Source organism: Parambassis ranga, chromosome 15 (assembly GCF_900634625.1).
Source record: "Parambassis ranga chromosome 15, fParRan2.1, whole genome shotgun sequence".
Classification (NCBI taxonomy): Eukaryota; Metazoa; Chordata; class Actinopteri; family Ambassidae; genus Parambassis; species Parambassis ranga.
The window spans coordinates 7,098,209-7,240,784 of NC_041035.1; the positions used below are offsets into that span (position 1 = coordinate 7,098,209).

Sequence of the window (142,576 nt, forward strand, 5' to 3'; positions counted from 1 at the left end):
TCTATCTGTGCCTGCGGCTATGCTAGCTAACTGCTATCAGACAGGCTTATTCACAGACATTCTCCACAGCTCCAGTACGTTTTAGAGCAAAATTCAATCTTTGGTAATAAGTGAATTCAAGATAGAGCATAAGCACAAACTAAAAAGCAAATCCAAATCCATGTTGGTTTTATCTAACACTGTATTTCATGGCCACATTCCAAACTTTTATGAGAATAGGTTATGAATGATTACCAGAAAAATGATTATATGCTTTGCATGATGTTTCAATAACATATCCATCACATATGGCCATGGATGATGACAGTGGGGATGGAATGGGACAGAGTGATGGCTTGAAAGAATGAGAGGGAATGATTTATTGACTTACAATAAAGAAGAAAAAAAAAGCTTCAGTTAAGTCATCTATCCACCCAGTATGCACTCTTTCCTTCTATCTTTTTTCTCTCCCACACATACTCACACACACGCGCATGAGGGCCAGACAAACGATGGTACTGCCCCCAAAGAAAATAGAGTTGTGTGTACCATCCAATTATCTGTCAGGGGTGAATAATGGCCCCAATAATATATTCACATTGCCGTTGCCGATCAATTTTTAATCAAGCTGAGAAATATGGAGGAAGTGAAGCTAAAATGACCCACCAGGAACTCTCCCATAATGCCTGAGCTGAGGAGCCCCTAATTTTGCACCAATCAAATTACCTATTCCCTAGGAATAGCCGCACTTCGCCGGCCCCCCACCGACCCATCGTCATCCCAATGAGCAATAATGGAACCTCCCAGTGTGGGGTAGACAAGTGTGTTCATTTATAAGGGTGGAGGTCAGGGGTGTAGTGACCTTATTAAAGAATGTTTACTCATAAGAAAGTGATTAGCTATTACTAGCACAACAACATGTGAATATGACACAGCTTGAGTAAATAGAACAACATACTTTTGGCTGCCATTGACACATTGTAATGTCCTTTATGATTCCCATTTTACCTGCACTTAAATCTTGGGCAGTGCAACAGGCCATAAATATAGCTGTATAATCACCTTCACTAAATTAGCACTGCATACCAAAAGGAAAGACAGTTTTCAGATGCCTACTGCTGCTAAAGATAAATAATCATGTCTAAATTATTTTACAGACCTCACTGAGAACTGTAATTATGTAATGATTCCTATCACTGGTTTCAGGTAATGCTAATACTGCAATGTTTTATTTCTAAATAAGTCCTTAAATGCTTTCAATGATGCAGATACTACATTTGATACAATTTATAATTCTGTTTCTAATAATGAATGTCAAAAACAGCCTATGGTGAATATCATAATAAACTATGTTTTATAATGACGTCAGGTATCATATATGGTTATACATTTTTTTTTTCAATCAGTTCTCCTGATACATTTTGTACTAACATGTAGCATGTGTCATTGATGAGTAATGTAAATATCTTGGCTAAAATGAAAACTCCTTATTTACATCAAATGGAACATGAAGCATGCTTAATGTAAACCAGCCCACCGAACACAATAGTCCACTGTTACATCATATGCATGCATAAATCAAGACATGCATTTCATGTGTTTCTGTACAAACAGTCTCTTTTTAAATTAATTACATGGAAACTAACCCGCATTTGCTCCTGCACATAATTCATCTGTGTGCGTCAACAAACATACAAAAACCCATATACACACAAACAACTTTTTGTCTGTACACTGTGTGAGTAATCTCGGCCCTATAAAGCTGACCCCAGTGCACCTGAGACAGGTCACGTACCTCTAAGCAGCGATGGGGCAATCTGCAATGAAAGCTTTCCCATTTGTAATAAACTGCAGCCTCTCAGAAGAGCAATCCTTGGGAGAATCCAGCAAACTCTCTCCTTGCTATAACAACAGCGTCTGTAAAACAAATGAGCAGGGAGGTAATTGGAGACAAACAAAAATTACATTTCCAATAAAGGTTTTTGTCTCTTTGGTCTCCCAGAAGCCCCTAGCTCTCCTCAACTGTTTAACAGCCTTAATATACCCTCTCATCAGCCTTCCTGTTGAGAAGCCACCTGAGAGGGGTTATCTGAGCACAAACAGAGCTCATCTAATGTGAGCAGGTTGAGGGTTTAGGGGCTGAAGTGTTTTAGGCAATTAAATGGGGAAAAGTAATGGTGGCATAGATAAAATAGAGCAATTACAGAAATGATTAACAGCCTACGTGACCCATACTTGAAGGCTGTCATGTAGCAAAAGCACTAGAGGCACACATGAGAGGATGTCTAAAGCAAAAAAAAACACACTTGCATGCACTGAATTATCTGACTTGACACAGCATTCATGTATGTAATTGTTTTAATATTGCAAATTGAAACATACAGCTAGTGTAATCATCACCCAACAGTCCCCACCATTTTGTAGCAACAATAATAGAGAATAATGTAGACCTGTAAAAAGGGTATTGAACTGTCAAGATCTAATTTGGCAAGCGGAATGTGTTTCAAGTTAACAACAAATATAAGACTACATGAAGTGTATTTAAAACTTGTCATAAGTACAGAGGAGGAGATCACTAGGAGTTTCTGGCAACAACAGATGGTGGATGGAATAAAAGTCTGCTGGGAAAAAATGAAATATACAAAGCTTAGAAACACATAGAAAGACAAAAGTAGTCATTAAATCAGCATAAGTGAGGGCCATAAAGGTTTTGCAATGCCAGTTAGCAGTATTAGTAAAATCTGAAAGTGTGTATGGTGCTCATATTGCTGCCAGATTGTTTACAGACATTGTTTTTCCTACCTGTTAATTACATGTAGATGAATGGTTTGCATGATTTCTCAGACCTTCTCTTGATGTGGTAAAATAACAAGGGCACTTGGATCTTCTTTTGTAGGTCCAAAGTGCCAATTCAGTATGGTATTGTTATTTTATGTCCAACCTGCTTGACTCAAATCTATTTCCAAAACCGAGAATAGCACCAAATTCTGACATTCTTGTAGTTACAAGCTGTTGTTTTTTGCATTTGTAATTGATAAATGATTATTATCAAGACAGGGTAATTATGTTTATATTGATTGACTAAATGTTTATACTGATTGACTTATCAGTGAATAACAATATCCCAGCACATTTGAGGGGAAGTTGCCAAACAATGACAAATTATTATATATATATATATATATATATATATATATATTGTATATTTTCTGGCAACAACTCTATGTGTTCATAGGGGTGGGGATTCATCACGATGGTAGCTCTTGTGTGTGTTTTTAAATGTGAATTTCTGCCAAAACGCCATTGTAAACCAAACGGCCATTGAAAACAGCTTGCAGTGTCAGGGGGACTCCTGGGGGAAAGTCCATTACATTACAGGTAACACCCACTATCCCTAACCTTCTTTCTTGGCCTATTATATCTGTATCGATCCCATGGTTGCATGGCGTTGGGTAATACGATCACGTTCTATTAAAGGTACACATAACATATTGTTGTATGTCCGGCAATATGTCCATATGTTTACATAACCATAATCATGTGTTGTCAACCCCATCGAACAGGCAAGAAGCTAGGTAGCAGAGCAGCAGACCGAATCCAGTCAAAATATAACAATCGCATTTTTAATAGCGACTTGCTCCTATGTCCGACAACAGAGCGATAAATAAATGAGAAAATCTTCATTGAGGATTAGGCTACATTTTACAGTATATGTGTGCAGTTTAGTGGATGGAGACGAGCAAATACACTGTCATAGAATTTATTTTTACATGAAGTCTGTGGTCCAGACAGGCAGCACTTGGGAGCCATGCCTAGCAGTGGGCAATGGGATCCCAGCCTGAGATTTTTTCCAATGAAATGTAGCTAAGGATGAAGCTTGGGACCACAACAACCAAAGATGACATAAATGCCCAAACACTGGAAACAACAAGTCAAAAGAAAAAAAGAAAAATCAGGAAAGAGGGTCTCCTCTGTTGTCCTGGGAAAGGATCACACTATTACAGGGGCCAACTACACTGATCTCTGAGATCTGAGCTACCATAGAAACTTTGGGGAGTCTGCACATTCTCCCTTTGCCTGCATGGGTTTTCTCTGGGTACTCCGGCTTCCTTCCACATTTCTAAGATGAACATGTTAGGTAATTGGTGACTCTATCCAGAGTGTACCTTGCCTCTCACAAGGACAGGCTCCAGTCCCACCCCCCTGACCCTGTGTAGTTTGCACGTTGAGACAATATATGGATGGATGGATGGCACTGTCACACACACAAACACATTTGCGAACTCTCACATACAATCACACTGAGAAACTGTTAGCTCATGGCACACATACACACATACACAAGAATTCCACTGAGTGCAGGAGCAGTCTTCGCCTCCCTGCACCACCAAGATCAAATCAGTCTGTTTATCTGATGGTGAACCTGACATTAGGCCAAACTAAAGGTCTCTGCTCAGCTTCCTCTTATCTAACCCTGCAAACAGTGAACTCCATGGCCCGGCCCCCTCACAAGGGGAGAAAATTGATTACAGCCTTGGGCCAAAAAGGCAGCTAGTCCACAGCTCTGTTTATTCCATCTTGAGTCTCTGAGTCGAGCGGGCCAAGGTGGCTATTAGCTACAGGTTGTGGATCAGATCCTCAGATTGGTCTGGTGTCGGCAATGGGCTGATTGCGATGAGGTTTAATGTGAGCTAAGATGCAATGTTAAGGGTTCATATGACCTCAGTGGTGAGCACACAGCTGTGGTCAAAGCTTTTAACAAGAGGTCAAAAGAGTTCATATTGGTTTGACATATTTTACTTAAATGATGTATTGACAGTGGTGAATGTGGAGCAGCCCACTATTTACTCTTAGGAGACCACAGCTTGTTTTAGATTAATGTATGCCCACTATACAGTATTATGCTGTTTAAATTTATATGAGTGAAAACAACCAGTGGGAAAGTGTTTGTGCGTGAGAGTGAGAGACAAGCTAATACTTTTAGGGCATTCCTGTCAGGGTTATTGTGGGTCTTTTGTGGCTTCCTGCACTCTTTAATGCTTAGCTGGTTTGATGTAAACACTCTAAGGAAACAATGATGGAAAAGTCCCTAAGATATTTAACTAACTAATGCCTCCACCATTTCATGCTCTCCTCTTTCTTTACTTTGCCTTACCGATTCCACTGTGGCAGAAGAAGACACATCTCACACACAAACACATCTTTATATTAAAACTTTGCCTAAGGCATTTGATTTTTCCAATTAGACATGTTGACGGCCTGACAAGTCTCAACTTTGTTCCCTCCAGCAGACAGGAAATTTAAAATTGTATCTGAAACTGTTTTCCAACTATAGCAAACAGGGGAAAACATCAGCGCCAGTGCTGTTTGGCACAGATACAAACAAATGTCAAAGTTGCAGTTTAGTAGTTAAAATGATATTTAGGTTTGTATATTTACAAAGATTAGGTGGACAAAACAGTGCAGAGTTTCATTTAAAGATGTTGATAACATGACCAATTGCAGCCCCAGTTTTACACGTTTATTTTTCAAACCCTGCACTTTCCAATCTTTAACACACACCCTATATCTGACCGACTACACAAACATGTACAGTAGATTCAAATTTGATTCCAATTATGATTTGTTACCAGATGTGTAATTTCCTCCCTGAACTGATTTTACTCCACTTTGAGAACAAATCACCATACCTTAAACGCAACACTGTGACCCACATCATTCAAACATGCACCGATATCAGGCACACTAATTGTAGAGTGGGCCATATCGGCCACATGTCTGCATTTCCATGTTTGCACGCCCCCACAAGCCACGCACCACCCCACCACACCCCTCTCTCTGATGTGTTTTTCATGTTAACACTTTGCAGTGCCTTAGGTACATTGTGTGGTTTCCCGCCATACACAGCCCTGCAAAGCCCATTTGGAATGTTTTTATGCGATAACATCGTTTTTATTTTTCAATTAAATTTTTATACCTTTGTGTTTCTCCCCCATTTCTCCCTTTATGGGTTGCTATTTTTCCTCATTTAGTTTCCTTATGTGCCGTTTCCATCTAGATGTTCTCTTTGTGTTTAAGAAAGCTCTGTTTGTTGTCTCAAACTCCAGTTTTGGTTAAAACACTGACACCAGAGTATTCATTGTATCAATCACAAGGTAATCACAGGTATAAAGTAACTACTTGTAGCTCTACTTATTCAATGCACTTCTGTGATTATATCCAATATAATACATAATTTCACATCATTAGGACAGCACACAATGCCACCTCCAGACCCCCAAAAATAGCTCATGTAGTTGAATTTTAAACAGCTTTAAACAAAACTGAGGTCAAATATTATAAACAATTAAACACATGTTAAGTGTAACATATTGTCCAAACTTCATTCTTTTTTTCCTTCCTATTAGGGATGGGTGAAACATCCCCTTATTCACGCAAGAACTACATTTCACATTTTCTATGGTTCTACTAAAAATGCTGTATTTCAATGGCAAACCAGACCATTTGCACCAGTTATTACAAATACTGTTGGATAAATATACAAAATATCTACCCAAACTAAACAGAGAATACAGAAGAGAGATCAGACAAATGACCATTTTTAGAAGGTAGCAAGGATAAAGAAATAAAAGACACATAATTCACAGACAAAAGCAGCATCGATCAGAAATCAATGATAACTAAACCAATCAAACACACTTCTGAAAACAGCAGGGGGTAGGCAGGTGCACCAAACCTCACACACTCAATCTCAAACCTGATCTGAATGATTTGGCTGATGACAACAAGCAAAATCTTTGAAGTACCAGTTGGGCTGAGCTCCTTCACACCACGCAGCTAAGGAGATGCCATATTGTGTTTGACACCCCAAAGCCTGAGACATTGATCCCTCAGTATAGCCATTGATCCGGTTGTTGGTTTGAAAATGTGATCAGGCATAGCACAGAAGGAAGGGTCAGTAGCGAAATGTGCACCTGGCTCAGTTCTTTTGTTACAGGAATCGATGGTCTCCCACCTTTGGGGAGATTAGACTGGTCAGGTCATGTAAGGAGCACAGCACAAGCTTATCATATGTGTTATGTGTTCTTATGTGTGGCTCAGATATTTCATTTCACAAAACTTTGTGTTTGTGTAGAGCCTCTCTTTGAAAAGCTTGCATCCCTGAGACAGCTGCTGATTGGCTTTGCTGGGAATTAGACAGCCGCTACTAATTTTCCCTGAGACAAAATAAAACCGACAATTATCCATTTATCAAGCTAATACACAAATACTTAACATTACTTACTCATCATAATATTATTTTCACGTGAAAATTCTTACCAAAAAAATGAGAGAAAGAACAACTGATAGAACAGCTAAGCCTAAGGAATCCACAACAAAAAGAATAAAATCACAGGGAATAAAGGTGAACAGAAAGCAGAGAAGGTGAGAGCTGAAGGCTTTGGCAGGGCCAAAGCGGGCCACAAACAGACCAGTGCTAAAGGGCCCAGGACAAGTGTTGCCATGTCCCCCTGAAACCACCAAGGCCGCCGGGTAATGAATAAATAAACACCCCCTCCAACCATCAAGCCTCTTCCTCTTCCTGCTTCCCTTGTTTGGCAGCCAACGCACACACATGCATATGCATACTCACACAGAAGCTGGCACACGCATGTAAACAAGACACAAGATGCATGTATGCATGACTGCCATCGGCCTGACAGCCCAAATACAGACTCACAAAAATGCAGCAGTCTTTGTGATTGTGTGAGTGCTTGCAGATGTGTGTGTGCACGTGGCAGGTTGTTCTATACATCCAACTGTCTGAGTGCCAGAATGTATCCCCTGCTTTCTCCACTTTATGCTCTTCATTGGCATGCATTTAATTTGCCCAACCATATTTATCCAAGTGGAGATATTTGGCCAGCTAAGCCAAAGCCAATGAGTCTCAGTGCATTCCCACACATGCCAGTATAACCCATCTGAGAAATCACCCACACCCCAGTGCAGAGGCACACAGCAATGCTGTGTCAGAGCTTAAGAAAACAAGAGACAAGATGCTATGAGACTGGCAGTCCTGGTGCCTCGGCTCTGCATCTCCTGGTCTGACAGTTAGAGAAAATATTTTCAATTATTCAACTTGGTGGATTGAGAAGCCAAAGACAGAGCAAAGGCCTTTTAACACATAACTCGTTGTGACAACACTAAACGATTCCCACCACCGCCTGATAAAATATAGATATTTTGTTTTGTTTTCAATAGGATTAATTTGACATTGCTAAGTTGCTACTTTTGCAAAGGACAGAGAACTAGAAGCCCTGGGAAAGCTGGTGAGGGATATACTGAAGCAGCAAACCTCTGGATATGATCTGATGAACCAGGAAACAAGGAAGAAAGGCCGAGTATTTCTGCAGAGGTCTTGCATTGATCTTTCACTTTTATCATGCCAAATTTTCCATGCTATGTAAAAAATATGGGAACAAGGATTTATTGGATTTCTGTGGAAGTCCAAAATGCCTTTTATAGCATTAGGGGGCACGAAAGTTTCCTGGTTAGTTTATACTAATTAAATACTTAATGGGCAGTGGGTGGCTCTTTAAGACAGATGAGACTTCTGAGCAAAATCACATATTCTCCTTTTATAACAACAATACTTCTGCACTCAAAATCATCAACCAGGATAATCCTACAAGACCTTGAAGAGGTGTCTATATGATTTAATGATATAGCATCTTATGAAGACATAATTAAACAATGCACATTTGAGTAACACTTATATAATTAAAGTGTGCTACAAAAAAACACCTATAAGAAAAATGCAACAATTCAAGTCCTAAATTCCAATTTAAAGAATTATTTTACTGAGGGCATAACAATCTGAATGACAGTGAGCTATTAAAATGCTACAGGTGTGCAAAGAATTGTGACTTTTTTAGTTATTTGCTTTACACAATGGCTCTATTACACAGAAAACATGTACCATAGACCATTCTTATAAAATAAAAAACATGATAATTTTGTGCCTGCTTGTTTAGATAAAGCAATGTATCCTACTTTTGGATTTCGATCAGCTGACTCAAGTATCAATACCTTCCTTTAGACCACATATGCTCAATTCAGATTGCCCAAGGACATTAAAAACTGTCTCTGCCACTTGGGACAGTTCTTTAGAGGGTGGTCCACCTCCATTAGGCTTCAAGGGAAAATGCTGTTATGCTTCAAATAAACTTTGTTCAAAATATGTGCAATTAGCCATTACCTGTACGAGCAGATTCCAGTTTATATGCAGCAGTCTCCAACCTTATCTTAGATTGCAGATATACCACCATTTGTGTTTATGATCACATCATGAGTTGAGACTACAAGTCCCCATAGCAACGGGGTTAACCAGGCCTGCTCACTAAGATCAAACTTTCAGTCTGCCCCTTGCTCAGACTCACTCCAAGAATGTTCTTAAATCTTAAATCACTTTTAAGCTAGGAGTCCTTACTAAGATATTTTAGGCTAAGATGGGAGCTCTCCAAGAGGATTCTTAGAATCTTTGTGAATACAGCCCTGGATCTTTATTTGATTACCGGTACTTGCAATTGGTCATCGATCAATAATCTGTATTGTCGTAGGTTGGCAAGTAGATTTTGAATCAAAACTTTCATTGAAAATACAAATAAATAATCAGAGATTATACCTAAGCATAACCCCAGTTGAGCCTTTATGTTCGCATTTGACTGCCTTTATTCATCTCCCCAACTCCCCATCTAAATTGAACCGCAATGGACAATGACTCACACACATGATTTATGAATGTTGAAGCATAGGTACTCTGTTTTGAACATTTTGTTAAACAGAAACCAGGTGATTACACAGCCTAAAGCAACAAGAGAATAAGCAGCAAACAATAGAATGCCCAAGACAACAACAAATAGCTTATATATATATTTTTTACAATCTGAAGATAAAACAAATGTTACTAATAATAGCATCGGTCCCACCAAAGGTTATTTATTTCTCAAGTTTATACACACACACGTATGCTATCAATCTTCTCTCTTATCACACATATACACAGAAAGAGCTCCATCAGAAAGACGATCACATTGCAACCTTGACCTGTCTGCCAGTTATAAATTTTCACACAGCCTCCACTGACACTGTCGTCCACTTTTGCCCACACCCGTCACGATATTGCGTCGGTGCGTTGGTCTATTACAACAAAATACAGATTTGTCTTGTACGTACAAGACAATTTCTTTTCATCCAAGTGAGCTTTGACCCCAGCTGGAGAAGAACACCAACATCAGCACCTTCCGGGTTAAAAAGAAAAGAAGATCATAATGAGAAGACAAGTGTTGTTGAGTGTCATGGGCGCACCAATTTAAAGTTTGGTCTAATAAGACAGGTGCTTCTTAACAGCAATAAACTGTAAGCCTAAGCAGCTTAAATTGAATTCGACAATTAGAAAGATTCAGTTGCTGATCATTACAGCAGTGTATCAGCTACATTCATTCCCCGAAATATTAAGAAGCTGCCATTACAACTGAAATGCTGAACTTCATGCAAAACACAGAACAATCACTGTGTAAAATACATCTGCACACTACAGCACATCAAAGCTGTTTGAGGTGTCATTTAAAAAGTAGAGGATCAAATCTCCAAAAAGAAGATATATAAGTCTTGAATTAAACCTTAAATACACTTTAACCTTGAATGAGTGTGTGTCTGTCTGTATTCAGTACATGCATGTGTCCTACACTTTATATTGATGCAAATGAGTATCTGGCTCTTTATATGGATGAATACAGACATAGATAAGTGTGTGTATGTGAGTGTGTGTGATTGTGTGTGTACATGTATGATATGAACGTGTGCTCTCTCATTCCTCCATGCTGCTCTGCTTGCACAGTGCCCCTGGGACCCATCTGCCTCCCTGTTATTAATTCATCAGGCTTAACCATGCAGCACTTTATGACTCTGTTTGGACTGACGAACTATCACACACCCCTATCTCTGTCTCTCTCTCACACACAAACACAAGAACATGATATTGAAAAACAATATCTGTCACTGAATGCTGAGCCTTCACTTGCAGTATGATATGTCTATTGTATTGTCTTGGACTCTATGTGCAGTCCAGAATCATTAATATGGTATGTATGAGAGTACTCTACACTACTGCTCCTAGGGTATATGCCTGAACCATTACTGTTGTTGGTCACAAAAATCACTGGAAGATAATGAAGTTGAAAAAAAAAAACATCTCATGACAATTTAAAAGCCCCTCAAAGGCCAAAAATACTTTTACAAAAGCCCATAAACCTTCTTCTTGTGAACTCTTCTTGAGATTTAAGATTTCACTTTCTTCCATCTCTGCAGCTAATTCGCATCACAGAAAACTATTACGGCTGAAAAAAAAACAGCTGATTGCATGTTCAAAACAAACCCTTTTAAAGAAAGAAAACTAAACTTTGCATTGAAAGATAATCTACGAATCAATCAATGCCCTTCACGTGAATACGTCCTGATTGCCATGTCTAAACCTATTCCCCATCAAAGAGAGAGGAGATCTGAGATTGCAGCACATCAAAAGAGTTTATCCAGCTAGTATTATGTGACTGTAAATAGCTGCAGCAAAGATATGAGACATACTCAGCAAGAATGGAGAAAGCAGAAGTGGAAAGAGAGAGAAAATAAAGTACAAGTTTTAAAAAACAGTAAAAAAACTGTAAAAATACAGTTTTAAAAAAATGCTGCGAATGCACTCTTAGCATTTCTTGCTGGGAATGGAAAAAGAAAATGGCTTCTGGCTTGATCTGAAGCCAATCAAATATGTGGATGAAGACATGTGAATGTGTGACAGGAAACATCTTTTAAATATGACTTTTAGGTTTGTCCAAACCTAACCCCTTAATTTATAAAGATTGAGGACAAATACTGTGCAGAGGACGATCCCTTCATTAGTGGTCACTGTGAAGGAGAACTAGTTAAGAAATAAAGTACAAGTGCCATTCCTCAAAGGATGCAGTAATCAACAAGGGGAAATGTAGAGTTTTTTTTTATTTTTTATCTTTTTTTAACAGCTTTGCATCTTATGACAGTTTCTTTAAATTAGATATAAGTTGGCATCAATATCTGTCATATTTCTTGTCTGCATCACTTGCAGACTAAAAGCCATGAGAGCCATGAAAAAATATGTATATATATAGATATTAAGTGTGGAAAGTTTTAATTGCAGAAAATCATTGTAACAGATCTTACACAATGCTTATTTTCTGAAAATAATATTTATTTTAGAAACTCAGACCGTTGTTTGACATTGGATATAAGTGACTTCCCCTCTTACTTCATCCCTTAGAGGGCAGCATTAAACTTAAGGACATCCAGGGGGAGTTCTTGTTAGCTTAGTGGCGGCTTACTGCTAGGGTTATACTGCCCCCCGATGGACACAGCTTAAATTCAACTTTCAGCAGTGTAGAGCGGACGTCCATCAATGGTACAGGTATACTGTAAAAGTGTAGAACCTGTTTAGTCTATCCACAGTGTAGCACACCATGGAGAAGAGTATTGTTATAGTGTAAATTTCACAATCATTTTGCACCTGACTTATTTTATTTTGTGCCGGAGAGACTGTAGTAACTTCTTTGAATAGTTAATGATTAAAATATGGTTATAAAAACAGGAAATGTGTGTATTTGTACATCAGCATATGCAAACACATCTCAAGGTTGTCTAAAAACACAGACTTGATATCAATAGATGAAGGAATCAAACTCAATTATAACAGCAAATAAGGAACACATTAAATAAACACACAGTATTTCTGCAGCCCACTGGCAGACGGGAAATAGACAGCTCAGATACAAATGCCCATGATACTTTACATATGTGTTGACAATACCCGTGTTTGACTCTTGGAGCTTTAACATATTTCCCACCTTAGAGGCCTCTTTGGAACAAAACGATTGACAATGTTTGAAAATGGGCTGACAGCGTGCTTACATATATGACAGTATGGCAGCTGTCACTTCAAGGAAAAGAATGGGATGGCGATCCAGAGAGAGAGGGACAGAAAGTCAGAACATGTTGAGAATGATGATCTCTGTGGAGCCAAGGAGTGAGAATCGTTGACAAGAGATAGAGAACAATGATGTGATGTGCTTTACACAAAAAAGCAGAGTGGATAGTCAGATTTAAATGGCATTGCTTTGCTTAAAAACAAGCAGAAGACAAGAGGCAGGGAAGAAAATTTTAAGTTGCATATGTTTTAAATCTACCTGAATAAAAGAAGAGAAAGTCTCTGAAGTTAAATGTCTGATCACGCCAAGTGTTACTTGCCTGTGCTCCCTCTGCACCGAGTAAAAATAACATGAGGCGTGATTCAGGAGAGGAAAGACTTGATGAAAAAGCAGATTTCAAGACAGGAAATGTAACCTGACTACGCACATGACTCCTGGAGGAGAGCAATCAGGGTTTTTTCATTATATCAACTTGAGCTGTAACAGCAAAGCAAGTGAATCAGTCTTAAAATATTTAGCAACTTTTTCCAATGAGATGGCTTACATAACAATAACATATTTACAATCTGTTAGGTAGAGGTGGTGACAGGCAAGGGCGGGCTACAATATCTTAGTCAAAACAAGAACTATTGTGTGACCGAATGTGCGTAAGATTACATGTGTTGGTACTTTCTCAAGTAAAAGCAAAAAAGCAATTGTTTTTAAAGATACCCTCTTTAATTACATCAAGTCCAAAGACTGAAAGCCTGTAGCTTTTATCCAGACATGGCAGTGCCCACACAACCTCAGACTGTGCGGTAGGGGCAAAATACAGTTTTTTACAAAAATGCTGCGAATGCAATCTTAGCATTTCTTGCTGGGAATGGAAAAAGAAAATGGCTTCTGGCTTGATCTGAGGCCAATCGAATATGTGGATGAAGACATATTTGTGTGAATGTGTGACAGGAAACATCTTTTAAATATGACTTTTAGGTTTGTCCAAACCTAACCCCTTAATTTATAAAGATTGAGGACAAATACTGTACAGAGGACCATCCCTTCATTAGTGGTCACTGTGAAGGAGAACTAGTTAAGAAACTATATTATATTCTACTGAGACCCGACAATGACTGTTCACCCCTTTGAAAAAACCTAAATAAAAGAATCTAATTATATTTAAATAACAGCAGAAATACAGATTTGTGTATATAAATTACAATCAGCTGGTGATACAGACACAAACACGGAGTATCATTATTAAGGAGGATAAGAAGAACATGTGCTTACAAACTACAGTGTTCAAATATTTTGTGTCTTTCAAAGAAACAATCTTTTAAATTACTAGGGTATGGTGCTGCTATCGCTCCATTTCCTGCCCCAAGCAACCTCACTTAGCCTTTTCCCTCCAGGGAGCTTTTTCTCGGCAAACAGGGCTGTTTATTTTACTAAAACAGGCCCTCACTTCAGCTGGTTTCTCTAATTAAAATGCTGCAAAAGCATCTAGGAGAAGGCATTTTATTTAACAGCTAATTGTGCTGACACCAGGGACTGGAATATTTTATGCATACACTTTCCAACATCTTAGGGAAATAACACATGACTGTGTATATACACACACACACACAGGCGATCAGTTTCTTGTTCACTGGTGGGATGAATTTTAAACAGTCAGGAGTATCAAGTTAATCAGTGAGAATTCTGTGGGGGAATATCAGGTTGCCTTTTAACACGGGAGGATGCATGTATGATTAACGTGCTACTCCCCGTTGGACAGAAGAGAATAATGATCTTGTTTACCAACAGGTGTTTTTAATCTAGACACAGGAATTAACAATCCTTGTTTGGAAAGGCGCTTAGGGGGTGCCATGTTTAAGACGTAATGGCTTGTGCCGTTTTTTCAACAGCAGCACATGTTATCCTATTTCACAAAGGACCTGACATAGTTCACGATTTGTGTCAATGAATTTCATAAAAACCTTTTTTTTTTAACTGTACTATTACACACCATTTGCTGGAGCAATAAAGTTAGAAACACCACATCTGTCAACATCTGGAAGCACAACCAGACAATTTGATTTGACTGAGTTCATCTGGTCAGTGTGGGAATTAAAGAAGCAGGAGGTCACTGCCTTCTAACCTCCTTAAACAGTATGCAAAGTCATTTTTTATGAAACATAGCAGGAGAGATGGAAGCTAAACATCGTCACATGAAGTTAAACTGTTCAAAGATTATGTAGAAACGTAGAAGTCATTAACCTTTGTGCAATCTCTAGTATTATACACATCGTCAGCCACTGTGGTGATTGCTGCTATCCAGGAATAAGGATTTAAACCGATGCGAAAGGAGCTCAGTGGTCACCCTTTTGACTGTGGTGATGTCATTACAGCTGTGGAACACATTGTAGGGGCCTAAGTTGCTGACTTCATGGCTTCTAGACTAACAGGGGTGATGGAGCAGCATCCCTGCTAAAAACAAATACAGATTTTCTACAACTGACCCTAAACTTCTGAATTACGCCTCATGTCCAGTTACTTGCTTTAACCATGGACTGACAGCATCATAAAAATCACACAGGCATCTGCAACTACAGTACTGATTATCTTAATATCAATAAACCTAGTTTCACTAATTTGTAAAGTCAGTAAAGAAACATTATAACATACAATACACAAGCTAAAACTAAGTTTTAAAAAGATTTTCAGCATTAAAAAGGAATCCATCATCAAACTAATTGCCAATTAACAATTTTGCCACCAACAGAAAATTTATCAGCAGTTTTTCAGTGTTTAAAAGATTTTAACAAAATGTATTCATAAAAAAATACTAAAGGTGTTATTTCGTTCAATCCCCAGCAGATTGCTATCAGCACATGTGATGCTAGTGGGAAATAAATTTATCACATTTAATATTTTTTACTCCCCGTTCAGTGGATGTTCTGTCATTCTGGGAGCCAGACAAATAAGGCAAGTCACCTTACATGAGTGTTATCCATGACAACTACTGGCAGTTTTTCTGCATTAATGAGGTGTTAAAACACTTGGGTTGGGGTCTTGCTTGGTTTAGGATGATTCGGAGAAGGATAGTGTGAATTTGGTGGAGTTATTGTAGCAATGAAGAAGAAGAGGGGTGTGTGTGTGTGTGTGAGGAGGGGTTGGGGGTTCCTCAGTGAGAGTAAAAGCCTAGCTTGTATTACCTTTTCACACGTCAGCCAGAAGCTGACAGGTTGCTAAAGCAAAGGTATTTTAACATCCAATTTCAACAGTTTGTGGCACAATTGTGTGAAACTACGGGTGAAAATGAAAATGGAGAGAGAGACAAAGAGGGATCTTAACTTGAGAATGGACAGAGGATTTCTTTTTTGTGTGAATTCTTTTTTGTCAGAACACCACACCAATAACTGCCTCTAGTCAGTGTGCCTAACCTCACTGTCAATTCTGACATATATTAAAAAGAAAAAAATGTATGCTGCACATACATGAAGCAACAATTATCTAAATTGTCTTCATGTAGCCCATAGTTCCTCCCTTTGTTTTAAGGGACAACAGACTCATTATCATTGCTGTTCCTTTAAGTTGTCAAAACAGCATATGACCAAACATTTAGCCAAAGTCATGTCAGGTTGAAGTGACATTTTGGCTGGTGAATTCCAGTCGTTTCTACGAATTGCAGCAATCCATTTAGCTTCTTCTCTCTTTAGATTTCAGCAGTCTGTAAATGATATATCTCAGGTGTCTTGCAGAATCTATTTGTACAACTCAATTGCTAAACAACTCCTTCCCTTTTTAGATGTGTGTTGGATTTTTCATGGGCCACAGTTTAAGTACAACGCTGCCACTCAACAAGGCTTTTGGCACCCAATGGCTGCAACCGAAATAACTTCCACATCTCATGACATCACATGCATACCCTCTATTCCTGGCAGACACCTATAACACCTGTCATGACCAAATACTTATTTTTACTGGCATTGTAATTACAAAATTATAAAAGCATTTGTGCGAGTATTACAAATCATTTTCGATGAACAGTTAGTGAATCGTCTGTAATAACCAATAATCAGTCTTAGCCGTTCAAATATGCAAATATCAATATTTCCTCTTTTTAAAACTGTTCCTATACTTTTTATATCTAACACTCGATAAGGAAAATGCGATTCATTTGTGTACACAAGATTCTTTCTGCCATTCAGAATAAATCATAGTGTCCGTACCAAAGATTGAAGATAAACTTTGAGCTGCTCTTTAAGGTCCCCTCCAGTGAGCATGGTAAGATTCTATCCTATTTAGAAAAGGGTTAGCCAGGATTAAAGGGTGTTTCTGACACTCTTATCTAGTGTTTGAGCACTTGATCACGGAGGCGTGCCCTAATCCGAACATCGATGCAGTTCCATCAACACGCTCTCCTGGAGCAACTCGCCAACAAAGGGGCTGTTGGGCTTGTTTAGACGGGGCCACGCACACATACAAACATATACTCACACACGACATACACGCATGCACAGAAAACACACAGAGACCCTTTTGAAGGAACGCCGTTTCTGCTGTTGCTCGCTTTGATAGTTGATGCCAAATGTCTAATCTCATAAACTTCTGCTTGTCTTCTGGTGACGGAGTCAGATCTGTGAAGCGTTTGCGCGTGTATGTCTTCGTCTGTACAGGTCTGTGTGCTGCACATGGATTGTTTGGAAATCTGAGAGGGAGATTATGTCAGGTTGGTTGATCACCAGTGGATTTGTTTACAGTTAGCTTTAGACAGAGATGATAAGCTGTTTATGTCAAATCTGTCATGAATATTTGCAAATGTTTGGGCCTTTTGAAGTGTCATAATAAATGAGAGTGTGAGTAAGCAACTGTATCATATTTAAAGTTCTATTTTCCTATGCATTAATTAAGCCATTAGACACATTTTTATCAATGCAATTCTAAAATATGGCTATGGCTTTGAATGCGTTAAAAAAAATAATAACGTTGGTCTATTTTCTGCCTGTCTCAGACTACTACGTATTCCCACAATAGACAGAGATACACAGACTGAGCTTGGTCTAACAAAATAAATGACCCTCTGCTTCCCCTGTGGGCCTGCTGGCTACTTGACAGGACTGTATATCATACTATTGGATGAGTTGTAATTGCAACTGACTGCTCTGTGTTTCACAGAGGGAGCTGTGTGTGCGTGCGTGCTGAGGGTTCTCTGGTGTTTTTGTACAAATAGAAAAGGCGAAGTGTTACGTTTGCTGTGGATTCTTTAGGAAATTACCATCACACACGCAGCGGCTGGAGCCATGGCCTGGCGACAGAGACAGAGTCTGGCTCCCAGAACTATTACTATGCCTGCTGGAGCCATGGAGGCCAAGCTGCGTGTGACAATGAGTATATTTTGACAGGGGTGCAAGCTTTAGGGCAATTTGGATCAAAGTGGGAATATAGGTACCAGTGTAGTTTTTCTAATTTAGTCCCATCCAAGTTGTTGATATTAAAGCAGCTGTTGCATGATACTGCAGTTACAAGCCTTTAAAAAATTGTTTTTTATAGCCTCTATGTACGTTTGTTCTTTGTCTTTTTGGTCTGATCTCAATTTCAAGTTCATATATTTATTTCCATGCAGTATTTTACATCATATACATATTTTCTTATGCTGGTAATAATAGCACTAAACATGAGGCTGTATACAGGTGGTGGTGTGTAAATTCAGACATCACAAAATTCCAAATTTGCAAAGTTATAGCTATAAATTGGCAATGCAAACAAAAAGCTGGAGTCACCCACCAATCTGGAGAAACCTTCAGACTAAACACTGATGACCCCAAAGCTGACCCTACACCCACCCAAAAACACTCACACACTCCACAAAAACACACAAGAATTTTCTGACCTTCTGTTCCAGCAGGGTTACCAGCACACAGTTCAACATCAATTTCATGATCAATGGCACCTTTTGAGCAACAACTAACTGAATTATTAATAACTCTGCCAACTGTTAACATTACTTAATAATCACACAATTCAATTGTTTAAAAATAATTGTACTGTCCGAAAGTCATGCAAGATGCAAAGATGTATTTATTATACTACTTCTACAGTCCTGTACATTATCTGATGACAAAACGGAAGCCACACTAACCATAACAGCCCCTTGCATTCTTATGAATGTTTAAATAGGATAAGACCCCTCTTACCTGGCATAAGGTGAGAGGCAGGGCACCCTGTGGCCAGTCAACAACATTCAAACACAACTGAGTTTAAGTCAAAGTGTGACATTAAATGTTATATTTATCTTTTCTATGCCCACCATTACAGGAAGAATGTGAATCTCTGTCTCCCTCTGCTGGAGCAGAGATGTAGAGTTACAGGGCAGCAAGAAACAAGCCTAACAGACTGGTAACCCATGTCCCTGTGCCTCTCATTTGCCCCCAAAACCCCCAGAAAAACTGTTGGGTCGACCTTTGACCTGATACTACACACAGGCGCAACCTCATTTATCACCTGGATATGGACTGTTGTGATAAAGGGGTTGAGGGAGGGAGAGGGCTGTATGTGTGTTTGGGGGGTCATTAGTGTGTAGGGCAGTGCCTACATTGGTTTTCTTAAGGGGGGTATGGCACTGGGGGTGTAAGCACTCCTGAAGGGAAAGGACCCTTTTATGTACGAGTGCTAAAGTTACAGACAGAGAGACGCTGTCTGGTTTGATCCTGATTGGCTGAGGGTGGGCTGGGGATGCAGCTATAGGTTGTATTATTTGTATTAAAGCAACCAACAATTGCAGTTATTCCTGTTTAATCTTTATTCTATTTAGAATAGATTAAGAGGACAGATATATGAAACACAGTCATACTCAATTGCAAACCTTCAGTCCAAAGCGCAACAAGCTGTAATATTTCACATAGCAGAAGTCAATATAATAGTTTTTAACCAAGTTAAATCTAAAGATGAAATTTGCCGCTTTTGATGTCTGACTGCATCACAACAACCGGCTCTCCCATTTCAAATGATTCCTTCATGAGGTCCATATTAAATATAGAGAGAGACTGAAAGAAAGGTATCCCATCCCACTTTCAAATCTGGAATCAAGATCTGGTTTTGACTATTCACTGTCAAGCTGACTGACACTTTCTTTTCTTGCCTTCTCTCCTTGCATCTTAGCCCCTCACACCAAGCAGAGGAGTCAAGAAGAGGCACCAGGAGACACGAATAGCAGTAAGACCTGTTGAACTGCTTGCACTGAATTGTCACCTTAAGGCAACATAAATTTGACCATCTTAAATAACTTGTACAAAAAAAAATACTTACATATGCCATGTGTCACGCTTCGTTCATTCATCATAGTTGCTAAAAAGATGTCTGTGCATCATCCACATTCATAGCTCCACCTGACAGCCTCCAAGATGCAATGAAGAGATCCATTCCTGCTTCAGAGGCAGAAGGACAGAACAAACATTACAGGAGACTAACTTAAAATAACTAGTAAAAGAATGCAGCTCTGATGTCTTTCTCCCTAAATTAAAATCTTCATACCCTTGTTTTTGACACACTGTAACAGTAAGCTCTGGGATGCATGACAATATTGGACTGGGAGACACCTTGTGATTTAGGGCTTTAACCATGTTTATTTTTTTTGTTCCAATAACCTAATTGTCAATAGGCTTAATTAACCACGATAAAGCTATAACCACTTAACAAAACACAAACAAAGCGCATTCAAATTTGACAATTCCGTAGAAAATGACCAAAATATTCAGTTTGGCTTTTTCTATTATCGTTTATCAATATTTCGTAGAATTTCTCTTTATGATGAATTGTCTTTTAGATGTTAGGTTGTTTACCTTACACGAAGTGTCACTTATGACAAACAAACACAAAGACGTTACTTGAGATTTACAGCTAGCTAGCTCAATTAGCTTTCTAGCCCTACTTAGCTAGCATAAAACCGAGTTTAATGCTAGCTACGTTTAAACTTAGTAAAGTAAATTAAACTCGGTTTTCAGTGCGGGAAACCAGCAATTCAATACACTGGTACTACTACAGCAAACATTTACTCACCAATACTTCTCCCTTGGACACATGTTTACAAGTCTCTGACTCACTTTTAGTTAGAAGTTTGGCACATTTCCGACGTGTGTTGATATGACGGACAGACCACACACCTGCCAACACAAGTACCTTTGCGCGTGCACGCGAAAAGCGAGGTCACATGACTCTATCCGATCAGTTTGCTGATAGTTGACCTCCACAAAATGGTCCAATAGGCACCTGATAGGCATTTCTTTTAAAGTTCTCTGCTAGATTTATGACATGAGCTAATATGTACATATGAGAGGGAATTTTAAATGTTAAAATACCTGGGCTATATCTGTTCTGAAAGACTAAAATAAATTTAACTCTGGGACCTGTACAAAAGTAACAAATGTTACGTGATATTATTGTGAAATTAGAATTCCCAGAGCTGGGAAATTACACTATTATTCTGTGTGTTTACTGCACTGATGATGAATGGTCGGCTGCCTCTGTGTGTGGACTCATTAAGTGTTTATATACACAAGGGAGCTGTGGATGAATGACCCTTCAATACCCTGAGGGGAAATTTCTGTTGCGTGAAGTACGTACAGAATATAAAGCAAATATTAGGACAACATAAGGATGCAAAAACAACACGCAGACTCTGACAGAAACCAGACGTAGCAAAGAAAAACACCTAAGCTGTTTTTTATGAGGTAACAAAACAGCTTTCTGTAACACAAAACTCAACTTAATGTGCTTCAAATGCTTTTTGGTCATTTATAACTTTTTGCATGTTGTTTATTAGTAAACTAAATGTACTGCTCTGAACAACACTTATGATAACATCCAGTGTGATAGGCTGAAAGTTCAAATGATGACGTTTTGTTGCAGATAAAGTCTTGTTAAGCATTGAAAAATATATATAATCACATCATATGTGCATATTAATCTGTTTGAATGAAGAAAAACAGAAGTGACTGCAAGTAAAAGCATTTTTTTCTGTCATGATCATGGTGTAGTTTCATATTTTAACCACCTGGTGGCAGCATTAAGTCCAAGTATCTGGAATACATATATTATTTTGCATCTCATTCTGTATATTGTATTTTGTGTATTGATCATTATTATTGTGTGAGTCTAATTACAGTAAAATATGAAAAAATTGCAGTTTTAATAAAAGGTTTGAAAATGTGCTCAGTGAAACTCCATAATGTGATGTATGCAGAACACACAATGTTTACCAATAGCTTAAACAAGGATGCACACATTTTTGTGCTCTGCAAAAAATCAATGCATTTATTAAAATTATACAATTGCTAATATTTCAAAGGACAAAAACATCAAATCATATAAACCAATTGTAAAGTAAGAATGCATGGACGTTGTTTTCAGGGAACTGATTATCCATATTCAGCTTTTTTTAAATAAAAAAAATACCCCCCAAATTCCCATAAATGTAATAGTTTTTTTATCTTTAATAACCAAACAGATTTTCACTGTATTTAATAAATGAATCTACGTCCACTGCATGATATCGCCTTCCTGAAATCTAAATGTGACTGAGCATTTGAGGTCACAGCAAAACTAATGTAATCACGATGCGATGTTGAATACAATGTTAATGTAACAACATAAAAACATTCCATAACCCATTCCATCCAAACCTGTAGGATGTGTTGATCACCAGCTGGGGGCGCTACGTCACTACACTTCCACACTTGTCGACTTTCTATCTGTTTTTTTCTGTCTTTTTTTCTAAACATGAACCTGAAAAACAATGCTGGCAACTGTTTAGAGCAGGAACACAAATCTGGCAGCACTTAGCGCAAACAAAAGGGACTAATCATCCCCCCCCACTCACACACACACACACACACACACACACTAGCAGATCAATAGGTGTTAAAGGGCTCAATCCGCAGAATAGTTCATTTCATACAAACACAGTAAGGGAGCACACAGAGCTGTGATGGATTACCTGATTGCGTCTGTGCTGGTAGAAAGAAAAGAAAAGTTAACAGGATTAAACTGCAAACAACTTTAATCATTGCTTTTAATCAGACATGCCGCTATTTTCTGTCATTTAAATGCAAATTGTTTTTCAGATTATGCCGATTTTAGCAGCTAGTGGACGTCATTTCTGTAATATAGCTTATAGTGTATCTATGGCTCTATGCCGATCCTCTGAGTGGCGAGATAACATAAGCATTCCCTGTTCAGAAACCTGTGGGATTCTTCAAACGAGAACAAAGGTGACATGTCCGGATTTAAAGTAAAGGATCCGGGGAAAGGTGTGTGAGCGGAGAGGGGGAGGGGGTGTATTTATCAAGGGCCCCTCCGGCTTGCAGCCATCGTGGGCCCTCCACCAAAATGTAGACCGACGTCACCGCTTCCGCCCTGCAACCCCCCCTCGCCCTCTCCTCCCCTCCCTCCCTCTCTCTCTCCCCCTCCCTCCCCCGGCGTCGTTGGAGCTTCTCGGCCGCCTGCAATCCAACATGGAGTAGAGAGAGATGGGGCTCTAGCGGGGCCACCCCTCGGTAACAACAGCGACGACGCGCTTTTTTACGCAAAACTGGAACCGGAGTCGTCGGTGAAAACATGCGCCTTAGGACTTAAAAACGGAGCGTGTGCCTTGTGTGTGTGTGTGAGTGTGTTTGGGGAGCGGGGAGGGGGGGAAGAGAGAAGAGAAGACAAGAGCTGGAGATTCGGCCACTAAATTGTCCGTGTGTGTGCTACGCTATCTGCTGAAGGTGATGGGGTGGTGAAGTTGTAGAAAAAAGGGGGACCTTTAGCGATCCGGAATAAGCAGCGTGGCTCCGTGCGGGGGGAAAAAGAAGAGGGGGAAAGAAGACGGAGGCGCAGCCAGTCGAAGGCAAGCCAAGAGCCGACACTCGCACAAAGGCGCAAGGGGGGATTTATGCGGAATTGGAGACGGAATCGGAGGAGCCGCGGTGAAAGAATGACGAGCGAAAAGTATGCAACCACCGTGGTACATTACCTGAGGTGAAACGAGAAAATGATAGAAGAAACACACCCAAACGAGTAAGTACCGTGCCTGAAAAGATTCCCCTGTGTGTTTCGCTGCTCCTGGTGCCTACAAGTTGGAGTTGATTGGGGGGCAACTTGGTGGAATGTGCAGCCTTAAAACAAAAAGAAAAAGTCCGCAGCTCTTTTTATGTGCGCTTTGTCATTTATTTTTTTATTTGTATGTCTTGCTTTGGTGTTTGATGCTGCTGTGTAGCAATGCAATGACAGTGCTGCTGAAGAAGAGGGTTTTAGGGCCCCCACCTCGGTGTAGACTACAGTCTTGAGAAGGCAAGAGAGAAAGAAGAGGGGTGGGAGGAAGAGGAGGAGGGGAATAAGCGTGGGTGGATCGGAAACATTTTCTGAAAGGATCTGAAGCGAGAGAGCAGGCCCTGTTGCAGTGTAACTTAGAAACTCAAACACGCCCAGAAGTTCCACCTTTTATAAACACACACACACGCACACAGCAGCCGGCTCACGCACCTTTTGTTTGTGCGTTGTCCAGTTTAAGAGAGAAAGGGAAAGAAAAAGCGGAGGGCGAACGCGCACACAGGCGTTTTTTTTCTCGCCTCATTATTCGCTCACATCTGTGTGTTTGCTTCCAACCGAAGGGGGAAGTCTCACAGGATATGAGATATCCGATATGCCTCATCCGCCATCTCTTTCTCAATCGCCCTCATTTGCATAGCCTACCGCGCTCCATTCATAAAAATACCGATTGTAAACGACGACTTGCCCCGAAAAAAACACGCGCCTGTGTGTCTTTGACTCGAGCTACCAGCGCTCGTGTGTGTGTGTGTGTGTGTGCACGGTTTCTGCCTGACGCACAGATCCGTGGATCCGGCGCTTTAGCGTCTGCGAAATGTAGCTTATAAATATATATATATAAATATAGGCTGTTCCACCGTGTAGGCCCACGGAGCTGTTTATATGGCACCCGTGGGCCTATATGGAAGCGCTGCACGCGTGTAATCTGCCGATGATCGTGTCAAAACAAACACTAAATCTTTCAAAACGGGTTGATTGTTGTCCTGTTTTTTAACGCTGGTGAACATAATACGTGCGCACAGGCACGTCAGAAACGTCTGAGTTATTGACAGCTTGTGTCAGCCTGCACGGGGCCGCGCTGGGTGGAAATGCCTGCCTTGCACATTTGTCGGTTGGGGTGGAAGGGCGAAGGGCACCGGAGGGGATGTTTGCGCTGCGGTGGCGTGACGCCGGCTCATTCATAAAAGCCCTCTAACCTTCTGCGCGTCCCCATTCATGCCTGCTGGCCGTACTCCGTTCCACGAAGCCAAGTCTCTCTGTGTATGTGTGTGTTTGTGTTTGTCCTCCCCACGATATAGAGACAGGACACACACACACACACCGTGGGCTAACCATGAAGCCACTCTTCTTTCTGCACCTAAGACTGCATTTCCTGTGGGCTGTGCTCACCTCTGCTACTAGCTGTATCTTTATTGTCTGGTTCTGACTCATGTTTCTGATAAACAGTTTCTTCTCTAATGGCGTGATGTGCAAACTACCACACAGAGGACCACTTAAAATGGGTGTAGATTAAAGATTAATTGTGCCTTGTGAAACTGTATTTTCCCCTGAGCTAGGCCTATACAAAGTCTCAGTCATATCAGCTCATTTTACACATTTTCATTTGAGCTGAATATATGTACTGTACAAAAATAATGGCTTGCAACAGAACGCATGTAAAGGAGTTAGTATAAGGCTGCATAGATTAAACAGGTGGTCGTCAGTATAGTGTGACATTTGTAAAAACACATATGGAGATATCTTTTTTTAGATCTGCATTCTCACTCTGGAACATAGTTTGTAGTCTGTTTAAAGCAAGTCTAGCTTACAATCAAACCACCAGCTCACTTACAACATGCATCATGTGCAGTCCTATAGTTTTATTTCAGGTTTATTGATTATTGATTTCTGTTTCAGTTTTCAGTTCAAGATGATTAAGAGAAACAAAACTATGACTGCATGGAACCATTTTTTACACTTTCATTGTTAGCTTTATTCTTTTTGCAAGACAATCGTCTGAGTCACTCATGGGTTACTACTTTTTTGTTGGAGTAACTCAGGCACAAAGGATATTTTCTGCATATGTGAAGCTGTTAGGTGGTGTTTCGTGATGCTTTATACAAAAGTACGCACTGTCTTATGAAATCTTATGAAATACAAATGCTTTTTACTTTTTGTGTCAAATTAAAACATCCATTACTTCCTTATTGGAACCGCCAGATTTGACAATCCACATCGGTTGTCCAACACTGTATCCTCAGTTTGGAGGAAGTGTCGCTGTGTCCTGTCCTTCTGAGGACCTTTTGTAAAAGAGCATAAGATCTCCCCCTGCACACACACAGCCACAACATGAGCAGGGCATGTATTGATCCAGTGTGAGCTGCTGCTGCAGGGTCAGCATGTGAACATTCAGTATTAGACAGGAGATGCCCAGTGACATTCAACTAAGGTCAACGTAGCATCGAAATATAATCCATCCCCGAATAAAAGAGGCGCTCATCAGCTGGCACTCACAGCAGTGAGGCGTTAGCAGGCCTGCATGTTCCCTCAGCAGGACTGTTCTGTTCCCCCCCCCACCCACACACACACACACACATTTTCCATGTTAGCAACATTTGATATTGACACTATAATAAAGCTGATAGGTGTGAAATTTCAGTGCAGTGGCAAAACAATAGGAGAAGTATAGATGAGGTTTCTCTGCTTACAACTGTCAGGAGTGTAAATGCAGCAGCCAGCTTGATGCTGGCAGAAAAGTTGGTATATGTTAACGATAGTTTAGTTTTTACATCCATCAACCTTGACATATATACTACATTTCCCACAATACTGTGCTCCTGGATGCCTCAAATACTGTCAGCTGTCCACATAAGTGGTAAGATTGCTGAATCTGTATGGTCAGTGCAGGCCTGTAGTCAAATGAGTGTCAAAGTATAGCTATCATACCTGAAATCAAGCCTGGGTGAGTTGGCCTTACTTTTACAATATTAGAGTGGCTATATCCAGATACATATGTATAGTTCATGTGAGGATACAGAAATAATTGGCATAAAGTGATTTTAGCTGCATGTCACATTCATATAATCCACTAACACATGCAACTTGTGTTCACAGATGAACTTCCTTTGCAGACCCTTGGCATTTTCTCTCTCTTTCTCTGTACTCCCCCTCACACACACACACACACACACACACACACGCACATCATGTGGAACAGATCCTTTTTCACAGTGTTTCCTGTGTTTTACAGAGAAGCTCATCACTGGTTGCTATCCGGAGCCTTTATATAATGGCCTGAGCTGTTTATATCGAGACACCAAACAATGGACCCGTATTGTTAGCCTGTTTTTTTACTAATCTCTGCTCATCAGCTGACTGGATGACCAAGATTATAATAGCTGGAGTTTTCATTTACTTGACTGTGTGTTTTCGCCTTGTCACACCATGTATACAACAATCTGCCGGGCCGCTTACTGAAAACTCACATTCTTCTCAGCTTCTTCAGTCAATGAACTCCGTGAACTTTGATGTCTTCACACAACAGTTCACATTTTTTTACTTGAATGAACACACAGAGTATATTATGTGATCTACAGTGTGTTTATGTAGATTAATACGGCTGCACTGCACATTATGTTCACTGCTGCTTCAGCTCATTATACTTTCTTCTTACTTTCTTTTTCTCAGGTTAAGATAATTTTATATACCATATATATATATATATATGAAGCTTTATCTAGGTTGTGATAGTTTTTGCAGCATTTGTTGTTCAGGGGTATTTTTGCTATGTTTTTTGCTTCAATGGGTCCTTCTAGGAAACTATTACTATTTGAATTTAAGTATTTTTCATGTAAAAAATGTTTTAACTATTCCCGCAAAGGTTTAACAGAGACAAAGAATATTTCAGATAAACCGAAAGTAGAACTATGAAACATTGCGGCCTGTCATGTGTAGCAGTAAACATATCGGCATATTTAGAGTAAGGAAACCCTCTAAGAGAACAGACTTCCCAGTGTTCCTATGCAAATTATTTTCAGTTGGTGTGGAGCTGTAGGAGCACTATTGGTGACCGAATTATAAGATAAAGCATTAACATCTGACAGTTTATGTAAATGACAACAACTTGTTTAAACTGCAGTGGACATCGATTCGTAGATTCAGAGAGAGAGGAATAGGAAGTGATCGCTTACAGTTGGCCTCCTAGTCTCACTAAAGCCTAAGAGGATATGAGGCATTATTGAGGGTCTTGGTTGGTTTTTCAGTTGCCTGTAAGAGGTTTAGAAGTAATCAGCTTTAACTAAAGTTTTAGATGAAGGAGCCGTGTTAGAGTCAAAAGCTTCTGAGTATTAAGGTTAGAATTGGGTTCTGGAATGTTAGTAATGTGTTGCACATGTAAACATTGCACAGTTTTGGAACCTTCTCCTATAGAGAATCTCTAACCAAGTCAAACAGTGTATCGCTTTACTCCCATTTTTATTTTCTTTTTTGTTTGAATGCAACATGTTTTTCATGCACCAAAGTCAATAATCACACATAGGTCTGGACTCGCGTTGTGATTGGACGGTTGCATATAGGGTGTTAACAGCCCTCTGCATGCCAGTGACCTCTCTCACATCAGCTCACTCACCCGCCCTCATTCACACCAGCAACCAGAGTCTTGTGCTGCTCAAACATGTGAGTGTTCCATATAAGTGCATCTGATTGACAGAAAGCCGATCAAACTTCCCCTCAGGAGCCTCCAGTGTCAATAGTTGTGAATGAACTCTCTTCCCCCTCCCTCTCTCCCTCCCTCTTCCTCCCTCTCTCACAGTCTCTGTCCCTCCCTCCTCTCTTTGTCTGAATGAAAGCCAAAAAGAACAACATTTTTAGTTCAGGCTGCAAAAACATTCATTCATGCACGTACTGACACATGTGGCAGGAAGCTAGCATGCACAGACACCAGGAGCAGCTCGGAGTTTCGGTGTCTTGCCCAACGTTTGATACATCACACATTTTTACCCACAGATTTGATCAGTTCCTCCTCATTGTTCCTCCTTTGCACCCGATACACACCGGAAATGGACACAACTTTACAACAGATGATGATAAAATATGGATGCATTTAAGAAACATAGCAACAAAACAAGTCAGACATATGAAGTCATGTTTTATTATTTATGGCAAGAAATGATCATGACTGTGTGCTGCTTCTCTGTCACTTCCTGATTGCTGCTGACGGACTGTGCCCTGTGTGTGTGGACATACAGTGGGGTGTGTGTGGTTCTGTTGATCAGTCAGGCGCGGCCAGTCATTCCTTATCAGAGGAAGTATGGCCACCCTTATCACACATGGTTGGGCTGCCCTCACTGGCCCTTTTATCTGTCACACATGAGCTGGATTCCAGACCTGATAATCGGCCTGCTTTCTAGCCCCCCTTTACTGTTTTATTGCAATATTGTTACACACAGATCACATCAGGTATTTTCAGGATCTGATGTCTGAGGTGTGCCTCTTTTATGGTATACGCTGAATAATTATGTTGCAACAGTTTTGTGGACAAGGTGTAGAAATCAAAGGACAAAGCAGTGAATATATTCACTCTGGTTTCACATCTGGCTTTTGTCTTCTGTGGAAACAGAGGCAATCAGCGTTTGTCACAGATTTTAGGTTTTATCACCCCCAGCTTTAATTGACTCTAATAGAAACATAACACCCGGTAGTTTTAGTACATCTCTGTCAGAAGCTCTATTAAAAATAGAGAAAATACAAGTTTCTGTTGTAACATAGACCCACTGTCCCCCTTTTTTTGTGACGTGACAATTCACAGTTCTGCTGTGAACATGGAAGCGTAGCACCTTTGCTTGTGCGCCATTTTATATCTGTGAGTGAATGACTCCAGTAGGCCTAATGAAACTGTTGGTATGTTTACATACCAGGCTGTTGAATTTGGCGCTGTGAGTAATTGTCGTGATAAACCGCTGTACTGCAAGTCAAACAAAAAAAAAACACTGACTGGGATACGGCCTCTCAAAAGAAGTAGAAGCTGACACTCCCTGCACCTTTGACCCGATGGCTCGTATTAAACCAGAAAAGTACGTGATCCATGCTTATCAAGGAGGCATTCAGCTCTCACATATCTTCTGAGTCATCGCTCGACTTTACATCCCTATTCCACCTCAAAGAGAGAGCGTGCTAATGCAGTCTGAGCACATGATGATTATAAATCACCTGGAGCACACTTTTCTTGGTCAAATATTGGGCAAGCATGTTTGAAAACAGTGTGTCAGGTTAGATGTGTTAATGTTGCATAGATTGGTGATTATAAATAAAGTTTTCTCACACTAGGTGTCACAGTCCTTTTTTCAGCATCAGTACCTCATTGCAGCACAGACAGAATTAGATTCACAGTTCCCAAATGTGTGTGTGTGTGTGTGTATTTGTGCCAGAATGTGTGGTCACTCCCAAGTGTATTAAAGTAGAGCGTTGCTGCTGGTTGTGGCTGTCTGTGTGTTCTGGCCACAGATTATGGGACCTGTCGGCAGACGGGGCTCTAAACATGGGGTCACAAGACAGCCCAAAATGTGACAAGTTCATCTCAGAGAGCTGATAGCTGGTATCGTGTATCTTAAAGCACATGTGCTTATATAGCACAGAATTTGCAGTTATTTCTGTATGTGGGTGGCCTGTATGTGGGGTTCTGTATGTGTCATGTGTGTCTTTGACTCATATTGTGGCAGCAGTATGGATTTTGAGAACAGAACATTTTCCAGTTTCAGAACTGCTGTGAAAGTGGAAATATTTTTACTGAAAATTATGACGACGGCTGAATTATTACAAAATGAGCAATGTTTGCTTTCTATCCCTGCCCTGTAGTTCAAGCTAAATTCAGAGATAGATTACTAACATAATCCAAGGACGTGGCTACTCACATGACCACTGATGGCAAAAAAAGCAAATATTTCACTGATTATCTAACATTGATCCGTTCAAATAGAGGATATACTTTGAAACTTGTTGATGTGTTGATATCCCTGCATATAATCTGGTCTAATCTAGCAGTATGTGGCAACAGTTTAGAGTTAATAATTCATTAATTATTATAGAAAATCCATTAGTCACCTGTCCACCCCTTTAATGATTGTTAGCATTTTGAGCTGCAGCGTTCTAGTCTGCTTGCAGATGGTAAATAAAAACACGTCAGTGCCATTTCTATTTTGAATTTGTATTATTCCTTATGTTGCTTTTCAAGTTTCCCATGTGTCAAAGTACAGCCTGAATGACTTATTGCCCACACCCTTTGTGGTTTGACACGACAAATGAAAAGCCCACAAACTGCACAGCTAAAGCTCTAAGTGTATCTTCAGCATAACAAACCTTTAATTTCTGAATGGAGGGGGAAAAAGTCTCATTTGAGAGAGTGTGTTTTACACAAAAGCACAAACCTTGTGGGTGAATCTGTGGTTACTTTTCTGTACGTGTTGTTTGTCTGCTGTCAGTCAGTCTGTCATTCAGTCAGTTTTATGAATGTGTGTGGGTGGGAGCTGGGAAACCAGTTTTGCCACCTGTGTGTGTGTGTGTCTGTGTGTGTGTTCATTTGTACATCAAATCCTTGGGACTGTCTGTAAGCTAATTATATAACAACACCTCTCTCATTCACTCCCACTCAGCCTGTCTCCCTCCCTGTATCTATCGCTTTCTTCTCATCCCATCCCTTCATCCCTCTCCCACACACACACACACACACAGAGTATAGCACCAATGGAATATACAGAGGTACATCCTGTTATTGTCAGATCATTCGTGAGGGTTGCGACTGTGTTCATTGTGTCCCTGTGAGGGTGGTGGCTGTCATGCTAATGCTTGAGAATGTCATGTATTTTACTATTCAACCTCCAGTGTATTGTTGTATGCCTCAGTTTTTTGCCATGTATTGTTGTGAGCTGCCATCTAGACTAAACTGCAGCTGTCTTATCTGTCGGTTTGTACGGTGTGTGTCTGATCAAGGCTCCACCGTTGTCTCAGCGAATGTGAATCTATCGCTGATATATTGTGTAAGAGGTCTTCCAATAGGTCTTCTCAGATTCATCTGTTAATGGATTTTTGTTGTCCAGGGAATTACCAGGAATCATTAACACAGGGTTATTAAGGTTGATATTGACATATGGGAATTGATGTATTGTTATTGATTGCCCAGGCACCTGTATATGTTTTAAAAAAAAATAGAAAAAATGCCCAATATTATGTAAATAAATTGATTATTTTAAGTGGACAGAAGACAAATGGTGGTTTGGCTTGATAAGGGACCTCTTTAGTTATCTGACCATTTTGTCGTTTTATCATGGTGACAGTAGACAGGAAATGTAGAGAGAGGAAAATATAAAGTGATACGACTGAAAGCGGTTAGATTATTGGCACAGGCCACTAGATAAACATTTTTCTAATTGCAGTAGGGCCTTTCAGGAACGTATCTAGCAGAGGTGCTAAGCCAGGTTGTCTTGTCTCACAGTCAGTTTAGTTAATAGATGATGGTTTACGCCTCTAGCAGTTATGTAATCGAGTATCTTGAGGAAGTTTTGAACGCCACCAAAAAGATAACCTACGTTTACATTGAAGTTTGAGGTTGTGTGTTTCCATGCTGACTTGTCCTGATACAACACCTCCCACTTCGACGCAGCAAGGACCAGGCAAAGTCGTGACTTGCGACGCCCTCAAACAGTCTGCCAGAGTGTGAATCCAGCTCTATAATAAACTGCTGTGGCATTAACACACACTGAGTTTACTTTTCACAAGCAGAAACTGGGCAGAAATGTTAGAAGAATTTTAGTAGCCCAAATTCTTTGTGTTAATCATAAAAGTTTACAGACAAGATAGTAATGCGATCTTGTCTCTTTTGGTTTTACAGTGGAAGGAAGTGGTTTCTTTCTCTGCATTTGACATCTCACCACATGCAAGCAAACCGGCCTGTACAGCAGCAAACAGGAAGCTGATAATGACTTATACAGTTTTTTTTAATTTAAATTTAGCTGCCTAATTTATTTAAATAATGTAGTGTAAGCAGTCGGAAGGTTTTCATTGGGTTTTGTGTCTTGTACATAAGAGGAAGTATCAGGAAGGTGTGTTACATGGATGCGAGGTACAGCCTCTCCAAAAACACCTTTATGGATTTTAGCATGCAAAAACCTAAATTGCAGTTATAATAATAGTAATTGTTCTCTTTTCCTCTCTGTCCAGTGACAGCTACATCGTGCGTGTGAAAGCGGTGGTGATGACGCGGGACGACTCGAGCGGCGGCTGGCTGGCTCAGGACGGGGGCGCTCTGAGCAGAGTGGGTGTGTGCCGCCTCCTGCCGACAGAGTTAGCACCCACGTTGGGCTCCAGCAGCTCCCAGTTCCTCATCCGTGGTGAGCGGGACAAACAGGTAACAACAGAAACACACACGCTCACACATATTCGTACACACATCAATAAACACAAATAACCATTGGCTTGTGTGCTGGATACACAGGTCATCCTGGACTGTCCTCTAAGGAAGGATGTGGTGTACACCATAGCAACGCCCACGTTTCACCATTGGAAGGTGGAGGACAGGAGGTGCGGCCTGTCCTTTCAGAGCCCAGCTGATGCCAGAGCTTTTGACAGGGGGGTACGGAAAGCAATAGAGGATCTGGCTGAAGGTACGGGGTGCCAACTGTCCGAACACCTTTTACTGAGAGAGGGAGAGGGAGGCAGCTGGTACACACAGAGGCTAAATAAGTCTAGATTCACATTAGACTCATGACTGTCTGTCCTGCCAAACTTCAAACTCATATCAAAACAATTATGGTTCAGTGTGCATGTCGTGAGGAACTGCTGGCAGTTATGGGCATATGATGTAACACTCTCTGATTGGTTGAAGTTATGCCATGATAAGTCATCAAAACAACTGGCATGTTTGCAATTTGTATGTTTTCCTAAGTGTAGGTAGGCTGTACATAAAGATAAGAACACCCATAATAAAGTTGTTGTTGTTTAAATCACAACACAATCCACAGGTATAACCAGTTCGTCCTGGTGAGGAAATGAATGAAGGTGGAGCATGTATCTTAAAATAGATGGAAAAAAATGTCTGATAAGGACAGCACAAGGAAGAAGAGCTGAAAGCAGACTGACTTATCATATCAAGAAATACATTAAATTGATGGATTCAGTGACACTGAAGGCGGAAGACATGACAATGAGGTTTGGTTGTGGATTACAGATGTTTTTGCAGATCGAATATAATTCTTGTTTTTCTTTCTGCAGGCTCCACAACCTCCTCCACAGCACTCCAGAATGAGGGCGAGCTGGGCGACGATGACGTCTTCACTGTAAGCATGTTACTTCTTTCATCAACAGTGACTTCCTCTTTATTTACTGCAACTGCAAGAAACCTCCCTACAAAGCAAGGTGTTGATAATAAATAAAGAAAATGGACGCAGTGGTTCATTTGTCACCTCTGTTAAATGGAGTTATCACAGAGTAGGAGGGAGCTGTTGATGATGACTTTCACATGGCTGCATTGATACTTGAAAATCAGCTGTTCGGGTTTTCATCTCCTGTGCATCAGTACAAGTTACAACGTACTTCCACTTCAAAAAGTCCCAATTCACTTATGATGTCATAGGGGGACGAGTTCTGCCAGAAAATGCAAAGAAAGGGGCGGGGCCAATAGCCATTTGTTAGGATTTAAAGCTACAGACACCAAAATTGTTTGGAAAAGGGTTAAAAGCAGGGGTATTTAAACTGAAACTTGGCAGATTCCTGAGACATGTAAGACATACATTAATTTAAAGAGTGTTTTATAACCAAATGGTCTGCTCTAGAAATGTATCTCTGCCTCAAATGAGGATAAATTAACTCTTTTTGGCAAAAACTAAATCTAGGCGTTTTACAAAAGATCAAAAAAATTGCTGCTGTGTTGTGAAATGCTGCCTGTGGCCTGCAAACAAACTTTAACCTGGACTTCCTGGATCGGTTTTATTGCCATCCAATGCAGTCCACAGCATTGTTTAAACACAGGTCTGCTCTTGGGCATGTTTTGACTGCTGCAGTCACCCTGTCCTGGTAATCAAACTACACATAAGCACCCTCAATATTCATCACTGAAAGCACTCTGAGGTCTTTCAGTGATGCCCTTCAGGACTTCTCCCTCCCCGTCATGTAAACCTGCCATAAAGTGTGTGTTTGTCTCTACCTTAAGTTAGACACACATATACGCTCTTACTGTAATCTGACACCAGCACCAGCAGGCAGGGTCAGAAGGTCACTTCCTGTATCCCACCCGCTCCCTCTCTCCTGGTGACACTCCCCTCCCTTCACTCTCTCCACCCTCTTGGTCAAATAAGAAGAACAGCCACCAAACTAGCAGCTAGCAGCTGTTTCCCAGCTTAGTGCAGGGCCGGTGATTTACGAGAGGAAGTGCCTCGTGGTTCATCTTTGACTTGAGCTGTCTGTAAGGGCCAAGACTAATAGGTGCTCTGCTGGGAGTGTACAGCCACCACAGAGATGCATACAAACACAGGGGGAGGAGTTTCAAGACTCCAAAGCTCACATGCATTCCAGTTAGAACTGAACACTCACAATGAAACAAAACAGTGAGATAGCTTCGGTATTTCCATTTCCCTCGCGGCCTAATATAAACTTTTTTTAAGAACAAGGCTCACCCTGTTCAGTGCATGAGTCCAACGAGCACCAACAAAGGCCGACTGAAGAAACATTGTGCATTGCCTCATGTCTGCTTTTAAAAATTTGTACTTGAACACACCACAAGATTACAGCCAGCAGACCTACACATACATTTGTCTGCATGAATGGAAACACTGGTTTGTAGTCTGTATTTGTAATCCAAAAAACACAGTGGAACGCCTAAAAAAACAAGTCAAATGCCTCCTTATGCACCAAGGTGCCACTTTATTAGGTAGTAGGTACATGTAATAAAACACTTTATAACGCTGTATAAAACACTGACTGGTTTCTATAGGTGTTGGTTCAACTGTAAGCCGGTGTAGTGGTAAGGTTGAATTGCATACATCTCGTATATGCCAATAAGAAAAGCACCTCTCTGCAGTTACAGACACATCCCCTTGCCCTAAATTACAGAGAATCCTGTGCTTTTATACAAATCTATAATTTTACCCTCTTATCAATCAGGTTGACAGAAAGCGATGGCTGAAGCTTTGGGAAGTATTAACTGGAGAGACATCTAGCCTAGTAGTAGCCTAGTATAAATGTCTTGCAGCATCCCATAAAAAATAAAAAGCTCACTCCTTTCCTGGACTAGACAGTCAAATATTGCCGTCCTGCGCGTGTCCCTCTTATCCCGCATTATGACCTTTCCTAAAGTTAGCAGTGGTGGCTGCAAAGTTTGTGAGGTGGGTAGTCGCGGACAGGGGGAAATGCTGCAGCAGATTTACAGCTTTTGCATTGGGGGGCTGGAGGGGCTGTAAGAGGGGACCCAGGATGGACATACTTCCCTAAATGATTCCTCGTTCACCAAACCTAAACTTAACCCAAGCCTTCCTCTGTCCCTCCCTTCAGCACGTCCCCTCTCTCTCTCTGTCTCTTATTTTGGCTTATTCACAACAGGGGGAGTGAAGGCTATTGAAGCAATTCTGAGCTCATCCCAGGAGAGCGAGACAGGCCTGTTGAAGGATGTATCCTCCCGAGCTTTGAGTCAGGACATGTTTTGTGTCAAAAAATAACTCGAAATGCCCTCTGTCCAGCCTTGGACCAGAATATATAGAGAGAGGATGTCCAGAAATAAAAACTCTCCCCCTCAACTCCTCCTTTGTCTCTCTCTGGTGCAGCTTGCAGCAGATCGTCTGGCCTGTGTTTTGAATTAGTTGCAGCCATGGAGGCCAGAGACTGGCTTTAAACCGTATCAGCCCCCCCTCCCCAGTAATGGCTTCTCCAGGGGGGCGGGGCCAGGAGCGGAGGCAGCATGTTATGTTATTTTTGGCCGGCTGCTCTGAGGGCTTTGTAAGAAAGCTGGGGGAAATTCTCAGCATGGCGGTATCCATGTGGGGAGCAGGATATAATAGGGATAGCTTCAGCAGACAGACAGACACACAGACAGCAGATCTGGGTCATAACTCCAGCGTAGAGTTGGTTTTTGGCTTGTTGGAGTGCCAGGTGTCTGAGTTAAAATATCATCAGCTTCATAAAGTTTGAGAATACGTTTGTCAGGAATCCTGGGGGGTGATAAGTTGTCTGCTAGTGAGCCATGGTTCACACTGAGGAACAGCGCTGGTTTTGTTTTGGCGTTCATAATACAGCTCCGAGTGCTTGAAAATATTGTCATGTAAATACATTTTGTTTTCCTGAGAAAAAAATTACATTTTGTATCACCAAGATGGAACAAAACAAGCTCGCTGGAGACATGCATGAAGCCTGCAGTGTAATATCAGCTGTGGTTTCTCAGCGGCCCTGTCATGTGACGGGTCTTCTGCAGTATAGTGGGTCAGAAGATGCTGACCCACATGCTGCATGCTAGCTTGCAAAAAGTGTGACCAGCGAGAGGAGCACATGGCACTTTTTTCTGACATATTAAAGGGTTAATACACACATAGTCTAAGGCTTAGCTTTGCTAAAGGACATTTCAACGTTGTCCAGGAGGACAGCGGTTCATATCATTGAGCTACAAGCGCTGCTCTCTGAGGCACGTATTTCCTTTAGGCTTTCCAGTAAACACTGAAGAGAACTGGGAACATTTGAATAGCTGGAATCAAAACTTATCTCATCTGTTTTGTGCTGTTCAAGTATTTTTTTTCATGATATGAACTCACAACAGCACAAGGGGGAAAAAGGAAGCACAGAAACCTCGCAGCTGTTGCAGACAGAAGACGGTCATGAAAAAAAAAATACTTTACTTTGGCAGACAAGCTGTTGACTTCTTATGACCAGTGTGTGTTTTTGTTCTCACATCTTATTACTGCATACACAAAGGCGACCTGCAGTCTTTTCAATGGGCCAAACACATTCCGAATATTTGCTCCATCGTATGAGTGAGATGACATGATAAGACGGGAGGAGTCCTGACCTTCCTGTCAGCCTGTGCCCACTGAGGCTGACACCCAGTGTGTGCCTGTCTGAAATGTGTCTGTCTGAGGGCTGCACGGCAGCAGCGGCAGCCCGGCTGTCTTGTGTCTGGCCAACGTTTGAGTTGGAATGAAGCCCTGACAGCCTTTAGCGGAAGGGGGACAGGATACTGTTCACACACATACACACACATACACACACACAGAGCGGTGGAAAAGGGAGAGGTAAAGGTGGAATGTGGAGAAAGTGTGAGTGAGGGAAGGAGGACAGGTTGTTGGGGAGGGGTAAAGATGGAGAAGTAGAGGCCAAAAAGGGTGATACTGTGAATGCAGAAAACTTTCCACATGACATCCCTTGGCTTTTATGTCACCATAGAAACCCGCTTCACTAGAATTGCCATAAACTAACTCAATCATAAGCAGTGAATCGAATCATGATGGTAGGTGACTGTAGCCCAAAGTTTACCTCACGTACAGCGACACAAACATGGATCAACAAAGCTCATGCTTCCTGTTTTTCCAATCAGTGCCTGCGCCGACGCTTCCTGTTTTTGTTTCCCCAATCACGGTGTCCTCTCTGCATTGACTATGTTGTTTGGCGCATCAAATCAGAAAGCAGCTTTTTTCAGCCAGCATCCTGTGTTTGTTTGTCCCCCTTCAGAACACAACAGACAGCTCATCCAACTCCTCCCAGAGACTGGAGAGCTCCCTGCAGCCGCTCGAGTCCTCGCCCCTTCCTCAGAGACAGTGCAAGCTGGGACATCGCCATGACCTCCACGACCCCTACCGGCTCTCAGACCACTACTACTTGGACCAGGTGAGGCAGAGAGCTTCTGCTTATACCACATAGAAATAACTTTTCTTCCTTGGTATGATATATTTGTACTGTTTCCTCACTCTGGTTTCTTTTTTTTCTCTGTTCAGCCATTGCCCCGGATTCACCGCCATGTCACCTTTGAGGATGAGGAAATCGTCCGGATCAACCCTCGGGAGCGTAGCTGGGAGAGAACCACTGAGCGCCACCATGGACGCCACCTGGATCGTCCCTGGCTCACTGGTTACGAGGACTACCGCCACGCAACTGTGCGTGACAAATTTATCCAACCAGAGAACGAGTCCTATGTCCACTTCGCCAAACCAGAGGCACAGAAGCACGACTATACCTACCCTCTGGCACCATCCATGTCGCCCTCAGACTCAGACTCCACTCTTGGACCCTTGACCAATAAGGGCCATGGTGGTGGCTCATACCGCCATGGTCTCCCGGTTGTCTCCACCCAGCCTCGCTCCTTTCTCCCGAGCTCCCCCCCTTCCACCAATGGCGGAAAGGGGCGGAAAGAAGACAGAATGGAGCGTGCTCAGTGTGAGCACTGTGGTGAGCCCTTTTACATCTCCGACAACCGGAGAGGCCGGTGCCAGGATGCCCCGGACCCTGTGCGGGCGTGCATCCGGCGGGTCAGTTGCATGTGGCTGGCAGACACCATGCTCTACCACTGCATGTCTGACCCGGAGGGGGACTACTCGGACCCCTGCTCCTGTGACGGGGGTGACGGCAACGGGGGCGGCCGCCTGGGAACGCGCTGGTTAGCCCTGCTCGGCTTATCATTGGTGGCGCCGTGCCTCTGCCTTTACCCACCTCTCCATGCTTGCCACAGGATGGGGCTGACGTGCGGCTGCTGTGGAGGCCGACACAAGGCTCTGAGCTGAGCAGCGGAGCTCCAAAATCTCTCCACATAAACCTAAACCCAACGCAGGCACAGGGAAAGGGAAGGATGAGGGGAACACACGGAAGGGACAAGTGGTCATGGCTGCTCACGCTCTTGCCTTGGTTTTCTCTGGGTTTCTCAAATTCCAGACACTGAAATAAGCCAAAAACAAACAGTTGGTGCATTTTCTAAACGGCCTGGGAAAATAAGCTCCCCCTTATGGCAGACAGTTCTCTCAGCTCTCCACGTGGCCATTTCTGTTTCTAAGTGAGAGCACTCTTTTTTTTCAGGGGGCCTTTTTTTTTATAGCTGACCTATATGTCATGTATCACATATGCAGGTACTTTATATTGTTATATTTGTACACTGACTCGGCGTCAAAGAACTTGAATTGTTTCTTTGTTCTTTATTTTTTTTCTCTCCTTTGTTGTATGCGTGGCCATTTTTGTTTATATTCATATTCCAATATCAGGCCTGCTCAGCTCAACTCCAACTACAAGAAAAATCAGACACTACACCTCTTTGCGTGTGTGTGTGTGTGTGTGTGGATGGCGTATGTGCGTGCTTCTGATGTGCTAGTCTGTTGTCTGTTCGGCAGGTTTATAGTAAAGCTCATGTATATAGTCTACATAGCACTCTACCACCAACATCTTTGTTCACGGAAACAAACGTGGTACTCATCTTAATCCTCTTCTAATAACCCAAAGATTCATATTTTTATCCTATTTATTTTCTCACCGAATTGATCTACCAGCAAGAAAAAAAAAAAAAGGGTGCTGGGTTGTGATTCACTCACTGCACGAGACGGTGCTTATAAGTCGTGCTACGGTCCTCTAGCATCCGTCTCCCTGCTCCATTATTTCAAATAGTGCCTAAAAGAAATACCTAAACCAGGAACCCACAGAGTCTTATGATTCCAGTCAGATTTTTTTTTTGGCTTATTTTACTCAACATACACTTGAAGCAGTGTGAGACCTCCTCGTCTTCTGCCTGCGCTCCATGTCGTGTCGAGGACTGAAAGAATCAATCAGAAACCGTTAAAATTGGTGCCTAATGCCTTAAAACATGGAGTCTCTCCTGACCCGTCTTTCTGAAGATGTCTGCTATAATGAAAAGCGTGAGCGTGGTTACGGCTCAGAGCAATCCAGCCTCACAACATTCAACTCTTTTAAAGTTGGCTTAAAGTATTTTTGTAATAAAAAGGAACTCTTCAAAAAAGGTTCTTGTTTAAGGACTGGAGGAGTTTGCCTGCGATGTACAATCACCACTCCCCCTCCTAAAAGCATCGTCCTCTGGTAGAGCCCACCGGGTCACACATGTGGAACAGCTCAGCCCCCAACTAATGGTGATCTGAAAGGTTTCATTAATCAAACTATTTTAAAACGTCTAACATCCCTTAAAAGACATATTTATTCAAACCAACATTGGACTTCTTTGAGGTCACTAAAAACACGCTGGTTAAATGTTGTCATCGTTTCCACTTAACTGGTGAAAGTAACCATACACAGCGTACGATGTGTAGGTGTGCTGCTGGAAGTATGCACATGAAATTAACCCACATGGAGGAGCCGATTAGCTTAGCACCGGAAACAAGGGATTACGTTTGTGTATATATATGTATACAAAGGTTTGTGTGTCACACCATTTTCTTTGTAGAGCATAGTGACTTCCTGAAATTGGTGGTGAGGAGAGACATTTCCCCGTGTTTCCACTCATTATGCTAAGCTAATTTAACTCCTCCTCTCAAAATATGTTGTTGAAACTAGAAGACTTAACTTGAGAAACAACTTGCTGAAACTACATATGACTGGTGTGTGCTCTTCTTCTTCTTCTTCTTCTTCTTCTCAGTCCCCCCCCCCCCCCCCCCCCCCGTTCATGCTATATTTGCTAAATCATCAGGTGTCTCAACTCAGTGAAGGGGGGGTGTTAAAGTCTGCTCATTCAGAGTGTGTGTTGGCAAAAGAGGTGAGGGGGGGAGCAGGGGAGGACACAGTCCTTTCTACCTGCCTGTGTCTGCTCTTTGAGTGACACCGCAGCCGGCCAATCACACCGCCCTCACACCTACAGCACACAACACTAAACATGGCGCCGATTGTGCCGATAGCAGGTGGCAGCATCGGGGGTGTGATTAGAAACACAATAAGCTTTTTTTTAAAAAATAAAATGAAAGCAGGACATCATTTGGAAAAGATGAGGAGTCTAAAAAAAAACATCCATCCTTCATTGTTTTGCTAAGGAAATGTCACTTAGTGTAGTTAAACTACAGAATGTCTGAGGATGTCCTTTTTCCTCCCCTGGTTGTGTCTGTTTCACACATCCTGCAACCGTGTGCCGGTTTGTGCGTCCTTTAAATGTGTTTGTGAATGCCACATCCCCTACCGCTCCAGCCACCTGATCCAGATCTACTGGGATCAGCCGAGTATGCCATCACATACTGACACCTTTCCAGTAGAATCAGATGCTTGGATGATGTGGTGCATCAGGGACAGGGCCAATCAGATTGGAAAATGTGTGTGTGTGTGTGTGTGTGTGTGTGTGTGTGTGAGAAAGAGAGAGAGTGCATGTGTGTTTAATCTTCTATCTCTGTCTTGTCTTGGTGTTTGTCCTCACGTCAGAGCCATTTACAAGTGCCTGAACACATCCTCTTTATCTCCTTGTTGTATTTAAATTGAAAAATTAAAGAAATGACTCCCTGTATTGAATTAGACCCATTTTTTTACGCTTAGTATTTTTACCTCTGTAAAAAAAAGAGCAAAAATTATATTATATATATCAAGTGTATGTTGTACATTTTTATTTCTATTTTTTTTTTAAATAACTGTTTCTAACATGTACGATGGATGTAGCTCTTGCTTTTCGAGAAGGAACAGGAAGTACTTTGTAGATACTGAAGGGTGGCCAGGTCTGTGAGAAAACTAAAGTGAAATGTGTGTCTTACCTTCCGCCTCCAATAAAATGAAAGAAAACAGTGAAAACACAAATGAGTCGGCTGCTTAATTTTAGTCCCGCCTGGTGGACACACACTTCCCCATATCAGCTATAATAAAACCCCCATGTAGACTGCTTTACATTCACCCTTTTCTTGAAATGTAATGTAACTAAGATGTGGTTCGAAAATTTAGAATTGACAATTGGATTTGTGTGTCCACATACAGACACAGCCTTGTAATCTGAACATAACCCCAGTCCAGTTTTTGTTTCGGTTGATTCACAACTAGTCATTTAGCTTAAAATTATAGCTTCCTTTAATCGGTGTGAATTGCCACTATATATTTCTACATGGCCTAGTCTCCACCACTGAGTGCTGCTGTAGTTTTTGTAATAGAAAAAAATGTTGACCTGCAGGGTGTGATGGAGGAAAAGGTCCTCGCTCACCCTAAACATGCGGTATATTTGCCATTACTTTGAAACATAATATTCCTACCAAGTTGCTAATGGAAATAAAACGGTGCATCTTAAAAGTTGGTGTGTTTCCCCACCACTTTTGAGCCCTTTACTAAGTTTACAAGCTGTTAATACTGCTAATAACCCCAAGTATGACTCACTTTCTGTACATATAATAGTGTGACATTTCAGCTTCTGTATTTTTGCTGCAGCATCACTTCCTGTGGTAAACCTGAGAAGACAGTTCAGAGCATAATGACTTTGTTTAGACTGTTCAAGTTTTTAAAACTAAGAAAACAAAGAAAAACACCAGCAAGACCAGTCTCGTTCTCTTCAAGATGTCTTTCCCCGGCTGCCTCCCTCCTCAGCAGGAACATGTGATAGCCATCGAGGACGTCGAGCTGTTTCACTCAGGATGTCTCTGGAAAAGCATGTGGGCGATAATGATGGAGCTCGAGAGGGAGAAAGAGAAAGAGAGAGGGGAGGGGGAGGGAGAAAAGAGAAGAGAAAGAAGGTCCCTGAGGGCTTTTGGGGGCCTGCTAAGCAGCTCAACGGCTGCAAACAGCATCACAGTCCACATGTGCAAACATTTAAGATATCTGCTCATGTAATGGGGTCAGCATGGCCCCTCTCTGAGTGCACCGAGCAACCAGCATTCACTTCCCACTGCAGTTTACAGGAACGGGTGGCCATGGTTTCATGTCCAAAGATAGGCAGGATTTAGATTTTCTCTTCCTCGCCATGATCTCTCCTACAACACGCCAAACATTAAAGCTGCTGTGTTTCAGCATCGGTGTCTTGATCAGTCTGAAGCGATCGGAAATGTTGCAGAGGTAAACTTTGTGAAAGCAAACCAGATAATTACTTCAGCATACTTTCCTGATAGAGGTCAAACCCTGCACCTGAGATAAACTGCAAAGAAAAATCTCTCTACTCCCACCCTGTGGAACATCTTTGGACTGGGAGTTTGTGTCGCAACTTGGCAAACCAGGATCTTTTATGTTGCAGAATTCCTTATGTTAAGGCAGTTAAGGCATCACCACATACTAATTTTGAGTGTTCAGCAGACAATCATTTACACCAGAGTCCCAAAAATGAGCTTTAAAAGTTGAGATGTAACTGATCAAGCTAGAACTTGTAAAATCCCCTGGTTTCAACACCGTTCCTTGACAAGTTGCCAAGGTACAGTGCAGTGCTTTTGTGAATGTCCTTAGTGATGCCCTGTTCTGATGGGGAGGAAACTACTTCAAACAACGGTTCAGAGGAAACAGTTCAGGGTTAAGAAGGAAGTGGCAGGAGTCGAGGGATTAAAATGGAACAGGGCCGGAAGTCTGGGAGAGATCTTTATTTCAGGCACGGAAAGAGAGCCTCTTCCTCTGGTGGCGCCAGTCCTCTGCCACTGTTCCATTTCCTCTTCCTCCTTCTGGTCTGAGCGCAGCGATCTCATCCTCCGCTGTTGATGAGTCTCAGCCACCTTTGTATCTCCACCCATCATGACATCCATGACATCAACCTGAAGCCAATTTGATTCCCATATTTCCTGTTATTATTTATACAAATATGACGTAGGTCTACGCTATATTGTACTTTCACAGATCCAGAAAAGGAAGAACCTGCCACACAAACATCTTTATAAATCACCTTTCTTTTATTTAAATCAGCGTTAGGCAGTTATGCTATGAACAACACAGGAAAATAAAAACAGTGACAAAAAAGAAAAGACATTAAAACATGAGATCCAGTTAACATTAACTGCACTTGGCACTGGATTGACGTTCATGGAAAGAGGAAAAAAAATATACACATTTATCATACTCAAAATAGAAGTGCCTCCAGTAATCATTAAGTCAACCGCTGGGAATGAAAAACTGGAGAACTTAAATATGGTCTCAACAGCATTTCAACTTCAATAAGATACCGTTTCATTTTTCCACTGATTCAAATATATCTCATCGTCAACCTGCGTCTGCCTCCCTGCTTTGGTGCATCTGAAGAATACGACACATGAGGTAACCACAGCGTCGACACAGTTTGAAAATATTGCTACAACTGCAAACAGCAGTTTGTTCCATCTTGAGATTTACATCCAGAAGAGAGAGAAGGCAGAGGCGCGGCTGATCGATGAGGAACAAATAATAACTTCACCCACAAACCCCAAAGTACCGTCGCACACCCGATGTCAAGCTCAGGGGTTTTTTGTTGTTTTTTTTTTACTGTGTATTTGTCCCTTTACATATCAATTCTTCATTACAAAAAAACACATGGAGGAACTTCTGTTACCACAATACACTCCATTTACAATGGTAGTAGTGCACAGCAACAAAAGAAAAGTCAATGAAAAAGAAAAATCAAACTGAAAGATATAAACTCATACATCCAGCAAAAAAAGCAAAGAAGTAATCCCTCTCCCAGAAAAGAATTGATATCAATTATAAAAACGGACATAAAAATGTGATCAGTTCTCGCTCATCTGGAACAGATGCTGAAAGCGGCCCGAGGCTGTTTGTGGTGGACCCTGATTGTGAAACTTTGCATCACTTTATCCCCTCTACAGGTTAAACGAGGGAGGAAGCTAAAACTTTATTCTGTGGCTGGTGGGCTCACCTGCCAAATACAACTCACTACAAACCCATCCGCAGCATGTCGAGCCTTTGTTTTAACCTTCTCCACCAGTGCTCATCAACAGCTTTCAATTTAGAGTAAAGGATTCAAAGGATGTTGGTTTTTGGGAATTGCAGGGGGAAACATTGTGAACAGGACCGACTACCAGGACAGGCTAACCAGGAGAGAAGAGAGAGGCAGAGAGGAGAGCAGGGAGGGAGAAAGAGAGGAGGTGAGCAGGGAGGTGATGGCTCCACTCTCAGGTGTTTGAGGAGAGTCAAGAGCCAGAACAGAGAAGAAGAGGGATAAATATATACTCTGCAATGTGGGCGAAGGAGGGGGAAATATGTGTGTGTGTGTGTGTCTGTGTGTGTATTCTGATGTGGTTTTTGTGTTTGTGTTCTGTCCGTCCAGTGCTTTATCTGACGGTGACTCCAAGTTTTTCCAGCACACGGACTCCTTTCTCCTGGTACTCTTCTCTGGTCAGCCAGAAGTTGTCCTTGTCCTTCATGATGTCGGCCAGCACAGCTCCACCCAGGAACACCATGTGCTTTCGCCTGGGAGGATCCTCAATGCGGATCTTAAATTTCTACAACACAAGTTGCGGAGACATAAAAAGAGTTAACAATGTTGCACAGAGCTGTCAACAGGTGTAGGTGATCAGGTAGGATTTTATCAATGTACATTACCGGTAATGGATCTATGGAAAAATATATAATAATAACTTTATTTAAGCTTTTAACACCAATCCTTGCCCATAATCAGCTACAGCAGCAAGTAGCTGCTAAAAGTGCAGAACCCAACTCTGTTAAAATGTTGCTGTCCAAACATCGGATGCCCTGCTACTGTTTGTACATTCAAATAAAACTTGGTGTCACATCAAATTTAGGAGTAACTGCCATTCTTTCGGGGCCTAATGTAGCAACCCTTCTATAATGTAGATTAAAATAGAACAGCTAGAGGGGCTAGTACTCAAAATGAAACTGTTTGTAAATTTAACCAAGGGAACAAATTAGGTGTGATAGTTTTGGCATTTAAATGTGTGAGAACATTATTACCACAGTTTTACCCTTAAGGGGAGTGAATCAAGCTGTAAACACAATACTGACAATTATTGTGAGGGCCCGAGCACCGAGTGGTGCGAAGACTATATTGTGATTCTAACTATTATTATTAGCATACAATGTTTTTATGTGCACGCTGACAATTCAAATATCCAGAAGAAAGCAGTTATGTGAAGTTTTTTTAGTTATCAGATTAATTTAAATACGGAACTACGGAAAAAAGTGCCTGCTAAATGCTAATGCTGCAAGACTCAACCAAAACAACTAGTTGAAAAACTCCAAAACATAATATAACCAAAGGACTGTGCACAGACTGATGAAAATTCTCTACATCACATCATAACCTGATCCATTGCTAATCTAAGAACAGTGATTAATGCAACTTTAATGTGGCCTAATGAGAGCTATGGTCAGGATAATGAAAATAACTCCAGCACAGAATTTCAGCTTTCAGCTCGATTCCCTGAAGAAGTGCCATGTGTATTTCACCAAATAGGGTGAAGGATGCTGCTTCTATTTGTTGCTCACGTGACGAGCCGTTTAAACCTATTAACAAACAAACAGCTCAAAGTGCAGGCTACACATGGACAGGGTGTGTTTAGACATATTTTAGCAGAAGAAAACATGTAAGGAATAACTGAGAAGTTACAGTAATTCCTGCATACCTTTCTCTTATATCAGAGTATATAAACCACATATCTTACCGCATGTGAAACTTTCCACTCCAGAATGAGATAAACAATTTAAAAAGGTTGCCGGCAGCAAAGAAAAGCACGTAATGACTTGCTATTAAACGTATGAGTCATCTGCAAAACTTTGCTTACAAAATGGTTCTGTGTAAAATCATCTGTCTTTGGGATACTCACAAAAATGTAACATAGTAATATTTTTCCAAAACAAATGGTTTTGCAAAGTGAAACTCACACAGACTATGATGGTATTCAAGTGCTCTGAAATAACTGGGATAAACGTCTGTTAGCCTCTAGCACTGCCTGGTGGTCATTTGTGTGCACTGCAGCAGCAGTAACATATCTCAGACCTCGCAGCTGTGGCTTTGCACATAATTCAGTGTTAAATGTTTTTCACTACATCAGTTGACTCACTGAACTAACTTCAGTGGTAGATTCTCTGGCCCTTCGCTGCTTTTACACATGTGGGGAAACCCCGCCCAGACAAACCTAAACAAACCCCGAGAATCAGCTGGAAAAATTAATTCACGCCAAGTGAGAGGCCAAGTGCAACAAAGGCAGACGTCAGTTAATCTAAATGTACCACCAAGTTCAGTAGCCTCCTATAACAACGGCGCCATTTTTAGATCACAGTGACTGCAGAGCAACCGAGATCTAATTTTGTCTCAAATTAATGGCCCACTTTTTCAAAGCCACACTCACACTGTGAACCACATCTGAGCAGTTTTAACTCCAAGTCAGTAAAAGCTCGTTCGTTGGTTTCTCACCGAAAGCTTGTCCACATCTCCCTTGAGCACACGCTCCAGGTAGAGCTGCTTGAGTTCCCTCTCCAGCCGAGATGGCAGGCCTGGGTACATGGTGGATCCTCCTGACAGCACAATGTGTTTGTAGAACTCAGGCCTGATAGAGAAGGATAGAAAACAGTGAGAGCAAACAGAGGCCCAACAACATGCAAACACAAAGAGAAGCCACCTAAAATAATACCCAAACTATTTGCATCATAGTTTCCTTCCCCAAAAGGACAAATACAAAATAACTGAAACAACAAGAAGTAGTCATTAATTTTTTGTCCTTTTTGACAAACACTCTGCACAGATCTCAAGTTTGATCAAAGTAATGATTTGATTTTTACATCCTAATACTACTACCATCTATGTGTCTCTGCTGTTAACATGTTTATGCAGTGTAACATGCTTCACTCACAGGGAAATATCTAATGTTTCACTGTGTCTTCTTTCACACAGCCCTTTTATTGTCCTCACCTGGTGTCTATGTCGGCTGCTTGGATTGTGTTGAAGAGGAGCTCGGCCACTCCAACACCCTCTACGTTGATGAGGTGAGGCTGGAACAGAGCCTCAGGGGCCTCAAACCGCTCTCCTCCCACCTTGATCACACGGCCATCTGGCAGCTGGAGATGTGTGGGAGGGATGAGATGAAAAGGGAAGGGGAAAAAAAGAAAGTATGACACCACTGAAGAGGATTTCATGACCAAGAGTGCTTATGGTTGTAAATCCTAAATGCAAAAACGAGAAGCAAATAAGTTTGAACTTCTTCATACCAGGGAGAAAATATGTTTACTACTGATGTTGGAAACTTAAATCCTCTCAAACTATTCAGTAAGTTGAAGCACAAGTAAAGTGGATGTGTGTAACTATAAAAAGGCTTCATTCAGCCGAGGGCAGTGGGAGGAAGCAGAGCCCAGCCACCACCGCAAAGTGGCTGCACAGGAAATGATGTAACGCGCAGTTCAGGGCCCCTTCGGCCACAGTTACATTGCCCTCCTTGTTTCAGCACACCCATGCACACAAAACCATACTTACACATACGTCTTTGCGCACCTTTGCACCTCCACACACACCCTCGCCTACACTAACCCAAATACACATGGTCACAGTAAGCTCTGAGACACAACATGTGCTCGGTTGGGCGTGCAGTAACATAGACTTCAGGACCAACGTTTACACTCTGTGGTTCCCTCTGCAGGGAAAAGGACCCTGGAAAGAAAAGCAAGCCTGATGGAGGAGAAGTGCTCCCCCATATGTTTGAGTCTCAGAGAAACAGCAAGTCAGCAGCACTGTCCTGTGATGAAGCAGCCAGCAGCAGGCATGTGGTAGTCTACTTAGCCCAGTACACACAGATTTAGTTACCCCATTAGTTTTGATTACTTCAAAAAAAAAAACTGCCACTTCTGAATAACAAATTCTTTGGGAACGATTTTTAAGCAAAAATATGAAACTTGCAGACATGTGGTATGCATTAAAAACTGACCTACAAAATACTGAGTACATCATATACTTATGGATCAATGGTGCAGTTATTGCACATTAGATTGCCTAAAATGGCGACACCCTCTTCATATCAAGATTCACTGATTTATACCATATATCAGAATCTAATATTTATTAGATTCCATTAGATTATTACAACTGCAGAAATTATTTAATGTATTTTGATACCAAACAAATGAGGGCAGGGCAGCCTGCCATGGTTAAGGTTGTGGGTGCCATGTCTAATAAAGTCCTGATGATTGACAACAAAAAATAGGTTAAATAAGGAGCTCAGCAGCAGCTTTGTGAAACAACTTGTACCCTAAACTGCTTTGTAGGCTTTCACAGTGTGTCCAACCCAACCTGCAAGGCTTTGGTGCCACACCTGGACCTCACCTTTATTACACTAAGAACATATGAATGTCTTTTTAGTGTGAAGAATAAATATGTCTACCGTGTATGATTCCACCAGCACGGTGGTCTCCAGGGCCAGCTTCTGCTCCTGCTCGATGTTGTAACCCACGTAACAAAGCTTCTCCTTCATCATGCGCACCGTCTCAAAGTCTGCTGAGTGGTTGAAGGCGTAGCCCCTCAACAACAGCAACTTAACAAAGAGAGGGAGAAGAAGAAGAATGTGAGGAACTCATTGTAATTCTATTAACATGTCGATGTACTAATATGTCAAATGGGAATGATTGGGTTTCCTCATAAATAAGAACCTGTCAAACTATTTTAAAAAAGAGATGCAAGCCTGCCACTCATCTAACTAGGCTTTTTTTATATAAACTCATGTTTACCTTGATGAGGTAGCGGGTGATGTCCCTGCCTGCGATGTCCAGGCGCCTGGTCAGGTGAGGCAGACTAAACCCCTCATACACTGGACAAATGTGTGTCACACCATCGCCAGAGTCCACCACCACACCGGTGAGAAGGCCTGAAACACAAACAATCGTTTACAACTCTATCAAGGTAGGTGTGTTTCTGTCATGAGTGTTATCCAGTGTATGCTTTGGATCACTGGCCGCCTTGTTGGCTGGGTAACACACACGAAGAAAAATACAAATATGGAAGGTAGCAAAGAACTGCAAACAAGGAAATGGCAGAACAGTAGAATTCACGTTAATCTGTGTTTACTGAGCAGGTCCAGGTAGTTCCAGGTAGTGCTCAAGGCCTCACACATCAGGTAATATGCTGAATATCTGTCACGCAAAAAGTACTGTCTAGACTTTCTGGCCTGGTTAAGCAGTCTAATCAGCTTTTTGACAAACTATTTAACAAAGAATTTGTTAAATAATAGAATTTGTTTTATGGGAATAAAACTAAAAAGACCTATGAAATGAGTCTGCCACTAATTAGCCAAAGGTCTCTATTGCAGTAACTGAGTGTTCTTACCTTGGGCATACAGTGTCAACACAGCCTGAATAGCAATGTAGACTCCTGCAAACTGGTAGGTCTCAAACATCACCTGCAGAATTGGGTAGGAAGTACAATTGTTTGTTGAAGAACACAAATAAACACAGGCGACACGCATATAAAATGATCTTTAATATAAAGCAGAAGTAGCACACATGAAATCATTTCACAGAGGATTAACCATGGTGGCACTTCTGCTTTGTTTAAAGAGAAGAAAGAAAGGGGAAAAAAATCCCCAAATGACTGCAAGATGGTGGATCTAAATGAGAATAATGCGTCGTAACATCCCTGGGTGAAACATACTAATCCTTTCCTGCAGTAACATGAATGCCATTGTACCTCAATGATCTTCTCACGGTTCTTGGTGGGGTTCATGGGTGGCTCGGTCAGAAGGATCTTGCAGTTGCGGGAGTCGATGTTTAGCTTCTCCGGGCCAAAGGTGTAGTCCCACAGGTGCTTCATGTCGTCCCAGTTCCTGACGATGCCATTCTCCATCGGGTAGTTGACTTCCAGCATGGAGCGCAGCTCGCTGGCTTCATCTCCCACCATCAGGTCCTGAAGGAAAGGGAAGGTCAAAGGTCAGGACAGATAAATATTTATCTGAAGCCGGGCAGCAAAAGCCTGCCATTTTGTGAAGCCCATTGTGAAACTCCCAGTGAACAAAAATGAAGTTCCCTCAACTGACCAGCTAGTGAACTAAAATCAGACAAGCTCATTGTTCATCTTTGCCTCAAGACAAGCCAACCGTCAAACAACAACAGATGCATTCATGTAGCTCTTCAGTTTAAGACTCAGTTACCCAGCATGCACAACAAGGCATTATTTACCATGCATGTACACCTGGAAACACTTCCCTCCAGCTACAGTAAACCACTTGTTTTAGCTACAGTCAACTATCTGCATGCAAGGCAGCCTGGCAATGTAAACAACCGCTGGGTTAGAGCTCAGTGTTAGCCACACAGTCAAGCATCTCACGTTCCACTTAGAAACATCAAAAGCCTACTGAAGGCAGCCATTTTATGGGTTCATCCTGTGCGTTTTTGGCATTAACAAAGTACCAGTCACAGGCATCGCCTCCATGTGGTCTCAATAAAAAAAGAAAAGAAAGAAGAAAAACAGATGTGGTTCCATCTACAGCTCTCAGCTGTCGGCCATGCATCAGAGTGAGGACACTTTCTCTGCATTTGAGAGGTGACACAGTTTAAGAAAATGCTCCTGGACATAACTATCCAAAAATAGTAATATATGGGTAAATACAGATGTAATAATTACAGCTACAGATAATTTATTTGACAAATTAAGGTTGTTTCAGCTGAAACCTGCAGAAGGATTGTTGGAAGTGTAGCTTTCAGGATGCACCAGGAGATCAAATACACTGAAAATGGAACCAGTCCAAAATCTCTTTTAGCACTCCATCAATAACAGCTGGCCCGTGATTCATCGCAGCTATTCCTGCTAACATGTTCAGCGTGGATAAAGGCGTGCGTTAATGCCATCTCTCACTTCTTGGCACTCGTTTGGCCAGCAACACATTCAACTCCACAAATCAGCAAAATAGTTGGGGTGTAGAAGAATGGGTAAGTAAAAAAAAGAAAAGATGACGAGAAACAAATGAAAACAAACAGATAAATGTGAAAGAACTGAATTTTCGGTTGAGATAATATCATAACACAACTTTCTGCAGCAGGCAGGAACAGGAGGCACACACACCAACCTGAACTTACCATCTTCTGGGCATTCTACTTCATCGTGGGGGAACAAAACATGGAGGAAGAGGAAGGCAGATAAAAATAAAGGATGAATAAATAAAGAAAAAAACTGCTACAAAGGACAGGAGGCAGACAGAGGTAGGCGGCATGCTGGGGAAAAAAATGACATTCACCCAAAAGTATTATCTATTTCAAATTTGTTGAAATTATTTTTAGTTTCCTTTTTTTTTTTAGAAATCTTATCACCACCATCCTCACCACACAAACCTCTGACTTTAAGACTTTTCTGATGAAATCATACAGTCGTACCTTGATTTCGATGTTCCCAACTTTGGCTGTTGAGCGGATGATGGGTCTCCCAACGAGCGCAGGGAAGATGTGCTCTGGGAAGTTGGAGCCTGCATAGCCGCATTTGACAAACTAGAGCAAAGATACAACAAACACAGAGCATAGAGGAAGGGATCAGAATACAATATGTACAACACGGCACTGTCATTCTGCTGATAACAGTGGACTCAGACTGACATAATATAACACACGTCTAAAACTGCAAGAACAATTGTCTAATGCACACTAGTAGAAACATTAAAAACATGTTTTTTCATGTATTTAATTATCTGCTTAATGATTAATCATCTTACTGTGATTTCTTTTGGTAGTCTACATCCTGTTGCAGATTCATGTGATATATCCAGTTGATAAAAATGTAAAAACGGATTACAATGTAAAACAGCATGCATGAAGGCTTTAACGATGTGTCGGTGATGTGGCTGTGGTTCAGACTAACTTCCTCTTGACTTCTCAGTTCAACTCTGACACAGGGCAGTTTTTTTTCCCTCTGATTTTGCAGTAAGCTCTTGAAAAAGTCACAGCTCAACAGAGCCATATTAGTCAGTGCCGTGCTGAGCTAACATCCTCTTTAGCTGATGACATAGTTTAGATAAGGAAGCCTGTAGCTCCAAAAGAGGCAAATGTGTGCAATGAAAAAAAATAGAAACTCAGCCAAACATCTGCAAAAAGAAAACTCTATCACATATATTTTATTATGACTGTGCAGATGCAGAGAAATCCCCAAGTATAACGTTATCAAATAGGTTGTGATTATTTTTTAAGGTTGTCAGTAGGCATTTCCTATTTACATGAGGAGTATTTAGCAGCATTTTGATTACACGACCCCAGATTTCTACAGTGATTATCAACCTGTCGGTAGGCAAATAAATCATCAGAAAATGAAGCAGAGTTATGTATTTGTGGAAAATCATTTTTAAGCGAGTTTGAAGTTGTTGCTAGCTGCTAAACAAGAAAACATTAAGGTGGTTCCTCTATTAACCTGGCAAGGCCTAGCTAACACTGCACCTAACCGTCGCTGGACAGCAGGAAGATGTAACTCCTGTCCTTGAAGAGCAAACATCTGTACAACAGATAGAATGTTCAGCAAATTTCACACATTTGCAGATTCAAATCGCCGAAATGACTGACGCAGCTTCCAGACAGCAGAAACCAGACAGCCAGCTGTTAAAAGCTAATTGTAAACTAGCAAGCTAGCTTAGCTTAGTTACCGTTGGTTGCAACCTACTTTAATATAAAAGGCTAATACAACACTGGGAGTTATAGCCAGACCTGTACATTTAGCTTTTAGCTTAACATTTACACCCACTCTCTATGCCGTTTCCGTGTCTGGTCTGGATGAATGAAAATTAGCAGGCTAACAGGCTAGCTACACACCCAGTTAACGCTAGCTAGCTTGGACGCTGACAGCCCCACTTCCTGTTTCAGCAAATCGGTCGACAGAACAGCAATAATTTAGCAGCAAGCCACGGCCTGATGGGTTGCAAATCCAAAAAGATAAACCTACCCCGGTTCCATTGTCACAGACCACCACTTTCCTTCCCTGGCTGTCCATTATGAAAAAGCCCAGTTGCCGCTGAACCTTCCTCAACTTTCTTCTGCAAGCCGGAAGGAAGACACACCAACCCGGCCGAGAGGAGGAAGGGAAGGGTGCGCATCCGGTGTGTGGCAGCCTCTCAATTTTAGTCACTTCCTCTAAGATGTTCAAATTCACACACACGATGCGGATTTTTACAGAAACAAGTAATAATTGATAGAAAGCTGAAAGTAAAGTCGTAAAAATAACGAGAATAAAGTCGCAATTTTACGAGAATAAAGCCGTAATATTATGAGAATTAAGTCGTACAGCAACGAGAATTTAACCGTAATAATATGCGAATACACTCTTATAATAACAAGAATAAGGCTATGAGACTTTATTATGAGATAAAGTCCTAATAATAAGAGATGTTACGCCTTTTCATAAAGCCAGTTTATTCAGGTCACCTTAATATGCAGTCTTTATATAAGGGTTTATGATAAAAATGAAATCTAAGTTTGTTGTAACACGATAAATGAGCAAAGGAGCGGGCAGTTTAAATCAAACTACACAAACACACACTTAAAGTAGAATAATACTTCAATAGACAATAAATGTGTGAGTTCACATACAATATATACTTAAACTAAATGTCTGTGGCTTCACTGCAGCATACAGGGGAAGTTGCCTGTATCATCTGGGACCCTTTATAATTCAGGGCAAAAATAAATTGTGGATTAAATGTCCAGTGTGAATATGTGCAGGGGTCACAGGTCATTGTCATTTTTGGGAACTACATCCTTTGGGTGCCAGCTTGCAGGGGAACATGAGGACCTTGGCCTGCATGAAAGACAGGCTGGGCAGTGCAGCAATCAGCCTGCAGGCCTCTGCACTCAGCTCATCTTCATCCTGCAAAGGTTTCCTTCGGAGAACAAACAATACACACATCAAGTCATCATTTGTTGCTTAACTATGTTATTACTGTAACACTGTATAAAACTCACTGTATATCACCACATGAGGGCAGCAGACCTGACTGGAATACTTGTCTTCTTCGCAGTGGACATCAGGAGACTCAGAGTGTCCTCCAGTCGCCTGCTGCTGTTAGGGCTGGTTTCCAGTTTGCTGATGGTCAACTCGTACAGCTCACGGTCGACTCCTTCACATCAGAGGGACACACTTTCAGTAGGATGTATGCACACAAACTGCTCAGTTCTGTATTTTCACGTGCTGACCTGGGGGAGGACTGATGCTTCGGATGCTGCTGGTGCTGGAACTGCCCTCCTCCTCCTCAGGACCAAAATAATCCAGGTTCAGAGCTGAGCAACCTGTGCTAGCAGAAGGGAGAGAGAAGAGATGCAGGGGGTTGATTTCAATGTTTTTTTCCCTTTTACTGAGGCAGTACGACACAGAAAGTGAAGTGCAGATCCTTCACACAAGCTAATACTCAGCATGGATTCATAATTACAAGCACCTTCAGCAGGAAAAGCACAGCTGTAATTGGTGACTGTAATGATGGCTTTAGGATACTGTATGTCATGCAGCTGGTGTTTGTGTTATGAATTGGTAAAAACAAGAAAAAAAGTTACTTGCATCTGTAATTTAACTGAAAACTCTCAAAAACTATGCTTGCTAAGTTTGGAGTTATGAACTTTTGTTGTATTTCTGTTTTGTGTTATTAATAATAAATAAATCTAGGAGGTCTACCAGAATGTGGTGGCAACAGGAGAGGGCGCTCCTTTTTTGTAGCGTGATGAAGTATAGGCGACAACATTGAGCGTCGCAATGTTGCAAAAACAGACAGAAAATCCAAACACACACAGAGCGAAGTGAAAAAGCAGGAGGACGTAAAGAGAAGAGAGGCCAAACCAAGCGGGAAGGATCAACGGATTTATTTCAGTGTTTACAAGGATTTCCTAATAGTCCCTTTATTGCAGTGCATCAATTCTCAATTTGAGCAGTAAATCTGAATAAATCAATACAAAGGATAATTTCACCATTTGGAAAAAAAAGAAAACCTTTTAGAAAATGAGTGCTAGCAAAAGGCACAACTCATTATGAAGGACTGACAGCCTTTACAGAAACACTGCTGATTGGTCAGGAAACACTGAAAGAGTAGATTTCAGGTGTCAGTTCTCAAAATGAGCCGAATCAAACACTCAGACAGGATGAGCACACTCAAATACATACAGGATGAAGTGTGAAGAAAAGCAAACGAGAATCACAACAGTTGTTCGCTGTCACACTTTTCTTCCTCTTTTAATTAAAAATTTCTATCAACCCTCAAAATGTAAAAAAATCAAATAAAGGAGTATGGCTGACTATAAATGATCATTTTTACATGTATGAATTACACAGTTTAGTATATTAATGGGGGACTGGATATTTTGACGAGCTTAGGTATTACAGTCAGTCAGCTTCAGAGAGCACACTGCCCCCTGCTGTGCATACCTCATAGTTACAATACTGTTTATGATCATCACTGAATATTCCCCCTGTTCCTGCTTGTAGATGTGATTATATCAACAATTTAATGAACACGTTAGGAAGTTTATCACCTGCTCAGCCCAATAGATATACGCGTGTATATCTGTTAGCCTCATCAACAACAAGCATGCTACAAAAGCAATTAAATACTTCTTTTGAAATCTGGCAATTATTTAAATTATTTAGATTGCAAGAAATTAACACATTAGATATACCTGTGTTAGCCTTCCACAGCTAATGGGGCAGCAAAAGACCTCTTATCTGTGAGATTATCTGTACATACTGAAGTTCTGATTTGCCTTGAATGCTTCTTTACATCATACAAATATAAGCCAGGTATAAATTGATATATTTATCAATTATATTTAAGCAATTCTTCAATAATTTGATCCTTTTTGGAATGTTACCAGTTTCAGGATTAAAACTCCTCCTAAAACTGTACAAATAGTGCTCCAACCAACACTTTAACTAATTAAATAAAATTACATTTTTGGGTGATGGTCTTCCTGATATTCAATGGTTAGCAGCTTGTTAGTAGCTGGTAACAGGGGTTATGAATCTCAATACTGCAATGTGATTCAATTCTGAAGCTACTGAAGCACAAACCGCTGAAAATCTTCATGTTCATTGTTATAGCAGTGACGCCTTGCTATGATAATGAGCACTAAGCCTGTGGGGCTTCATAGCTGCAGATTTCAAAACTACTGATGGCCTCATAAACTCCCTGTGGGTTTAATGGTGTGCCTAATCAAGTGGGTAATATAGACATGCAGTGGGCGAAAGACAGACTTCAACCACCACAGCTGCCACTAATAAATGCACCATGTGTCATAGTTAATGAATTGACTGGTAAAATTTCAGTGATTAATGAAGAAGTGGAGCCTTACTTCCTCATTTTTTATGTAGTTTAACATGAGGCAGCACAGTAACAGTAATCACATCTTGTTTTCAGTTATCTTCTTCACCCACATCAGCTCTTACCACTAAAGATAGACATCCAAAACTCTCTTCATCACACATGGCACTGATAAATACTGAGATAAACTCTCTAAAAAGGTGACAGCAGGTTAAGGTGTGGCAAAGGAAGGAAGAGGGAGGACTGCGCAGTGTTTCCCCCGTAATTAATTTCAACTCAATCAGTTTTTGTAAAGAAAGAAAGAAATAAATAAAAAAATCAAATCAATCAAATCAATATTGTGGTCAACCAGCATTGCAGGGAGTGTAGAGGAAACACAGCATGAAATGCAGCAGCACATGCCCTGCAGGACATGAGGAACTCAGACTGAACTCTCAAAACGTTTTAGCCTATTAACAGAAGCTGTCTAGGTGACTGGCTGGTAGTCTACTTCCGACCCCAGAAATGAGGGGTTCGGCGAGGGGGCGTACCGTCCTGAGAGCTGCTAAGGCCACGGCTGCTCCAGTCCAGCTGGCTGGAAGAGAGTTCATCCTGTAGAGAAAGAAGTAGTATTTGATCTTGAATGTATTCACACTGCACTGGTTTTAGAATTACTCACATCAGATTAAGATTACCTGCTGTGAATGTGTTGAAGGGGCTGGTGTGTCTCTGGGCCCTGCGGGTGCTGTGACCACTGTGAGTCCTGAAGAACAGACAGCTGGTACTGAATCTTTGGTGGGCTCAAGCATTCCCTGAGGAAAACAGAATTGAAAAAAAAAACACATAATAAGGATTCTCTACAGAGCCCAAATAAAAGTGACAAAATGACAAACATTTCTGTACCACTGAAGCTGTCATTGTTAAAAGTTTTTTATGGTATTTTATTTTATTTCCTACATTCAACTCACCAGGCTGGATGCAAAAGCAGGAACAGTCACTGGCTGCTTCCTTGTGCCAATAAACACCTTTCAGGAGACATAATGTGAAAACAGAATTATATATTTTGCAGCTAAAACAATAAGTTGTAAAACCCCTCAAGCTAGAAGTTTCAGCATTTATTTTTATCTTGAGAGTTGAGTGTAATAGTATAATGGTCTGTTACCACTGTATAGGAAACTTACAATGTTCCTTGTGTCCACACCAAGGCACCTGAGCAGAGTCCTGTTAGTGTGAGAACCCCCCCACTGAAACTGGAGGCCGACTGCACTGTGGATGTCCTGGAGGGGCAACAGGATTTCCTGCTGAATCCTGAGAGATGGCGAGAAAATTCAGAAGCAGAATACTACCAGGGCAGACTGATGCTACCGGCAGCATGTTTAGTAAAACTTCAATATTCAGGGGGTTGTCCTCACCACTGAGCACTGCTGAGCTCTGGCTGTGCCTCCTCACCATCAGGGGGTTGTTGTCGGGCTTGGAACACAGCACCCAGGCTACAGGGCTCCTCCTCTCCGTCCACAGCATGTACCGTCATCTCTGGGAAAGTGGCCTGCAGGAGCTGCTGGACCTGGCAAGACAGTGAAGCCTGAAGTATGACATTAAATGTAAAGCGATGACCATGTGATTGATAATTAGGTTTCTCAACATTCTATCAACAGTATGAGCAGGATATGTCCTACCTGACTAGTGTTCCTCTGTGTACTTCCATACTCTCCTTCCTCGTCAGGCTCCTCCTCAGCCTCCCCATCAGGCTGCAGGCTGCTAACTGGCTCGCTCAACTTTGGCCAAGTTCTTCCTTCCACCTGATCCTTGAACTCCGCCCACAACCCATCTCCATCCTCTTGTGTGGGCGCTGAGCAGAAATCTGCAAAGCTGTCACTGGGTGGGAGGTTGCCCAGACACCGCACAGCTGCATCAGCTGTTTGGGCTTGTTCTTGTTCCCTATGGTGCTCAGGATTGCTGTCAGTGAAGTCTGCAAACTGATCTTCTGTACTTGTTCCAGAGTGGGGTTGTTTGGAGGTAGCAAAAGTATCCTGAGTCACATGTTGGATGCAATGATGAAAACCCATCTCTGACTCAGAGTCAGAATGCCTGTAGATGTTTTCCAGCTCTTCGCCTTCATCATCAGTCCGGTCCCAGTCAGTCTGATCGTCCTGAGATGCCAGTGATGAAACGATTGGTTCCAAATCTGCAGAAACACCCTCAAATGACAAATCATCACAGAGGGATGCCAGGTCATCTGTAGCACTCTCACACAAACTGAATGTGTGAGGGTTGCTCTTTTCTCCATCCTCCTGAGTGTCAGATCTCTGTCCAGTATTAAAACTACCTCTCATTTCCCTCTGAGTGTCCCCAGGCTCACAGAGCTCCTCCTCGACAGATGAAAAAGCTGCTGCAGCTTCCTGAGGCTGATGGTGGCCCTGAGAGGGTCCTCTCTCCCAGTGTTTGACATTCTCTTTTGCCTTATGTGCACAATGAGATCTGGGCTCTGACTCCATAATGATTTCCTGTCCTGATTCGCAGATTTGGTCGGTCAAGCTGTTGTCTGTTCTTCCGACTCTGCCATTGCGCTGTTCTGCATTGTCCATGGGAGAGAAGCCACAGCACCAGGGGTGAGCCGTCTGCTCTGTAAATACAGTGAAATCAGCAAACCCTGTTTCCTCTTTGGGAGAATAGGCACCAACTACAGACGCTCCAGAGTTATGGTCTCTTCCACCGTATCCATTTGTGAGGTGCAAAGAAGGCTCAGCATTATAATCATGTATGTCTACGTTCACAGTGGAAGTAGGTTGGGATTGTTCAACTGGGTGGTTAAAACTGCAGCTGGGTTGATGAGTGGATGGTTTTATAAAACTGGACGGTGGCTCAGTAGCATCAGCGAAGCCAAGTGATGAGCAGGACATCCCAACTGTGAAGTCCCCAAACTCTTCCTCCTCCGATTCTACCTCTCCATCACCATTATCGTCAAGGGGAGGAGGGGAGTAGGAGTGCAGCGGCATAACATCTGGCTCCATGAGTTCTCCTAGCCCCAAAGCCTAACGCCACTGTCAAAAACATGAAAAGACAGGGAATAAGCAAGTCAGTGTGTAAATGACAGTAAGAGATGAACCTTTTTTGACTTTTAAAGGTCGAGAAGATGGTTGTTTTTGCTTTAAGATTTAGAATGAGCTGTTTATTGTAGGTTTGATTAACATATATTTAATTCACTAGACCCAGATTTAGCTTGAAGTCCAACAACCAGCACAAAAAGCGTTCACTTAGCTCTGGAATATGACCCTTTATCACTTTGAATTGATTGTAACAAAATATTAACCCCCCTGCAGCAAGGAAGTTAGTTTCTGTTTTGATGCTGTGACATAAGGGGCATAAGTGCTCATATATAGCTTTCTGTATAATGTGTTAAATCCATGGAAATTGAACACAAAAACAGCGTTCAATCTGGAAAATGTGTTTTTAAAGTAATTTCGTTATACTGAAAATGAGATGCTCTGTTCTGTTTCTGATCCTGAAGTGGAAAAAAGTGGACAGGACTGGCCTCAGTCAGTAAACAGATACTTGAAACATTATCCGCAGCTTTGTGCTACTTAGATGGAACAGTTCAAACCCGGAGTCTTAGCGGCCACTTCGGGATCATGGATTAGCGTCTGTTTAAATTCTAAACACACAAGAAGAACCTCACTGTTGATCCCTTACAGGGTAAATAAAGGTTTGTTTTGTAGTGGGTAAAACAGCCGCGCACGTCCTGCCATTTTCTCTCCATCCTGGACGGACAGGTGTCATGCAATGATATGATAACGGCTGCATGTAAAGTCCTGTAAACACACACTGCTACCTAAATAACACACACACACACACACCACAGAGGTGATACAAACCTAGCTATTTACGGATAATTAAATAGGTCCCGGTGAGCTAAAGCTCCAATACTATCTTATTACCACCGAAGCAACTGATTAGCTGACATTACCGAAAGCTAGCTACTGTAACCGCAGCCTAATGCTAGCTATCTATATAAAGCACCAAAACACCGACATGCTAATTAAATGCAGCTAACCGCTGGCTAACAGCATCAACTGTATTACTTACAGTCATTCACTTCGCTCGTCTGTCAGCGCAGCAGCCTCCATCATCTCTCCACCTCGTTCTCCATGGGCATTCACTGAAGCGTGTAAAAAGTGAAGACGTCTCACTATGTTCTGTTTCCAGGTGCTGTGTGGCAGAGCTAATGTTCCGCTTCCTCACATATACATGGCGCATTGTTACTCAATCAAATAAAATAGGAACATATAGTAATTATTTCCACAGTAAAGTAGTTAATGTTATTAAAATAAAATCGTATAGTAATAAGACGTAATTTTAATCTTCTTCTGAAGAGATCCTCAGGATGTTTTAAAGGGTAGAGAAGGAATACCTCTTTACAATAGACGATCTTTGTTTATGTCCAAGGTGTGTGAGCAGAACATCACCTCCTACTGGAGAGGTTTTATACTGCACCTGTCCTCTGTTGTGGGTGTATTGTTGCCAATAGTTTCAAATAAGGAACCAAAACACAACTTCTCTTCTCAAAAACAAACTTGGACCCAACAGTACTGGATTGTTGATGTTGTTGGTAACAACACAAATGAATGCCAGGAATCTGTTTTTGTCGAGCTCTACTGTTCATTATCAACTTTTTGAGTACACCTGTAAACATACTGCTTTAAAATACGTTTATTCAATGAAAAAACATTCACATTAAAAATTCAAAAGATTAATATTATTAATCTATTAAAATATCAAATAATGAACACTGAGAAACACATTGGCAGTCTGATCAGGCAATTTGACACAAACTAGTGACAGTAAACTGACTATCTACCACATAATTATAATAATATAATTTGCAAAACATGTTTTTTCTCCTCTAAATGAGGAGGCACTTTACAGTATGGTGTGGATTTATACACTACATGAGAAAAAAACACATAAAACCCATTCATATTTTAAAATGTCTGTCCCTATATATAACAACACAAACTATATGTATTGTCCATGAACATGTCTGTATCTATAGGTGCATAAATTTCCATATGTGTCCAGCTCTCTATGGTCATCCTTCTGTTTTCTGTTAGGACACAAGTGTAAGCGTGTGCTTTCTGTCTCAGGTATTTTGGGTTTTAATCTATAAATATGAGTCTCTGACCCAGAATCTTCCGGTTGATCTCAGCCAAGGCCACAGAAAACACAAAGGCCTTCTCCTCAGACAGGCTGGCATACATATCCACTTCATTCTCCTGTTTCTCCCTCTCCTCTTCCTGTTTCTTCAGGCCCACTGTCTTCGGCCTGCCCCGCCCCCTCCTGGTGGGATCTGATTGGCTGTTGGTACGGTGTCTCTTCCTTGTCTCCATATCATTGGTTAAAGAGCAGTCAATCTTCTCTCTGCGGATGCGCTCGGTCCTCCTCCTCTTTGAGTCCAGCCTGTCCGCTATGGCTGGAGAGGAGCGCTCACTTAACGTGGCGTTCAGCAGCTTCCTGCTGATAAACACAAAACCACACGGGCAGGACTTACACGCTACGGGGATCTGCTGGTCACAGTCGGGACAAGATTTAGTCGCCATTTTGACCTTCTTTGGTTTATTTGCCGACATCGTTAATTTCCTCGGTGGTTACAACTTCTGTCTGCAATTCATTGACGACTGAACTGATTTTAATCAACTTGCACTAAGCCAGGTAGTCCAGAAACACAAACCTATGGCGGCTGTCGGCTCCAGCAAACGTTAAAATTGACTTACAGACCTTTAGATGAAGAAATAAAGTCCAGAGGAACGAAAAACCGTACAGTAACTAGGGGAGAGACAACAATATGAGTTAATACCTCGAGCTGAACTTTAAACCGCGCGACCTCATTAGCGCCCCGTGCTGCAGTGGATGAGTCTGTGCGTTTTAGCGTCTACATGCGTCCACAGAAAAAAGTAGTCCCAAATATAAACAATAATTCGTTAATTATGTTTTTGTACAATTTTATTTTTTTAAATAATATAATAGTTTTTTTTACCTCAACATTTATTATATTTCTATTATTATTTGATCTTTTTTTGGCTTGGTATACTCCTGAATATGTTGTCAAAGTTATCAAATATGATTTAATCATACATACAAGAAATATGCCAAAACCTAGTTTGACATGTGAGATCATAAAACCAAAGACCTTTTTACAGATAAGAGTCTTTGTGACAGGAGCAGCCTGTTACTCCATTCTTCTTCTTTGTTTACATAAAGCAGCAGCAGAGCGGGCTGATGAAGGAGGCCCAGCAGATGGCAGTTCATTCTGTTTCATTATAAAGTTGTTTCACACAGTTGGACGGAGCAGACTCCAGTGATGCTGTGAGCAACAACTCTTCAGCTTTCACGTGCTGGACTTGCTGATCTTATTTACAAGATTTTGCATCTTGCAAGCCAATTTACACATTTAGATCCTATGTTGCAGGGCTCTGGCAGTGCTCCTCCTGCTTCTCCTTGCACAAAGAAGGAGGTAGCGGTCCTGCTGCTGGGTTGTTGCCCTCCTACGGCCCCCTCCACGTCTCCTGGTGTACTGGCCTGTCTCCTGGTATCTCTGTGACACTGTGCTGACAGACACAGCAAACCTTCTTGCCACAGCTCGCATTGATGTGCCATCCTGGACGAGCTGGACTACCTGAGCAACTTGTGTGGGTTGTAGACATGCTGACAAATGCAAAAATGAGCAAAACATCAGGCAGAAAGGATGAGAGCAGAGAAATGGTCTGTGGTCAGCACCTGCAGAACCTCTCCTTTATAGGGCTTGTCTTGATAATTGCCTCGTTTCCTGTCGTCTGTTCCATGTGCACAACAGCAGCTGAAACTGATTCACAATCAGTGTTGATCCTAACTGGACAGGCTGATTCCACAGAGGTGTGACTGACTTGGAGTTACATTGTGTTCTTTAAGTGTTCCTTATATACATATACATATATATATGTGTGTGTGTGTGTATGAATATTATATGAAGAGATGTAGCTGCCTGCAAATCATGAGGAAGGTTCCAAGATGAGACGTTTATTTGTTTGCAAAGAAGCTGTTTTACAAAAGCATTAGGAGAGAGAGAAAAAAACATTGCTAGAAGTCAAAGTCTTCATCACTTCAAACACGGCTCCTGTGCACCTTTTGACACAAGACATCTGTGATTTTCTTGGGGATGTTTTAAGTACAAGAGATCCTTTGAAATACACAAAAGGCTGCTAAGCTGAGAAACAGCAGATCAAACAGCCAGTATGATTCTTGGCAAGATGAATCATCTCAAACACATGAAAACGATGCCCTATTCTTTTAACCTCAGTTAAAAGAAAACCAGTTTGAGCCAAACCTCTCTTTTTTTCATATTGTACATGTCAAAGAAAAAAAATGTCCGTCATTATAAATGACTCAAGTTCTCAACACGCCTTCATATTAACAGCAAAAATCAGCATGTCAGCAGATCTGCTGGTTACACTGCAATAAATAGAAATGGTGACATGATTGTACAACAACATGATACTACGTCTACTCAGAGGACACTTTTTTAACACTTTATTGGACCATGTGGAGCCAAAAAGGTTCTAGCACTCTTCTATACTTGGTGTATGTTAATATTTGCCGTGTCCAAATCCCATTGACATCAAGTTGAAACTCATACACACTAGGGATTAAAAAAAACTGAGGTGAAATAATAAAAGTTAAAACAGCATGCCGTACTGAAATAACTGCCAATACACTGGTTCAATAATGTTGCCAACTTACATGCACAACAGTACACTTTCTGCTTGTTGTTCATCATGTAAAAAAAAAAACAAAAAACAAAACTAACCCAGACGCTTCATAAATATGTACATCCAAAGTCCAAACGCAGGGCGACACACAGACCACATGGACTGTTCAGGGTGAAGAGAGGGCAAACATCCACAGCACAACAGAAAAAGTAGTTCCTATATATCTGGACTGTACTTCCACCTCATCAAATTACAATCAGGAAGAGAATGACATTCAGTTTTTCAGTTATGGTTTTTAAAGGGTTGTAAAAAAAGAATTATAATTTCCCAAGATTCTTTAAAAGGGATGGGATCATTAGGAGATCAGGAAATGGGACGCATTTTATTTTATTTTCCCCGAGGTTTTCCAAGCAAGCACACGTACCGAAAACACAAAGCAACACTCTTTTGTTAAAGTGCAACAGTACCGAAGAGTTCAGCTCGAGTACCCTGCCTCCTCAGCTGTGCAGAAATGTAAAAGCACACAGCTGGAAAACCCACAACAGTCCCAAAAACTTGACTGCTTGGAAAACCGCACACACACACACACACACACACTGTCACACAGATGGCGCCCCCTGGTTTGAGCCCTTTGATTCAGGAAGTCTTGAAGTATTTTTGAATCTCCCTCCCCCATAATTCCTGTTGACTGTGTGACAGCTGAAAACCCACTTTAACACACGTCTCATCTCTACAACACTGAGACACACTGCTGAGTCACATGGATTATAGTATTAACTACAGGAAACTCTTACCGGTTAATAACAGAATAAACACAAAATGCACACAAACACACATCATTTGTACACATTTGTTCTGTTGTAATACTGGAGTAATGCATCTAATTGGCTCGTATCCTCGCTGACCTCGCATGTCAAACTGTCCTCGTTTCCTGTTTGTGTCCGAGGACCTAAGGAAGACCCTATCTGACCAACCAGACAAAAAAAAAAAAGAGTTCTGCTCCGGAGCGATGTTATTGCTATGTGAAAGGAACTCTCTTGCATACACATACAGAAAGCACCGTCTCTGTATTTTGATGGATGCTGCACACAGATAATGAGATGTGGAACAAAGAGGTTCTTTGAAGTGAGCAGTGGTTACAGGGCACCCAGCGGTGGAGTCAGTGCAGTGGTCATGCACAGATGCCATGGCTTACTCACAAACTCACAGCAGCAAAAGCAAACATAACAAAACATGTCAAAATCCTACTGGTACTTCTGTGCAGCTTTGTGCTACTGGCATCTATGTGAATGCTGTGACACAGCATCAACAGCATGCAGCTCCACTTTTCTGTGTGATAAGAACTGACCTGGTTCAAATGACAGAAATGAAAGAATCAGGAATCAGTGCCATGACGTTATGTCTCTTTAAGAAGTTTATAAGTGGTCTGTGGTAAATGGACAGTTTTATAAATCACATGAACCACTTTCGAGTTACCAGGTTGTAAAAACATCTGCTAGCTTTGACTAAAGGTCTTATCATCCAAACAAGTGTAAAAACTCATTTTTCCATTTTTAAGGTAGATCCTTCTGAAGCAGTGTGTAACTGTGGATAAGACTTAAGTCCACCACTTTCAACCAGAGATGATGGAACAATAAAAAAAACAACAACTTGGAAACACACAGTCTCCAAAGAAAGCCAATCAGTGAGGGTTGCATCAAGGCAGAACACTCTGTTTCTTGGGAGAGAGTGCTGCTGGGGTCAAACTAACCATAACTGTCTGAGACTGTGACAGGAGGGAACTCAAGAACCTTGTTCACCAATCCACAGAGGGGATGGCTGCCAAAACCTGAACTATCGACTTGATTTGGCAACCTCAGACAAATACATTTTACCTAAGCTGAAGAAGGACCACATGCTCGCAGTCACGATGTCAATACGGCTGTGGACAGAGCTGTGGAACCAGCTATGAGCCTAAATGGTTAATTGTATGAGGGAGATACGAGGACAACAAATGTCCCAACTCCTTCTACTTGCATTATCAATAAAAACCTGGCAACCCAAAGGCAGTTCTCACATCTAATATCTTATGTGATTATTTGTCTTATTAACCCTTTAGAACCATGAAATCTATGCAGCAGAGTTAAACCATACAGAGCATTTTAAATGTTGATACTGGAAGAAGTGTAAACGGAGCACCTTAAGACATAATACTTGATGAAGAAGATGAAAACTATGTGATGCAAAATGGCCGTTATTGTTAAGACTTATACATTTTAAAATTCTGCTGGCTATGATAACAAGGGATGGAAGTTTTATAATGTACCAGATGCTGATGCGGAATGACTCTGGAAACGTTTAAGATGGAGAATAATAAGAAATAATGTGCATCACTCGACTATATCTTCTATCCTACTATAAAAACATGAACACTATACATTCATAATACCACCAGGAGCTTATCCCACTTTCAGACTGTCTAAAGGTTTTAGTCTGCACACTTTGACAAGATTCTACCAAATACTTGTTGAGTTTGCATATTAGTGTATAATGCTGATGAGTGTTTTGTCAGTGCACCAGCAGAGTCTAATTAGAATTTTTGCACCAGAGCAAACAGCCGTAACTCTACTTCCTGTTCATCACACAGTACTTTCCGCCTACAGAGGAATGGCTGCAGTGATCGCTAAACACACACACACACACACACACACACACACAGCGTACTATACGGGACGCTACAACTTGTCATGATATAATCCTCATTTTCGGGTATTTAGGTCGGTGAGGCTGCAGCATGTTACTATGACAACCGGGAATAAACCCAAGGGAGCGCAACAGCGCACTGAGAATCATCAGCATAGAAACAGGGCATAACACTGCATGAGATGAGAGAAATTAAACCTGAAAATGTGAAAAAACCTGTTTTATGTGATCACAACTCAGATTGATTATTTAAATGCTGCACAGGTTCAAATTTCAGAATTTAGCTGCACATTAGCCACTGATGTCTTTTCAGATGGCTCAACGTGAATTTTCCAGTTTATCAAAATAGCATGAGAAGATTATAGTTCAAGAAGTTATCACCAATTTTTAATTTTCTCCACACATACACATTTTCATTCATATTAGCTGCTAGGTGTCAGAGTTTTCCTGAGTAACTGCTTTCTAGGACATCCAAGATATTTTTTTGAACTACCAAAAGTACACCTGCCTCTATTGCAGCACCCCTAAAGGAGCCAACATAAAAAAAAAACGCACGTGCTATTAATAAAACGTGACGTCCCTGAACTGACTAAAATGGGGCTGCAAAGAAAAATACCTGAAAATGGAGCAAACAGCCACAAATCATCATCATCCTATCAGAACCTGGTTCAACAGAAAAGAAGCTCTAACTCATCACTGCTGGAAGTTTTTTTCCTCAGGTGCTATGCTGCTGCAGTGTTGTGTGATGGGTAATGGGATGATGATGTAACAGGAGCATGTTGTGTGTGTCCGAGTGTATGTGTGTGTCTGAGTGTGTGCGCGGTCATCTGTGATCAAGTCCTTGCTTCACACATGACTTGCGGAGCAGGAAAAGGAAGGGGAGGTTAACCGAGCTTGGTGATCTGTAGATCTCCTTGTATCCGTACAGTGTCGATAGAGGGCAAGGATTTTACTTTGTGATAAAAGTCAAAGAGCTGGTGTCCGTCTACGAATATCCGGAACCTCTGATGCTCACAGTGGATCTCAATCTGCAGGGAGGGAAGGAGAAAATGATCAATGAGGCCAATTGTGATAATGCAAAACAGCTTTAAAAACCATTCCAGGCATTTATGCTAAGCTAACCAGCAGTAAAATTATGTTCTACAGACAAATCTAAAAATATTATAAATAATATTGTGAAAGTGCTGTCCATCCTGCAAAGCAAACTTATTCTGCTTAATTTTATGTTAAGCTAACCATTTCAAAACTATATTCAATTTATATTAAGTAAATTTAAACTACCTAGATTTGCACATTTTAACAATAAAATAGAACACTGTAAACATCTGGACTGTGGTGTGTCACACAGCCTGAGGCAGAAGTGAAGCTTCCTGCTCATCATATATCCGTCCACACGCCTCCCAGTCCATGAAGCAGTCTGTCAGAGGCTTTAATCTGCAGCAGAGCCATGACTGTGCTCAAGTGCTGGCTCTAATCAGACCACAAACAACGACACTTTATCACACAGCTGACATTCAATAACCACAGGCTGGAGCCACCTTTAAAAATAACCTTGTTATCATGTCAGTCAGAAATTCAGCACTGACCTCTCGCATTTTGAACCGAAACACATCATCATACAGTGTATTCTTAGCTGAACACCATATGTGGTTCAGCGATTCAAGGATTAATCGGAGCGGAACCTAACATTATAGAGCTAACAAGTCCTCGGGTCTCATGACAATTAGACACCCCCCCCCCTCAGCACACGAACAGCTGATGCAGCCCCTCCTGCAGTAAACAGACCACTACACAGCCTGTATTTACATTAGACTGACTGATGCGGAGCAGCATGGAAAACGTTTCCTGTTTCTCTCTTAGCAACTTTTTCTGCTGTTTATCTTTCAGGAGTTTAGTCCAGGCCTGTTAATCACTTTTTGTGCTGTGCAAAGCTTTCCTGTTGTTTAATTCCACGTAAATGGAATTAATTAAACAGGAAAGCTTTGTTAATAATGGTGACCATTTAAGAGCTACTGAGTGCTCACAGTCTGCAGTTGCTTACTACTGCTCTGCGTCACACTGCCGCTCCGAGACCTGTCAGAACTGGACTTCAGCACCAATCCCTAAAATCTCACAAATGCTTTTGGGAGTTGGGACAAACATGAAAATCCTTGCAGCTCTGAAAAGGAGCCAGGGACATTTTCTGAACAGCTCTACACACAATTTAACCATAATCATAGAGAATGGCTTCTAAATAGGTCGAAGGAGAAGAAGCCCCCCTGCTGGAAGTCCTGATGGGATACGTGAATAAATCATGAATGCCAAAAGGAGTCTTTACCCTAAAAGGCTGATCAGGAATGAAGGGAAAGTAGACAGTGGACGCCTCCTCCACTGTCCATTTCCCAGAGACTCGGGCACTGCGCAGAAACTGGCGGTCGGTGAAGCGAGCGGTGAGCTTCAGGGCCACGTCAAGCGGGGGCTCCTCCTTGTCCGAATCACGGCCGCACGTCAGGCTTACGTCAAAGCTGAGGAGGGGAAGGAAACAGAGAAGTGAGCATTCAGATTGGCAGAATAAAGTGGCGAAGTAGACGTCAGACGTAAGAGTCTAATCTAATCTGGGATGACTCAAATTCATAATTCTGCTGCTGCTGCTGCTGGGTAGGGGCAAACAAAGTGCGAGTGTTAATTATGCATAATCCCTGCTGCTAGTTTTGGTTTATCCTCTCTCCCCTGCAGCTGTGCAGCAAAACACAAGCACCTTTGTGTTTAAGTGTGCTGCCATGATTAGGGGAACAGATTTTCTGAGGAAGACGCTGTGTGTTTTGACCCAGGGAGTCTCTCTGGGACATTCACATGAACTTTGGTATGAATACACTGCCAGCAGCAGCCATTGAACACGATGAGGTCATGGGGAGATTTCTCTCCAACTTTAACACAAGTTTCCATGTAGGGAAGGACACACCCAACCAGGCCTGCTTCACTGGCTCTTCTTTTTTTTGTTTGTTCCCCCTTTTTCTCCCTGCTGGTGAGGGAACGCCCTGTCTCTGCATACTTAAGGAGCCTTCATTCTCCCTGACTGCCCACACATTACTCAGTGTGTCTTGGAGTGGCTGTGCAAGTCTGACAGGCCTCAGAACAAAAAACAAAAAAAAGCACATCTCTACAGTCACCCAGCATGAATATAAATACAACAGACAACCAGATAAGAAGTGTGTGCATGCTGTGCGACGTGTTATCTTACCTGTCTGGCTCCAGGTCCACAATGCCCATCACTATGATCTTCTTCCCAGGCCGCATACCGCCCCGGATGCGCCCGCTGAATGGCACCGTCTATGCAGAGCACATTGTATTTTATTACGCACAGCTCGGAGCCACCATCCAAGCGACATCACCTCAAACATTCCTCCTACCAGGAGACGTGATAAATCCTCCTTGTCAGGGGAGATGAGGCCGGGGTTCCCCAGCGAATCGTTCAGGTGGTCATCCTCCACAGTCTTCAGCACCAGTGACAGGAAAAAAAAACACACACGAAGCAAACGTTTATTTATCTGGCAGGTATGACACAAAGTGGCCTGACCCACCATGAGGCTGCAGGCCTGTCATGTAATGAACACACACACACACCGTGTGGCCTCGCGTGGGGCTTGCAACAATGACGAGGTGGCAGCGAACCTGTCATGTTAGAAATTAGCCTCACATCTTTTGCACTAAGATGCAAAACGCGCACATTCAGCGCACCGGTAGAGCGGCTCGATCCGTGAACACACGCCGCCGACACTTCACCTCGAACGTATTGGATTTCCTATTTCCTCCCCGGCCGTGGATGAAAGAGGAGTCGCCTGGCGCCGCGAATGCGCTGCGCACGGCGCATTTACAATAAGCGCCGGATAATCGACCTAACGGTGCGCTTAAATCAAAACCACAGGCCGTTATGAGGCGGAGAATGAACACCAACACGTCTAACCTCCACCCGGTTCCCGTGCCGCTCCAAGAATACTCACTATTCCGTCGTTTTCCGCTGCTTGCACCGCCATTTTGAGCAGAATAGCATAGGATGCTGAGTGTCGGAGCAGCCCTGCCGGGGAGCGTGGTGTGTTGTGTCAGCGTCGTGGCACTGACTCAGGAGGATATTCCTGTTCCTGCTCCTATTCCTGGTCCCCACGTCTGACCGGGCCTGGCAGAGAGCGCAGTCACCTAACAGGACATCCCTCTGCTCCACTGACAGACACTCTGAAATGGGTGGATATCTGCTGACGTATGCTTTATAATAATTACTGACTAAAGGCTTAATCCCCGTCTGTTGGAGAAGGCTAATCAGACAGATTTCCCTCAACCCTTTACCCAATTAGGCAACGCGCCCTTTGGGCAGTTTCGGGTTTTAATTTCTTGGACAACAATTGAGGTCTTTTGGTTGAATAAGAGTGGAGTTCGTGAACTGTGCCCTGGCGTGTCGTTTATCAGGTTTGAACGTGGCACAGAGGGGCTCTGGCCTAATTGGCCAAAGTGCGCACACTCAATACTTTCGAATGATTAAACAATACTGTAGGGCTCAGAGGCGCCACTCAGCTAAAAATAGATCCAAATAGACCAGTTTCTGCTCACTTGTGAGCGTGGAACATTAATTGCTTTTTCACTGAATGAAGTGGACAATCTCACAGTATCTGCCATTGATCACTGCACCCCCCCCTCCTCTCTGTGTTCAGCCTGTCTGCTCATTCCTGCACAGGCAAACCCCCTCTTTTTCTTTTATACCTTCAGTTTAACCTGGTACACTCTGCCCCTTTGTGGATGTTTGAAGGTATTGCAAGCTTACCTAAATCACATTATCATATCATTGTCATGCAGCCTATTTCTGTTTTATTAATTAAAATGAGAAAAACACATTTTAATGTGTGGCCTTTCCTACTCTTTATGCCAAAAAGCCTCTTAATAGTAGCAAATTTGGTATAAATACTTTCCTGAAATCTTTTCTCAGGTCCCCAAATTTACTTCATAACATTCTTCATGTGTGCATCATATTTCAGTATTTTTAATATTTTCCTTCACAACCATCTGGTTTCTCTTCCTGCCTTTAAAAATGTTCTAATGGGTTATTCGTGCTTTGCTCCAGAACATGTGTTACTGCACTTACAAGCTGCCAACTTGTAGAGAAGTTAGAGCAGGGCCGGAGAGGGCCACTTTATTTAGCCCAGGAGTTTTATGCCCACTTTTTTCCATGGAGGAGGAATTTGAATAAATGAAACAGCAGCTAGCTCTTACAGTGCCTTTTAATTGGGTGCAGTTGGTAAGTTAACTGCAAACTCTGTGATTGATCTGGATCTCCGAGTACTGTTTGTGGAGTTTTTTTCATCATTGTGCTGCAAAGAACATTATTTATTTATTTGCACTTAAAACCTGATTTTTTTTGTTTTCATCCGGTCGCTCAGACTCTGCTAAGGAAGACAATGAGCAGAGCCCACACGCAAGTAACATTGTTTACCTTTAACTCCTTATAGCACCACAGTCTCTTGTTCTGTGCCTCCATCTTTTGGTGACTTTGGGAATTGCACCTTCATCTCCATCACAATAATAAGAAATGATGTCCACATAATTTGTTTCTTCAATCTCAATTTGTAACCTTCTAAAAAGGGAGGCAATGAACCACATGTCATCACAACACTCACTGAAATGAGGTAAACACAGGGAGTGAAATATTTATCACTGCATCAAGTGAAAGGTTTTTGCAGCACCAGCAGCCAGGTGGTCTAAAGCGCAGCAGCAGCAAAACACCCCAAACTGACTAGTCAGATCAGAAACTGTTGCATGTTATTTTCAGTCTGACTCCAGTATAGAAAGTCCCAGAGCGCATCCATTTTATCCCCCCCCTCCCTCTCTCTCTCCTGCAGAGGCTCAGCCGGCTGTGCGGTCCGCCCTCCTCCCTGCTGCCATGGCCGCGGAGGCTGCCGGTCAGAATGATGCGACGACCGGACCTGCTGCAGACTGCACCGAGATGGAGGAGCGGGTAAGATGCCTGTTCATATTTTAGGACGCTATATGTGCAGAAAACGTCCTGGATTTAGGCGGAGGCTTGACAGCATTCATTGACACCCCGCTGCATGCAACGGTAAACAGAGGAAGTCTGCAGGATGCACGCTGTGACCACTGTCGGCTTTAGATGTGCTTTGTGACGCACTAGAGGACAGAGATAGATGTTTAGAGTTTTGAGGGCAGGGATGCGCGTTATCATGGCGCACTGCCGCGTGACGCGCTGATGTGAAACAGAGAAGTGAAAGTGCGGCAGCTGAGCGCTTAGACCGACACTGGTCCTTCCCTAACATTGTGAGGTTGGGGGGAATGCAGCTCCGCAGAGCTCCAGGTGCGCCTGTCAAGCCTGGTTTTTCTTTCACTTAGCCGTGACGCAAGTTGGCACCAACTTGGCAGGCAAGGTAGGAATTCTTGGTGATTAAGGGCAGAGTATGAATGACTGGAGATGAGGCTTTTTCGAGCTGATTGAGGTCATTGATTATCAGAGAAATGTGTTGGGCACAGTGTGTTTGGTATTCTCTGAAAATATAGGCCTTTCGATCTGGATAACAGAGTGGAACTATAGAGTAAATAAATATATGTTTGGATATAATTTAGCATTTTAAAAGATTTCAAGCAGACTTTGCTAGAGCCCCAGGTGAGCCTTCAGATGGGTTAATTACACTGCAGTGAGCGTGGTGACCTGTTACATACACACAATACTCCAATACTGTTGTGTTTGTGTGAGAGGCTGGTATTCTGAGGAAAGCATGCCTCCTCCACCTGCCGGCTTGTGAGCTCAACCTGTTCTTCCACTTTGCATTGAGATGTTTGTGTCAGCTGATGTTTGCAGCCTCTTTACTTGTTGTCCTCAGTCTGTGAACTCACTCATCAGGTGCTCTTCATCCATTCTGCATCTTCTCTCTGGGTAAGTGTAAAAGCTGCTTTATCCTTCCATCGCTGTGAGTCTTATCAGTGTGTTATCTTTGCTTTTTGTGAGCGTTATCTCACATGTTACTGATAGACATTAGGTGGGTTTATTGTCTGAAACGATCATACAGAGTTAAGGGTGAGATATCTGCAGATGTAGGCTATAGTGCTAAAGGTGAGGCCAGTCGATTATGCAATGCAATCTCTCTAATCTCTCCTCTGGAAAATGAGAGATTCTGGATTAAAGGAGGGAGTTAGCTGGAAACCAGTGAAAGAAGGCTCTTATTGGAGATTACTAGGCTCCAGATTGTTTTACGGCTCACATAATTTGTCTGCTGAAGCCTGGCAATGATGCAGAGACATGATGTAGAATATCAGTGTATACAACTGAGTAGTGAGTGTGCTATTTTTACAGAGGTGCGATCTCTCTCAGGCTTTTGGGCTTAAAGAGCAAACTAGTTCCTCTCTTTGCTTGCATTTTTCAAATAAAAGAAGTGGTGCAGTGACTGGCTCAAGAAGAAGAATGGTTTGCGTTCAGCTCACGGCTGTCAAATGTCCTCCTCACTGGATGTGGAGTGTTGAATCCACTGTCACATTATATGATTTCTGTTAAACATCCAACATGTTGCACATTGAAAGTGCTTTCAGGAAGTAGACTTTGACACTTGTATCTCCTGTATGGCACTGTAACTGTACAGAAGTACAAGAGAGAGCTTTCTTTATAAATGTGTCTTCTAATGAAAGTAAGAAAGCAGAACTCAAAACAAGAGGAAGTCACAAATACATCACATATTTGTGGATCTGGTGTCACTGTTATACAAAACATCCCCTTTAGAGGAGTGTTTCATCAAATACAATATTTTATGTTTATAAACCAACTGTTCTCAAGACAGTCAATCAGTTCATGTCCACCTACAGCAGAGTCCCACAGTAAAGAAAAGAAACACCATTTATAGAGATGGAGTGTGGAGCTCTGTGCAGATGTGGTGACACATTTATGTGGACTGCAGTAAGTAATGGAGGATGAACTGTCTTCTCTCTCTCTTCCAGCTGAAGGACAGAAACATGAAGGCTGACTTGGAGGTCTCTCTGCCTGCTGGACAGGAGGATTGTGCCATTCAGTGTCGAGACGTCTGCCGGTCGTACGGCAAACTGAAGGTCCTCACCAACCTGAACCTGACTGTACCACAGGGGCACATGTGAGTGATTGACTGGTTCAAGTGTGGCTTATGTTCCTGACCAGTATGCAAATGATGCTGGCTTCCTTGTAGGCAGTGTCAGCAGTCTGTTCCCAAAATGTCCCTTTCCTGCAAGACATTCAAGTTTCTTCACATCTCTCGTGTTTCACCCCACTGTCTGTCATTTGTCATTTCACTGCATAATCACAGCTGATTTACAGTAGTCCTCTGTGTCGCTTTTCTCACATTCTAGACTCAGATGAACGTGACCATGCTGTCAAAGTCTACAGGCTTTCTCACTCTTCATGCAGGATGTGAATGTGTGAAGCCAGCGTAGTGTTACACCAGGAATGTACACAGACAAAATGACAGTGTTACTAAGAAGCAGCCTGCGTGTGATTTGACACAACTGGAGTGGACAACACGACTGGTTACCGTCCTCCTACAGATTAAGCTGTTTGTGTGAAGTTAATTTAGAGAGCTTCAGAGATTACAAAGCAAATATCTGTCTTGTTGTTATGCCACTAAGATGGAGACAAACAATCACAGATGGTTGCACATCACGCCAGCCTATTGTCAGCATACTTTATAATTACGCAATAAAACCTGAAGACTCACTTTCATTGTTGGCTTTATGTGCTATCGTAGATTCCTGATGAAGAAATGCCTCTGAGCTTTCATCTCTAACACGGTTGATCAGTTTCCTTTGATGTAGCTTTCCTTAATGACTGGACTGAAGTTTATATATCCTTCAATCATCCTTTGAAAATGAGACCTGGTGTATAAATATAAAATAAACTATTCAAACATGTTTTGTGTTTTGTAGATATGGCCTTTTGGGGCCTAGTGGATGTGGGAAGACCACACTCCTGAAATGCATTGTCGGGACCTTGAAAATCTCACGGGGACACGTCACTGTTTTGGGAAAGCCACCTGCGTTTCCTGGTCACGATGTCCCAGGAAAGATGGTCGGATACATGCCGCAGGTAAACAGCCTAAATTTACACCCTCATTATGTAGCTCACACAGCCTGGGAATCAACCTGTTGCTCATGTGTGAGGAACCAGTGATTAGAAAGTGCTCTTGGTATCTCACTTAAGGCTTTTCACGTGACACAAAGTCCTGTTCTTTCTGTTTTCACTGCTGAAATACATTAAAATACTTCAGAGGTTTAAGGTATTAACTTAACATACATTCCCACCCTCATTTTCATGTCAAGAAGTTGCTCTTTAAGCACCTTGCCCTGCGGCTTCTGTAATTTAGCCTTTGCTGCAGTGAGCGACCTGTACCTGAGCAGGGATCATTACTGTCACACTGGATACCTGATGAGACCGATAACACACACTGCCTGTGTCTTCCTGTGTGTCTATCCCGAGCGTCACGTTCAGAGAAGGAGAAGGAGGAATGTGACACCTCAAGTGTGTCCTGATGCTGCAGTGCAGCAAAACCCAAACAAAGTGGCTAGCAATGGTAGTTATGTCATATAGATTTGTTGCTACAGATGTGTAGCAACAAATTAATCCTTCAAGAGATATTTGATGGATTATTTATTGACCCTCTTATCCTGTGTCTGATTATTTCACTTGATGTAGAAGATCTTTCTGTAGAAAAAGTTGGAGTAAATGATCAAATTTGAATGTCTTACCTCTTCTCTGACATATCTCCGTGTTGTACAGGAACTAGCGCTCTACAATGAGTTCACCATCAGTGACACCCTGAGTTTCTTTGGCCGGATCCACGGCCTGACGTCTAAGGAAACCCAGGCGCGTATGAACTTCCTCGTCGACTTCCTGGATCTACCTCAGAAGCACAGCCTGGTCCGAAATCTCAGGTAAAAGCATGTACAGTGGAGAACTGAACAGATCTGAATGTCCCCAGAACGCACGGTTACAACTTCAAGCTGTTAAGTTATTGCTATCTGTGAAATACAGATGGCAACTGTTATGGCCATGGCTCAGGGGGTAGCAACATGACACAAAAGCAAGTGAAATTAGCATTTATTTACAAATGAATTTACAACAGAACTAAGGGATTAAAGAATGCGGTGTGGCTCTGCTCCTGCTGGCTGAGTGAGAGTGAACAGTGGAGGAAGGGCATCCTTGCAGCTGATCAGGAGAAGGTGCCTGTGGGTTGGGTATCAGAGTGTAGTGAGCTGAACCTAAAGACAGACAGCTTATAAAGTGAGGTTAATGTTTTCACAGCTGTGAATCGTGGACTTTGAAACCTGAATTATGTGATATGATGTACACACAGATAGACATTATCTCTGTCAGCATCCCAGACATCCATAAAAAATATGACTTTGTCTGATAAGCTCACAGACAAATGTCAGATAAAGGTACATTTACTGTATGATTAGCTGAGCTTCAAACCCTTTAATAATCCCACACACAAAACTCACATTTTATGTGTGCAAAATACCTCTTTAATTCAGTGCACTGAAACCTACATTGATAATCCCATCTTGGTGCAAAGTGGTGCATGATGATAGCAGTCTGCTGCTAGCTCGTTAGCAGTCTAACTTAAGTGTACAAGTAAGCTGACCTAACAGTCTTACAAATGATACTTTTTGATGTAAAAGTGTGTCACTCTGGCAGTATATATTGTATATTGTAGGCTGTAAATACGACTATCTTTGCTCTGTAGGTGCTTTATCTTTATGCTCACACGACATGTATAACTAAGTAGATCATGTATGTAAGTATGGCAGCAAGAATTTCTCCTTCATCACTCTCCATTGAGCCTCACCTCTGCTTGCAACATCCTCCCAGACTAAAAGAACGTTGTTTTTTTGTCCCATTTTTCCATCGATTCCCAGTTTCCACAGAATTAGATGGGAGCAGTCAGCCTTATTCTCAGGCCATAAAAGGAAGCAAACATGCTTAAGCTAAAAAAAGACAGATCTGGCTTGTCACTAAACATTTCTACAGGACCTGCTCACCCATTAGTTATTTTTTTATAAAATGGCACATTACACTTGATGTGAATTGTTAGATAAAGATCAGTAAAATTGGCAGATTGCTTTATGTCTCTCATAATGTTATCGGAGGAAGAGTGTTCATCTCTTATTGCAGCTTTGGGTTCACATCTTTCAGTCTTTAACAATGAGTCCTCTGTTCTCTGAGAGGCCCCTCATACCGACCCTCGTTAGCAGTTCCTGTAATGTTTATGCTGTTGTTGGTGTCACAGGCTGTCATGTTAATGAGCTGAAACTTCAAATAAAGCTCTGGTCTTCTTATTTAACAGTCTATGATATGTGCTGTGAGCCTGCAGTGGGTCCTTGTTCTTCAGCAGTACAGTACATAATGTGAAAGACATGTCTGCTATGAAGACAGGTGACAAATCATGATCCACTTCATATTGCTAACCCAAAGCTCCACGGTGTTTTTTGCTTTTATTTTAATGTAAATAAAGTGAAGTCAGTGTGTTGACATGCTTTCCTCCCACCCTGTCTTATGTATTGTTGTTCTTTACCTTCATGTCGTCCGGCAGGTTTTGTCTCCTAGTCTAGACTAAGTGTTACGCACAGAGCCAAGGGGGATTACAAACCAGTTCTCTTACTGTTGTCCCATTGGTTTGTGTGTGTGTGTTACAGCGGTGGTCAGCGACGCAGGGTGTCTCTCGGAGCGGCTCTGCTGCAGAATCCAGAGCTGCTCATCCTGGACGAGCCCACGGTCGGTGTGGACCCTGTGCTCCGGGCAAAGTATGTAACACACACACACACACTCATATTCACACAACTGTGTTCCTGGTTGTCACCTCACACATCCCATTTGTTCTAGAAAAGCAAACTTTTTCTAAAAGCAGTGTGTTGCTCCAACATAGTATTGTGTAATCACAAAGCCTCATCAGATCAGACGTTTGGCAGGGGAACAGCTTGAGATTTTAGAAAAAAAAATCCCATCAGTGAGTGGGTCCAGTGTTATGTAATTTGTTTGGTTTCTTTCTAGGATCTGGCAGCATCTGGTGGAGATTGTAAGGACGGGAAAAGTCTCTGTCATCATCACCACACACTATATTGAGGAAGCCCGGCAGGCCAACGTGGTGAGATACCCCCCCACACCACCACCACCCACACACACACACAGAGAACAGAATCCTCATGCATGTGCATAAACATGTACACACAGAACAAAGCACCATATTCACACCATCTTCTCCCTCCTCGTAGAAAAACAAAGAGCCCATTGATGTTGAGTCTGATGTCTGATGAACTTTCTTCTTTATGAGCTTTGACAGGACGGACAAAAGCTTGAATTTGTATAGAAGCTCTGTGGGTCTTTAATTACAGTGCAGGGCAGCCATGTTTCTGCTGTCATAAATGTCTATTGATGACACTGAATATATACCATTTTACACTAATTTCATAGACCCAGTGCTGATAAATGATTGTTTGCAGTAAAAAATGCTCAGCAAATCTGAGCCCAACCTGCCAGCATACATCAGATCACTGGTTTCAGTCAAAACACAGCTTACAACTATTACAGACTCACATGCTGCAAAATGTATGCCATTTCCCCTGCCTGTCAAACCTGGCTAAGCATAAATCCCCTCAGTTCATTCATTGTTTCATTAATCTTCTTTGTAAATAAAGCTGAATATTTTACAGTCAAAAGTTTGTGCTGTAGATCACCAGACTACCAGAAGCTAAATAAATGAATGGGCATTCACTGAGAGCTAGATGAGAGGATTGAGGCCACACTTGTTGTTAATTTAGCATGAAGCTGCAAGTAGCCTCATCCTGCGTTTGTGTCAAATTGGCTTAACCACTGCCACCCAGGAAAATGTTATGTGTCCACTCTGCTGTAAAATAATGCAAAAGTATTTTTATTTTACTCATTTATATATATATATCTTTTGCCTGAAGCCCCATTGTTTCAAAAATAATTTAAAAATCATAATGATTTGATAGAATTTACCTGCTTCTGGGTTTTAGTGGAGAATTTTTCATCACATGGTGCTTTAGTCTAGTCTAAGGAGCTTTATTTCAAAAAGAAATCCCCAGTATCAACAAGTCACATTTAATCAGTTAGTGTAAGAATTTGTGTGCGTGTGTGCTGTCATGCTCAAGCTGAAACTTCACCCTTTAAAACTACATAACTCATGCTTCTTGTCAAGCTGCACACCACAATATCCCTGGTCACTTTGGCCTATTACTAAAACAGCTGCAAGCAATTCTCGAGGCCAGAAAGTCAAAACCAGTCAGACCACTCGGTGCGATGTCGACCGTGCAGAGCTGAGTCTCACAGGCTGAGGGAGAGAGGCCCATTTGCTGATTCACTTGTGTCTTTGTGTCTGTTTCACCTTGACAGAAGTATGTCAGGTGAAAGAATACACAGTGCAACAATGCATCACTCCACCGCTAAGGAATGAGCCGTGCTGGGCCGTGTCAACATGTTGTAGTTTCAGTCCTTCTAGTACAATAGGTAGACTTTGATCACAAAACAACTGCAGCTTTTGTTTATGATGTGTTTGACCCAGCGAGGAGTAGGTTTGTTGTTTGGTCGCTGACAATTAACTTTCACTTGTTAAGGAGAAATAATCATAATAGATGATAAAAGCAGAGGTCCAAAATTTTTTTAATAAAAAACTAAATGACACTTAGTCAAGCAAATCAAGCAAAGATAGTGATTTTAATAAGGCAAGAACATCTCTTTTGACATTGTTTCCATTGGTGACAGCTCTTTTTAGTCATAACAGTGATACATACCACTGAAATCTAATATGAATGCTTTATGTGATCTGAATACTTTTATGTTGTTTGATGTTAAGTTGAAACTTCCTTAACTTCAAGAAAAATTAAACTGTTTAATGTACAGTTTAGAGAACATGCTCTGACTTCCTCTGAACTCAGATGTCCAACATGGTCTATGTAGGTTGGTGGACTCACACCTTGCATTGGTTTATAGATCTAGCAGTATAGCACTTAGGGCCAAATTACCTTCTTGGTAGCAGTTTGAAAACTTTTAGCCAGCTAGCTAAATCAACAGACTTGTTTTTTCTCCTCTCTGTAGGTCGGTCTCATGCGGAACGGCCGCTTGCTGGCTGAAGGTCCTCCAGACGCAGTCATGAAGCAGCACAGCGCAACGGTGAGTACAGTTCAAACCCACAGAGCACTCTGCAGGCACCCACGGGTTGCTTGTAGTTAGGACAGGGAGTCTGTTCAGCCAAACAGACTGACTGCATCATAGAGCTGCTTATTTATTTTTTTTAGTCTTGATGTCAATGAGATGTGTAATTAGAAATAAAAACAAGAAGAAGCTGTAAAATATTATATTGCTATATAACTGGATTTTCAACACACGTTGTCTCCTGCTGCAGACTCTAGAGCATGCCTTCCTGCAGCTGTGTGAGATGTCGGACCAGACCAGCTCCAAACTGGGGTCCAGTCCACAGAGCGGGCCGCTAGAGAAAAGCCAATCATTTGAGAGCGGGCGGGACGAGAGTCAGCCTATTCTTGCAGTTGGATCACCTGCTGCAGAAGAACTTTCCAAATGTTCAGGTAGAGACATGTAGTATGTGTTTGTCTAATTTGGTATACAATAAGTCCTGAGCAGAGGGAAGCAGGCGATAAGTCATCCCAAGTGAAAACATTTCGTTTGGAGCATCACCTTTTTCAATGAGCTTCCACTTTGTGTTCAGCGGACTGGAAGGTTCGAGCCAGACACATGCTGCCAAAGTGGAGAAACATCGCTGCCCTGATGATCAAAACAATGGTGCGGATGAAGAGGATGCCGGGGTATGTTGACAGTATTATACCTAACATTATGCCTGGTTGTTTGTGATTGTCTTACTGTATCCTCTGTGTTTGCAGCTCATTGTGTTTCCAGTTTCTGCTGCCTGTCATCCAGATCTCTCTGATCTGTTTGTGCGTTGGAGGAGACCCAAAGGGGATCCAGGTTGCTGTGGTGAACAATGAGACCAGCCCCTCCTCTTTCAGCCAATCACTGCTTTCCTTCCTTGACAACTCCAGTGTAAACCAGGTATTAATTTAGTGCTGACATCAGTTGTGAGCAGTCTTTATTGCACAGGAGTGTTTATGCTGAGTGTTTTCACATTGCTTAGTGTTAAATGGTTCAGTCGAGGCAGAAGGTCAAAACCTTTCTCAGTTTGAGTTTCACTTCTCTTCACAGTGAACACTTCCTATTTCATAAATAACATCACAAATACTGCATGATGTAGACGTTTCTGGGTTTCACACCAACTGTTGCTGGCCTTATTGTATATCATAACTCTGATTAGACTTTTATTGACATGCTGCTGAGTGGATAAGAATGATGTTTTGTGAAGTTGTGTTATCCAAGCTGGCCTGAGCACCCTGTCTTTCTGTATCCATAGGTGCCCTTGTCCCACAAGGATGCTTTCGATGGGATCTATAATGGAGAGTACTGGGGCATCATCGAATTCGGAAAGAACTTCACCAGCTACCTGACTAAACGGTGAGAAACACAGCATCATAAATAAGGGAAGCATGTGTGTGTCTGTTCAGTTAAAATCAACAGTCCTGGTTGTGGTTATGTTTAGTTTATTTAGTTAATGTCAGGGGAGGAAGTAAGTAGATCTGTTCTGTAAACACAAGACACACTGCACATGTATGTCAAACACTCAGATCATGATGTGCATAAAAAGATTGTGCACGCATGTCAGAAAATAAACAGCGGTCACACATAAAAGTAAATACTGTCAAAGTCTGGATGCATGATGTGTTTGTGTGTCAGCATGTCTCAACTTGTCAGGACATGATTTGACCTTCATCATGTGCTGAATTACCTTCCCCTGCTTCGTTTTCTGTCCTCATTTTGTCTCTTTGCCTTAAACCCGTCAGAGCCTAAAGTGATGCTCGTGATATGCACCTGCAACACAATTCTGATTAAATAGAGCTGTGTTTGTGTGTCGCCGGAGGGACTTTTAGAAAAGGCTGACTGTCAGTGTGACGCACGGGCAGCATTCCTGCAAATTCCTGCAATGAAACCTTAACTGCACCACTCGCTGCACATACTATAACAACCGCTTTGCATGTCCTACTTATAACTGACCTAAATATAAGATGTCTCTAGAATCACCAAACAAGGATTCAGGGTCTGTCTTCTACGGAGGGAAATAATATTTTAAGTAATAATTTTTAGTGATTGTGTGATACCAGGATTCTTAATGGACCACAAATTTGTTGTTGGATCCATGCAATAACTCATCCCATAAAATCCTGTCCAAGTTGGATAGCATTATATAAATTATTTATTAAATCTTTTATTTGTGAGTATTACGCTTATATTTCTATGTATTGCAGTCTCTGTTGTCCCTCTCACACCACACTGACACACACACACAACTCCGAGCTGCCATCATGTGAGCATGAGTCAGTCCTGAAAGGTAAAGGCCACGTGCTCGTTGTGTTAGGTGTGAATCGCAGTGTGTGAGTAGACAGTCTGGTCCTTCCTGTCCCTAACACACCTGGGCAGGTCAGGTCTTAGCAGCGACCAATCAAACGCTTATTCTCAGACAATCATGTGGTGCTCATGTGATAGACTGCCTGAGAAAAACAAAAAGGTGCCTGCTGCTAGGAGAGTGAATAATCAAAGCTGTGCAATCAGTCAGGCTGTTAAAACATTAGAAACTTTTTATTTCATTTAAAGCTTCATGATGTGACTGTGTCAGTGCAAAAACTGTATTGTTTGTGTGCACCTCCTAATTAAACATACTTTGTGTAATTACATGATGTGCATGTTAAGTGGCTGTACAACCACTGTGTGCGCTGCCTGATGCTTCATGTTTTGATTAGTGGTACACGTACATCACACACTCATAAAATAATTTACATATGCAGAGTTAGGGTTTTTATTACATTTGAAAGATTGTGCTAATGTTATGAAGGGGTGCATAATGTAATGGATACATCCATCCATCTTCAAACCGCTTATCTGGGGCCGGGTTGTGGGGGCAGCAGTCTAAGACACCCAGACTTCCCTCTCACCAGACACTTTTTCCAGCTCTTCCGAGGTAATCCCAAGGCATTCCCAGGCCAGCCGAGAGACATAGTCTCCGGCATCCTGGGTCTCCCCCGGGGTCTCCTCCCGGTGGGACATACCAACACTACCACCCTGTAAAAGTGCCAGTACAGTGAAAAGACCATGTGACACAGACACTCAGTGCGCCATCTTCAGGTTTTCAGATCATGACTGTGTCGCTGCTTTTGCAGGATGTTGCAGCGGCAGGTGTCCAGAGAGGTGGTCGATGGAGGATCGGTGCATGTCTGGTTGGACCTGACGAGTGAGATCCATGTTCTCCTTTATTTTTGTTGCTTTTGCTCTTTATTGTTTTAATTTCTCTTACATTACACGGCACTCATCTATATCAGAAATATAGTCAGCTTTTCTGTTTTCCCTTTTCAGACCGACAAATTGCCTTAATGCTGCAGAAGAAACTACACAAGGCCTTTGAGGTATGAACAAGTGATAGTAATGTTGGTTCACAGCACTGTAGTAGCATCATGTTTCTGATATTCGACCTATTACACAAGACGGAACTCTTAAAATCCTAAATACATGAGATGTGTCCTCCCCTCTCTCCTGCAGGCTTTTGTTGACAATAAGTTGGGTAGCATGTCGTACACAGTTGCCCTGCCAATAAAGGTAATTTTTTTTATTATTTTGATTTAAGAAATACTGTATGTGCAGCTCTATTATAAGTAGTTATAAGTAAAAAATATAATTCTCCTGCTAGTTTGAGGAGCCGATCTATGGCAGCCAAAACACAGACTTCACTACATTTGTGACACCTGGTGCCGTGCTCAGGTCAGTGCTGCCGTTGACTATCTGCACCTGTCTTCATTCACATGCTGTTGGTTTTTAAGTGATAACCATTTTCACTTCCTCTTTTCTGTTTTATTTTTCTCTGGTTTGCAGTATCACCTTCTACCTTGCTGTGGGTCTGACAGCGCTTTCCTTTGTCCTGGAGAGGAAGGAGGGGCTTTTGGACCGCTGCTGGGTCGCAGGTGCGGGGTCAAAGTTCACATTACTTACACAAACACAAAAGCTGTACATATTAGATGATTTTTATTATTATTTCTGCAGTTTGTCTTTATAAACCCATAATGGATGATTTAAGTGTAATTTTAGAAGTGACCAGTAGAGGGAGCAATGTGCTCACAGCAGAATGTAAAGGTTACTAACAAGCAGTCCCACTCTTTATATGAGTAGTACAGTGTTTTTGCGGTTTTAACTTAATAAGTAATTAATAACTTAAAATATTTGTTATTATTATTTTTTCCTACTGGCAAAAATCTATCATATATTTAAAAATTTGCTCAGCAGCTTTTAAGAATATTATCTTTCCATAAGCTATTTAATGCATTCAGTAATCGCTGCAGCTGCAGTCTTTGCTGTTAATTAATAAATGTATAAACAATTAATATTTGTGTGTCTGTGTCTCTGCCAGGTGTGAGCTCTCTGGAGACGATGCTGGCCCACCTCTTCTCTCAGCTGTTTGTCATCAGCGTTCAGATCATCCTGCTGCTCCTCTTCATACTGCTCGTCTTCAAGGTTGATGCAAGACACACACTGACAAACACAGACTTCAGATAAGACCAAAGATCTTTATTGATTCGACAAACAAACAAGGGTAACACAAATAAGATCCAAGGATAGGGAATATAGGCTAAGTGATAGAAAACATACAAATTCCTAATGACACTTACGTCACCGTTTGCTTCTCTGATTGATTTCATTGTAATGCCAATACCTGTTTGGAAAACCAGACCACAGAGTCAATACTGTTTAACCTGCACTGAGACCACATGACTTCATGTTCAAGCCTTACATACGTGGGCTTCCTAAACAGGACAGGAACTATCCTGTCCTGTTTAGGAAGCCCACTCTGAAGGTTAATGTTTTGCCCTTTTTCATTACATCATCATAAATCTGTTCTTTTCCTGACATACATTAAAGCTATAATTATGTTAATAACAATTCACTGTACCCGCCGCACAGCCTGTATAAACCTTTATTTTCCATGATCAGCGTTTCATTTATACTCCATAAAAATAACATGCAGCTCACTGCAGGAAGAAATATGTTGTAAATCTTCTCATGTGACTCTGAAGGTCAATGGGGTCATGTTCTGAGAACAACACACCGGTGGGAACATGAGGATTCTGCTCACTATTGATTATCAGTGGACAAATGTATGGGCTCAATAACAGGAAGAGAGCCTGCAGACGTGAGCTTGTATGTGTGTGAGAGAGAGAGAGAGAGAGAGACTGTGTTTGCGTGTTAATTAAGGTGCTGAAGTCCAAAGAGCCCACCACTCCATAAATCACATCCCGCGTTGGCCGTATCCAGGGATCACTGTGGGATCGCTACGACAACAGCCCTTGATTGCTGTGGCAACCGAGTGGTCATGTGGCCTTTTGGTGCAGGTCTATTTTTGCACGTTGTCAGGGGAGACGGATAGTGTCTTAACACACCAAGGAGTGCACCGACACTGACACACACACACAGTGAAGTTATCAGCTGGAATTGTCAGACCTGAGACTTTTGTAGACTTGATTTTGAAAAGTTTCATGTCTCACCTCTGCTCAGTCTATGCTCCACTGTGTCTGCATTATTTACAACCAGGCTTAATCAGCAGTGACATTTCTTTCCATTTCATGTGGTATTTTTGGCTGAAGAACAGTGCAGAATGTCAGAGCATGTTTTTTAGCCTGTATCTCTCTCTCTGTTGCTCGATCTCATCTCATTATCTGTTCTCAGGTTCCATGAAAGTATTCTGCACTGATGTATCTGTCAGACAATATCCTTTTATTGATAAGGCCATACTCAGGCTCGCTGTCTGTTTTCTCTCTCTCTCTTTGCAGATACCTAATGAAGGCTCCTTGGTGCTGGTTATAATCCTGATCGTGCTGCAGGGCGTCACAGGCATCTCGTTCGGCCTTGTAATCTCGGCCGCCATCGATGATGAGCAGAGCGCCAACCAGGCTGCACTGGGCATCTTCTATCCTAACCTCATCATGAGCGGTAAGCAAAGCTTTTTAAACAGCCTCAGAACGGTGCATGCTGCTGGGTCTAATTCAATTTTTATTTGGTTAATCAACATCACACAATCAGACAATCAAGCTCCAAAACCAAACTCCCATGATCTGAGAGGTAAATATGACTTATTTTGTCAGTGGAGTCTGGTGGCCTTGAAGAGAGCATAGATCAATAAAACAGCTTTAGGTCCATGTCAGAAAAAACTGACTGTCCACAAGATGAAGTGGGTTCATTTTTAGAACATAAAACACACTCTGTATCTTAACAGACATGACATGTGACCTGTCCTGTTATGCAGGTATCATCTGGCCCGTGGAGTGTATCCCGTATCCTCTGCGCTACCTTAGCCTGGTGCTTCCTCAGACCTACGCCTCAGAAGCCCTTCGCTGTATCATGTACAGAGGTAATGAACACACGCATGTTGCACAACAGCAGTTTCATAATGTCACAGGCCGCTGCAGCCCATCCCTGACGTGCAGGTAGCATGTGTGTGTGAAGCTCAGATGTTTATACACACAACAGAGCCAGTGGTCTAAATCATTAATCAGCTTTGGATCCTGTGTAACTCATCTTCCTGGAATGTAAGCTGTAGTCGCTTCGCTCCATCTCCCTTTTCTCCTTCTCTTGACCTCATCGCCACCGAAGAATAAGACCTGACGACAGCCTGAGCTCTCCTCCGTGTTACGTGATACACAGGAAGTCAGAGGAGCCATTTCCTGTTTGAGAACCTTATCTTAGAGGGGTGGCGGAAGAGGAGACACACGAAGAAGCGACAGCATCAGAATTCAATTTGGGGGATTAACTGAAACTTTGTTTTTCTGGCAACTGCAGCCTCATCCTGCCACTTCCTCTGATGCAGTCAAATGCTCTGCTACATGTCTGCCAGTGGCAGGTAGCAGATGAATTTTAGTGCAAACTCTTGGACTTATTTTTTAAATGTGTAGATGTGCTGGTTGCTGGTTGTCAAGGCATCATAGTGTAGATGTTTGCACTCATTTTTGTGAATGAAAACATGGATCTAATGCTGCAAAGGTCACCTACAGTAGTAAATCTGAACCAAATCTTCCCACCAGGTTGGGATCTGTCTCGGATGATGGTGTGGCGAGGCTTCGCTGTCACACTGGGCTGGAACACATTCTTCCTCATCCTGGCGACGGTCATTTTAAAGCTGCGTACGTGACCGCCTCACCTCGGAGAACATCCTTTAGTGTGTGGGGACGGAGCCATCATGTGAAGCCCAGGAGCCGACAACTTAAATGGGCCCTCTGTCTGTGGACGGACCGGGGCATCAGAAAACTGAAGGGCATTATTGTGGTTTAAAGGACCGATTTTATGTCTCAGACACACACACACTCATGTGGCCCCCAGCCAGCTGCCTGATCCTGCTATAGTTGCTTTGGCCTGTTCAGTGTGATGTTTAAGTTGCTGCACATAGAAGTACACAGAGGCACAATATGCACATGCACAACATGTAGTGGTGAATTAGAAGGTGTAGTTTATTTCACTTCAATTTGCAGCTTCCCGAAAGTTTTCACCCTCCAGAACGGCCACATGGACCAACTCAGGGTCACTTTTTAAGACTTGCCCTTAATTGTAATAAATAGACTTTTCTGTATTAGACTTTATGTAACCACGAGTGGACATTTTTGTAAGAATCAGGATACAGGATTAGCTCTCTTACATTCACATTATAGTGTGTTCACTAAATATTAACACAAAAATGTCCACAAGAAAATGTGAGGAGAGGATTGTTGCATAATGGAGTGGGTTTTAATGTGCTCTGAAACCTCTCCCACAGCAACGCTGCTTGTTTGTGAATTCAGTTTTACTTCCTGTCTGGTTATGACAGGAAGTGTTTTATAACTTTCAGGCGTTGTGTGCAGCAAAGTCATGTAAGCATGCAGCATCCTCGTTTTCAGTTCATGTCGATTTTGTGTTTTGTGCCTGTGGGAGATGGTTGGTGATGGGGGAAGTGTTATGGTAGTACTGTATCCATATAATTTTTTTTTTATCATTACTCTGCTTTGCTGGACAGAGTGGAGGTTGTTGGACAGATTCCTTACAGATTAAGTGTGTGATATTCCTCATGCTATCTGCATCCATTCAACAATATTTTATAATATACGCTTTGTTTATGAGTCCTAGAAGAATATTGAGAAGCACACTGTACCTGCGGATAAACAAAACAAATATAGATGTGGGGGTTTTAATGGAGACAGCAACATTTTAAGGTGCTTTGACTTTTAGTTTTGGATGTTAAAGCAAAAGTAGAAAATGCATTTTACTCTATGAAATTAGCACATGTTTATGTGAACTATTGCTGTAACCACATACAGAAAACATAGATTGAATAGATGCTTTCTAAATATGACGCTTAGATCAGCATAAAGACTGGAAACAAATCCAATTATTAAATTGACATTTATTTTCATAATAAAAGTCTAAATTTTAAACTTAATTCTGAGATAAACCACCGAATTCGGCCAATTTTCCATGCTGAGTTTTCTACTTGTAAATCTTATTGATGTAGGCTAAACACCTACAATATTAATAAACAGTGCTGAAAAAGCACCAGACCAGCATCACATGTGCCAATCTGAAATTTAAAATGTTTACATTCACGCTTAATAGATCTGATTTTATACATATGTGTTCTCTCTGATGTCCATGTGTGCTGGTAATGGCAGTTATATTATTAATATGTCCAATAACTGGATAAATAATGACTATTAATGGCTGTAAATTGGTTTTTGTGATGGTCTGATGATATAGCACATTGTTGTTGTTTCCTGCACTTTAAATCTGCTCTGCTGTTCATCCATCAGTGTTCCTAAGCACACACAGTTAGAGACATTTTTGTTCTTCTTGTTTTCAAAGTCAGGGAGTGGTTATGATTCAGCTTTCTGTCATGTTCACAGGCTCCTACATGGACTGTATATTTTGCCAAACTGCAAGGATGTATACTGTTAGCTCTCTTCACATTTAAAATGAGTTCCACAGCCTGGTGGGATTACCTCTGTGTGCCTCACTCGCCTTCCATCGCATTATGATGTACCTGTTGTTTCAGCTTATGTGAAAATGTGGACAGCTCATGTTTTTTATTTCTTGGACATTTTTGCCAAAAATGCCATTGTTAAATCTGTGTATGATTCATAATGCTGTGTGTGTCCAGGAATTACCTTATGCTTTTTCTAATCTAATGCTCCATCTTGGAGCCAGAATTGGCACATATAAAATATTTTAGAAGATTAACATAAACTGTAATTACCCAGCTGAAGACACTAGATCATTATTGAATATTTGTACACCTGTATTACTCATAATGCTACAAAGTACCATGATCACCTGAAATTGCAACATACTGCCTTAAATTTGGTAGCCATGCTAGTTCTTTGTGACTGATGTAGCTATAAATGTATTGGATGTATTACAATATTCATGGTCCCTGATGCCTCAGAGCTCTCACTGACATCATATTTGGAATAACCTCTATATTTAATTCTGAATTTAATACTTATACGCGATTTTTAACATGCTAAAATGGAGACCATGCAAATCAGTGTACCGTCGTAACATAACCATGGGAGCGTTGTCATTGGTGGCACGTTTGCATGCTGACTTTAAGGTGCTAGCATGGCTGCTGAGTCTTGCTGTTGTGCTGTTACTGTGATTTAACCTTTTCTATTTGTCACACAATACCTTGACGATACCTTGAATCATTAATATTGATAAATCTGTTTTAGTCGCTGGAAATCTGTACCTCTGTGCTTCTATCTGTGCTTTTATCAGCAGAGCAGGGGGAAAAAACTACAGTCATGGTTTGTTTGCTGATGTTGCTATGGTTACCATCATTCTAAATCTGAACAAACAACATTCAAAGCGTCCTGATGAAAGAGATAAGCTGCACAAGTATTATAAATATTTCATGCTATTAGGAAATAACATGAGAAATATTTCATGGCATGGAGAAATGCTCCAAAGGGAATCCTTGTCTAAAATTCCCATCAAACCTGGCTTCTTCATACTCGATTAGAAGTGCCCAAATACTTGCACTTTTGCTCTTCTTCCTCAGAATATTGCTGTTCATGTAAACAGTGGTGAGGAAAGTTTATGCCAGGACTCTGCTCCAAGTCGACTACCTCTGCCATCTCTCCCTAAAGGGCATGTAAACTGTGTTGTGACATGTATATGCACTGTGATAGCAGACATGTTTCAATGAAGTTCTCTTCATTTACTCTCAAACAATAAACTCAGATGAAGAATCCTCCTTTTGTTTTGTTGTTCCTGAATTTCAGAGCTGTGCCAGATTCTTTTTTTTTACTTTGCAAGTACAAAAGTCCCTAGAATTCCTGTGGTTACAAAAACACCCAGAGGCAAAGGATGACGGATTTATTCAGTGACATCATGCTTGCTTGCATCACTGTGTTGTTTGTTGCTACGGTGATACCGTTGACCCCACCTCCTCCCGTAGAATGCAGAGCCTCACCTGACTGACTGCTGAACTCTGCATGTGTGTATTTAGTATGATACTCATACTATAAAACTATATAAATCTGTTTACTTTCATGAATTTAAGTGACTTTTTACAATATTACTAAATCCATATTAGACCTCGAAATATAAAGACTGGAGTGAAGGAAGCATGGCTGTGTGTACAGTGTGTGTGACAATGAACATAATAATAACAATTTAATGAGGAAGATGAGTGTCAAATAGCTACAGGTGGACAATGTAAACTTTTCATTGTTTGAACTAAAAAACAAACATTATTAAAAATTGATTAAAAATAAGAACATTGAAGCCATTAACTGAAGCAAATTTGGACATTTTCAACATAGTCATCACAACTGAGGTTGTTTCTGCTTATTTATTTATTTGTTTTATATTTTTTTTTATTGTTTTAACCCTGATTGTTTTTCTTTCTAATTTGATCAGAAACTGAAATATTGTTGGCCATGCTGTACTTTGACAGAAGCGATTTTTTTCATGTTGTTACATGTTTTGTTTTTTTAGCCAACAGATTAAAAATACCACCATCTGCATGTTTGTGGAGCAGAATAGAAACATACATGATTTTAATAAGTGCTACACCTAATATTTCTAATCATTTCATTGTGGCCCAGTGCAAAAACTTGAATCACATTTCAGACGTGGTTTTGATAGTTTTACACTATTTGTTTGTTCATCAATGACCCAATACTTCTATGTGAATCTTAGAATCTCTGTAGATGAGGTGACGTGTCATACATTGCTTGAGAGTTCTTTGTTTCAAAAGACTTCTCCAGATCACACACTGCTGCCTGCAAGGTTCCAGCAAGTTTTTATCTCCCCATCCCTCATCTCCTATCTCCCCCTTCACTGCAGCCACTATTAGCATTTCAAACAGGACAATCTCAAAATAGGACACTTTATATCAGTGGGCTGTGTGTCCTAAAGTTACCTGACCTGAAACACGTAAAAGAAACCATTGTAAGTAAAGAAATGACTCTCTGTGCTGATGGGAGCACAATTACAGTATGATCACTCAGAGTCTAATATTTCAACACATTCATACAGCTCATAATGCAACTACACAGTCCCACTGAAAGGTCGCTATTAAATTGGTCCCTCAGTTCAGTGTAGTTGTCTGTCCATGCACGGACAATTACAGTGGTTAGTGAGCTCAGTAACAACACAATACCTAATTACAGTCAATGACTGTGTAATTACATGCAGTGACACCCGAAGTCTCATCGCACCAGAGCCTCCTGTATGCTACAAAGCAACATGAAGCTCAGTCCTGATGCTGTACGATGATGCAATGTGGACAGAATGTACAAATTAAAATTGTAATGGGAGTCAAACATGGTACAGAAACACTGCTGATGAAACTGATCCAGATGTTGAAATGTTTAATTAAAGCAGAATTCTAGAGCTAAACCTAATTTACAGCTGTTAACATCTGGTTCCCATCACTGCCCATCATTAAGAAAAGTGATTATATTTACAGAATCCCTTTATTATTCTTCCTCAAATGTTGCCCCGTCTCTGCAAACAAAGAATCACGGAATGAGAAGGACCACGGTGGTGCAATAAAAGTTATGATGTATAGTTTTTGTGGTAATGATTTCATCCCCACAACTGGGACACAATCAACAAACCCCGTCCAGATGAGGTTTCACATGTATCCCTTAGGAGCTGCAGAAAATCACTTCCTGGTTTGTTGAAGGAAGTGTGTGTTTGCGAAAAAGTAGGTTTTCAAAAATGGAGTAGTCAACTGATCACATTCATTTAATATTTTTAACAAACAATGGAAAAATAGCTTTGTCTGTGTACAAAATGGCCACTAACATTCCTCTCTGTTCACACTTCCTAGTCCCTTTCATGCCATGATAATATGTCATCTTTCAGAGTTTGAATGTCTTTGGCCACTTTAATGTTCAGTTAATATGTGCCATGATGGATGCCTTGTGCTCCACAAGTGTTTATACAACCATTGGATTTTTGTATATTAGCCATTGTGTGATCTTTCCAAAGTACAGTTTAAATTACTTTTGGGTGCGCACAGTCTTCTGTTGGCAACACAGTCAGATGACAAACCAACAGCTGAGATGGAAAAAAAAACCTCATGCCAGTTGTCTGCCTCTTGACTGCTCATAATCAGCTTACAATCTGCATGCATTTAGGGTTGTAAGCTATCATTTGTGACCTGTGTCTGTGCAGTGTTATGGAGCTTACATGCAGGTATTTTGAAATCTTATCTTTGTAGTGCAGCTAAGCAACTCTGTTACCAAGGAGTTCTCTTCTGCTTAATCTACAGCAACGCAACATGTGGAGTGAATTACAGTACATGCTGCAACATATGAATTGTTGCTTTTCATATTTGGTTCAAAGCAGTGTTATTAGGCAGGGTCAGCTCCACAGATCCAGCATCACTTATTACAATAATATGAGCTTTAGTTTGTTAATCAAATATACAAACACAAAAAAACAATACTAAAGTCTGTCATTTATAACTGTCCAAAGACTTGCAGTGCCAGCACATACTCACATGTTTGATTCATTTGGTCCAGTCACCCTATGTGCCTGTTTTGTGATATGCTAAACATTCTGTAAACATTATTCACTGCATGGTTACTGTCGCCATGGCAGCATGACAACAGCGCTCAGCTCGGCCCCTCAAACACGGGACAGTAGTGTTATTTAATATTTGGCTACGTATGAGCACAGCATGTTTCTATCACATAATCCTGTCACACCAGTGAAGACTTCTCCTTGCAGCCTTCCTGAATCCCCGGTGCAGCTGAATGCAGCCCAGCTGTTGCTATGTTTTGGTCTTATCACACAACAACAACAAAGGATAAAGTGCTCGCTGAGAACAGACTGCCCTTATAGTGCAATCCCACACACTTTGTCCACTGTCAGGATCACATGGGACGACAGCAGATGATTTTGCAGGGATTTAGGGCACTTAGATCACATTAGAGGAAATGTATCAAGTTTAGGAAGTTGAGGCAAAAAAAACACATCTGTTTGTGTGGCTGTAACTGAGGAGACGGATGCCAAAATAACACTTAATAACACAGCTGGTGAAAAAAATGACACTAGGATCCACATCTTTCCAGAATTTAGAGGTTAACAGTCAGCTGTTAAATGAGCTGAGGGTATTGTAGCTGCAACCTGAGGTCTTACAGTTCAATCTGTCAAAACAATCAGTAGCAGAGCACCAAAACCTGAAACGTATAAATTGAGGGGTTGAACAACATTTGAATTTTATACCATGCAAATTATCAGAATTTAGCATTTAACTGAAGTAAAAGCCACATGTGCTATTTTAAACCAGTTTACACAAATGTATTCTAGTAGTAACAGTAATGTATGAAATGCATTTTTTAAAGAAATGACGAGTGAAGTGCTGAACATTGTTGCTGCATTATTGTTCTCAACAGCATATTGTAAACATCATTTGCATTGCCTGTTCTGCAAAGCAGCATGCAGGGAATGTAATGGTTCTGTTTTGATGCAACTAATGTGTCTCAAGTGTGTTATGCATTTTAATAATGCCTGTTTTTCTATTCTAGCAGGTTTGTGATACATAAAGTTTAATGCAATAGACATAATCTGAATAGTGTGGCATGGTTTGTACTCAAAAGTCAAAATTAATACAGTGTTAAGAACTGGCAGAACTCCGGAGGATCATAATCAGATGCTTTCTGTGTGTGTGTGTATGTGTGTATCTAAATGTTTCAGTATTTCCTGATGCTTTGCACTGAAGTGTAGCCCAGTGGCCTCTTGGAAAGAAAAGCACTTGTCAAAACATCGATCAGCAGCAAAGTGAACTGGCTGCAGTGCCTTGGCCCACAGAATCAAAGGAAGGTGTGTCTGCTGCTTCCAACCCTGGAGACGTCCAGGAGAGGTGTTGGTGTTGTAACTGTAGCAACGTAAACATGAGGGTTCAAACACCGATTAAAATGTGTGTCCAAAGATTATGCAAGGTAGGCCATGTGTGTGTGTGTGTGTGCGCACCAACGGTTTCTTGAGCGTTTTGAGGTAAAGTTATAAAGGCAGTCTCCTTTCAGCCCCTGTAAAAGCCACTCCAACTCCAACTTGCAACGCCCACTACTCACTTCTGGCATGCAGTGTTAGCAGGCGTGTATTTTATTAGCAAACGTAAGTGTGTGTTTTACAGTGTCTCAGCAGTATAAAAATAAGCCTGTCTCTGTGTACCTATGTCAGTGTGTGATTTGAGAGAAGTTATGTTTAAACCTTTCTTGGCCTACCCTGATTTTTCCACTTATTCTCAGTATTGCACCAGTTGTCAAAAACTGGACATCTGGTAAAACTGATCCTTCACTAGTCACATATACACAGCTGGAGTATTGCAGCTCACATCTGGGATGGCTTCACTTGAAAGCAAAAAGGTCACTTGAATGGCACTGGTTTGTTTCATATGTATTATTCTTCTTTGTGGACATTTATTGCCTGTTTTATTGATTATTAAGTGAATCATTTGTGGCTACATGGGCTGCTGTGCTACACCACATTTCTAATGGGCGTGTGTCACTACTGTGTCCTTTAACCAGTCTGGGCCACCACATTAGGTCCCTTTAAGAGGATTAATAATGATATTCTCTATTTAGCTTTGAACAAAACAGCTTTAAAACATCACATAACATTCAATAGATGTTGATGTAAAAAAACAAAGTCTCATATTTCACTTAATTGTCTGTAGAGCTGGTAAAAGCTGTAGCAAGATGCATTTCACAAGACTCAAATATGTCTATCAAATGCTTGCTTAAATGAAACATTTCACACCTATAAAGCAGATGTTATGGCATAAATTTACAGCCAAAATTGTTTCATAAACGATATGATTATTTCTAGAAAAACACCCAAACACGTGTATTCAAATAATGTATGCACAAACATGGCCGAGGAGAAACAAAAAAGATTTTTAGTAATATACGGTTCCAAATGAGGGTAGAGCGAGTAAAACTTCATGTCCCAGAATGCATCGCGGCAGCGTCGTCGTGTTCCCCCCCTCTGACCCCTCCCACAGCGCACGCTCACAGGCAGACAGAACAGGCTGAACGAGTCAGCTCAGTGTTTACGTTGAGATGCTGCTGACAACAAAGGACAGCGCACCGCGGAGTCGCTGTCATTTAAAAAAATAACACCGTGGATATTCAGAGTCACGGTGAACGTTTTTAACTCACAACTCCGGAAAAGGGACAACAAATAACCCACACCTCATTAGCTTCCATTTTATTTGTTCGTGGTGCGGTTTTGATTATTATTATTTTTTGGCAAAGCGGCGTAAACACGGAGAAATTAAATCGAAATTGTTTTTTTTATGCCTGGTGGAACGTTAGCTAGCTTGCTGGCTATTGGCAAGTTAGGGGTAAGCTGCTGGGGAAGCTACTAGCTGAGACCGACCGGAGGCTTGGCGCAATAGAGGACTTCATAATTTAAATCGCAGTGAGTACATGTTTACTCGCCACCTGACTTTGCTTGATAATTAAAGTGGTTACTGGGGATCTGTACTGGGCTAATTCAGCGTTAGCCAACCTCCATTCTACTCATAACTGCCAGCTGCTTTGTCCAGCCAACGGGGCTGAGACAATGAGCTGGTCATTTATTAACGCTGCTTGAGCTTTGTTTGCTAATGTCCAGTCACACACAGCAGGTAGGTCATGTCAGAGAGGGCTGCAGGTCGTCAGGTGCTCTACACACAGTCATAGATGCACCTGTCCGCATCCACAGTCTTTATCTCAGTAGAAATAAGAAGCTCTATAAAGATACAGGTCCCGGTTGACTGTGTGTCTCTCACTGTGTGTGTAAGTCCAGGGATGCAAGTATTAGTTTACATCACTTCCAGCCTGCATGCTGACCTGTCACAGGGAGGGGTGAGTGAGAAAGGGAACATTGCCTGATAAGGAATTAAGCAAATGCAGAGACTCTACCCATTACAGTACCTTGATTGCCAGTTAATGACTGCCCCCCTCTCTCTCTCTCTCTATCTGGCATCTCATTTCACCTCTGTGTCTTTCAACCCTTCATCCCCGCCCCCCCACTCTCATTTGAGTCTGCCTCGTTTTGCTGATAGAGATCTCGTTCACTTCCCTTCCTCGTATTGGAAATGTCACAGAGAAGACAGACGTGCATCAACTCCATCTGCACCGGCAGGATGCCTCAGGCTTTATGTCCTCTCAGCTTGCAGGAAACCTGTTTAAAAAAAAAAATGCATTGCAATGCAGCAGGTTGAAAGTGAGGCACAAAAACAAAAGTAACAATTCAACTTTTTAAAAAGAAAAATGGTATATTATAAAATAGTGTAGCAAATACATGATGCAAAAATATACGCCAGAAGAAATGTATGGTGCTCAGTTTCAATCAATTTACTGCAAACATAACTTGTGTAGCACACTTCATTGAATAGTTTAGGCCTGAGGACAGCTAAGGAGCTGTGCAACACTATAAATGTGTGCATGTTGTGTAATGGAGAGAGTGCAAGTGTTGGCATACACATTTCCATAGAGTGTATTGCCTACAGGCCTGTGTGTATGCATGTGTGTGCACATGCATGTGTATGTATCTCCAGCGTGTTTAGAGTCTCAATTTCAGGGGGGAAACTGGAGCTGATGGTGTCAGACAGGAGTGCAGGGAGAGCTCTGATGTCTTAATGGAGGCTCAGCGCTGTCTGTATCCTTAGTAACCTGGTCTGTGGGGAAACAGAGAGGCCTCCCTGTCTCATCCTGGTCTGGACAGGACAAAAAAAAGCCACCTCATAATAACCCAATTTGTTAACTCTCATTTTAATTAAAGATGTAGTGTGATTCTTCAAATTCAAAACATGTTTTTCAATATTTAGGTTATACTTTTGGATTATGAGTATGCTGACTTGATGCGGTGGTGGTTGCATTGCAGAGTTTATTGCACAAACTGAGAGTGAGAGTGTTTTTGGGTTTATTGAGGCCTCCATCGCATCTTAATAAATGTCCTCATTGTTTCTGGGTGATTTGATCTAATCACTTCTGCAATTTCAAAAAACATCACATTACATTATTGGATTGTGCATTGTTGAATGACTACTTAAAGTTAAGTAAATGTATTTAAATTTGAGCCCAACAAATTAGCAGCTTGCCAAACATCTGTGTGTTTACAGACCTTACAATATGCATTATATGGAGCCTTTTGTGTCTGCAGTTATCTCTCTGTGTGCACGTGCCTGTGGTGTGTAGTGCGTTCAGGGAGGGCCTGTGTGGCTCGGTGGGTGTAATCGTTGGTGCAGCTGAGCTGCAGCTTTCCTCCCGCTGTGTGTGTGAGAAGCTTGGCACACTCCTCCCGGTCCGGCTTAGTCTCTGCTGGGCTGGTAAACAGGCTGAAGTTTGTGCTGGGAGATTACGTCTGTAATGGAAAGTGGGTCAGACAGTGGGCATGATTTTATGGCCTTGTTTCTGCTAGGTAGGGAGTAAAAGAGAAGGGAAGCATTAAACCACCAGCAATTTTCCATAGTGTTGCTCTAGGCCGCCTGTGCTCAGGATGCTTCTCTTACGGTCTTCCTTATGTCAGAATCATTGACAATTTCTGTACACTGACACTCTGTACACTCAGAACAGCTGTTGCTGTGATGTAATGATGGATATGGTCCATGAAAGCCAGACATATTCTAGTCTTATTAGTCTGACGTCTCCCTCGTCTAGGCAGCTCATTTTTGTTTTTGGTTTGCTTTTTTATTAGTCAGGATGGCAGGATTGTGATATAGGGGGAGATGCAACTTAAACTGCAGCACTACTACATGTTTTGGGGTTTTATTTAATGTAGGAAATAATGGCTGATTTATGCTAAGTGCATAAAACCCCTTCATGTTCTATGTGTAAAGCTCACCACACATCTACATTTATCAAATGAATTATGTAAACTCAGGTGAAGAAAACAGTGAATTTAGGATTAATATAAATAAAATATATATGCATGTTCTATTTTGTCTTTCCTGCTAAAGACAGAGAGCAGAAACATACAGAGGCTGTTTTGATTTGAAAGACAGTTGTTGAATTCAGTCACTTTTGGCAAATGTATTGCTCTAACTGTATGCCAGCAGATCATGAATAGAATCCTCATTTGTAAAAGAAAGAAATCAAGAAAAAAATATCGTTAGGGATATGCTAACATAAAGGAAGCATACTGGTACATACTGAAGCATACTGGTGAAAAACACCTGTTTGTGTAGAAGAGAGTAAACTCTAAAACTTGTTTTAGTACCAAAGTATAGTAGTATACCTGACTTCCTTTTTTCATTTTATAGATGAATTTTCAAATGTTTCACCTTTCAGTTTTGGGTGTCTCTTTGATGGCATGTGCAAAACCTCTTATCTGACTCAAACCAAAGCTATATTATTACTTTCCGTTAGCATCAGATTTCTTCACTTTTGTAAGAAACTGAAAGTGCTGTTGAGGCTGTGCATAAACATGAAAGGAACTTTTGAGATGTGACAATACCATTTCTGTGGTTTCCTTGCTTTGTAGTCAAACGGGCAACTGCAGTTGAAACTACTGACACACACACACAAACTTTTCACATTTTCAGTATATGCAGGGGCTTGCAATTATCAGCCACCCTCTAATCATGCTTGATCACCATTTCCTGCTTAACTTTTCAACCTTCCTGCCTCAAATGAGCTTTTGTACACACACATGTTCAACACACACGCACAGAGGGACTCAGAGTGTGTTGCTCGTTGATGCTGTGCCTTCCCCTGATGAGTGCTGTTGTTTCAGAGCATGGCAAGGCATAATTGCAGAAAATCCATTAAGTAATTAGACCTATGGTCCTTGAAATCAACAAATGTTGAAAGTTCTTAAGATATGAAGCAGGGTTTGTCAGTCTTGTGTATTTAAATATAACAGCATAAACATAAAGTTGCTGCTTACAGCAAAGATACATTTTAAAGTATCTTCAAAATGCTCAGGACAACGAACCAGAAGTCGGACATGGAAGCAGTGCCAGAACCCCCAAACTAACAGTACTGCCTCAAAGCTAGGAGCACAAAGTGCTGTTGCTCAGTTCATTTGACTGGACAAGAAGCTAATGATTACAAACTATGACCAGGTGCAGCACAATTAGACCTACAGAAGCCCCTCCCCCTTATGTCCCAAGAAAAATGCAACCTTCACTTTACCGCAGGGCCCCAACAGGAACATTTATCATCCGCACACATGGAAGTTTAACACAGTTTTTTTCTTCTATAGGTGCTATAGAATCTATAGAAGACACTTGGCTGTATGTGCACCTGATGTTGTGCAGACATAAGTCATTGTTGGTACTCAACTTCCCTCTGAGAGGAAATCGGTTTAATTTATTGACCCCATCATCACAAATCACAAATTTCCTCCGTGCACTGACTCAAATACTGATTTGAAATACAGAAAAACACCACAAACATATGATTATTATTATATATATATACGGAAGTTGGCAAAATAATAGAACTTGCCATGATCTAAGTGATTACTTTAATCAACTAATCAGTGTGCTGCCTTCTGAATTGATACTAATTATTATGCCTTTGCATTTGATTGCCTGTCTTTATGACCACATGTGTTTAGATGTCCAGCATACACCATGCAGCCCTGCATCAGTGTCTGATTATGTACCTCCTAGACACTGCTTATTTTGTATGCCTGTATCTGTGATTGTGTTGTTGGTTTTGTGTGTCTAAGACCTTGCTTGGGGTTGTCTCTCATTGCACGTCCACAAACAGGGCTGTTTGTTGTCTGTGTGTATATACACCAGCCTGTGTTCTTTCTACTGAATCATTGATGAGACTGTAATTCGAACACCAGCCCTCCTATTTCTGCCCTTGCCTTTTGTCATCAGTTAGCCTCCTCTTGGTGCAGACAGTGGACCTACACAGCAACAAAATGGCACAGTAAAGTTGAGATTTTCAGGTTATATTTTACTACATTACACTTTAAACTGAAAAGAAAAGTCTGTAATTGGATGTCAGGGATTTGGACTGGATCTGCCCGTACTCAGTCAACAGTAGATTTTACTTTGATGTTTTATGGAAATGTCTGATGAATAGTTTTGTTCATCTACAGATTAGAGGCCGTAATGTAAAATTCATTTCTTCCACCCACCAATAGTCTCCAGACAAAATGGGATTCATTGTTAGAGACAATATTTAGAGGCTTATTCTTCTTAATTTGAAGCAGGCTGCATTAGTTTTTGGGAAGTCTGATTCACATGGATGTTCCTAACATTATTCATAGAAAAAAAATAAAAACAGAGACCACCACTGTTTTTAATTACTCTTCCTAAGCTGCTATTAAACAGCAAAGCAGAAAGAAGGAAACATTCAGATTCACCTCTTTTCACAGTAAATTGTCCATGGGACCCCCAAACTGTCTAATCCTTAGCACAGCTCCAGGTTGCACTGAGGACCCTGTTTTGGTAGAAGCGGCCCTGGATTCTGGACGGTGCCAGTCCCTTGGTAGTTTGTTTTGATGAGTTGATTTGATTCTCAGCAGGAATCTGGTGCCAAATGATCCAACTAGTCTCCCTTTTTTAGGAGTGGTGAATGGAGGCGTGAATCAGTACGTAGCATAGTTTTGAAGTTAAAAATGTGTTTAAAAAAACTGTGCGCTTCTGATGACTGTCATGAGTTAAAACTGGTCGCAGTGGTGTGATACGGGTTGACTTTTCAGCAACATTTATCTGACATTTTAGCATGCCCTTACATATGAGGCCCAGTGCCTTCTGATGCCCTATGTTCACATCTGCTTTCAACAGCATGGCCTGGGTTTACATTCCTCACCTTGTTTCTAATGTTCAAGTCCTCTTCCTGACCCCCTCCACATATTTCATGCCTGGCTGTTCATAGCTGATGAGTGTGAGTATTGTTGTGGCAACGCTTCCTCTGGTCAAGTGCTTGGCATCCAGTTCAAGTAGATTATTCTAATCAGCCTTGTTACAGACTTTTTTTCAGTCATAGTTTCTCAGTGTATTGGAAACACCACATGGGGTTGACAGCTTATAATATGTTCCCATAAAACGGGCGACATGTAATCTACCTCGCATAAAACATGACAGATGGGCTGAAGCTAATTAATTTTTTATTTGCTGTATTAGAGAGCATTTGTGCACCACCCTGAGTAAGCAGGATGTTTATCACACAATACTGTAAGTCTGCCACGGCTCCTATTGACGAGGAAAAATTACCTGGTATTTCTCACGGAAGACAAGTGATGTATGCAGTTTTCCTTACAAGACTACTAGATTCTCCTGACAGTCTATCTTGCCAGGCTTCATATGTGAACAACCAAGATGTAGACCAAATGTAGAAATCCTTCTAGTTCCTTCTGGTTACATAAAACAAAACTATCTAGTCTCCATAATATTATTTTTAAAATTTGTGAAACAATCAATTTTGCATAATGTATTGTTATACTTATACTACTTGTAAAGGAATAAATAAAATATCTGAGTACTTCATTCAGCACTGGACCAGACTAAAGCTTTCTACCTGCTGTCTGAAAAGGGAGTTTTGTGCTCATTGATGAGTTGAATTGTGAGTGTTTTGGTTTCATTACCTAAGGTTAAATCTTATAATGAGCTTAAGATGAGGTAGCAGCTCTAATCTCTGACCAGGATGTTGTTATCTGTTGCATATGCCCACTGATATTCCCTCCCTTCTCTCAAGCATTGTGTCATGGGTTTCATGTGATTCTGGCATACAGTACGTTTCCATCCATCACAGTGTAAAAACTGGACCACACAGAGAGAAACACTCAAGAGCACCTCCAGGGACCATTGAACATGAGAACTGCATGCCTGTCTGTGAGTGAGCTGGGAATTGGGACATCCTGTGTGCATCGACACGCTGACTCTGTAAATCACTTTGAGCAGGCTGAACTGCAGGCATGTCTATTCTTAGTCTGGCATGTTTTAAAATTATTTAAAATACATGTGCACTAACACATTAGACAACACAGTATTGTATTTCATTTTCTGAAGGTACCCCTCAGTGGCACAGGCCTAAAATTTACATCTTTGTTTGTGTTAATAATGCATTCTTATCTATCCAGGTACGCTGCAGAGCCTCAGGAGATGTAATTCACACTACATTAATTTTCTGTTACATTGCATCAGCCACTATCAATGTCCTCTGCTGGTTTACAGTCGCTTTGGATGGAAATGATTTTTGTGTGCCAGTACTCACTCAGGGTTTATTTTGAGACAGAAAATTGGAGATCTGATGTAGAAATGGAAATGAGTCGGATCTTTTCCCATGGCAGGATGGAGTGTCAGTGTCAGAGACATGTAGAAATTGTAAGCTACATCCAGTCAAAAAAAATCTTATTTAATTCAGTTTAATTAAAACTAAAACAATGGAGGGTGTGTGGTTGTGGTTTGGTTTTGTCGTACTATTTTTGAAATTTAGTTGACACCACAGACAGCGAGTGTGAGCATGGTGGAATTAAGACTCATCATTTGCCAAACAATGTGTGCTGTCATAAAATTAATTTGGTAGGTCTGGAAGTTTGTTGGCTGCAGTAGTGAAGAGCAACAAATGTAGTTCCTGATTATCTTTAGGAAGGCTCAATATTATTCATTTTGTTTTGATTTGTTTGGTTTATTTTTATATAAGCTGTATGAGAGCAGCAGTGCATAAGCAACCGTTAAGAAAATAAAAGAATAATAGAAATGAAATCTAGGGTCCATAACCTAATTAGGACCAATCACGTTCTTGTAAAGTAGATTAATTGCTCCATTTATACAAGCTGTAGACAACTTCATGTACTTTCTCTCTAGTATTTTTAGAGGCGACGAAACCTTGAACACTGAAGCCTTTGTGCCACAAGCATCACATTCCTATCAATTAGAACCTGAGAAAAATTTAGTTAAATGACCTTTTTAATCGGTTTATCTGTGCTTTAAAAAACTTACAGTGCTTGCACAGTGATTTAAAAAGTGAATATCTCCCCTTATGTGCCTCTTTTCTAGAATATAGATTTCTTTATTCTGTTCTGCGTTGGGAATGCCAACTGCTCATGTTCATTGATCGTACATGCCTAACAAAAGAAAACAAAATCTGGCGTCAGGTTTGCCAGCTCCCTCTGCTCTTTACAGCTCAGTTTCTGAGCCATCGTGCGGCTAATCTTGAGTGTGCAAACCAACCCCTGCCCCCACTCCGGTGACCCTACCATGCAACTCTACACACACAGGGTGTCTGAAAACCTCTCACAGCCACACAAATGCTTACATACTGTATACACACACAGATAGACATATATCACTTGAACTGCCACACTCACACACATGGTTTGACTTGTTATTGCATGTTGTTAGGATGAAACTGTTTTAACACCAACACCGCTTACAAGATTGAGGTTTATGGTAAAAAACAGCATGATGTGTTCCCTTTTATTCACCATTTGGAAAAACACTGTAAGACATTCCAAGAAACTGTAGGAAGCCTTTTATATCACGCCCTTTCCTTCTCTCAAGCCCATAAACAGATGACTGATATCCAGATCATCTGGCATTTTTCCCTGCCACCTGTGCAAACCTTACATTTGGTTGTAATCTGTTGTAGCATGCAGTACCTCTCACTTCGACATGACCTTGTCCACTTATTACAAGTATCATTCAGGTTTGGCTGTCAACCTAGAATCCTCTTTTCCAAACCAAAAAAATCAGTTGCTACCGATTTGGTCACAGCTTTGTGAGCTGGCTGGCTGCAAACTTGCTGGATCTCTCTCACCAAGCAGCTGGTGTTTGTTGTAGGAAGTTGAGGTTTCTGATGTGAGGCATTGACGTGGCACTGGCATTCCTCTTGTGGATGTCCTTTCAGTGGAAACACTCTGTTGTTATCAAGTTGAATGTTGTTTTTTTAGCTCTGTTTGATTGGGAAAATTCTAGTGGGGATGTTAAACTCCACCTCTTAAATTAATAACAGTTTTTAAGGGTGGTTGAATTGTAGTTCAGGAGCCTCTTTATGTTGTTAAAATGGCCTGTAGTTTGTGAAAGGCTCACCGCCTTCTAATTAAATATCTTACAAGTTGAAGCTGTGAAATCCCTGTTTGACACTGTCATGCTCCTCTTGTCACTGTGGTCGGATAGAGTGTTGGCCGCTGCGTGAAAAATTGTAGTATTCAAGACTCTACAGAAGCTTATTCAGTGGCGCACAATGCATCATATAACAACCGTTACTGTATGTGTTCAGTGGTGAGGTGTGCAGGTATGCCTCTCTTGTTGCCCTTGCAAGGTTTGGTTGAAGCAGCAGTCAGTGACAGCCTTCTCCTCAAGACCATGAGACTTTTGAAGGACTAAGCCTGCTTTCCAAACAGGACTCAGGTTAAGTGGGTTGAAGTTCCTCTTCGAGTGGGAATTTGACAAAAAAAGCTTTTGTTAGGGGATGCAAGCTCAGTTTCTTAACAGCATGTTGGTAGATCAGCTGAACATGGGCATTCCGGCAATATTTACATTTTTAGCTTTTGTGAAAAATAGCAGTGAACCAACAGAAACAGGTTTCCATCAGCCTGTGCTGTTTTCATTACAGCGAGTACAGTGGTCAAAGGGTTGACTGATAAAATTGTCTCAGGGTTTCAGGCATTAAGCCATAATTCAAGGTTTGATAAGGATATTTACCACAATTTTGGCTTAAAGAATCACACTTCAATATAGCTGATGTGTGGTTTTGCAAATTCAACATTTATCTCATCAGTAGCACCACATTGTAGTATGGAAAATCAGTGTGTTTTGAAATCCTGTGTTGTCCATTATTTCTTTGAGAGCAGACATTACGCAGTGTTCTTTGATTGCAAAGTTGGCTGTGGTTCTCTGGCACTCTCTCAAACTGAGTATCTCCCTGTTAACTGAGCTGTGGGCATGAGACATAGGAAAATTACATTGACACTACTATGGCGCAATATAGAAGTGAACCTCTCGTTGACTCATCTTATTTTCAAATAACACAAAGATAAAAAGAGTGAAGAGGAGGGAAAGTGCAAAGAGATTTTCTGTTTTTGGAAATCCGTTGCTTTTGAAGAGTATGTGATTTCTGCTGCTCAGCATGAAACAACTGGGGAGCTTCATGCTTGCCCACTGCTCATAGGGAACACGGAAAGTGCAAGATGCTTAAAAGCCTCACTGTTTAAGGATGTGGTGAGGACCAGTAATAATGGGATAATTATGTTTTTGATGACCTTCTTAATGAGTTTTAGCAAAGATCACAGCAGCCACGAGATCTCAGGCATTAGATTAGTTTCTCCTCCTTTAGATCTCTCTTTTTTACACACTCATGCACCTTAACCCAGCTGTTATACAGTTTCAGTCTACATTATATCAACACCTTGCTGTCTGAATGCCAGAATGAAACACAGAAAGTGAGTACACAGGTTTTATAAACACATTATGAGAAAGAAAGTTTACAGTTTGTGTATTTTCAGATCAGAAAGTGAAACTCAGCCATTCCATTTTACATACAAAACGTCTTGTGTAGCAGCAGGTATGCTTCAAATTAAATAGCTCTGCATGTCCAGAAGGACAGAAACATGCCATCGTCTCTGAGTGTCCACCATGCATCTGTGATTATTTATTGATCTGATGACACACTTTACCAGGAGGATATCATTACCACTTTCCAGTAATGAGGAGGCTACGCCATGTTGGAGGTTTTGGTTTTCTTCTCCACCAAATCAAACCTATATGTCTTTCACATGATATTTTATCTTATTGTTTTGTTGTGTATCTTTTTGGCAAAGAGTACCTCACTTTTTGGGTGGTAGGAACATAGAAAATCCAAATCATCAATCACAAACATTCCTAATATACAGGTGCCAGGCATGGGAACTGTTGTCACAGCTTTGATAGGGTGGTTCTTGTGTATCAGCAGTAGACTTAGCATATTATTTAACACTATAGTTCTCCCTCTCTCTGACCTGGTTAGAGTATCTTCTGACCCATTTTTGAATCCTGACCTACCGGCCGAGAAACCCACACTGATTCTGGTTGTTTGTTTCCACAGTGAATTGTGATCCTGAAAGTGTGTCACCATCTAATTTACCATAGCACTAGCCTTTTCGGTGACTACACACTGTTAAACTCTACATGAAAGGATGTTGTGGGATGACAGAGTGGATTGATGCAGCCTGTGTTTCTTTGGGCATGCCTATGTGTTGGCTAAATAGGACAGTTTGACATTTTGCTCTGTGGCTAAGTCGGCAATGCATTCAAAAGAACAAGTGCAGCTGTTACCCTGCTTCTGTGGGAACATGGAGAAGAGTGCGTGTTTGCTCCTGCCAATGTGTACAGTGTTGCTTTTCATGTGTTGAGCTCTGTTAGAAGTCAGGAGTATTGGCAGGTGTCATCCGTGTCTCCTTGCAGTAAAGTTTTATGAAGGCTTTTGTGAGTGTGAGGTTGCTGTTCTTGCTGTCAGCAGCTTGCTGTTACAATTCGTGACCCCGGCCAGAAGTCAGCCTCACTGAGTTTGGGGCCTATTGTTGTAGGACTGTGTGTCTCTGTAGCTAAGCAGCAGTTGGCATACTGCCACACCAAGCTGGTGTGTCATGCTGAGCTGCATAGGCCGAGAGCTTAGTCAGGCACCCACTTAAAAATTATATACACACCCATATATATAACACATGTTGTGCAAAGGATGTTAGTTTTTAACAGTTTTCCTGAATGCTAAGGAGCGATTAATGATCTGTCTGTATGGTCCAGTGTGAATTTTATATTGATAAAAAAAGAACAGTGTTTGTAATCAAAGGACATGTGAGACCTGGAGTTTTATTGATAACAGCAGACAGAACATGTGTTCCGTAACATAATAGGACTCATTGCACCAGACATACTTTTCTTTGGCCTCCATTGTCTAGATCCATAGGTAGAAATCAATTCCTGGTAAGTCAGCAAACAATTCCCTCGACATTATGAACTTGGTGCAAATGTAAAAGCCTGTACAGCAAGGATTTTACATGCACACACAGTTTAGAACATTGTTTAGTATGCACTGAAAACGCTGTGCATGCAGCGCTAGTGGGATTAACCCCTTCTGTTGGGGAAGCAGATGGGGTCAGGCAGGCTTACATCTCAATTCACAGTACTGTCTTCTGTTGGAAGAAACTGAAAAGATTCACACCTTTTCCAAATGAAGGTGATCAGTCCCTGAGATTATCAACATTATTGTTATTAACAATCATTGTACAAAGATCAGTTAAAAATAATCAGTCATTTACTATTTGTGTAGCTTTTCCCTTGCCTGTGTACAGACCTTTGAATTGGTCTACTGACTGCTCTATTGTATATTAGGAAGCTTTCTCCAACTGCTGAAGTTGGAAAGTGAAGCCAATAAAAGTTGTAAATAAAAGGAGACGGAATTATGTTTACAAGTTAAAAACTCTGCTACAGCCTATCAAACTTACTAGACTAGGTGATAGAGGAAAAAAAAATAACTTCCTGTTTATAGGAAACAATTTGGGTATATGTACCTAGCTACAATATAGTTCCTCAGCTCACAGGCCTCCACTGGGTGTGTGAGCTGCAGGTATGATTGACAGACAACCATTTTTTTTAGCAGAACATTGCAGTGTGTTCTCTGTTTCATGCAGATTAAATCTTAATAGCAGTAGAATTTTATTTGCTGAAGTTGGATAACAAAACCTATAATTTCCAGGTTCAGTTCCAGAGGTAAGAACACCTCATGCAATATCTTTTTGACATGCATACTCTTAATAAATAATTAAGTGTTTTTCTGTGTTTTAATAAGTAAAAACACAGAATGGCATTCGTTTATGGAACAGCTTATGGAGGTGTTGGTATTAGGTCAGACAATACAAATCATTATTAAAAAAGAATGTGAGTTTGAATGGATGTTTGGGAATATAACAGTTAACTTCTATCTGATATTGTGTATGAAACATTTTCTTGGAAACGTTCTCTAACTTCTCCCACTCACTGTGGTGGGCCTGAATAAGCCTTCCTGTTCTCCCTGAAGGTGCTTGGAAACAATGCCTCCTCTCATCATCAAAACAGTTCCTGTACTTTATTCATATTCTGTATTCTTTGAGTAGATATGCACTCTGGGAATTGTATGAGAAATATTCTTGAGGAGGTTTAGCTGGATGTGAAATAAATGTTATTGTTTGGATAAATAGCTTAACACAGCCACAGTGTATTGAGATTTATTTTTAGTGAGTAGTAGAAAGGGGAATTACACTGTAAATAAAAGGTCAAGTATTAAATTTAAACCCATGATGATAGCTTCGCTGTCACAGGAAGTCCATCCTCGTCTTTTTCTCACGCCCTCTTTTCTCACGCATGCCTTCCTTTGTTTTTTCTTTCTGTGATTTCCTGTGTACTTAGAAAGCTGATTCCAAAAATTGCTAACTTCTACTTGCCAGAAAACATCTTCAGTGGCCTAATTCTGATGTGCCAGGTTAATAAATTACTGTGGGGAAAAAACAGAAACAAGCATGATTTTTGTTTTCCATAGAAACTGTGTTTGTGTTTATTATCCACATGCACATAATTTAATATCAGTATCAATTTCTATAAATCGAATGTAAAGGCAGAAATTGCATTTGAGTCCTGCTTCTTCTTTGCTTTGACCAATTTGAGTAAAGACACTAATCTTTGTGTTAATCCTCTCATTACAGGGCAGGTCAAGTGGTGCTGCGAGAGACGGGCACATGAAGCATGAAAGGGTGGAGCTGAGGCTCAGCTGACCCTCCCCCTTCCTTCTCCTCCTTTCCCTCCATTGATCCATTCGATCAGCACCTCCCCCCTTCCTTCCCCTCCTTTTCTCGTCCTGCCACCCATCAACCTGGTGGAACTCATCCGTCGTACCTCCCCTCCACCTCCACCTGCTCATCAAAACCTCAATCAGCCGTGCCCAATGTACTCCCCGGAGCAGGAAAACATCTCCACCACCTCCTCCACCAAAGTGCCAGTGAAGTATGGAGAGCTCATTGTGCTGGGGTAAGAAACAAATGAAATTTATACATCGATAACACACTTTTCTGAATACAGTGTTTTAGTGAATCAAGCAAATATACATCCAGCATTTTTTATATTTTGTCTTACTACCATGCACTTCACTGAAGTAAAGATCCTGTGCATTATTAATACCACTTATAACCTTATCTTAAAGCAAAAAGTGATAACAATTGATGGTTTCAGCCTCTTCTGTATTCAGAATGTGTCAGATGTGACATTTATTGTGTTATGCCACTTATGGCACATTATATTGGAGTGATAATAAAGCTTGGAAACAATGGAAGTGGTGGTGACGCTAAGAAGAAGACCTGTTGTGCGTGGCATCAGACAGCCTGTCTTGCAGGAATATACAGTGAGGATTTGGAGCCACTTTGTTGAATTAGCATGAACATATCTTGCTCTAAATGATTTAGCTGTAAAGGTGACAAGAAATCAGCTGGAATGTGTTTCCAGAAAGTGACATTAAACACTGGTGATATTTTTGGGACACTGCACAGGGTCACAGTTAGAACTGAGTATTTTTGGAAGATGAGATTAACCACATTGCATGACACGTTACAAGATGAGATCAGTTTTGGCTGAGAGCGGCAGCAGCGGATACTCATCTTAAAGACCTTGGCATTCTCTTTGCTTTGAATCAAGTCCACATAGTCAGCTGTAGGAAAACCCTCCACTTCACCCTGCATCTTTAACACACAGACAAGCACTTTCTCCAATAATGACTGATGGTGGAGGACTTCCTATATCTCTCTGTCTCCTGTTTATTCCCCAAAGGGCTATTCTACTCCACTCCCTATCCCAGCCCACTCTACAGAGGAATGCAGATGTCAGAAAGACTCCTTACATGCACACACACATTTGTCATGTCTCACACAGACACACAGTTGGTTACACAGCTGACTCACAGTTTGTTGTTTTGGGTTGTGCTGGAGTGGTATTGTCAGGGACACGACCGTGGAAATTTTCCCTAGTGGAAAAATGGAGTGAGCAGTTATTGCAGTTCCACGCCTTTACAAGGGAGAACCCCAGTTTTCCGTTTTGCTCTGCTTTTTCCGCTCCTGCTTTTTGATTCTAGGTCAGGCCAGCCTTTTTAAAAGATCGACAACAGTAGTCATATACCATGCTGCGAATCAGGCTGCTCTTTGAAGGGTTCACTGAAACCGCATATGTTTTGCGAGTGGCCATTGTGGAAGTTAAGCAGCTAACCCTGACATTAGTACCACATTCTGTCCTTTGACCAATGTATCACAGGGAAGTGATGAGAGTTCCTCCTTGTTGTCTGGAATATCAAGCCTTAAAAGGCAATGGGCACACCGAAAGTTCTTTTATTCAAACATGTAACACAGGTGTAGCCATAGACACAATGGGCAGAATTATATGCATGCAAATTATTTGTTATGCTTAATATATCAAATTAGTATTAAACTAGTCAGTAAAACTTTGCTGTGATGAGGTTGCACCTGAAGGTAACTCAGCTCACCAATAAATGTTTTGTTATCTTTAAAGGCCAAGCATAATGAATTTCCTTGCTTGCCACTGTTGCCTGTAGATAATTAGTTAAAAAAACATGTGAAACCAGGTGCGGTGGAAGGAATGTGTGTCATGTTGACCGACATGTTGCATGTTGTGATTAGTATTTTATATTACCAGAGGTCCCCAGGTCAAACTAATCCAGTGTGAATGAAACATACACAGGGCAATCAAGGTTAATTACTTGGTACAGAAAGCATTCATTGTTTTGCTAACTAAATAGCTTAACTTTTGTAACCTTTTTCTTCTTGAAAGTCCAAGAGCAGAACTTCACACACAACAGTGAAGCCCATCAACATGTAGCACCGTGTTGTGTCTGACCTACTCTATAACCCCAGTCCAACATTACCATGTATGAAGCCCAGTAATGCTAATGGCCTAATCCAGAGGAATGCGCTAGTGTCTCTGGGGATGGTCTGTTTACAGATGCACTGGACATTCATGTGGTAGTTTTTTCCAAACAGCTGTGACATCACTGGATACACTGCAGCCTCTCCAAATACATCTCTTTTAGCGTGTTTTGGCACTAAGACAAACTTATGCTCCTTCTTGTCATAACATGTGCTACACAAAATGCAACCTTATTTATTTATTTAACGTCTATTGCCATGAAAAAAAAATGAAAGACACTTTGTAAAACATTGTGTTTACAAAAATAAACTTACACAGTTGTAACAGCCTTGAATAACAGTGTAATGTAAAGACATGGAATGACTTTACCCACACAACCTTTCTTTATGCTTTTGTAGGTTTATTGTATAAGTGGTAGCTTGTTGCTCCACACTTGTAGTTAGTTTACTAGTGTTTGAAGGGAGCAAGCACGCACACACGGACACACGCACATTTTTAACCATACTATAACCATAGTTGTCCTAAGACATGAACAGGTATTCTTCAAAATTCTTTGATGAAAAGTTTTGGCTTTCTGCTTTTATTGTGAGAGTATCTGGATACATGTGTGTGCGCACACACACAGCAGTGCTACCCAAAGGAACCTGGTTTTGAACTGCCAGCATTACTTTGAGCTTCCTACAGCAGTCTGCCCTGCCCTCTCTGTGGATACGGGCTAAACTTCACCATGGTTACGCTCTTGCCATGGTTACTCTTCCCAAATGTTGCCGTGGCTCTGTTCACTCTCCATGGTAACTTATAAACCCTCCTAGCGTTGTTTGATCCCAGCAGATCTGCTCACTTAGAAAAACATTTAGCTGTAGGCTGGGCGTCCTCACAACCTGTCTGTGCAACTGGACTCGGTACAGTGGGTGGGTTTGTTTCAAGAAGCTGATTGGTCAAAGACACGGTCCACTGCTGTGTGACTATGTTTGTACCATATCGTACCAGTGTCTAAACCTGACCCTTCATTTATAAATGACTATGTCTTGGACATTGTTACTGATGTGTTTTCATAAAGTTTTATTAACTGTAGCAAGTATTTAAATACTGTTTAGATGAACAAAACCAGGAATCGAAGCATTCCCAGGAAAGGAAGGGAAGCACTTTCTTCTTCATCACATGTTTTGAGGTCACATATAGTTACAGTACATCAGGGAAGTCAGAGGCCTTTATAACTTCTGTGGCTTCCGGATGTCATAACAATGTTAAAGTAGCGAGCAGTGTTTATGCATGCGGTGATGTTTATAAAGCCGAGCTGCTGCAAGAAGGAATATCACTTCACACCAGTGACGGCTTATCCAAAACATGTATGTGAAGTAAAGATTTTTTTATGATAAGCGACTTATTTTCTAATGTCCCCCTAGTATAAAAAGCGCTGTAGCTGAACGACCACAGACAGGTCAGTTTAAGTCAGTTCCCTGTTGATAGCCTGAAGTGGCGGATGGCAATGATGAATGTTCTCTGAATGTTTTCTTCCTTTAAGTAAGACACACTCGCTCACAGAGACACAACATAACAGTCACAGTGCTGGTGAGAGACACAGAGACTCTATTCTGTCAGAGGGAACGCCTCTGTTTATTCTCTTTTCCTCAGCCATGTATCAGGCTAAATGAGTCTGTGTATATTTATTTTTTTAATCTTTCTTTGGTTATGTTTGGAGGGATTTGTTGTTTATGGGGACAGGATGTTATTTGAAAAAAAAAAACATGTATGAAAAGTATAGGCTGCTGGTTATGACTGTGCTGATAGTCTTAGGGGTATTGAGGGAAAGCACCAAAATCCCTCAGGCCTTTCAGTGTATTCTACAGCTGCTCAGGCAATAATGCTCTATTGTTTTGTGTATGTGTGTGTTTATGTTTGTGTATGTCTACGTGCAGGTACAATGGCTCTCTGCCCAACGGGGACCGAGGCAGACGTAAAAGCCGCTTTGCACTTTGTAAGAGACCGAAGGCAAACGGGGTGAAACCTAGCACAGTTCACATCGCCTGCTCTCCACAAGCAGCCAAGGTGAAAACACATGCGCTTTAAGGCACCCTTGTAAATATAACACTACAGTCGCCAACATCCTACACATCAGCTGGTGAGGGGATTTGAACTGAAAGTTTAGATTTCATGAAAATATTTTCCATTTTATATATATATATATATATATATATATATATATATATATATATATATAAAAACATGCAACAATAGATAATTTATTCACCCTTTAAACAGGTTATCTTTGTGGGGTGTAATATTATTTGTCTGACAACATTAAATAAAACACTCCCAGCTCAGTGTATTTGGCCTTGGTTGCTTTGCCAAAAGCTTTAGTGAAACTCTGCTCTTTGTTCTCTGTGGTATTAAACTGCACACAATGCACCACAGTCTGTCCTTCTCTAAAACACATGCAATCAGCAAGACAGGAAAAGCTCACTGAAGCCTCACTGAGTTAGAAGGAAACGGAAAATAAGGTAGAATTCTTTGTCACCTTTTTTAAAGGTATTTGAAGAATGGTTTTTACACAGCGTTTAACTGAAACATGCCGAAGATTTATACGAGTAAAAAATAGTGAATGGTCCAGTGGAAGGTAACTGAGCATTTTCTTGCAAAATTCTGGGGAAGCACATGTTCATGTGTTTCCATCATCAGTTATATGACTGCCCAGAAATCCTCAGAAATCTATTAAATGATCAGGGAATTGAAGTGTGTGTGTGTGTGTGTGTGTGTGTGTGTGTAGCATCTGTACTTAATGTGTCCTCGGCAGACACACACACACAGACCAGGCTTTTAGCTGCAGAAATTTAAAGAGTCTGGAGCAGTGCTTGTCCATTTCTGTCTGTGTGTGGTCCTGACTGACCGTTAAATCCCTTTAGTGACGACATTACTGAAGCCCTCACTCTCCACACCCGTCCTATGAGTTGTTCAGACTTTGACATGAGAGCATTAAAGGTTTGTGCATTAGTTAATCTGTTCTTTCTTGACCTTTGTCATCCACTGTTTTTCCAGGCCATAAGCAACAAAGACCAGCACAGCATCTCTTACACTCTGTCTCGAGCCCAGACGGTTGTGGTGGAGTACACCCATGACAGCAATACAGACATGTTCCAGGTAACAAGCCTTAGATTTTTTATCACTGTGCCTGGAGTTTTACAACCAATTCGCAGTTCTTATTTTTTCCACTTCACTGTTCCAGTCACATTAACTATTAAATATATGTTGGTAAGAGAGCTAGACAGTGCTAGGTGTGTTAGAGCAGAGGTTCTCAAACTTGAAAGATACACACCTTGAGGGAGAATGTTGACGATGAAACAGGCATATGAGATAAGTTCATGTGATTTGGCTTGCACATTCAGCAGTTAGAGACACAGCGGTGATGCAGTTGCATCATGGAGACAATTAAGATACTTGGATTAGATTTGTGGATCTACGGTATCATACTTAGATAGGCATAGATATCTTACAAATCTAACATTAATTATTACATAATTATAATTATAAACGTAATTATAAAAGTGAAAGCAGCTTTACACATTGACTTTATGGCAACAGAACACTACTAATGAAAAGTAGATTCTAAGCTTTTTGGTGCTTAAATGTATTTGAGCAGTAGAAGAAAACATGAACACTGTGAATATTTATTAGCTGAAAGGGAAACAGTCATGCTCTCAGTCAAACAGGACACAAGATATTGTCTCTGAACTGTGACATTTATTCAACAGTATTTCTCCAAAGTCATCCTGTGGTTGCATTGTACTGTCATTGTCTTCCTGTGCAGTGATTATTGCACAGGGGTGAAGCTAATAGCAGAAAGGGGCAGCAAGTCATCATAGTATAGAACATACTGTATTTAAGGTGACTATAGGTTTTATATATAAACTCAAAACTCTTACTTATATGTCATCTTATATTTCTTTCCTGCTATACCAACCACATTCAGCCTGCCATTATTGATTCTTATTATTACTAATGTGTTAATGGATTCCATACTGTGCAGGCTCTGTTTTCATTTGGCTGGCTTGTTGTCCATTTTTCTGTTGTTGTGTGTTTTTTCCTGCCAGCTTCTCCAGAGGGAAGAGATTAGTACATCATTTTATAGCTGTAATGCATTGTTGGCTTATCTTTCTATCTCCCTTCACCAGATCGGTCGATCCACAGAGAGTCCGATAGACTTTGTGGTGACGGACACAGTGGCTGGCAGCCAGAGCAACGCAGACACTCAGTCAGTTCAGAGCACCATCTCCCGCTTTGCCTGCCGCATCATGTGCCAGCGCACGCCGCCTTACACTGCGCGCATCTATGCCGCAGGCTTCGACTCCTCCAAGAACATCTTCCTTGGGGTAAGCAGTGTTTCATCTGGAGCTTCAGACACGTGTGGGCGAGTGTGAAAGAGCAAGTGGGATGAAAGAGAATGAACCAGAAGAAAACACATAGATTAAAGACAGATTTTATCTTTCATTCAATGTCAGAACCAGATGTCATGCATCTTGATTTGTCATTGTCTTGACAGCAGAGGACAACAACTGATATTCTGTCCCTTGACAGCAACTATACATGCTCTGTTGTAGACTCCAGCTGCAGCATAGATGTGCACAAGCACTAATAAAGATAGAATAGGAAGCTATATATGATATTTGCATTGTTGCCATCCTTATCACACCTCTTTGTTTCTGTTTACTTAAGGAGAAAGCTGCTAAGTGGAAGACATCTGATGGTCAAATGGACGGCCTGACCACCAACGGCGTGCTGGTGATGCATCCCCGCAATGGCTTTACCCAGGACTCTAAACCAGGCGTCTGGAGGGAGATTTCCGTCTGTGGCAATGTTTTCACGTTGCGAGAAACACGTTCAGCACAGCAGCGGGGAAAGATGGTGAGAAAATATGCACGACATATATTGCACCACTGTCACTGGAACAAGGTGTGGCTCACAGTGATGACGTTTTTACTCACTTCACAGGGATATTTTTAAGCTGGTGTTTCATTATGTTAACAAGCAAGTAATCCTCTAGGTCTGTTTGATGCTGTGCAGAGCATACTGTGGCTTTATAAAGCTTTTCTCTGAAAACAATTGCCTGCTGTGGCTGCAAATGAAGCTGAGAGCAGTGATATGTAATCATTCTCATCAATAGGTACAATCTTTTTGTTTTTTTGCTGACATGTAACACCAAAACCGTTGAAATGAAAACATTTTTTTTTACACTTTTTCACTCTGGTGTTCCAAAACTGTCATTTAGACAATAGGAGACCAGTAATGGCTTAACACCACCAGGAGGTTATTGGGATGCCATCTCCATGGCAACGGGTTCATCTGTCAGAACCGTTCGTAACACGACCTTGTAAGGGATCCTCTAGCTGATGTCACAGTCTGTCATCCAATCACAGTGCTTCGGCCTTCTCCTCAGTGTCGCCACCTGCAGCATTTATCTGATTAGATTTAGGCTGCTGGTGGTGTGTTTAATTAGATGTTTGTTTTCACTCCCCTTCCTTTCCTAAAAACATCACCTGCCATGAGGACACCATCCGCAGTTATAATATGAATCCGTCTCTTTATCAGCCTTTCCACCTGTTCTCAAGTCTCAGCACGGCAAAATGAACAGCTCTGTTATCTCTGCCTGCCTTTTGTTGTCCACAGAGTGCATTTCAGCAACCAGTCATTATTTCACAGTTTAGATTGTCAGCTGAAAAGAAGCACCTATTTTCATTATGTACGGTGGCAGAACATGGAGTTTATTTGTCTGGTTGAATGAGCACAGTACAGGTTACCAGTGAGTGTAGTAATGAGGTTCTTATTTTGTGCTGTAACCATACATCTGCATTCTTCGCCTGCTTTACATTGCACGAGGTGTTGTTGGGCTGGAATCAATCCCAGCTAACACCAAAACCTCCTTTAAATATAATTACCAAACATGTCCTCCCAGACAAGAGAGCACAAAGGAAAATGATAGTACTGTTGACAGAAGAAGTGATAACTATATGTGATTTCATTTGGACCATACAATCATTTCAGTCAGAGCTTCTTAAGGTCTGTGATCTTGACCCCTCTCTTCAGCACACGGCTCTCTAAATGGGAGTACTGCTTTGCTTTATTGAAGGTTAACATCTGACTTTGAAGGACGTTCTGATTGAATGGAGGTAAAATGTCGCCTCAGCAACTTTTGCTAGAATGCTCTCCAGCTTGTGTGTGTGTGTGTTACCAGAGCTGTTTGATGTTTAATTTTTCATATTTTCACATATTTATCTTTAAACTGTTAAAACCTTCCATCCATCCAGGATGTGTTTTTAAAATGAAGCTCTACGTACGGGCTGCTTTATTGACATTACTATGAAGCAAAGGGTTTTGTTGTTTTTAAGCCTTGCCAGAGAGGCAGCTGGTTGCCCTTCTGCAGTTTGACACAAGGTTTAAGGCAGCATAATTAAATTTGCAGGGAGCCTGTTGCTGTGGGGGCTTTTAAAATGGATAATAAATGAGTGGAGTGGATACAAGTTTTTGTGCTGATAAATGATCTGCTTTACAGTAATTAAATAAATCTGTGAGTTGAGGTGAGAGTTTACTGATGTTTAAACAGACTAAATCGACCCAGAGCACTCAGATCATTAAGTTTAAGTGTGATAAGATACTGAGACGTGTCATTATTTGACTTGGCAGTAGGTTATTGATAATAACCTTATGACCAAAACTTGTTTCATTCTTGTCAAGCAGCTTGTTGGCCAACATGTTGTTGTTTTTTGTTTTTTACTGGGAAAATGTGAATGTGTGTGTTACCTCATCAGTGTGTAAATGGGCATTGCTGACTTAAAGGACACACATGCTCAGTGTGAAGGTTGAAAACAGTCACCAGGAGCGATGCATCGGCGATGCTGCTGTCGCTGAAGCACCACGAGACACACAGTGACCTCAGCCCCAGCAGTAGCATGAGTGATGTCGCCGAAATGCCTGGGAGCTGCTCTTTTTAAAAATAGCTCTTTATATTATGTTTTTCCCCTCAGTCTGTTTTTCTCACTGTGGAATTTCCCACTGTTTGTCTGATCTGACCGACAAATGCCTCCTCAAGACTGGAGTTTACTGAAATTTCCAGCAGCTTTTTCTGACCTGCTTCCCCAGCAAGTCATATTGCCTCCAGTTGTTAGACCCCTGCCGCTTCCCTGAAACACACAGGGCAGAAAATGTGTAACATCTGTGTTACACTGCCACCTGCTGTGCTTAGAATGTAACTACTGCTCTTAGACTAAACGTTTTTTTTTTTATAGGGGGCTATCCCCGCTATCTACGGGTGAGAGGCAGGGTACAACCTGGACAATTAACCTAGTAAGCAAGTCTTTAGTATGTGGAAGTAAGCCAGAGTACCCAGCACAGAGAGAATGTGAAAACACCACACAGAAAAGCCCTCAGTCGAAATTGAACCAGGAACCAGGAAACTTTTCTTTTAGACTGCCTGTAGAGAAACAAGAACTGGCATATTTCTCTCAGTTCTACTTGTAGCTGCCATTTGTAAAGCATCTGGCGCCGTAATGCAGTCAATCAGCTTTGTTTGGTATGTTTATAATGTCTGATTTAACCTTTTGTCTCTCCTCTCTGTTCAAGGTGGAGACGGAGAGTCAGGAGCTTGTTGACGGCTCTCTCATCGACCTTTGTGGCGCGACTCTGTTGTGGCGCACAGCTGAAGGCCTGGCACGCACTCCCACACTCAAACACCTGGAGGCACTGCGGCAGGAGATCAACGCAGCCCGGCCACAGTGTCCTGTTGGCTTCAACACGCTGGCCTTTCCCTCCATGCGGCGCAAAGACACGCCGGACGAGAAGCAGCCCTGGGTGTACCTTCAGTGTGGTCATGTGCACGGATACCACAACTGGGGCAACCACCGCGAAGAGAGGGAGGGCCGGGAGGGCCGCAGCAGGGAGTGTCCCATGTGCCGAGCAAAAGGGCCGTATGTCCCCCTTTGGCTGGGCTGCGAGGCTGGCTTTTACGTGGATGCAGCACCACCCACTCACGCCTTTAACCCTTGTGGCCATGTTTGCTCAGAGAAGACAGCAGCCTTCTGGAGTCAGATTCCTCTGCCACATGGCACACACACCTTCCACGCCGCCTGCCCCTTCTGTGCCCAACAGCTGACTGGTGAGCAAGGCTTTGTCAGACTCATCTTCCAAGGACCCCTTGACTAGCAGAGGCTCCTTCCCAGCATCTTTTTGAAGAGGCGGGCTTGGAGGCTTTGTTTGGCGCTGATCCTGCATTTAAAACCGAGACCTGCCTGGATGTGTTTCCTTTCCCCTGCACTTAAAATACAAACTGTTTTCGTTCTCATTTTTAAGTGACCTTTGTATTGCTTTTTTTCATGAATGACAACAAAGATTTCTATATTTTCATGAAACCAGAGACACAAAAAACCAAACAAAGAACTGCTGGGTACATTTTTTTTGTTCATTGGAAAGAACTTTCACAACAGTATTTATCTGAATTACTAACAAGCCGTATTACAAACATGCGGTTTTTATTAATGTTTGATCCATCCTGTGTATATCTCTTAGAGCTAATTTAAACAAAAGATGTTTATTTATGGCCCAGGATCATTGCTTCATCCTTTATCTGTCAGATATGCTCTACTTCAAACTATTTAGCATTCTAATTTAAAAATTAAGTATATTGTTCATTACATATAAGGTTTTCGGTGTGTCCTGAGGGTTTCGATCTACATCTTTCCTCCATGATCTCCTCTCCAGTCTGTTTGTCGTATTTATACACCCCCAACCTCTGGTGTGCACTTACATTGTGAAGTTACTCCTCCTTCTCATAAGGCTACACAACAGCCTCCTCACATTCAGAGCAATAGATTTGGAACAGAAACCTCCTAAAGCATTAGGGGAAAACCTGTCATCTAGGCATTTTTTTAAACACGCCTGGATGAGAGTTCCCTCCCTTTAAAGTCTGAAATGTCTCTGTGGGTGAGTAAATCTTTCCTCGTTGCAGGTTAGCCATGAAAATGCAGCCATGTAGCTAATGACACACACACACACAGTCACTCTGATCAAACTTGTTTGTACTATTACTTATTTTTATGAATACAGTAGTAATTCGTATGACAAATTGTGCAGCAGCAGACTGCTGGAGTGTGGTTTATTGTGCTTCTGTGATGTTTGGGACTTACCTGGAAAATGATGAGTGTTTAGAACAGTGATGATTGTTTTAAAAGGTACAGCCCAGTATTTAGATCAGTATTGATTTTAGGATTTTATAAAAACATAATACTTTTTCCAGTATTGTCTACCCTATAAGGGGTTAATCATAATGTTATATTTTGAAAAAAAATGAAGGATTTAAAGCAGAAGTTCATACAGTTAAACACATTTTAGTGTGTTTGTCACAGGGCAGGAAGTCCCATCCATCTAATGCAGCAAGCAGCAAAACACACTCGAGAAAAAGGCAGCTGCTGTTTGACTCAGGTTTGTTGCACACACACACACACACACACACACACACACACACACACACACAGACACTGCTTCAAGCAAACTGATGGTTGTGTGTGCACTCATCAGGGCATCATGCTCATTTGTGGTTTTCTGACAGTATTGATGTGATGATCAGTACAGAATATCAGGACTACCTGGCAAGATCTGTTATACTTATATATGCATATATGCATCTTTATGCATCTCTTGCGTTTTGTAATAACTGCCAAAAGGGCTAACCAATCAAAATGTCAATATCCATTTAAACAATGTTTAATCATACCCAGAGTTATTCAGCCATGTTTAATATAGTTTGTCCAGAACAGGGACACAAACAGGCAGCCCAACAAGGACAATTTAGAGATGTGCTTTATTTAATACAATTTCAAAAAGGTCTGGAGTTTCTTTTCTGGGAAACGAAAGCAACTTAAATCAGAATCTTAGAGGGAATTAAGGATGTTTTACTGTGCGGCTGTCTGCTTTAGAATTACGCACAGCATTCTGACAAAAAACAGATAATTAGGTTGGACAGATAATGATTCTATTTGAGGACAAATGCAAATCTTCACAATGTCTTGTATACTTTTGATATTGTTAGTTTGTCTTAATTTATGAGAAGCAGATAACAGCACTGTAGAATTAAACAATCAGGAACAACTGTCCACTGTCTACAGTGGAAGCGTTACTACTAAAGATTATTATTATATTTCTTCCTGAAGCTAAGGCTAGCTTGCTAATGTATGTGCCATTTTCATTGCAGAGTAAACGGTTGACCCAACGCCTAATCAAACTGCTGTTTAATAATGAATTAAACTGGAAACAGTTTGTACTTTTACTTATATAGAACACTCATTTTGTACAATTGATTGGCAGTTTACTTTAAACTTTGAACTGTTATTTTTAATCATACAACGCACGATGCTGTTGCAACCTCCCCTTCGTATAGTTAATTGCTTTTTAATTGGCTGGAATTACAGATGTTTCCTAGCAACAGATTTATAATTAAATTACACCTTTTGTCCATTAATGATGCAGCTTGAATCAGGTGTTCATAATTTAGTAGTTACTAAACTAGTACAGCTTTATGAAGAGCTTGGTGAAGAACTGAACTGGTCTTTATCTGCTCGACAAAACTTGAGAACAGGTACTGCAGATTAGGTTAATAATTCAACATATAATTTCCACATAGAATAATCTAAACCAGAATCATGACGTATATATGACCCCTCTCTCTACCTCAACACACAGACTGAGATGATGATGATGATAGTCCTGATGTTTTGTACCTAATACAATCCCACGTACCTGATGCATACACACAACACATCCAGCAGTGTCACTGTGGTTTGGTTTGCCCACTTCTTACCCACACAGCTACCAACGAGACACACACTCGAACTGTAGAATACTCCCCACAGTGAAGCAGCTTTACTGATCAGTCACTTCCTGAGCTCTGGACACAGTAGTCTTATCTGCAGGTATAAATGTGTGTGAGTGTGTGTGTGATTGTAATTTATGCATTTATGATGATTGTATGTGTTTATGTGTGCGTTCATCTGTCCACACAGTGTAGCGTTTTAGATAATGTTGATCAGTATCCTCAGACTGCAACACACACCAACTCACCTCAGGGAGTCAATCACTCAATCACTCACTCACACACACTCACACAAAAATACTGCTATGATCTTCTGAGGATGCATCACAAGCAAGATATGGATTCAGTTATTGTTGTGTCCGGCCTCTTCTTCACCAAGTATTTTTTTGGTTTTGTTTCATGGATTCTGTGGACAAAGTGCGTGATTAAGGGCTTCCCTCCATCACTGTAATGTTTTTTTTTCAGCCCTGATTTTGATGCAGACACATGTCTGTCGGTCAGTCCATCCCGCCACCCTCCACTTGCTCGTCGTCTCCTCCTTCTCCTGTCCGGAGTGTCTTTGTGCTTGTAAAAGGCAAAATCAAAGAATGTTTCCAGCAAACGCTTTTTTTGTAACAACTTTAAAGAATAAAGTGTAAAAGTGACCGTTGTGTCTCGGATGTTATTTAACATCACAGGTAGCGTGTTTGTTTTCTATTTGGACAATGACATTGACATTGAGCCTGGAGTTTACTGCTTTGGTGAGACATGGGAAATGATCACTGAAGCCTAACTAACGCTAGGAGAGTGAGCGCACATGCATTTCTGCAGCATGTTAATTGCATTTTAATTATTACTAATGTCATGATTCCCAGTTTTGTTTTCCTTGCCCTGATTCTTCTCACCTTTATGTTGAAGTCTTGTGCTCCCCTTTGTCACTTTGTCCTGTCCTGTGTCTCCAGTGTCTTCAGCATGCACTTTGACCAGGTTTTGTTCCTTTGACCTTTTGTTTAATACTTAGTTAGTTTCCTTTCATTCATTTTGCTCTGTCTGAATTTGGCTGTTTCCCAAACTCAAACTTAACACCTAATATTTAAAGTTCACCTGCTATTTTCTCATTGCTTTCATTATGAGTTAAGACTTCAATAAGTTCCATTAAATTTACAGTGATTGATCCAACTTTACAGTAAAGCCTTTCCTCTTTATGCCTCCGTACCACCTTACCCATTAATTTTATGTATTTGCTAACAACAGCAACATTATTGTAGTAAAACGTTCATTGAGCCACAGAGAACATAGACCTGATGAAGTCAAACCACCTCAGAACCATGAGTCCTTCTTGAGTGCACAGAGCAGCGCTCTAAGCTCTCTAGGTTGGTGAGGATTCCTCTAACATCATCATAAAAGACAGTTTTGTGTTGTGAATGATTATTGATCAATATAAGATCTAAACAAAAGTAAAACATGGCTGTTTTTATTACGTAACGACTAATCGAATATTAATAATTTCATCCTTCATATTATTGGTCCACGCTGTGGAGGTCGTCGAATTTTGATGACGCAATGTTTGCAAATACGGACTGCTACGCAAAATTAATGCGACAGAGGAGGCGTTTATTTCGGCGCCCGGTTTAACTTTTGTGAACGTCCAGGTTTATAAGAACTGTGAGTTAGACAGTACAGACAGTGGATGTGTATTTTATTTTCACCGAGTGACCCGCATCTTTAGGTGATGGAGTACGGAAAGGAGCGAGTGGTGGCGTTAGTGGACATGGACTGCTTTTACGTGCAGGTGGAGCAGAGGCTGAATCCAGCTCTAAGGAACACTCCCTGCGTTGTGGCTCAGTACAAGACGTGGAAGGGAGGCGGGTGAGTTTCTGACATTTCTGACTGGCTTTTATAATAAACACTACTGAAAGTGCAAACCGCCTTATAAAATGACTCTAAAATGACGTGCTGGGCCTCTGGCTAGCATAACACAGCGAAACCGGAAGTTATGTAAATTTATGTTTTTACCGCTCAAATATCCAGTTGGCTCAGTAAACCTAACAACTCTGCATTGCCAATAATAACAGAGATTGCAGTATTTATTTAGGACATGTAGTGTTTCAGCGGGCTGTAAACACGTCCTTCTTTAACGTACACTGGTGACGTGTTTGGTTGCATTTAAAGCTCGCTAATCTTTCACATGGACCTATTACAAATATGTTATTACATTTGATAAGCATGACGTAAAAACCAATAACAACATTATTATTCTCTGTTAGCATCATAGCTGTCAGCTACGAGGCCAGGGCCTGTGGAGTCACCAGGAACATGTGGGTGGATGATGCCAAAACTTTATGTCCAGATCTCCAAGTGGCACGAGTGCGTGAGTCACATGGAAAGGCAGACCTGACACAGTGAGTCCTGGTGATTAACACTAAATCTACAGTACATCTACTCTTCCTGTGAGAGCAGAGCTGTAAGGTTCTCACTGCTTACTAGTTACAGGGATGCGAGTGTTGAGGTGATTGAGGTGATGTCTCGCTTTGCTGTGATTGAGCGAGCCAGCATTGATGAGGCCTACATGGATCTGACTGCTGCAGTCCAGCAGCGGCTGAAAAATATGGCTGACGAACACATTGAACCTTCTCTTCTGGAAACAACTTACGTCCAGGGATACCCACAAAGTTCGCCTGGAGTGGAACCACCCGCAGAGGACACTGTCTTGGACAAAGGTAAGTTATAAACTCTAAGATTATGATGAATATTTGTTTGTTACCTTAACAAAATATGAAAAACTCCAGCTCCTAATGACATCACATTACTCCACAGAGAAGCAGAGGTCCAGAGGTCTGCAGCAGTGGATGGAATCCTTACCTGCCCCTTCATTAGGAGAGCAGAGCTCTGCTGACCTGCAGCTAACTGTGGGGGCTCTTATTGTGGAGGAAATGAGAACAGCTGTGGAGAAGCACACAGGTTTCCGTTGTTCAGCAGGGATATCGCATAATAAGGTAGGACAAACTTCACGTGATCATAACATTATGAGCAGTGATTCTGCTCTTTCCAGTGATAATAGTTCACAGTTTGCCTTTCAAGGTATTGGCCAAACTAGCCTGTGGTCTGAACAAACCCAACAGACAAACTATTCTGCCTTTGGACTCTGTGGCAGAACTTTTTAACTCTCTGCCCATCAGCAAGATGTGAGTAACACTTTTTCACCTTATTTATAAGAAATTACATTTAAGCTTTGATCCACACATGTGAACACTGACCTACACCTGTTATTTCACCCATGCAGTCGTAACCTGGGGGGTAAGCTGGGTGTTTCAATCACTGAAACTCTGGGGATAAAGAACATGGGAGATCTGACACGCTTCTCTCAAGCCCAACTGGGCCAGCACTTTGGAGAAAAAACAGGGTAAGAAAACAGTATAAAGAAATGGGTTGTAAATGACCTCATTACAAATAGCTCTTGGTTTTCGTCTGCATTAACTGTTGCTTTTTTAGGCAGTGGCTCTATGACTTGTGCCGTGGGGTTGAGTTTGAAGCTGTGAAACCAAGACAGCTTCCGAAATCCATTGGCTGCAGTAAAAACTTTCCTGGGAAGACCTCATTGGCAACAAAAGAACAGGTACAAATACACATGTCAAAAGGATCACTGGCTTCAGTGATACAGGATTATGCACATTATAAAAAAATACAGAGTAGTTTTATTGTTTTCTTCAAATAACCACTGTGCAGGTACAATACTGGCTTCATCAACTGGCCCTGGAACTGGAGGAGAGGCTGACCAAAGACAGAGAAGTGGTGAGACAGACCTCTGTACTTGTGCAGCCTTTTCCTTAACTGACCTTATATTGGTGTGTTATACAGTAAATAAAACAGGTTTTCACACCAGGTGTTTTCTTGCTGTGTTACAGAATGGCCGGGTGGCTAAGCAGTTGACAGTTGGTGTACGTCAGCTTGGTGATAAGAGGCCAAGCGGCTTCTCTCGATGTTGTGCTTTAGTGCGCTACGAGGCAAACAAAATCTCCAGTGACAGCTTTGCCATTATCAAGAGTCTAAACACAGCAGGGAACCACCAGGCTGCATGGTAATGAGAACGTGGACAGTGAAAAACCATTTAAAGTCATCAGTTGAAGTGATGCGGTCTGATCTATACGCTCTGTCTTATGCTTCCAGGACTCCACCCCTCACCCTGCTACACCTCTCGGCAAGCAAATTCAGTGATGCCCCATCAGCAGGGGGGATTGCAGAGTTTCTTTCCAGTGACGTCAGTTCAACTCAGAGTTTTTCCTCCACCACGCAGTGCTCCACCCTGCCACCATCTCAATTAAAAAATGGCTCCCCATGCAAACAAACAGGCTCGATCCAGTCCTTTTTTCAGAAGGCAGTGGACAAACAGAAACAGAAGAATGTAGAAGATGAGGGACTTCCGCATTCCTCTCTTCACAAAGCCTCTACAGCGGAAGTTCTACTCAGGACAGATACTAACAGCCCTGCTTCTTCCAGTACACCTCTCTCCAAAAGCAACACAGCCAGTCCTCGCTATGGTATTTCCTCCTTCTTCCACAAAAAAAGTCTTGAAAGAGGCTCAAACAAGCCTGAACTGGGACAAAACAGTGGACCCACTGGCACAAAAGACTCTGAAGACAGTGGTGCTGTTGTGTCAGGCTTACAGTCAAAGCACAGCTCAGAGTTTAAATCTCACCAGTCACCATGTAGTGAGTTAACAGGTGACCTGGACACTAATCCGGATTCAAATAACCAACCTCTCAGTGTTGCCAGAGAAGACCTGTTAAAGTGTGAACGCTGTGGTCAGGATGTGTGTGTCTGGGAAATGCCTGAACACAATGACTACCACTTCGCTCTGGACCTCCAGAATTCACTCTCTTCAGCTACAAGTTCAGCAAACGGTACATCCACTGTCTCATCCTCTTCCTTTTCTGCTTCCAGTGCCTCCCTGGCTGCAGGTACAGCCCAGTCTTCAAGGGGAAAGACAAAATCCAAAGGCCAGTCAGGACCACAATCGAAAAGGCAGCGCTCCCAAGGTGGAAGCACAGGCACGCTGGATTCTTTTTTCAAGAGAAACTAAAAGTGTGGTGCATTTTAAAATTATTTAAAATTCATATTTTTTATCACAAATATATAGATATTACATCACAATATATTGTGTTTCAATAAAAATGGAGGACTTATTTAAAATGTTATTTTGAGTTTTAGCAATTTATGCAAATGAAAGAAACAGGAGCTTGTTTCAGGTCTGCTCTTAATGAATGTGAATCAGGGAATAATAAAGATATGTTTTTGGACTTTGCAGTGCTGTGTATTATGTTGTAGTATTGTGACACAGCAGTAGGTGTCAGTAGTTAGTTGAATATACAGCAGCAAAAAGTTTTGTTAGGAAAGAAAATTATCCTTAAATACGTAGAATACAAAGAGAACCAGAGAACCAATTTGGCATCAAAGAAAATGTTTATGTACATTAGATGTAAAGAGGAAATCTGTGCAAATGCATCTTGCATTGTCTTGCATCAGCTGAAAGGAAGATTAGGGAGGAGCCATACCATAAAATTGGCGTAGTGAGTGCAGTGAGCTATGGCAGCACAGGCCACAAGGATAACAGCTGATTGTATGATGACATAGTTAAACACATTGAGCAATTTCCTGGTTTGTTTACCAAACATAAGACAGGTAAAGAGGCAATAAAAGTTTTATTCACATACACCATGTTACACAAATTGGATCTGTACATAAATATTGCATTTCACCCAAAAATAAAACATAACATTTTAAAGGAAATCAGGCTTTAAATGTGTTCTGTAAATGTTCCTGTGTCATTAAGAAGGCAGTGAACAAATGTGAATGATCTGTAAAATCTGGAACTACTAGAAATCTATAAAACACTTCTGAGATTCAAACCAACTTTAAACACCTGAACTTTTTTTTTTTATAAAATATTTTGGTTGAAATGCATTTAGGTAAGCTGTCTGACTGCAGACAAAATGTGCATTAACAACATGTGTGCAACAAAACAGCACAGACCTCAGCTTTCCATTAATAATAATAATAAGAGTATAAATCACAATGACATGCATTCGTAAGACAGTTGGTAAGGCCAACAACATCAGCCTTGACCAGAACAGAATCAGCTGTAATTGACAATCATTCTTCTCAATATCAAATTAGATCTTTTTTTTTTACTAAGTAAAAGTTTGGGCTGTATAATGCAAAGCCACCTGAATAGTAGTTCCATTAGGCACTGTGTTAAACCCCTCCACAGGTCATGACATCAGTAACTAAAGTGAAGAGACGGCATCAAGTACCTCAAATAGAATTGCTTTCAAACAATGCTGCACTGGAGGGCAGCTTCACATGATCAAACACACCTCTCTTTGTCTCTTTGGGAGAAACAGTCGTACATGTTTTTCCTCAAAAGTCAGCAACAGAAACCTCCAGTGGAGTGGATCTGTGGAAAGTGGAATGCTGTCTAATATCTACACTGACCTGAGTAACTAAAGCACTTGAAAGATAGGCGTTGAGATCCTTACCATCTCGTCGCACTATTGTGAGGCAATATTAGTGAATACAAAATAATTCTCACAGACAATTGTGACAGGTAAAAGGTGATTGCCAAAGTGAGTGATCTTGGCAGTCTGAAATACAAGCTGGGTCAAGTTCCAACTTTGCATACATCACAATGTTTTCCTTCAACGTCATAAAGTGCCTTTGTCAGCAACACAGCTAGAAGCAAGATGATTTAGCTTCCACAAAACAAACGCAGATGCATTGTATTTTTCCTCCTTGATGTTACTAAAAAGAGGATATGATTATTAAAATATTGCCATGAGAGGTTTGTAATCATCAGTCAGGCACTATGCTGGTAACACAGACAAGCTGCTGTGGGGCGATGATAACAACACCACCCACGTTAACATCAAAAACATCTCATACTTGCAACTGTAAACACTTATCTGCCACAGGTATATCATCACTGGCATTTACAGTATATTTCAGTGCAAATGTGTTTGTGAGCATCTTCTCTAAAGCGTGTGTAAGGAGTGCATTCAGGTGTAATACACTTTGTTTGCAGCATATCACTGTAAGAATGCAACCTCCTAGTTGCCACTTTTTGACATGTGCATTTGTTCTCTAACAAGTGAACTTGCTGTAATAATGGCCGAGGAGTTTCCTCAGTATCAGTGGCAAGAAAAAGCAACACTCTTCAAACCTCAACACCAGAACACAACTCAACGTAGCAGTTACTGAAGAGACTGAAGAAAACAAACAGGTGTTAGCAAGGCTTTGGCAAAAGGTAAAGACATAAAAACTTGTAAAAGGGATTTACTGTGCAGAGAGCAGGGCAGTGTGGCCTTTGGAGAAAGTAGGAAGAGGTTTATAGAGCACCTTCTTGTGGGGTGGTGGGATATTTTTGTGTGTTTTTTTTGGCTTTAGTTCCAAAAACCTTAGGCTTCATCGTCCTCGTCTTGGGATGGCTGGTAGTGGGTGATGGACTGCAACTTGGTGACGTGGCCGACACCTTTGGTCACCCCCTCTCTGAAAAGCACCTTAGCTCCCACCTTCAGATATTCTGGGTGCTTGATGAACTTGAAGAGAACCACTGCTTTCTCCCCTGTCCTCAGCTCCTCCTGTGGTTCAGTGATGTAGCAAAAAAAGGGGGCAATGGGTCATTAGGGTGAAGGGTAGCAGCCGTACTGTACAGTACAAGTACTGATGTGTTACCAAAAATATATTTACACTCAGCAATGTATATGTATATACTTGAATTCTCATGTCAAGTTATTCAAGGATTTTAAAATAACAATAAAGCTTGCTTCCAGAAACTGCTATGTTCCCCTGCAGTAATAAGTGCCTTAAGTGAGGAATCACAGCTCAGGCAGGGCTGACTGCATGGTACTAATTTTAAATAGGCAAGCCACTGTGGTCACAGAAATGTGAAAGCTACCTGTTGGAGGAAAACTATCAATTTAACACCACTATAATGAAATGTTGTTATAAAAGAAAAATTAGATTTCATGTGGAGTGCTTCTCCATGAAAAAAAGTACTAACTGGTAACTTGTCAAATAAATTGAGTTTTTTTTTCATTAGATTGTTGCACATTAAAGCAGAAATTGACAATTTGAAAAAACTGATCTTGTATTTAAGCAAAGAAGGCTAATACACATTTGAAGCAGCAGCTGAAAGAGGACAGGTATCTATGCAAGAAAGGTCTGTGTGTTTTTTTTTTCACTTTTCCTCTGTCTGAAGTAGTTGACAATAGTAAATACTGAGATGGATGAACTAACCTTGCCATACACAGCTTCCACAGTGGCTGTCTGTCTTACGTTGCCAATGTGCACAGTGACCTGGAAGCCTTTGTGGAATGTCTTGGCATGAAAGAGAAGCACAATCTCAGCCTCAAACATCCAGCAGATGGTAGGATCCATCTCTGGACTCAACATCACCATGCCCTGTAAGTGAAAAACAAACATTTTCTATTCTTTCATGTGAAACAGTTATAGAGAACCATATTAGACACAATACAGATACACTGTAGTAAACATTAAGAGTCTGACCTTACGCAGCAGTGACCGGTCAAAGTTGCCCAGGGCAAGTGTGGCAGCCTGGCCAGCCCTGAGTACCCTGCATGCCGACCGGTTTCTTTGGATGCTGCCAATGGTCAGATTGTGGAATTGCCCTGAGTCTGTTGGTCCTACTACAAGATGATCGCCCTCACGGCAAATGCCACTGCAAGGTAAAAGAGGACACTGTGTGAGGATGAGTCCATGATTAAAAAAAAAAAAAAAAAAAAACTTGAAGCATTTCAGTATACCGACCTGTATAGAGTGCCGCCCACCACTGTCCCCACTTCTGGTACTGTGTAAATCTCATCCACCTATCACATCAAAAATCATCTATGTAGTTACACTGTACTGGTGAAGTGTGCATCACATTCTGTAACCAAGCTTCATCTTTTACCTGAAACTCAGTCAGTTGTTGCATCAGCTCCTCCTGCTCCTTGCTATTGCTCAAAGGAGGGATGATGTTGAAGAAGACCTTGAGAAGGTCCAGACTCTCTCCAGTCACACTGGACAAGGTGAAGATGGGTGTAATGCTGCCAGGGAGAGCACAAGCTCATCGTCAGGGCACAGGCTATTCTTTAACCACTGCTGTTTTAACATAGGTACCACTTTAAGCATATGAATGCGGTTCATACTTGGGTGACTGGGCGAACTGCTGCGCTGCTGTGACGGCATCGTCTGTACTGCTGACAACCATGGGAACTTTGTTGCAGCCCGGCTGCTTCAAGACTCGCTCCAACTGCCGCACCGTTCGCTCCACAGTGGCCCGGGTACACAGGTCCACTTTGCTGATAACAATGAAAATGGGAACCTTCAGTGCCATGGCGAGGCCAAGATGCTCCCGTGTTGTACCAGCTAGAAAAGAATAAGGAAGTGAAGTCAGGAATTTGCATCACACAAACATGGTAGGCCTAGAAAGACAATTTGCATTGGAATGTCATATTGAGTATATTAAAGCAGTAACCCCTGTGTTGGCAAACAGCTCCTACAGGAAATCCTCCAGACATTGTAATCTGTGCACTTAAAGACTGCTGTGACCCAAGATAACATTGGCTATCTATACAATAAGCCTGCACTCAAAGATCACATATACAACTGATAAGGCCAGGTATAATTTACCATGACATATGATTGTTATGTCATTGGAAGGAAAAAAAATCAACCATACATAGTAACTGTGTCACTGATGCTCAGGTTGCCCTGAATGTGAAGTGACTGCTCCCAGAGATAGCAGTGTCCTGCAGGCATGCCTGGTGTGTACCGTTTCTTGTAAACAAAGTGGACATGTGACGGTGATAGGTGTAAGATTTGTTGTGTCTCAGTTTGGATATAGGTCACAACTTGTCCCAGGCCTTGTATGATTCAATGGTACAAGGCCACTATGACTGTGACTATGGCTGAATGACAGTGAACATTTTGGTAGTAGTTATAGAATTCAGATATAAAAAAAGTAATAAATCATTTTTTATCCTGTATTCGAAAAATAGTATTTGATGCAAAAAACCGAGTACAGAATAATACAAGACGGCATGCCCTTTGGATTTTTGGCATGTCACAGATGCAACCTATGATGAAGTCTATGCATTACACAGATCCATTACTCTGTTTCATAATTACAGCTGTTGCTCTTAGGTTGCAGACAGCATGTCCCTCTCTGCCTGACGCATAGCTGAGGTGCTCCACATTCTTGACCCCATTTCCCTCAACGTGCCGTATCTCAGAACAGACACCCACATCAACACAGCCATGCATACAGTGCACTGCTGCAAAATATTTCATTCAAAAATTTATTTTTTGTGCCCAAAAAGGTAAAACTTTACCTTAAGATGGAAATCATTCAATCATTTGTAATCATTTGTGTTTTGTTAAGGTTAAGCATTGAGATTCCCTAAATAAGTCAAGTTTTTAACAGAGAGGTCTTATCTATGTCTCCTTGTGGTGCCTCTCAACCCCACCCTCACCTAGTCTTCTGCCATAGGTCACACAAACAGAGATATGTCACAATATTATCTAAGGCTGCAGTGCATGCTGTGTTGTGGGTTATAATGCCATTGGGTGATAGATTTAAATACCAAAACCTACATTAAAATGTGTTCTACTTGCACTGAAACAAGTGTCAACAAACAAAGCTGCATGTCCCAGCGGCTCAAAGTACAGTATGTCCATCCAGAATGCAAACGTCCTGCACGCAATCTCACCCAGTGTTAACCCTTCACTGGTTTATGTACCTTGTTAATGTCTTGTTGGTTGCATTTAGTTTGAAATGATCAGCTTATTAAAAACTGGGCACTCACAGAATCACAGAAAACATCAAACCTCACAGATTCAGAGGGTTGATGCCCGATAGTGTTTGGGCCATAACTTCTAATGTTATGTCCTTTGTGTAAAGTCAGCAATGCTGGCTTGCTGACCTGTTTGCAGGAGTCAGGTTTACAGTCAGATCAACACTACCCCCACAGAGTCAAAGTGGATGGTATTTTTGTTACTAGCAGTGCCAGACAGGGAAGAGGAAGGGGGAGTGGGGGATAAAGGGGATGTGTCTTATTACATAAGCTGCGTCTACAGTGTGGAGGTGTGGTGTACACAGACTTAGACTTTTTGGTCTGACCAGTTAAGCGAGTGTGTATTACCAGCCTGTGACACACATCCATTTATCTCGCTTAAATAAAGATAGTGATTAGGAAATTAGCTAGGAATTATTAATTGATTAAAGCTCACCAATGCCAGTATTAGCACCGACAACCAGCATCGCAAAGTCCGGACAGTAGCTGGTGAGGCCAAAGATGGTGGTCTTCAGGTATTTGTGGTGACCCGCAAGATCAATGAATGTGATCATTTTAGAGGCACTCTCACAGATCTCCTCTGCTGTCCGAGACTCACTGTAATTCACGACCTAGGAAAAAAGAAGTCAAGACATATATAAGCAACAGATGCAGAACATATGACTCGAGTGAGCAGCTGTTTACTTTTAGGGTCTTTTTCTCACCTCTCCTTTGCTGTTGAAGCCAAGAATCTCAAAGCTGATGCTTGAAGTGCGCCCAGTCTGGATCTCATGCAGGTGTCTGAAGAGGTTGAGCCTCGCTCTTCCTCGTCCATTGTCCAGCTCACCTTGCGTCAAAACACCTAACAGTGTGGACTTGCCTGAGTCCACATTACCCAATACTGCTACCCGCAAATCCAGAAACTGCAAGAAACGTATTTTATTTTTAGGCCTGAGATTGAGATGAAATCAACAGAGTCTTTAAACCAATACATCTCTGCAACAATCACACTAACCTGCTGGTCATCTGGCACTTTGCGAACAAGAACTTCAGCAATCTTACGCGGCACATCAGAGTCATAGTCAACCTCCTGCTCCCTGAGAACTGTGATGTCAGCTCCGACTCTGTCAGGAAAAAAGTATTTATATATATTTATATATAAATAGTATTTTTTAAATTTTTTGCTTATAACAGACCTATAGCATATTGGTTGCATAGACTGACTGGTATATTTATATTATATGCAATCAGTAAGTTAAGATACTGCGTGTACTTACTTTTCTGCCAGTTTATGGAGCGTCTTCAGTGATGCTCTCATGTCGTCCTCTGACAGTCCCACCAGCATACCATTATCCTCAACACCGATTTGATAGACAGCTTCGCCTCGACCCTCCTGCAGTCGCCATTTCATTTGTGTTGCCAGGTGCTCAAAGCGGTATTGTGTGGGGTTCACCAACTTCAACTACACAAAGGACAGATTTTAGTTATGTGCTGATTAGAATCACTGCATGACCTAAACCTGGAATGTGGAAACTTATTTGGTAGTTAAACAGTTCTAAACTATGTTATAAACATTACAAAGACTCACTGAAGGACTAAAGCAATTTAAAAACCTGTTTGTGTTGTTCTGTTACAGGGCAGCAGCTGTCCTGAGACTAAAAATGCTCTTGCTAATCCACTGTGGTGTTGAATTTCAATGTAGAGACTGGACTTATATATTCTGACATGTTACCTAGATATTGCTGCCTTGTTGATGTTGATTTACCTACTGTATCTTGATGGCTGACATATATATGAGGCATTTTATAGTGTTAAATGCTCTCCTTACATCACAGCAGATTTACCAGTACTCACCTTGTACTCTATATTTCCCTCTTCAGCCTAAGAGACAGAGACACAAACAAAGAGAGAGATAGAAAAGGAACAACAGCTGTCAGACTGCAAAGAAGAGACAACAGGCTATTGATTTGTTTAAAGACAAAAAAAGACTGAATGAGCAGTCAGTGTCCCATTGTGAATAGGCAGCTAACTGAAAGCTATACAAACTAACTGCTTAGTTAGCCTAATACACAGCTATTTTGTGTTACTACACCCCTTAAAATGTAGACAAATGTCTTAAAAGTAATACATGATGAATTATGAGTGAATTAGATCTAAGGACTAGCTGAAACAATAGCTATGGGAATGATGGTATGACAATAGCTTTGTAAATTTTAAGAAAAATGTACGTTATAAATGTTTATAACACAATCTCTTCCTGTTTCCACTATATTTTAGTTAGCTATGAAAACAAGTATTTCACTATTGACATTATAAGGTTCTAATCTTCTACTGAGAAAGTTAAATGTAGTCAATGTTGTGTCATGTAGTAACGATAGACCGTCCTGGTTGTAACACAGTCCTTCACAGACCCTCCCCCCTATTTACAAACACTGCTCTTCCTCTTCTTGCCAGCTAGCAAAATATTAGCCACCAGGACACGTCGAGCAGCTTTATTAGCACATATTTGGTTCACTGGATCGTGAATGTAAAACTGTATGGTAATAGCAACTGTTGAACCCGCTCCAGCATAACCACCAACTCTCCTTTACCGACGAGCTACGTGTCACTGCGGGTCAAAGACAAGTCAGAAGAATGAAAGCTAACTCCGAGCGACTGACAGGAAATGCAATGAATGAAAATACATTTAGTATTTACACATCTCACAACATGCACACATCAAACACGCTTTTGTTTATGTTCATTCTCCTACTATGCTGTGTGTCGTAAATATCATTAGCTCGGCTGTGCTAGCTGTAGTTGTGAGTTTCGTGACTTACCTCTGGAGGTAGATACGGGGTGTTATTGCTTGGCTTGAAGTTGCGAGACAGTCGAGCTTTTGCTTTCTTGTAGTTCTTAGCACCGGCTTTTTTGGGAATTACCCCATAGCCGTTTCCAGGCTTGAGGTTGGACGCAACACCTTGGGATCCAGAGCTGTGTCCATTTCCTGAGCCAAATAACTCTGATACTCCCGCATCCATCGGCTACTTTGGACCTAACTTGTTAGCTTAACCCTTCCTAGACAGATATGATGCTATGGTGTTAAAATAAACCTGGGTCCAGACATGCAGCTGCTGGTTTTTACCCGGAATTATCCAGCTAGGTTGTAGCTTGTAGCCCCCCAAATAACAACAAAGAACTGACCTCCCGCAAACTCTTCAAACCGAACAACAACAGGACGGTTTGGCTACCCTTATGAGTTTACAGTCTGCCTACGTCACAGAGCGAAATGTCAAAGTGTGCGCCGCTTTTATGTCACAGCGGAGCGCGGGTGAGCGGGTCCCGCTGGTTTTTACGCTCGCACTGGATTGAGTGTAACTATAAACTCCGCCCGCCTGGCTTCCTCGGTCTAAACACACACATTCACCCGTGTCGTTTTGCAGCGCTTTGCATCAGACGAAAAAGGAAACGCTGTAATTACGTACATGTTTACAAAGACGGTGAAAAGTCCGGCTACAAAAGATGATGCCACAAAACTGGAAAACCTGCCACCAACCCTGGGACGTAGAGTTTGACCTGTAAGAGGTTTTGAGAGGCTACAAAACGTACCTATATTATCAGAGGTGTCAAGTAACGAAGTACAAATAAACGAAGTATCTATACTTTACTGGCGTCATTATTTGTCGGCCGACTTCTTACTTCTACTCCTTACATTTTAAAAATAGACTCGTTACTCCTATTTTATTTCGTCTTGTAGGAGTCATTTCGTTAGTCTGGTTGTCATGGCGATGCTAATAATTGCGTCACGTGGGTGTAGGTGGCGACAACTACAATTTATAAAACGGGCACTCGCTGATGCCCCCCCCCACACACACGTTACTTTTACTTTTACACTTTTACTTGAGTAAAAAGCTCAAGTCGATACTTTCTTGTCTTTTTAAACCCTAGTTCTACTCAACTAATGAATGTGAATACTTTTGACACCACTGTATATTATATTATAATATATTTCTAATCAAAAACTAAACACTTCAAGTAGGTGAAATAAGTAAAAAAATACAGAAAATGTTATGACTGTGAATCAAATACTGTCAATAATAATAATAATGCTTATCGTGTTGTTTATTGCTTATTAATTATTACTGTTGTTGTTGTTACTACAGTATAAATGAGAAAACATTATCTGCACAAACATAATTCCACATTTCTTTTTAATAGTTGTCCAGATACAGATATTATCACATTTAAATTAAAGTTGCTTCTTGCATTAAAAAAAAAATAGTTAATTTAACTTTTTGAGTAAATCATGATGCAACAACTCAGTGCTATTTACATGAACAGTGAGTGCTTGTTCATGCATAGAGCCTGAGATTTGAGAAAAGTCAGCCAACTCCCCAGTGGGAGATGAATAGTTCCAGAGCTGAACTTAACACTGATTGGTCAGGGGACCTCTGATGTAGGGGCTCAGCCCAGTCTGTGCTGGCTGAGAGAAGTGTTTTGGAATTTTTACAGCTCTAAGTTCATTCAAATATCCACATTCACATCTGCAAACAGACAAAAAAACAACTTCCTTCGTTCATCTCTTTTGGTCAACATGAATTTTCCACTGCTGGTTCTCTTCTGTGTTGGACTGCTGCACCAGACCACAAGAGCTGTCTTCATGGATAAACTGGCAGACAACAAGATTTGTGGAGATGCAGAATGTTCACGTAAGTCAGTGCATGAGAATGCCTTATAAAACCAACCTATAGCAATAAATGCATGAGCTTTATAGCAGTTAAAAACATAAAGCCTTTGTTCTTTTGTTTCTTGTGCCTTGCTAGACGTTCTGTCTATGGCCACAGCTTTGGATGACTTCATCGCCCCCGACTGCAGATTCATCAACCTGAAGAAGGGTCAGATGGTCTATGTGTATTCTAAACTGGTACCAGCAGAGGGCACCGGAGTCTTCTGGTCTGGAAGTGTATGTGCATCTTGTGGCATGTTGTTACAATGCAACTATGAAAGGCACTGAGGATGAGACAAACAAACTTCCCAGACAATTTGACAAGAGCACAAAGTCAAGAATGACCTTTTCCTAAATACTTAATTTTATTTAATGCACAAAGTAAACCTTTCATTATGTCAAATTTGGGAGGTGGAATGGATGACGCAAATGCAATATGGTGCATGTTAATTGCTAAAGAGGCCATGTTTTTTTTCCTCTTTGGCAGGTTTACAGTGAGCGGTATGTGGACCAGATGGGCATCATTGGATATTTCCCTGCAACAGTGGTGAAGGAGACACACAAGTTCACAGAAGACACAGTTAAGATGCGAACAACTGTGAGTTCATTTATGTCTTATATAGGAACTCACCTGAACATTTGTGTCTCAAATAAAGCAGCATATATGGTGCTAAAAATTGTGTTTTTCCTTTTTTTCAGAACATGGACTTCTTCTGTGATTAAGGCAGCACAGCAGATTTAACCCTCTCCGGTCTTTCTTTTAGATTGTGTCCTGTTACACACAGCATGTTGTGTTCTTCTGGACTCTCTTAACCCTTCTTAATACTGACACCACAACTATTGTGCCTACTACATCCCCTCCTGTGTTGCTAAACATATATTGATATATATATTATATTGATTAAGCTCATTATAATTAATCAGCACTCTCAGTGTTAGAAATGAATTGTAATTTCATCTCACATTTCCTCCGAAACATCTAGTAAATTGCTTGAAATTGCTAAAACTGCTGCGAGAATCTTTTCCTGTTGTAAATATTTGATCAGATTCAATTTGTAATTCTGATGCAACTCTTCTTACTGGGCTCTCTTGATACTGATAGTGGAGACATGAATCATAACCATCCATGAGCTGTGTGTCGGTCTTAATCAGCAGGGGATGAAGTTCACTCTTTAACTGCACAAAGGTGTAATGAGTGGGGTGCAGAGCTCAGGAGAGAGAGGGCCCAGACGCAGTGATTGAAAAATCGGCAAACGTGCGCAGGTTAGAAATGGACTTTGACGTGTTGCTCCTCATAGATTCTGTGTTTTGATCTCACAATGGAAATAATTGTGAATTTGTTTTATACAGATGCAGCTGCTAGAAAATTACCCACGTTGCTTTGAAATATATCAAAGTGTTCCAGGCCAGGCCTCCTTCAAAGCTCACAAAGGCAGCCTATTGTCACTTTTTGCTTTTTGTGGCTGCTGTGCCTTCTTTTCCATTATTTTGAACATACAACCTGAAAATGACATGAGATATGAAAATATCAGCTCTCCAAAGAGATTATGTCTGTCGACCAATCCGCCTCCTCTTCTGTCTGTTTACATGCACCCCTGCACTTCCAAAGGACTGACATGATTAAACACTGCCTGACATATTGTCAGTGTTAAGAGTCTTTCCAGAGGATGATTTGAATCTCTTCTTCGATTGGTTTTGAATCATCTGATCATTTCTTTCTGTGTCACAGAAAGCAGATGTCTCAGTCAGACCTTTCTCATTTACAACTGTAGATTAAAACCAAAGAATTCATTTGATTTCATTTTGATTCAGTGATTCGGTCGGTGTTCCTCTGAGCTGAGAGCCATTTAATTCCTCTGCCATCTCAGCAAGTCTCTTACCACTCACTGCTGAATGCATTGATTTTTTTTTGTTTGAGGCCACTGCAAACAGGTCATTTTCATTAGTTTATTTCTGTCTGACCTGAGGCGTTCTCAGAGAGTTATCCTTACAAGTTTAGGAAATAGGGGCCGTCACACATACGATCAATCTTCCCCTGTCCTCATCTCAGCTCAGATCAATATTAAACTGCTTCAAATGTGCCACCGCCCAGAGAAATGCGCTGCAGAGCAGACAAGAGTGAGAAGATTTTAATTCTGGTTCAAAAAGGAAAAAAACATCTGTCTCAATATTTGGTCATTTTGTAATTTAATTGAAATATACATTTAGAGACTGGATGCTGAATTTAGTGCTGAATTGTCCTAAAGAGGTGAAAAGCTCAGCATCT

The 142,576-nt window shown here is 41.4% G+C and overlaps 9 protein-coding genes and 1 pseudogene across 11 annotated transcripts; 5 read left to right on the forward strand and 5 right to left on the reverse strand.

Annotated features, from left to right (window-relative positions):
• Window positions 1-23,403: 23,403 nt before the first annotated feature.
• Window positions 23,404-42,675, forward strand: spred2b (sprouty related EVH1 domain containing 2b). The gene is made up of 6 exons (XM_028423037.1): window positions 23,404-23,984; window positions 33,204-33,390; window positions 33,478-33,646; window positions 34,254-34,318; window positions 38,688-38,843; window positions 38,951-42,675. The coding sequence occupies exons 1-6, from the start codon at window positions 23,959-23,961 to the stop codon at window positions 39,731-39,733; spliced, it is 1,386 nt and encodes a 461-aa protein (XP_028278838.1). The 5' UTR covers window positions 23,404-23,958; the 3' UTR covers window positions 39,734-42,675.
• A 2,643-nt stretch (window positions 42,676-45,318) lies between these two features.
• Window positions 45,319-54,852, reverse strand: actr2b (actin related protein 2b). Of its 2 annotated transcripts, XM_028423737.1 has the most exons (10): window positions 54,715-54,852; window positions 53,169-53,279; window positions 52,875-52,889; window positions 51,490-51,705; window positions 51,130-51,202; window positions 50,535-50,671; window positions 50,192-50,341; window positions 48,733-48,878; window positions 48,238-48,370; window positions 45,319-46,306 (listed from the first exon to the last, which is right to left on the reverse strand). In XM_028423737.1, the coding sequence occupies exons 1-10, from the start codon at window positions 54,760-54,762 to the stop codon at window positions 46,136-46,138; spliced, it is 1,200 nt and encodes a 399-aa protein (XP_028279538.1). In that variant the 5' UTR covers window positions 54,763-54,852; the 3' UTR covers window positions 45,319-46,135. The 2 variants fall into 2 exon arrangements, with proteins under 2 accessions (XP_028279538.1, XP_028279539.1); XM_028423738.1 differs by lacking the exon at window positions 52,875-52,889.
• A 654-nt stretch (window positions 54,853-55,506) lies between these two features.
• Window positions 55,507-62,284, reverse strand: LOC114447638 (aftiphilin-like). The gene is made up of 10 exons (XM_028424026.1): window positions 62,132-62,284; window positions 59,725-61,089; window positions 59,461-59,612; window positions 59,230-59,356; window positions 59,017-59,073; window positions 58,744-58,860; window positions 58,600-58,660; window positions 55,962-56,054; window positions 55,759-55,885; window positions 55,507-55,648 (listed from the first exon to the last, which is right to left on the reverse strand). The coding sequence occupies exons 2-10, from the start codon at window positions 61,057-61,059 to the stop codon at window positions 55,507-55,509; spliced, it is 2,211 nt and encodes a 736-aa protein (XP_028279827.1). The 5' UTR covers window positions 61,060-61,089; window positions 62,132-62,284.
• Window positions 62,285-62,795: 511 nt separating this feature from the next.
• Window positions 62,796-63,906, reverse strand: LOC114447393 (UPF0547 protein C16orf87 homolog pseudogene; annotated as a pseudogene).
• A 1,297-nt stretch (window positions 63,907-65,203) lies between these two features.
• Window positions 65,204-72,755, reverse strand: lgalslb (lectin, galactoside-binding-like b). 2 transcript variants are annotated; one of them, XM_028424066.1, is made up of 5 exons: window positions 72,450-72,755; window positions 71,859-71,951; window positions 71,690-71,778; window positions 70,787-70,973; window positions 65,204-69,497 (listed from the first exon to the last, which is right to left on the reverse strand). In XM_028424066.1, the coding sequence occupies exons 1-5, from the start codon at window positions 72,480-72,482 to the stop codon at window positions 69,354-69,356; spliced, it is 546 nt and encodes a 181-aa protein (XP_028279867.1). In that variant the 5' UTR covers window positions 72,483-72,755; the 3' UTR covers window positions 65,204-69,353. The 2 variants fall into 2 exon arrangements, with proteins under 2 accessions (XP_028279867.1, XP_028279868.1); XM_028424067.1 differs by having other exon boundaries at window positions 71,859-71,942; window positions 72,450-72,751.
• A 2,007-nt stretch (window positions 72,756-74,762) lies between these two features.
• Window positions 74,763-92,116, forward strand: abch1 (ATP-binding cassette, sub-family H, member 1). The gene is made up of 20 exons (XM_028423905.1): window positions 74,763-74,873; window positions 76,432-76,580; window positions 77,386-77,545; window positions 78,236-78,390; window positions 80,155-80,262; window positions 80,510-80,603; window positions 82,574-82,648; window positions 82,881-83,061; window positions 83,202-83,298; window positions 83,374-83,542; window positions 83,898-83,998; window positions 85,756-85,826; window positions 85,949-85,998; window positions 86,132-86,188; window positions 86,280-86,350; window positions 86,462-86,550; window positions 86,994-87,097; window positions 88,411-88,570; window positions 88,884-88,988; window positions 89,659-92,116. Exons 2-20 carry the CDS (start codon window positions 76,447-76,449, stop codon window positions 89,763-89,765), a joined length of 2,088 nt encoding a protein of 695 aa, XP_028279706.1. The 5' UTR covers window positions 74,763-74,873; window positions 76,432-76,446; the 3' UTR covers window positions 89,766-92,116.
• A 6,034-nt stretch (window positions 92,117-98,150) lies between these two features.
• peli1b (pellino E3 ubiquitin protein ligase 1b) lies at window positions 98,151-123,054 on the forward strand. Its single transcript, XM_028423271.1, has 7 exons — window positions 98,151-98,542; window positions 111,725-112,046; window positions 115,865-115,994; window positions 116,982-117,083; window positions 118,115-118,312; window positions 118,656-118,844; window positions 121,557-123,054. Exons 2-7 carry the CDS (start codon window positions 111,964-111,966, stop codon window positions 122,133-122,135), a joined length of 1,281 nt encoding a protein of 426 aa, XP_028279072.1. The 5' UTR covers window positions 98,151-98,542; window positions 111,725-111,963; the 3' UTR covers window positions 122,136-123,054.
• Window positions 123,055-126,377: 3,323 nt separating this feature from the next.
• Window positions 126,378-130,044, forward strand: polh (polymerase (DNA directed), eta). The gene is made up of 10 exons (XM_028423341.1): window positions 126,378-126,645; window positions 127,044-127,178; window positions 127,264-127,496; window positions 127,594-127,772; window positions 127,858-127,961; window positions 128,060-128,179; window positions 128,269-128,392; window positions 128,503-128,568; window positions 128,682-128,854; window positions 128,944-130,044. Exons 1-10 carry the CDS (start codon window positions 126,509-126,511, stop codon window positions 129,854-129,856), a joined length of 2,184 nt encoding a protein of 727 aa, XP_028279142.1. The 5' UTR covers window positions 126,378-126,508; the 3' UTR covers window positions 129,857-130,044.
• A 412-nt stretch (window positions 130,045-130,456) lies between these two features.
• On the reverse strand, window positions 130,457-138,912 carry gtpbp2a (GTP binding protein 2a). Its single transcript, XM_028423532.1, has 12 exons — window positions 138,425-138,912; window positions 137,460-137,486; window positions 136,883-137,067; window positions 136,621-136,729; window positions 136,331-136,528; window positions 136,063-136,237; window positions 133,980-134,199; window positions 133,742-133,877; window positions 133,600-133,658; window positions 133,339-133,510; window positions 133,069-133,233; window positions 130,457-132,410 (listed from the first exon to the last, which is right to left on the reverse strand). The coding sequence occupies exons 1-12, from the start codon at window positions 138,623-138,625 to the stop codon at window positions 132,228-132,230; spliced, it is 1,830 nt and encodes a 609-aa protein (XP_028279333.1). The 5' UTR covers window positions 138,626-138,912; the 3' UTR covers window positions 130,457-132,227.
• A 138-nt stretch (window positions 138,913-139,050) lies between these two features.
• LOC114447323 (otoraplin-like) lies at window positions 139,051-141,892 on the forward strand. Its single transcript, XM_028423533.1, has 5 exons — window positions 139,051-139,162; window positions 140,139-140,293; window positions 140,408-140,547; window positions 140,798-140,908; window positions 141,010-141,892. Exons 1-5 carry the CDS (start codon window positions 139,107-139,109, stop codon window positions 141,031-141,033), a joined length of 486 nt encoding a protein of 161 aa, XP_028279334.1. The 5' UTR covers window positions 139,051-139,106; the 3' UTR covers window positions 141,034-141,892.
• The last annotated feature ends 684 nt before the right edge of the window (window positions 141,893-142,576 follow it).

Excerpts from the sequence above, each read along its gene's own strand:
- spred2b (XM_028423037.1), top strand. The coding sequence starts at position 23,959 with ATGATAGAAGAAACACACCCAAACGA. Across the intron at positions 23,985-33,203 it reads GAAGAAACACACCCAAACGA|TGACAGCTACATCGTGCGTG; the intron begins GTAAGTACCGTG and ends CTCTCTGTCCAG. Across the intron at positions 33,647-34,253 it reads AATAGAGGATCTGGCTGAAG|GCTCCACAACCTCCTCCACA; the intron begins GTACGGGGTGCC and ends TTCTTTCTGCAG.
- actr2b (XM_028423737.1), bottom strand. The coding sequence starts at position 54,762 with ATGGACAGCCAGGGAAGGAAAGTGGTGGTCTGTGACAATGGAACCGGG. Across the intron at positions 53,280-54,714 it reads TCTGTGACAATGGAACCGGG|TTTGTCAAATGCGGCTATGC; the intron begins GTAGGTTTATCT and ends TCTTTGCTCTAG. Across the intron at positions 51,203-51,489 it reads ACCGTGAGAAGATCATTGAG|GTGATGTTTGAGACCTACCA; the intron begins GTACAATGGCAT and ends CCAATTCTGCAG.
- LOC114447638 (XM_028424026.1), bottom strand. The coding sequence starts at position 61,059 with ATGGAGCCAGATGTTATGCCGCTGCACTCCTACTCCCCTCCTCCCCTT. Across the intron at positions 59,357-59,460 it reads GAGCTCAGCAGTGCTCAGTG|GATTCAGCAGGAAATCCTGT; the intron begins GTGAGGACAACC and ends GCCATCTCTCAG. Across the intron at positions 58,661-58,743 it reads CTTCAACACATTCACAGCAG|GATGAACTCTCTTCCAGCCA; the intron begins GTAATCTTAATC and ends CTTTCTCTACAG.
- lgalslb (XM_028424066.1), bottom strand. The coding sequence starts at position 72,482 with ATGGCGGTGCAAGCAGCGGAAAACGACGGAATA. Across the intron at positions 71,779-71,858 it reads AGGATTTATCACGTCTCCTG|ACGGTGCCATTCAGCGGGCG; the intron begins GTAGGAGGAATG and ends TGCTCTGCATAG. Across the intron at positions 70,974-71,689 it reads GTGGACCTGGAGCCAGACAG|CTTTGACGTAAGCCTGACGT; the intron begins GTAAGATAACAC and ends TCCCCTCCTCAG.
- abch1 (XM_028423905.1), top strand. The coding sequence starts at position 76,447 with ATGAAGGCTGACTTGGAGGTCTCTCTGCCTGCTGGACAGGAGGATTGT. Across the intron at positions 83,062-83,201 it reads AGAACTTTCCAAATGTTCAG|CGGACTGGAAGGTTCGAGCC; the intron begins GTAGAGACATGT and ends CTTTGTGTTCAG. Across the intron at positions 86,551-86,993 it reads GGACCGCTGCTGGGTCGCAG|GTGTGAGCTCTCTGGAGACG; the intron begins GTGCGGGGTCAA and ends TGTCTCTGCCAG.
- peli1b (XM_028423271.1), top strand. The coding sequence starts at position 111,964 with ATGTACTCCCCGGAGCAGGAAAACATCTCCACCACCTCCTCCACCAAA. Across the intron at positions 115,995-116,981 it reads GCTCTCCACAAGCAGCCAAG|GCCATAAGCAACAAAGACCA; the intron begins GTGAAAACACAT and ends CTGTTTTTCCAG. Across the intron at positions 117,084-118,114 it reads GCAATACAGACATGTTCCAG|ATCGGTCGATCCACAGAGAG; the intron begins GTAACAAGCCTT and ends TCCCTTCACCAG.
- polh (XM_028423341.1), top strand. The coding sequence starts at position 126,509 with ATGGAGTACGGAAAGGAGCGAGTGGTGGCGTTAGTGGACATGGACTGC. Across the intron at positions 127,179-127,263 it reads GGAAAGGCAGACCTGACACA|TTACAGGGATGCGAGTGTTG; the intron begins GTGAGTCCTGGT and ends ACTGCTTACTAG. Across the intron at positions 128,393-128,502 it reads CATTGGCAACAAAAGAACAG|GTACAATACTGGCTTCATCA; the intron begins GTACAAATACAC and ends ACCACTGTGCAG.
- gtpbp2a (XM_028423532.1), bottom strand. The coding sequence starts at position 138,625 with ATGGATGCGGGAGTATCAGAGTTATTTGGCTCAGGAAATGGACACAGC. Across the intron at positions 136,529-136,620 it reads AAGTGCCAGATGACCAGCAG|TTTCTGGATTTGCGGGTAGC; the intron begins GTTAGTGTGATT and ends CGTTTCTTGCAG. Across the intron at positions 133,878-133,979 it reads CAGTTCGCCCAGTCACCCAA|CATTACACCCATCTTCACCT; the intron begins GTATGAACCGCA and ends TCTCCCTGGCAG.
- LOC114447323 (XM_028423533.1), top strand. The coding sequence starts at position 139,107 with ATGATGCCACAAAACTGGAAAACCTGCCACCAACCCTGGGACGTAGAG. Across the intron at positions 139,163-140,138 it reads TGGGACGTAGAGTTTGACCT|ACAAAAAAACAACTTCCTTC; the intron begins GTAAGAGGTTTT and ends ATCTGCAAACAG. Across the intron at positions 140,909-141,009 it reads CAGTTAAGATGCGAACAACT|AACATGGACTTCTTCTGTGA; the intron begins GTGAGTTCATTT and ends CCTTTTTTTCAG.